Below are 144,179 nucleotides of genomic sequence, written 5' to 3'. Positions count from 1 at the left end.
GCATTCAACACCAAAGGTGAGTATATTTGTGGGACTTCTTAAAAAACATGCACATGCTAAAATGGCATACGTCCACAACTGTCTCCAGTCCAACTTTACAGCTGTTTTGTGCTCTAACTTTTCTCCTCCTCTTTTTTTTCTTTGCCTTCTTCCCCTTCTCTCCATCTGGCAGAATGCTTTCATTTAAAATCTCACAGAGCAGATATCTAACATTAAGGAGCAATAAGTCACTACCACTTAGTGCAAAGTCAGTTGTTGTACACAAATGTTTCCACTTTCCTTTGCTGTAAAGTGAATCTGAAGCTGAAGCCACTTGCACTCTAAGTGTAGGGCTTAGGATCTGGGCCTGGGGCGAGGGCTAGCGCAGCTCTGTTACATCTTCCTCTAAGACGTACTCCCAGCTAGGCAGCCAAATTCCAGAAGAGCTAATTTGCCAAAGATCCAACTTGTGTATACTGCTTTCCTTCATCAGCAGGCTGAGGTAAAGGGCTGTGGTTTGGAGGTTAGAGAGGAAGGTTAAATCATGGCCCTCGAGATGGAGGCAGACGGATTTTTGAGTTCAAGGCCAGCCTGGTCTACAGAGTGAGTTCCAGGACAGCCAGGGCTACACAGAGAAACCCTGTCTCGGAAAAAAAAAAACAAAATAAATAAATAAATAAATAAATAAATAAATAAAACCATGGCCATCAAGCCAACAAGGCAAACATGGCTGACAATGAGTAACCGACTACTTTTCTGATCCTTCCTGGTACCCATCTGGCAGGAAGAGAGGCCTAAGCCTGTGACAGGATGAGGCAGATTAGTAGGCAGAATGCTACCCATCAGCACTGACTAGTCTATCTTCTACCTGCTCAGCATAGTTTATAATGGATGCCAAGATTTTTTTTTTAGGATCAATAGCTAGATATACCTCTGAGATGAGCTATTCTTGTTCTAGGTACTGTCTCCTCCCTATCTATCCTGTTCTACAGGATATTTAGTTATATATAGTTATTTAATCTTCACAAGCCCACTAAGTCGGTGCCATTTTTTAAAATAAGAGAACTGAGACAGTCGTTTAATATTACAAAGCTAGGAAACAACCGAGCCAGCCTGAGTTTGTAGGCCTTGTTCTTAGAGTATATTACACTGACACCTTTGTTTTAGACAGGTAAGGCTGATTAAGCTTGCTGCAGATTATACTTCAGTGAATGAAAACCTGCTGAAGATGGAACAATGCAGTTGGGACTTGGGGAAATAGTTCAGAGTGTCAGAGAGTACTGAGGTTGAAGGGAGCTTCCTAGGGCCCTTTGAGTGGGCCCATGGACTGCTGATGTCTTCCCTATACACACATGTAGGACTTTCATGTTCAGTATATCGAATATGAGGGCCCACAGATATACTTGAGAGGGGAAGAATTTTTTCATTCTGATGAGACTCAGAATGAAAACTGGTGGATGTTTCAAGACACTGTCAGCTGGGTTCGACCTTGTGTCATGCCTAAGCTTGTGCCATTGGCCAGTTCACCCATTCCAGTGCAAACTATTGATAGTTTCTACTGCCATATACACACACTGGAGAACTATGAGCAGGCAAGGCAGGGGACTGGAGGAAAGAAAGGGAATCCACACAATTCTCCAGGGCTGCCACTATGTGTCTGTCAAACAGAATCTCAATTAATCGTCAACTCTTCTATGACACATGTGTTATTATAAGTGCAGGGATCTCCTTTTCACAGATTAGGAAACTGAAAACAACCTTATTATTAAGAAGGGGGTGGAAGCAGAACTTCAAAACTCCTGTTTTGTTTTGTTTTATTACTGTGGCACCCTGCATTCTCAGGTTTAAGTGGGAGGGCTGGCAACTTCCATAAAGGCTTGAAGAACAAAAGGAGAGGCTATAGCTAAGGATAATAATGTTTGGTATGGCAAGTCAACATCCTTGATAACCTCAGCAGTAAGTACCCGGAGAGTGCCTGGGAGAACTCACGGTCCCAGTTGGTTCAGCCTTGACCTTCCTAACCTCAGCTTCCTTCTAGATGCAGATGAAATGCTTCCAACCTCTGGAAACCAAACACATGTAACCCTGCCCTGACAGATCAGCAGCACTGTCTTTGTACAGACAAGAAAATAAAGCTCAGAGATGTGTGAGGACTTACTTAGAGCAGGTCAAGAGGTCAAGTCAAGGTCAAAATCAAGCCCAGCGCCAGCGCCTGGGCCTTCCCCCACCTCCCGGAGGGTTTTCAGGTGACAAGGCTGAGCCCAGGAAATCAGCACTTCTGTGCCTCCTTTCCTTAAGTGTTTAGTGTGTTGCTCCAGCTGTGTCTTTACTGAGATCCTCTAAATTTTCTACATGAAAACATCAGTGAGGTTGAAGAACACGTAGTTACATGTAGGAGATATTTGGGGGATAGAAGTCAAACGTGAAAGGTGATTATGAGACAAAAAACATAGAAGACTCATTGTGAAGTCTTTGTTTTCATTAGAAATGTTGTGGGGTCTTCAAAAGTAAGGGAACACGTCAGGAAAGCCCGCACATGATTTGTTTACAAGGAGAAGAGATAGCCATGTCCGCTCTTTTTCTTCCTTCGACTCTTCCCAGTGTCTCCTGTGCTTTGTAAATCCCTGATCTGCTCCCTAAAGTGCCATCATTAGAGAACAGGCTTATGCTTCCTGGAATAGAAAGTGCCTTTGAGGGAATGAGAAAATGGTTCCTGTCCCGTGAGACCCTAGCCTCGTGGCAGCATATTCTAGATTTTTGCCCTGGCTCATCCCTTTCTGTGGCTCACCTGTACAACTGTCCTAAGCAGTGGACTCTTTTTTTCCCTTTTTCTTTTCTTTCTTTCTTTCTTTTTTGGTTTTTTCGAGACAGGGTTTCTCTGTGTAGCCCTGGCTCTCCTGGAACTCACTTTGTAGACCAGGCTGGCCTTGAATTCAGAAATCCTCCTGCCTCTACCTCCCAAGTGCTGGGATTAAAGGCGTGCACCACCACTGCCGGCAGCTGTGGACTCTTACTGCTTTTCTGCCAACAAGCACACATCAGCCAGGGGGACACATCCATTTGCCACTCTGTAACTCCTCACAGAAGCCTACCAACCAATTCCAGTGCAGGAGATGTCGTTACTCAAGCAAATGCAACTCTGATGAGCCTTGTTCAGTTCTAATTAGTATTTGTTCCACTTGCTCCTTTGGCAGAGTCTGATAAAAACTCACCTTATCTCCTTTTATCGGTGCCTTTCCTAAGTTTAAAATTGGCACAAGATCTTTGGCCTCTTGTTGGAACAGTGTCTGGCCCACAGAGCTTAAAGAGTCTCTGACAAGGGAAGGAGGATGTGTGGAAGAAGAGGAAGGAAGGGAAGGCAGAGCAGGGACAGAGAGCCTTTGTGCCAAAGGCCATGTCTCTGTAATGGAGTAGGGCTACATAGAGTGTCACACAGGTGACACACGATCAATTAGCCAAATGGTGTGTCTCAGTGCCACTGATTCCTGTGTCAGACCTCTGCTGCAGATGTGCAGTCTCCAGAAAAGGCTTCCGTGGGTGTGTTTGGAATCTGAGAGATAATAAATAGTGCATCACATGATCATAGGTTTCCTGTGTATTATGTTTTGCTCGACTGGTGAGCGTTGACAACTTCCAGAGATGGAGGCTCCTCCCAAATATACACGTTCATTCCCACAGCACGCAGACCAAGTGGAGAGAACTTGATCAGGGGCTACCAAACCTGAAGGTAGGGTCTGAGCTCCATCTCTTTGGAGACTGGCAGAGGCTGACAAGGAAAAGTCATGTCAAGGATGGTACTCTAGCCTTCATGGAAGACCACTGTGGTGTTGTTTTCAAGCCATCCTGCAGAAATCAGGACATTGGCACAAGACTGTTGCAGTAGGCCAATTAATCCTGCTCAAACTTCCCTGGTGACAGGATGTTCCTCGATACCCACCTCTGTGTTCCGAGTTCCTGAATTAACACACACACACACACACACACACACACACACACACACACACACGCACGCACGCACGCACGGCACGGCATGCACACGCAGTCTATTTTAATGTGTTTTAAACAGCTTAATGGTCGGGCCCCTTCCAAACCTCCACATGGCTAACACCTCCCCTCCAATACTCCTGAGTTATTACTTACTAAAATCTACATTCTATCTTTGCTACCTAGACCCAGTGTGTGTGTGTGTGTGTGTGTGTGTGTGTGTGTGTGTAACTCTTCTCCAGCTCTGACATGATTGGTATACTCTGTCTTCTGCCCCTCTCAGGCCTGGACCTTACTCCGTTCTCAGAATGGCAGTTCTAAATCTTCCTTCCTCTCTAGGTCCCCTTGCCCTTGAATCCTTAAGTCCGTCTTCGGCCTTCCTACCCAGGTTCCCTCAGCGTCCTACATGCAGATTCTCCTGCAGTCTTGGGAACAGAATTAACATAGTACGAGCGTGTGGACTGAGCATGTGGACTGAGCGGACTGCTGCTTATCTTATTGTGATTAGCCTTATCATCACCACCACCATTAGCAAACATGCATTGAAATCTCTTCCTAAATAATTCCAATGAGATCTAAGTTAAGCAAAGAAAAGCCTACTCCTCTTTAAGATTCCTCTGTATTAGTAAGGGTTCTCTAGAGTCACAGAACTTACAGAATATCTCTATATTAAGGGAATTTATTGGATTGATTTACAGTCTGCAGTCCAAGTAACCCAACATCTGTGAATGGGAAGTCCAAGAATCTAGTAGTCGCTCAGTGCTGTGAGGTTTGTTGTTTCAGCTGGTCTTCTGTATAAGCTGGACTCCTGAAGAAGTAGGTTCCGACAGATGTGCTGGCCAAGTCCAAGCAGGTGAAGAAGAGGGAGACTTCCTACTTCCATTGTCCTTATGTAGGGCACCAGCAGAAGGTGTGGCCAGGATTAAAGGTGTGCACGATCACACCTGGATTTGGAACTTGTTCTGTCCCAGGCTGGCCTTGAACTCACAGAGATCTGCTTGCCTCAGTATCCTGGAATTAAAGCTGGGTACTACCTTGTCTGAGCCTAAGTTTTTCTTGGCCACTATACTTCAAGATCTGGATCAAAATTGAGTGTTATCCCAAGGCAAGATCAGGGTCAGAAACCTGTGTCTTCCAGCCTCAAGATCTGGATCAAAGGTGTGCCCTCCATCTCTGGATTGTAGTTCATTCCAGATGTAGTCAAGCTGACAACCAGAATAGCCATCACACCCTATCAGTAACTGACTTCCACTTGGAAAGGAAAAATTAGTTTTCTCCAACAGAGTCTCACTGAGTATATTGACCACATATAAGGGCAGTCCCCAGCAACAGATGACCAATACAAAATGAACTCAGTGATATTTTTGTAGAATTTTTTGGTCTCATATTGCTTTGTTTGGGCATTTTTTATCTTACTGGTACTCTGATTATATATTATGGTTTCCAATTTTGTATCTGGTTTGTTTGAGAGAGAGAGAGAGAGAGAGAGAGAGAGAGAGAGAGAATAAAAGAATAAAGACTGAGAGAGGAGAAAGGGCATGGAGTTAGGTGGATGGGAGGAATTAGGGGAGGGGAAGTGTGATTAAATATATTATATGAAATTATATGAAAACTATTTTTTAGCTGGGCAGTGATGTCGCATGCCTTTAATCCCAGCACTTGGGAGGCAGAAGCAGGCAAATTTCTGAGTTCAAGCCCAGCCTGGTCTACAGAGTGAGTTCCAGGACAGCCAGGGCTACACAGAGAAACCCTGTCTTGAAAAATACCAAAAAAAAAAAAAGAAAGAAAAAGAAAAAAAACTATTTTTTCCAATTAAAACAAATCCTTAAAGAAAGAACCTTAAACACTAAGTGGTCCATCAATTTCTGACTTAGGGCCTTAGCCAGGTAGTTCTCTATAAACTTGTTAAATAAAAAATAAACCCCCTGTCTCAAATTTGCAAATCTCCCTGATAGTTCTGTTTCCCCCTTCCAACTTCCTTCTAAGTGATCTTTAATCTTTCTGAGAAACCTGATCTTAAGGAAAAACAGGGTTCTGGCTGACCAATGAAAACACTTCTTAAAATATTTGCTGGTCACTGGGCAGTGGTGGTGTATGCTTTTAATCCTAGCACTTAGGAGGCAGAGGCAGGTGGATTTCTCAGTTCTAGACCAGCCTAGTTTACAGAGCGAATTCCAGGACAGACAGGGCTACACAGAGAATCCCTGTCTTGAAAACCAAAACCAAACCAACCAAGCAAACAACCCCCCCCCAAAAAAACCCCAAATACATTCTGCTTGTAACTGAGTGACACTGTTGGAACTGAACTATGTTTTGCCTCTTTCCCTAAAACACTGCTTAAAGTCACAAGCCAGTCAACATTGTCAGGAGCATAACCATAGAAATATTTTCCAATGCTGGGCCAGATGACAAGTGAGGATCATATTTGCCCCTCCGGTGTCCCTAAGCTATAGGTAGCTTTATTATGGCCAAGAACATAGCCATCATGGTCAGTAATGTGTAAGTTCTTAAAGTAGCTTCAATTAAAATGTCTTATTTCAGGTGATTGCTTTGAGTGACTTTTGTTAATATGTCTACCCCAGGCATTACTGGGTTGGTATTTCAGGGGCTATGAGGGCTAAAGTTATGTTTTAATCACTGTGCTTAAGAGAGCTACAAAGCCATCTTGTGGGCAGGAAGCCAACGCCTGGCTGGGGGCAGCAGCCGCGGAGGTCTTTGGCCAGTATCGCTTCCACCTGTCCACAGGCATGGGGAATATCTTTGCAAACCAATTCATGGGCCTTTTTGGCAAAAAAAGAAATGCACATTCTCATGGTGGGCCTGGATGCTGAGGGGAGGCAACAATTCTATACTGACTGAAGCTGGGCGAAATTGTGACCATCAGTCTCAACATGGAGACTGTTGAATACAAGAGTGTCAGCTTCACCATGTGGGATGTGGGTGGCCTGGACAAGGTCCGGCTGCTGTGGCACCACTACTTCTAGAGCACCCAAGACTTGATCTTCGGAGTGGACAGCAATGACGAAGAGCATGTGAACGTGGCCGTGAAGAGCTCACGAGGATGCCCGTTGAAGACGAGCTCTGCCGAGATGCCGTTCTCTTGGCGTTTGCCAACAAGCAGGACTTCCCCAATGCCATGAATGCGGCCGAAATCACAGACAAACTGGGGCTGCACTCTACACCACAGGAATTGGTACATTCAGGCCACTTGTGCCACCAGCGAGGATGGGCTCTATGAGGCCTGTCTAATCTGCTCCGGAACCAAACCCCTCCGGCCCTCTCACTTCCTCTTCTCTGCCCTCAGCCTTCCTCTCCTGTGGCAAACGTGGGACTCTGTGGTCCTGAGTGCTAGAAGCCGTCTCCACAGGTTGGTCGTGGTGTGAGTCACACCGCAACACACATGTGCAGACGCAGCTGGCAGCCAGGTTTTTATTTAATGTAAATAGTTTCTGTTTCCACTGAGGCAGTTTATGGTACTTCTTTTACTTAGATTTTTTATTATAAAAAGAGAATCAACTCACTGTCAGTACTGAGAAGGGACCTGGCCTCCAGGAGCCATTGGACCATTGGTGCCCGTTAACCATTTGGTGGATTAACCCAAACTCCGTGCATTTTTAAAAAATAGTTAAAAAAAAAAATACAGGACAAGAACACTTGAAAGGGCTGGAGAGATGGCTCCACTGAGTACTAACTGCTCTTCCAGAGATCCTGAGTTCAATTCCCAGCAACCACATGGTGGCTCACAATCATCTGTAATGGGATCTGACGCCCTCTTCTGGTTTGTCTAAAGATAGCTACAGTTTACTCATATACATAATACATAAAATAAATCTTTTTAAAAAAAAGAACACTTGAACCCACAGAACAGAGACTATGCCTAGAGTAGGTTTTGCAGTTAATGGCCTGAATGCCATTTCTCTGTGGGAACAGAAGAGAAGGTGACAGATAAAGCACCATCCCCTACATGGTCACAGTAGAGCTCCCGTGACTCTCCTGCCTTTAGGTCACCTGCATTCTGTAGCATTGTGCTTGTACTTGTGCTCACATGGTCACCTAGGGGTGGGCTGGGAGCCATTGTGGGGTGCAGGGCCTGGCTAGTACTTGGTGTGTGGCCAGGCTCAATGGCAACTTGTACACCCAGCTTGCTCTTGGGCCCACTTGGACGCACTGGCAGGAGGCCTGGGTCTCACCAGCAGGAGTGTGTGCAAGGTAGGAGGGTTGATCCGTTACAGACGCACATCCTGGAGCACCCCTATCTCCATGTGTGAAGTAGCTTCCTCCCTCAGCCTGCAAGGGTCTGATTTGCCATTGAAAGATGACCTCTGAAGTGTGTGTGTGCTCCTGTATATACTCATATGGATGTGCAGGTACATGTGCATGTGTGTACACATGTGTGTAGAAACCAGAGGTCCATGTCTGGTGTTGTCTTCAATCATTCTCCATCTTAGTTTTTGGAGCATGGACCCTCACTGAGCCTGGGGCTCATTGACTCAGGATTAAAAGTGAGGTGGGCTGGCAGGCCAGGGAGCTCAAGGGATCCTCCTTTCCCTTCTCCCTCAGCTCTCTGGCTACATATACATACCCCTGTGCCCAGCTTTTTACATGGTGCTGGGGATCTGACCTAAGGTCTTCATGCTTATGTGGCAAGCTGTAAAAGTAACTTGTATTCTCCTGGAGGAATTGTCATCTGGAGCCTCACTGCCTCCGTCTGCTAACCCAAGCCTGTTCCTGGAAGCTTCGAGCCTCCACATAATCTCATCTAGGCCTAGAATGTATTTTCAGCCTCTGAGACTTACTGCTGAATAAGCTCACCCTTTCTAGCTCTTTCTGAACCCTGGCTGGCTGGTTCAACTCACTTGTTCTGGCTCAATCTTCTCTTCCAGCTGACTTAATTTGGTTTTTCTCTCAAGCCTCTGAATTGCTCTGCTTGGCCTCAAACTAACTCTAGCAATCTTTTCTAATCTGTCTCTTCATTATCTTACTTGTTCTGTCTTCACCTCTCTCTCTCCCTCTCTCTCTCTCTCCACTGCTCTCTATAACTGTCCCAGTAAAATTCCTTCCTTCTCCCTCTCTGCTGTTCTACTTTCCCTCTCAACTCTACCGCACTGCTCTCCATGGATTCTACTGTATTCCTATACTGCTCTCTCCTATACTGTCTGTCTCTCCCTTAAATAGCTTCCTTTTCCTCTCTCTTCATGTGAGTGTTGGGCATATCTTACTCTGTCAAATCTTTCTCTGATTCCTCTCTTTGTCTGCCACTCAATTAGACCTCCCTTTCAAACATGGGTGCTTCCTTCTACAAACTAACTTTACCTTCATTGTTTGGAATTAAAGGTGTGTACTGAGGGCACGTCTGTATTCCAGCCAGAGGGATTAAAGGTGTGTGTTTAGGGCCAAGACACACCCTAACTAGAAACAGCAAGTGTAACAGCAAGCACTATAACACTTCCTGTAAAAGAAAACACTTTCTTTCCTGAGCCAGCTCCTCACAATCTATCTTTTTGTGTTTATTTCTTTTCTGTACACCTATGTGTATATGCTATGAGTATATGTATGTGGCCAGATACACAAGCACGTGTTCGTGTATTAGACGGTGTGAAATTAATAGCGTGTTCTTCTTAGTTGCTATGGGTTGAGTTCTGCCCAGAGCTCACCAAGTTTGGCTAGGTCAGCTTGCCCTAAGGATCTCATCTTCTTTCTGCAGAACACTGGGATTACAGGAAGCTTGCTGCATGTGCCCGGCTTTTACATAGCTTCTGGGGGGTCTGAATTCTACTCACCCAGCAAGCATTTTTTCCCACAGTGCTATCTCCCTAATCCTATTTTTCATGTATTTTAATGCTCTCTGATATTTAATCACTGCCTTTCTGCATCAAGTTCCCTGGAATGTCTTTAGTTTCTAATTTTAATTGTGTCAAATTTAGTGAGTATTCAAAATTTAGCAATACCCGTGTATTTTATGAATGTGAACACTGTCTTCATGCACATCAAAAGGAGGGATGAGATCCCATTACAGATGGTTGTGAGGTACCATGTAGTTGCTGGGAATTGAACTCAGAATTACTGGAAGAAAAGCCAGTACTCTTAATCACTGAGCCATCTCTCCAACGCCTAAACTTAATTTATGTAACACATCCATGCCATACATTTACTTAATTTAGATTTATAATTGGAACAATTTTAGTAAGTATATAAAATTGTGTTTCCCTCCCACAATCCAGGTTTAGAATGTCTCTATATTCCCCAAAGATAACATGTTTAATTTAGCCAGTACTGGTTCAACACCTCAGGTTCATGAAATCACTAATTTGTATGTCTCTAGGATTTCCTTTTTGGATATTTCATATAAATAAACAATACATTCTTACTTATAATAAATCTATAAGATTTTACAATGTGTGGTCTGTTTTATTGATTCCGACGTTTGTGTTCCGCCATGCTGTATAAGGTGTTCATTCCTTTCTCAGATGATATTCGGGAGGGTGGGGCTTTGCTTTATTGTATTTTTAAGTATTTATTTTGTTTTGCTTTGAGACAGGGTCTCAATCTATAGCCCTGTCTGGCCTGGGACTCATAGAGAACTACTGGAATCTGTCTCCTGAGTGCTGGGATTAAAGTGCTTTTCTACTTACTTCTTATTCTTTTGGTAAGTCTGGCTATGTGGTCCAGGCCAACAGTTGTGATCCTCCTGCCTCAGCTTTCTGAGTTCTGGTGTTGGAGGCAACTGCCAGCATACCTACCTTGTATTTTTTTTTTTATTTCCAGATTTTTGACTTGTTTCTTTTAGATATGCACCTGTTCTAGATCCATTTATACCTATGTTGTTTTATAATCTTATATTTTCAAAGGAAGTTATGTCCAACTTGATGCATTTAGGTATCCTCACTTTCGTTTGACCACCTATAGGAAATTACTCTGGGTGAACTGCTATTCTGGTTGTTGTTACTTATCTTAATCCATGATAAATTCATGTTTTAGAATTTAAGTGAGAACTTATTACTTTATAACTCTTTATCTGCCCCTCCTTACTCTTCTTTGCCATTTGCTTTTTTATTTATTCACTATGCACCCTCAGGCCCTACTTCAGAACTCCGTCTCACAGAAGTAGGGCTGCAGATGACATTAAGGATAGGAAAACTTGCTGGGCAGTGGTGGCACACTTTAATCCCAGTACTCTTGAGGCAGAGGTAGGCAGATTTCTTATAAATTCGAGGCCAGCCTGGTTTACAAGCAAAGTGCCATTGCTACTCAGAGAAACAATGTCTCAAAAAGACCAAAACCAAAACCAAACCAAACCAAACCGAAAAGAATAGGGAAGGTCTAATTACAGCCAGTATATGGTGTTTTGGCTCATCTCCTGGTTGTAAAGATATAACCTGGGCCTAGTCCTAATGCACTTTATGACTACAGCTTATTAGAACAGTTGATCTCAAGCAGCAGTTAGGAACATACTTTCATCTTTCTTCACAGTGCTCCAGGGTACCCTAAGGCCCTGTGTGTTTGGCTCTCTTCCTTTATCTCATACATAATAACATTTACAACCTCTCTCAGCAGACAAAACAAACTCCCAGCTTCAGTGCTTGTCACTGGTTTGTGATCCCAATCTTTTATTGGATTTTATGTATTTGGTGTTTGAGCGTTATTACATCTTTTGGTTTTCTCCGTTTTTACTGTATATAAATGATACTTAATATTTATATTAAAATATTTATAAATATTTAAATGGTTGATGGGAGTTGTGAGATAAAAGAGGAAGTCAAGCTCGTGAGAAGCAGATTGCCCCTTTTAGAACATCGAAGAGCAGCAGTCTCTCCTTGGGAGAGGAAACTGTATAACAAGGGTGTGCCTGTTGCTGGGACGGTGGTGTTAAATGGCAGAAAAGGGAACTTTGGGGGTGTAAAATACCACCTGCAGATCTTCTCCCAACACCAGTGGAGGTTTTGACATGCCGATCTCTCCAACTCCATTGACTCCCTAGCTGAGGTTGTCCTCCAAAATAGGCGGGACTTGATCTCCTGTACCTCCAACAGGGTGGACGTTGTGCAGCTTTAAAAGAAGAGTGCTGTTTTTATGCTAGTAAGACAGGAGTTGTAAAAGACAGCATGAAAATAGTCAGACAAGGCCTAGAAAAACGTAAGAGGGAAAGAGAACAGAAAGAAAGTTGGTATGAAAATTGGTTTTCCACCTCTCCATGGTTCACTACACTTTTACCCAGTAAACCTGGACCCTTTGTAGGACTATTATTGTTATGTTCTTTTGGACCATGGACTTTTAAACGCCTCACTGCCCTAATTAAAAGGCAGGTAGATGACTTGTCAGCCAAGCCCATTCAGGTACATTACCATCATTTGGCTATGGAGGATTGAGAGATGGCTACCCAGCCCCCCAGGGCAGTTACAGAACAGCCCAAATGGCAGTCGAGTGCTCTGGTAGAGAGAGCACTCCTGTCACAGCCATTCCAGCCAGGACTCCAGAAGGAGCCCACAAGCTCGAGGCACCAATAAATAATGAATTTGCTGGGCAGTTAGCCAAGGAAGGGCAACTTCCCAGAGCCACTCCCACCTAAGACAGGAGTCTCTGGAGGCTGGCAGAGATATCCATACGGGAACGGAATGATGGATGACCGGGTCGATTCCTAAGACAGGCGCTGCCTGTCTTGGTGCCTCATATGCTTTCCATCAATGGCTGTCTGACCTCTGCTGTCTATTATACAGAGGAGGGAGAGATGCCAGGAGCCACCCTCACTTTGATCTCGATGTCAAGAGCTCTCAATACCAGGATTCATCCCCACCTAGATCTCAGTGCTAGGAGATCTTGATACCAGGAGTCATTCTCACTTAGATCTCGATGCCAGGAGCCATTCTTACTTAGATCTCAAAGCTAACCTGTGGATAGGTTACTATAGCAACTCCTTTTCACTTCACCTCCTCATGATCCCCTTTATCATGCCAAAATTCCAGCAGCAATAACTAGCCTTTCCCAGAAACTGAGAAGCTGTTTCTGAGAAATGATGCCAGCCCCCTGAGATGGTTCCCCCTTTATCCCTCCCAAACCTTGCATGCTTCCCTTTATGTTGCCTTGTGTACAAAATAAAGATTGACAGCTTGATCGGAATACTGTCTTGCTGTCCATCTCTTGCATCTCTTGTCTCTCGCCTTTTCTTAGGTATTCCGGAGACCCTGTTGACTGTCCTGAAGGTCTGGACACTCCTTTCCTGTCAGAAAAAGTTTGTCTAGTGTGTCAACTTTCCTGTTGGGAGTTTCTCAGCTTGCCTGAGGCTTTTAGGTCATTAACCCCTCAGTGAATAGATGTGTGGCAACAGCAATGGTCTTTCAGGGTGCAATGGCTCCGTGTGTTCCATCTTCATTTGAAGTTTGTCTCACTCGTGGCTGGTGACATTCCTAAGTATTTCTTAATGTAGATTCCAGGACTTCTGTTTCTATTTCATTTGGGAAACCATTTGCCATTTCCTCAAAAATCTCCAGTTTTCAGACTTTATATGGAAAGATGTATTCTGGAAGATATCCCAGAGACATTTAGGATCAGAAAGAGTTGACAATACTTTAGGTCTTGGTGGTGGTGTGTGTGTGTTGGGGGGGGGGGGGTTGTCAAGCTTTATGTCTGGTTCAAAAGTCAACAGTATATGTACAGCAGAAAGTGACACAGACAGGAAACATACTTCCTTATGGGAAGTGGTCAAGATTTTGCATAAAATCTGCTGGGGAAGGTAAGTTCATTTTAGGTAAAATAACAAACATCTGAATATTGCTTGTTTGTTTCTAGCATAGACTTAATTAGCTGCTCCTGAGTTTTGCATTCCCTTGAGCCATGGTCAAATGATTGAGGCCATAATGAAACTCAGGTTCAGATTATCTGCACCAGACAGAACTAGTGTTCATCTCTTGGGGTAGGATTGCTGAGATGCCTTTCTGGCAGGATAATGGGAAGTAAAAACTATTTCTACTTTTGTCTTCCTTGTTTGTAAATGAGACATCAGTTAATTGTCTGCTCAGCACTTATAGGACAGAGACAAGGAAGCTAGGCAATCTTACATCACGAGAGGGAAGTTTCTAGGTTGATCTCAGTTGTTTTATTATCACCTGACTTCAAGCTTATAAACTGATCTTTAAAGCCTAACTCTGACTCCTACATGAAATAATGTGGCAGTCACAGTTACCTGGCGTCTTTATGAAGAGGGCAGCCCCTAGACCAGGTGACTGACAAGGCTTCTAGTAGGAAGGGTTTGGGTGATGTGAGTTTTGCATATTTTGAAGCACTCATATGGAGTGACATCATTTTCATTTTTATGAGATGGATTAGACAGAACCAGATGAACTGTTCACAGACTAGTAACTTCCAAAATATACTGAATGGGACACTTCCTTAATCACAGCATTTGGGAGGCTGAGACAGGTGGATTCCCTAAGTTTGAGGTCACCGTGATCTACATAATGAGTTCAGAACAGCCAAGGCTACCTAGAGCAACCCTGTCTCAATAAAAACAAAGCAAAACAAACAAACAAACAAGAAAAACCCTAACTATTCTGAATGCTTTAAGAGAGAAATCTATATTTCATAATTTTTTGACCAACTAAACTATGTCCCCAGCCTCATTTTTGTCCACTTTTTGGTGGACACAGAACTTTCTTTCTTTCTTTTTTTTTTTTTTTTTGGATTTGTTTTTTCGAGACAGGGTTTCTCTGTATAGCCCTGGCTGTCCTGAAACTCACTCTGTAGACCAGACTGGCCTCAAACTCAGAAATCTTCCTGCCTCTGCCTCCCAAAGTGCTGGGATTACAGGCATGTGCCACCACCACCCGGCTGACACAGAACTTTTAAAAACTAGATTTTGAAAAATTGCGATAAAGCAAAAACTCCCCTTTAAGTCATTCTTAAGTATATTACTGCTACATAATTTCTAACAGTGGTTATATTTATATTGCTATATGACCATCACTACCATCTACTTCCACAAACTGAAATTCTAGTATATTACCTATTAAACTATAACTCTATTTTCCTTCCCCTACAGCTCCTGGTAACCACTATGAATTTTCTGTGTCTATAAATTTTATTATTCTAAATATGACATACTACTAGAATCATACAGTATGTATCCTTTTGCATTTAGCTCATATAATTTTATAAGTTTTGTTTTATAGGTTCATGCATTTTGTAGGTCATTTTGTGCACAGGTTCAATGAAGTATGAACATTCATGTGGCAATGTAATTGGGTAAGAAGAGTGATAGCTAATGCTAATGGGCAGAGTCAGGAAACTTTTAGATTCTTTCTGGCCTCTCTGTGTATTATTCTCTCCTTGTAGGTATATGAAGGGGGCCCTGAAATAGCGGTCCTATGATTTTTATCAAAATATCTCAGAGAATTTATAGGGCACTTCAAGATAAAAAGGAGATTAGAGTTGGGGCGATATTTTTAGACTTTGTTACTTGCTTTGGAGAGAACAAGTAAGTTTCCGTGGCCTGTCTTAGAGAACAGGAATTTTAGTCTCCATAGTTTTAAGAGATTTGCGAGTCAGGGTCAGAGGAGAACTTTGTTTTAGACACCTCCACTTTGTGGTATTCTTTTCTGAACCCCAACAATGCTTTAAAATGAAGTTGCCTCATCATCTGACAGTGCTTCAAACCAGGAGCATGACATCTGGCAAGCCTGGGTCAGACCAGGAGAGTCAGTCCTGCTGGAGACTGGGCTCCCCACATCGCACTATCCTTCCACCACCACTGTGCACTGAAGGTCGCTGACGGTTTTCCTGCTCTGCTGTGCCTCACAGGGCCGAGCAGGGGCACCTCTTCCACATTCTTCTTGGGAACTCTGGAAGAATGCAAAGGATAAACACCACAAAGGATAAACACTGTGAGGCCAAGGTCCTTTATGTCTTTTCCTGCCAAGAGGTAGAAATTCTACTTCCCCTTGGCTACTCAAAATCATTCTCCCCTCATCCTGCACCCTTCTAGAGTCGGATAACTGTGTTCTCTGCTCTGTAGTCAGACTCAGCCTTAGGATCTTCAAAGCCAAGTTGCTGAACTTAAAAATTCATTCTCTCACACACAACTGAATGATTATGAGCTAAAAATTTCTACTTGGAAGTCCATTGTTTGTGCGGTAAATTTCAAGAGCCAGAATTCCAAGCCAAGAATTTGAGTTGTCATTCTTGGGTGTATAGGCAGTACCTCTGGAGGCCTTTGGATGCTACCTTACTGGAGAGGGTGGTTTGTTCAAGAAGGCCCAACAATCATACTGCATTTTTAAGTATCATATAGTTGTTGACTTGGATATATTATCACTGATCATGGATAAAAATTCTCTTACTTAGTATTTCTCAGAGTATGAGATGGACATCAAATAGTTTCTCAAAACCACAATATAGGGTCTGTAGAGAGGGCTCAGTGGTTAACAGCACTGGCTGCTCTTCCAGAGTTTCTGGGTTCAATTTCCAGCAACCCCATGGTAGTTCACAAGTCTCCCAGGAAATGCAATGCCCTCTTCTGGCTTCTGTACAGATGTACATACAAGCAAAATACTCATACAAATAAAACAAAAAATAAATCAGTATATCTGAGGGCATCAGAGAGCTCTGGGAAGTGAGACGGCAATAGGATCTTAATGCAGGTAGGACAGGGGACCACAAGCAAATGCCTACACTGTGGTCACATGGTTGTGAGAGCTGGTCCTGGCGGCTGACTTTGATGTGGGTTCTTGGGCTCACTAAACGGAAAGGGTCAATAGTAGTATAACCCTCACAGTGTGGATCTGAAATACCTTATCTCTTGGTGTTTTCAGTGCCCTTATGCACAACAGCTAAGCCTTCAAATTACTCCAAAGGGATGGATAACGGACCATACACTGTGACACAGTCATCCCTTGATTATCTAAATGTAGATATTGGTAGTCTCAAATCCAATTTCAAGCTGAAAAAAATGAGAATGGTTTCATTTGAGAGATTAGGCATTATATTTCAGGTATCATTAAGGTGTTCCAAGCAAGGCAGAGAAGTTGGTAAATTTTATGAACCATAGATTATTGAGAAAGAAAAGGAATTATATGATTGAAAAAATCTATTAACAATAAAAATATTCACAAAACAATGAATGATGTCTTGATATGCATCTATTACCTCTGGGAACACTGTAATTGTCTGGCTGTTCTAGTCATTCTGGCTACTTGAGGCCAAAGTGTAAAGGTAGCCAAAGTTCCTATCCCCAGAGGGAAGCTGGAATCTTGCATAAGCCTCCCTATTATATTAATTGCATTTAGAGAAGTGTTTTCATCCGTGTTTCTCCTTTATTTATACACATTCAGCACCCTTTGGTTGTGATCTCTTTCCATGAAAAGCATCAGTGGTCACTCCTTGGACTGTATGTTGATTCTTACAGGTCTCGTTCCGTGGCACTAGAAAAGTCATTCATGTCCTACAGAGAGAAGGAAATGACTGCGGATGGAGAGTTTCACATTTGAGTGAGAGGAAGGTCAGAGGGCTGGATAAAATGGTTCAATGGTTAAGAGTCCTGGCTGTGCTTCTAGACCCTGCTTTGGTTCCCAGAGCCCACAGCTCTCTGTGGGCATTGGTGCACAGACATAGATGATGCCAAAACACTCATACACATGAAATACAAATAAATATTTTAAAAATAAGTCAGAGATAGGAAAAGGCTATGGACAATATCTTGATATATTGTCATTGGATGGTATCCCGTAAGACTGTGCACAGCATTCTGTGCAGTCATTGTTTTGGAAGGAGAAATAGTTAAATGGAGATTTAAACAAAGCAGCAGAAAGAGGAGACCACTCTAAAAGTGCATTGAACATTTACCTATATTTAGGGAAAACCTAAGTACAAAATTCTCTCCAACTCCACTGAGTTTCATTAGATGCTGCTGAGTAAACATTAGATCATGGCTCTCAATTAGTTTCAAAACAATCAGAGAGAGCTTTTAAGGTTATAAAGGTGAGACAGGGATGATCAACACTCAAGGTTGTGTTGCTTGATTAATTCATTTTAGAGTAATTACACTGTTTCCAACACAAGGAGGCCTTAATTTAAGGAACAAAGTCCATAACTCACTTAGAAGGAACAGCTTCTTCTGAGCAGTGGGAAAGTCATGTTTGCAGTTTTGTTCAGTCCTAGTGGAGTTGAGAACAATATGGTTGCTAGTCTCGGTAGCACACAGCACTTGGGAGGCAGAGACAGGCGAATCTCTTGTGTGTATGAAGATGGCCTGGTCTAAGTAGTGAGTTCCAGGACAGCCAGTACTCTTGAGAGAATGTATCTCAAAATAACCAACCAACCAACAAACCAACCAACCAACAAACCAACCAGCCAAACAAACAACTAAAAAACAAACAAACAAACAAACAAACAAAAAAGCTACTTTTACATTAATCAGGATTCAAGTAGCCTTAGCACCTATTATTAAACCTGTCTCCCCTAGAGAATTTGTTATAAAGATTGGGAAAGTCCCCTGTAGTATCTCAAATGGGTATACTGAAAGTTGACCTTGAAAAATGCAAATGGGAAGGGTTGTTATCCTAAAGCTCTACCGGCTATTGCCACTGGTAGACACACTTTATAGAGTCCTTATAAAACTGCCCAGTAGTTTATTGTTTATGCTGCTGATGTTATAATTGCAAGTACCTTTCAAGAATTTAGCTAATAGATACTTACTTTTGAAAGATGGTTCATGGCTAAGAAGCCTAGTTTTGATAGTTTTTGAGCAAGCTTGAGTCAGTTGCCAGAGAACAAGGAGGTCTTTATTAGACAAGTTCAGGAAAAATGTTTAAACGGCGCTCAGAAGCTGGAATGGAATAGGTTATTAACTTCACATATTAGAAGTGTGGAAGTTATCTTAAGTCAGACATAATAGTAGTAAAAACATTTATTCATCTAGCCGTCGGGTGCAGAGTTCAATAATGTGCTAGTCAAAGCATTTAGGAAATATAATAAAGTTTTGTTTAAGCCAGGTGGTGGCGCACGCCTTTAGTCCCAGCACTTGGGAGGCAGAGGCAGGCGGATTTCTGAGTTCAAGGCCAGCCTGGTCTACAGAGTGAGTTGTTCCAGGACAGCCAGGGCTACACAGAGAAACCCTGTCTCGAAAAACCAATAAAAAAAAAAAAGTCTTGTTTATATAAACTTTGGGGTGATTTTGGGGGTCCATCTTATAAATAGGATCTATGATCCATTCTGTGCCCAAAACATCTCCAACAGATAGATTAATATTTACTAATCTGAAAAGCTGTGCTGTTGCTTAGCTGGGTGTGTGGTACACAACTGCAGTCCTACTATGTGAGAGGCCAAGGCAGGAGAGAAAGTGAGAAGTGAGGTGGAGGGGAGGAAGGGTGGGGATTGCTGGGTAAATTTAAGTTCTTTAACACTTTAGAAGTAGCATATAATCTAGTCTTTGTCTAAAGAACATGGGTAAGTTTTAGCATTATCCTCATTAGAATTTGTTTTAAAGGGGCCGTTAACACAGACAGGGTGCTGTAATCAGGTTTTGGGAGAAGCTGAATTTTAGTATTATAAAGAAAGAAGCGCAGAGAAGGAAAACACAGTGGAAGGGGCAGCTTAATGAATAAGAAATAGAAAGTGATGAAGAAAAGAGCTCACCCTGCCCGGTGCCACCCAGCCCCCTTCACTGAGTTCACTCCTAGCGGAGGCGCTGCCAGCATGTCTGATAAACTGCTCTACAAAGTCGTGGACATGGGACTGGCTGCCTGGGGACGGAAGGCCCTGGACATAGCTGAGAATGAGATGCCAGGATTGATGTGCACGCGGGAGATGTATGCAGCCTCCAAGCCACTGAAGGGCGCTCGCATTGCTGGCTGCCTGCGCATGACTGAGGAGACTGCTGTTTTCACTGAGACTCTCGTGGGCCTGGGTGCTGAGGTGCGGTGGTCCAGCTGCAACATCCTCTCTACTCAGGACCATGCGGCAGCTGTCATTGCCAAGGCTGGCATTCCAGTGTTTGCCTGGAAGGGTGAGACAGATGAGGAGTACCTGTGGTGCACTGAGCAGACGTTGTATTTCAAGGATGGACCCTAGAACATGATTCTGGATGCTGGTGGTGACCCTGCTAACCTCATCCATACCAAATACCCACAGCTTCTGTCAGGCATCCGAGGTATCTCTGAGGAGACCATGACTAGAGTCCTTAACCTTTACATGATGGCCAGTGGGATACTGACGATGCCTGTCATCTATGTCAATGATTCTGTCACCAAGAGCAAATTTGACAACCTCATTGGCTGCCGGGAGTCCCTCACAGATGGCATCAAACAGGCTACAGATTTGATGATTGCGGGTAAGGTGGTGGTGGTAGCAGGCTATGATGATGTGGGAAAGGATTGTTCCCAGCCCTGAGGGGTTTCAGGATCCGAATCCTCATCACTGAATGGACCCCATCAATGCACTGCAAGTTGCCATGGAGGGTTATGAGGTAACCACCATGGACGAGGCCAGTAAGGAGGGCAATATCCGTGGCTGGCATTTTGAACAGATGAAGGATGATGCCATTGTTTGTAACATTGGACACTTCGATGTAGAGATTGATGTGAAGTGGCTCAATGACAACACTGTGGAGACCGGGAACATCAAGCCCCAAGTGGTCTGCTACTGGCTAAAGAATGGGCACCTCATCATCTAGCTGGCTGAAGACCATCTGGTCAACCTGGATTGTACCATGGGCCACCCCAGCTTCATGATGAGCAACTCCTTCACGAACCAGGTGATGGCACAGATTGACTTGTAGACCCACCAAGATAAATACCCCATTGGGGTTCACTTCCTGCCTAAGAAGCTGGATGAGGCAGTGGATGAAGCCCACCAGGGTGACTGAATGTAAAGCTAACCAAGGTGACTAGGATGCAGGCCCAGCATCTGGGCATGTCAATTAATGAACCCCTCAAGCCTGATCACTGCTGCTGCTGAGAGCCGGGACTGCCTTCCCCTTCCAGCTGCCATCCTTGTTCCGGGGCCTACCTCTCATTCCCAAGAGCAAATGTCACCAACTTTGCAGTAGCTTGGCCAGTGTTTCTCCCCCACACCCCTTCCCTTACCCCCATTGGGGCTGGCCACTCTGTCTTTGACCTCTGCTGTATCCCTCATACTGTTCCAGGTGTGGCAGGGGAAGGAAGAGGAACCTGGGAGGCATCCACAAGGGCCAGGAGCTCAGAAGTCTTGGAAGTCCTGAGGCTGGATGTTGCTAGTGGTGGTCTCAAGCCCGTGCACCTTACTATCCAGACCCTCACTTAGTCTTTAGATCTGTGTGCTTGGTTTACAGATCCATTGGTTTCTCAGCCCAGGACCTGAGAAGAGCTCTACCAAAGGGTAGGAACCCCCGGAGTTTGAAGGTTCCCAAGAGCTTGGTCTTTTTACTGTTGGGCCATCTCTTAAACCTCATGATACTCAGTTGGTACTTGTTTTGGTCCCTATTTCAGGAGGGTTAGGATAGATTAACCAAGAAAGGACACGTGACAGAGACTGAAAGGGGCTGGGAAAACAAATAGGAAAAGGCCTTTCTTTACTCCTGTATAATTGATGGTTACTATCACAAGCCCAGGTCACAAACAGATTAATTTGTTTTATAATGCTTATATACTACTTAGAATGTTAACAAAGGAAGGTGGATAAAATACAATTTCTAATGCCTAAAGAATTTTGACCCTTTATTAAAATGTAAGTGTGTGGTATAAAAAAGAAAAGAAAAGAGGGGGCTGGAGAGATGGCTCAGTGGTTAAGAGCACTGACTGCTCTTCTGAAGGTCATGAGTTCAAATCCCAGCAACCATATGGTGGATCACAACCATCCAGATTTGACACCGTCTTCTGGTGTCTGAAGACAGCTACAGTGAACTTACACATATAATAATAAATAAGTCTTTAAAAAAAAAAGAAAAAGAAAAGAAAAGATCTATAAGACTTCACAAGAATATTACAGTGTGGAAATGCCCTGGATAACTGAGTTTTCCATAATAGTGAACTTTGTACACTTGGCTGCCTAACAAACCAATTTAAACTATGCTTTTCAGTTGAGTTATTTAATTTTATGAGCTTTTTCTATCATCGAACATGCAAATAAACCAGTTTTAAAATACCAGGAGTGATTCAAATGGACTAACATGGTTTCATATTATTAGTATTTTCAATCCAGCATGACAGAAATTTACAAGAGGGCCTATAGGTTTTAACCATAAGAAAAGGCAGACTTGTGTTGCCTGCCAATATCAGTTGTAGGGAAAGAACGTTCCAGAATTCCACATGTTCAAAATGAAAGATGCTGTTCCAAATACTTGAGCACTCACATAAGCCAGGGGGTCTTCCAAGCAGCCAACAAGCAAAGAGTGTTTGAGCAAAGGTTCAAAATCTGGGCCAAAAGGACAAAAGGGTTAGAAACTGACACTATTTCTAGCCCCAAATGTCGGGGAGAAGATGGCACACGTAAGTGCTCTGTTTGATCCACAACAGCACAAGAAGCAGGCATCACTTTGGATTCCAGAGAGAATACTTTCTAACATCCATTACCCCAGACTCAGAAAAATGAGAAGGTAGAAAGATTAATAGTCTTCAGGAGACAGAAGTAAGTCAATATACTGAGGGCAGCAGGAGAAATGAGTGTTGATGTGAACTACTGTCAAAAAAGGAACATGGGCTACATGACTGTTAAAAGATAAAAGGATATATAAGCAGAATCAAAACACTCATCAGCCCAGGATCTGAGACTGTCTTGACACACGCCTTGGGTTTCTATGTATATTATGACTATCCGTGTTCTGGTTGTGTCGCATGTCCTAAGCCAAATGGGTTGTAGCAACCAAGGTTCATGTTTGTAGGTGACAGCTGAACTTGTGAGTCCAGCTTCCAACATATCCCCTGGTTCCCGTTCAGACTTTCAGTGTTGTCTTAACTGCAGTTTTCATTTTATGTTCATGGTAAGTCACTGTTTAAAATGGAACTTCTTAATAGGTGTGTGTGTGTGTCTGTGTGTGCGTGCATGAGAATGTGTAGAATTTTTTTGAGATTTATTTATTTATTTTATGTGTATAAGTACATTGTAGCTGTCTTCAGACACACCAGAAGAGGGCATCAGATCCCATTGTAGATGGTTGTGAGCCACCATGTGGTTGCTGGGAATTGAACCTAGGACCTTTGGAAGAGCAGTCAGTGCTCTTATCCACTGAGCCATCTTTCCAGTCCGAATGTGTAGAATTTCAAAATACAATTTGCTTTGCTTTTGTTGATCATATAATATCTAGGGAAAACAATAACTAAACCCTACTTGTGAACCTCACAAACACACCACAGAAAAGAATCCTACAATTACTAGAGCCCGACAAAAGTTTATTGAGCAATGATTGTGGCTTGAAATTCAGGACTTACTATCCATTTGTTATCTCTGCCCTTAACTAGCTGTGGCTTAGACAGGGTCATGAGCTTTTTTCTTCACTAGCAAAATCAGATTTACAAAGACTCTCATATTCAAATCAGTTTCCTGGTTGTTCACTAATTTGCTTAATGAGACTTTTCAACATAAACCACCTGTACTCTATTTGTGCTGGCAAAAGAAGCACTTTAATCAGTCCTATTTCATAGGAAATCAAGGCTTCTGATGGTGCAGCAAGGGTTTTAGATTCCTCTCCATGAATACCCTTCTGCAAAAGTGAAATCTTAATTCCCAGGACCCATGAGTGAAAGGTATATTAGCTCTTGCTGGATTTTTCATAATATTTAAGTCTCTGTCATCATCATCATCATCATCATCATCATCATCATTATTAATTATTTTTGTTTTTTGAGACAGGTTCCACTGTGTATTTTTGGCTGTCCCTTAGACCAGGTTGGCCTCAGAGTCACAGAGATCTGATTGTCTCTGCCTCCAAAGTTCTGGGACTAAAGCTGGGCCCCACCAGCGCAGGCTCTCTGTCTTGCTTATTATGTTTCCTTTGATTTTGATGAATCCTATTGAGGCCAAACTTCCTAATGTTTTCAGAAATTAAGTCTAGAAGTAGGAATCACACACACACACACACACACACACACACACACACACCGGCAAACAAACAGAACTCCTCCTCTTCTTCCTCCTCTTCCTCCACCTCTCCTCTTCCTTTTCTCCTCCTCTACTTTGTTTTGCTTTTCAGAACAGGGTTTCTCTGTGTGGTCCTAACTGTCCTATAACAGACCAATCTAGCCTCAAACTCAAAGATCCACCTGCTTCTTCTGCCTCTGAGTGTGGGGATTAAAGGTATATACCACTATGCTTGGCCACAATCTTCTTTAAAATATTGTTTTAGATTGATTGTGTGTGCATATATGTGAATGTGACACAGCAGAAGTCAGTTCTCTCCTTATACCATTTGGGTTCTGGAGAGGAAACACAGGCCATCAGCGGCAAGTGCCCCTATCCCAAGCCATCTCAATGGCCCTGGGCTACACAAGCATCTTTCTCTCCTCCTCTCCCTCCCTTCCCTACTTCCTCCTCCTTCTTGAGATGGGCACTTACTATGTAGTCTTGGCTATCTTGAAGCTCACTATGTAGAGATGGTTGGCCTCAAACTCAGAATAATCCACCATTTCTGTCTCCCCAGAGATGGGATTAAAGGGGTGCACCACCTCACCCATTCTCAAGTCTTCTTCTTCTTGTTGTTTTTTTCAAGGCAGGGTTTCTCTGTGTAGCCCTGGCTGTCCTAGAACTCACTCTGTAGGCCAGGCTAGTCTTGAACTCAGAAATCCGCCTGCCTCTGTCTCCCAGAGTGCTGGGATTACACGAGTGCACCACCACTGCCCGGCTTCGGCTTCTCACAGTCTCCTTTTTTTTTTTGTTTGGTTTTGGTTTTTTGAGACAGGGTTTCTCTGTGTAGCCCTGGCTGTCCTAGAACTCACTCTGTAGGCCAGGCTGGCCTCAAACACAGAAATCCGCCTGCCTCTGACTCCCAAGTGCTGGGATTACAGGCATGCACCACCGCGCCCGGCTTCTCACAGTCTTCTTAAGGCAAGTGCACATTCATGAGAATATCTCATATCCTTTAATGTCAGAGTGACTACATAATGACCGCAGACAACTCTGTCAAGTACTTGGTAATGCTCAACACAAGAGGAAAAGACAATTCTGTGTCTATAGCCTACTGATATCTGTGCATACCTCATCCAACTTGTTTCTACAAAAGCTTTAAACGTAGTTTACATTTTAAAGAATTTAAGATATTTAAGTTGCTTCTTGCTTGTGACTATAAAGTCATCAAGTGATGGAGCCAGTCCTGACTCCGGCCTGTAGGAGCTGTGCATTCATAGAGCCGTCTATAACTCCACAGGGACTCCATAGTGTTGGCTCTTCTTTAAAGCTTCATTATTCCCTTGGATTTTTTCTCCTGATGGTGATTCCTCTGTGACTTAAACAAATGTTGCAGAACTATTTAAGGATGACTTAGTTCCCAGGTACCACTTCCACAGAAGCTTGGGAACGTGCATTTATCCAAACTGTAGGTAAAGACACACTCTCCCTCACTGTGAAAGGCGCTTTTCAATGGTATTTGAAATTACATCGTTATCCCACAACTTGTCCCTTCCCTGACATATCTGTGCTAAAAGCCAGTTTTTTGTTTCTTTCTTTGTTTGTTTAGATCTATGGATGGTGCTGAGCCATCATTATAAGAGTACCCCTTTCTTTAGCCTTGGGAAGATAGGGTTATGTCTTATGACATGCATGGTGCCTACGTCTCAGGCATTCAGCACACATACACTAATTTATGAATCAGGCAAACTTGTTCTCCCATTTTCTGTGGGCAGAGATGAGAAGCCATGTGACTCTCGCATAGACAGAAGAAGAACAGGCTTGCTTGTTTTCGTGCCTCTCTGCATCAAACCCTACTCAATTTTCCATTAGCCACATCAGAAGGAGGAAATAACGGATCTTTTTAACCATCCATGCTGCAGGTCCATCTGCCACGCTCTGGATCACTCTGGAGCCCACGCCGGACGCCCGTGTGACCCTTGTTCGGCTCCTATGCATAGGAATCAACTGAGGTTTAAGTACATGTGAAAGTCATTTTCAGTGTTTTATTTTGGTGTTTTTTCCAGCTCACACTATACTGGCTGGAGATGATAACCTCTTAAAACAGAACTATTTTTAAAACGTAAAATCCATTGTTAACTTGTGGGAGACATCAAAAATAAACAAACAAAATAAAAAATTAGAAATGTGGCCCATGGATGCACCCTATAAGTCACAGCTGACTGGCACCTGGACTATATTACTAGTAAAAGGAAGGACATTTGCATTACACCCTAAGAGACCCTGCACTGCACAGACTGATTCATTTGGGAAATTTCAAAGGATTTTCTCATTAACATCAGATACTTGAGCACTGCTGACCTGAAGAGCCAGAGCACTGAATCCTAAGGCTCACGGCCTGTGGCTGAGATGGTCAGACTTCCCGTGTGGCTCAGGGTTTGGGGCGTGCCTCAGGACACTCCACAGCATCATTTTTTTTTTTTTTATACTCTTGGTGAGAGCAACAGTTCGCTTGCCTGCATCCATAAAGAAGAGACAGTTGGTCACTGTGGTGGTGTACACCTATAATCCCGGCACTTAGGAAATGGAGACAACAGGGTTGTGAGTTCGAATCCTGCATGGGCTAGATAGTGAAAACCTGTCTCAAAAACTCAGAGATCTGCCACCACCACCTCCCTAGCACTGGGATTAAGGCATGAATCTCCACCTCCTGGTGCTTCTCGAGACTTTGAATTTGTGGTTATCAAAGGCTTATATATAACATTTTATGAATATGATAGTCTATTTTAGCCCAATAATATTAAAACTTCAACCATATAAAGTTTTCAATTTGCTTCTCTTTTCTTGCAAGTTCTTGATATTACTCTTTCCATCTTTTTATACTGTGTAGTCATTGAAAATTGCTGTTATATTGTTTATTATAGTTATTAGTAGTGTCTGTGCCTCTAAACTTTATTCTATAATTAAAGGTGATTTATTTATTTATTTATTTTTATTTTTTGGTTTTTCGAGACAAGGTTTCTCTGTATAGCCCTATCTGTCCTGGAACTCACTCTGCAGGCCAGGCTGGCCTTGAACTCAGAAATCTGCCTGCCTCTGCCTCCCAAGCGCTGAGATTAAAGGCATGCGCCACCACTGCCCTGCTTTAAAGGTGATTTATATGCCACCATTATAACAGAAGTATCAGCCAGGCATTTTAAAGTGCCTTTAATCTCAGCACTCAGGAGGCAGAAGCAGGCAGATTTGTGAGTTTGAGGCCTGCCTGCTTTATATAGTGAGTTCCGGGATAGCCAGGGCTACATAGAGAGACCTTGTCTCAAAAATAAATACATAAATAACAAATAAGAGCAGAATCTTCTACATTTGATTAATTTTATTAGTGGAGCTACCAGACTCTTTTGGGGTTTTTTGAGACAATGTTTCACTATGTAGTTCTAGCTTTCCTGGAATTCACTAAGTAGGCCCAGCTGTCCTTGAACTCTCTGTGTCTTGAGTGCTGGGATTGTGACATAGGCATCAGGGCCAGCTCTAGCTCTCTGAAATCCTTTCATAAAAACCCACTCCACCCCCCACCTTGGTCGCCTACTGAGAGCACCCTTAAGCTTGCACTTCCCACACACTATCTCAAAATGGGTTTCTGCACCCAGCCTGTGAAGACTGAGAGCTCAGTAGCTCGTTCTTTTGTCTCTTCCTAGGCCAAATGTCTGAGCCACAGGACTGGATACAAAGGGTAGTCAGGATAGTCCCTTTACTTGATGGCCGGGATACTGTGAGGCCTCTGCCGCCACCATGGCCAGTGATGGTGGCGCCTTTGCCGCCGCAACAGCAGCAGCAGTTTCTGGCTTTCTTTACTTTGTGAACAGACGGGCAGGAGTGCCCAGGGCCCCAGTGGTCTCTGCATGCCAGGGATAGTCTGTAGGAGAAGGGGGAGGTGAGCAGAGTGGTAAACTGCCAGATTTCATCGGCTATAATTCAAAGCTAGGGTGTGTGTGAGAAGAGCTGGTGGCCTTCTTCTCATGATGGGATCTCCTGACTGGGACCAGAGAAGCAGCCCCACCTTTCTTGGCTACATCCATCAAGAGTGGAGGTCTTGTTTTAGACACCGGGGAGAGAGAAAAGGTAGGAAGCATGTCATGGCTCATGCACCACAGATTCTTTTGTGCTTGCTTATTTTGGTTTTTTTCGAGACAGGGTTTCTCTGTATAGCCCCGGCTATAGACAAGGCTGGCCTCGAACTCAGAAATCCGCCTGCCTCCCAAGTGCTGGGATTAAATGCGTGTGCCACCACTGTCCAATTACCACAGATTCTTGATCCCCTTTCCTGGTTTTTGTAAAAAAAAAAAAGTAGATTTTCATAAATAGATATTTCTTTACTTTCTAGTGTTCTTAACACAATTTCCAGATACTTAACAACAACTGATTTCAAAATAATATTCAGCAGTTTTGAGTATCCTTGGAGAGTAGGTGGTCACATTGGTGGTTGGGAAATAGGTTTTAAAAGTAGCTTGAACAGAGATGACTGACAAAGTTTGTTACATGTCAGACAGTAAACATTTTTTATGAGAAAAATGATTTTTTGCACCCATTCAAATATGCCATTGTACCACAAAAGTAGCCACAGGAATACATAATGATCTGTGGTTGTCTCCCAATACAATTTCCATTTTTAGCCGGGTGTTGGTGGCGGAGCACACTTGTAATCCCAGCACTTTGGTAGGCAGAGGCAGGCGGATTTCTGAGTTTGAGGCCAGCCTGGTCTACAGAGTGAGTTCCAAGACAGCCAGGGCTACATAGAAAAACCCTGTCTTGAAAAAAAACAAATCCAAAAAACCAAAAGCAAACAAACAAACAAACAAAAAATTCCATTTTAAAACAGATTTGGTCCACAGGCCATAAGTTGTTAGCCCCTGCTATTGATCAAAGTATAACATAAGTGATTTGACCATAACAACATAATGATCTTTTTTTCTCACAGAAAACAGGATAGAACACTTGATTTTATATATATATATATATATATATATATGACTCACAATTATATATGTGACTCATATATACATATGAGTGTGTATGTGTGTTTGTATGTGTGTGTGTGATCACAAAAACATCACTGGTCCATCATCAGAACAGGTACTTATATTAATTAAAATCAGTCATCTTGCTATTGTTTGTCAACGAAACAGAATCCACAGTTTCACCTTCTCATTATTCTGACAAAGGTGTTATTTATAAAGGTTGAAAGCCAGAACACATTATATTTAATAGTCTGTAAGCATAACTTATGAATTTGATTTCTGGGCCTCCATTGGTATATCAAGCCATGCAAACATCAGGAACAGGACTGTACGTAATAACAATCACAAATGGAAACTCCTGTGCTCCCTTTTATTAGCTTACACTCTGATGAGTAAAGCAGCCCTGTATTTCTAGACTGAAACCATGGGCTACAAGGTAGCGCAGCTTTAAAGAAGCGCAGTCACAACTGTCAACAGAAACTAAGCCCAGGGAAAAATACCTCAGGGAAAGGCAAACAAGGGCACTTCAATGCTAAATGAAAAGGGTTTGCTATGAGCCAATCTGCCCTCTATAAGAAATATCAATTAATTCTCTGAAAGGAGAAGAGAAACAGCCAACATGGGGGAGAACTTTCAGGAGTGAGGGAAGAACAAGAGAAATGTGAGAGGTTTTGGGAGGCAGAAGCAAGAGTATCAGGAGTTCAAAGCCAACTTGGGCTATCCAGTGACTTTAAGGTCAGCCTGGGCTACATGAGACTCCATCTCAAAAAGCAAAAACAACAACAAAAAACAACAAAAAATCTCAAACAACAACAAAAGAAATGATAGAATTGGATGGAGCTACACCATTTCCCCCTATTTCTTAAAATCTTTATACAGTGTTTCAAGTAAAATTATAGTACTGCCTAGTGAAATTCCCAAAAGATGTAATATACATATAATTTATTAATTATCAACTATTATATATAGTTATTATATATCAGCTATACTAATCTAGGAGATGGTAAATAGATTCATAAATTTGTTATAGTATACATTTTTCTTGAATTCAAATTAATTCTAAATAGGTTGTGAACAGTTTGTTTTATATATATATATCATAGACGCACCACTAAAAACTAAAAACTAATTATAAAAGGAAATAGCCCAAGCCAATTAAAACATTAAAAATTGTCCCGAAGAAGGCGGGACATAGTCAGAACAGAACAAGAAGAAGCATAAATGAAAGATCAGTAACAAAGTAAAAGACCTAAATTTAACCTTACCAATAATTATGATATGTTAATACCCTGATCTTTCTAACTAAAAGACAAGATCGACAAAACAGATTTAAAGACAAAGCAGGTGGGAGCTGAGGACTATGGGTAAGATGTGGGCACCTGTGTAAGAAGACTGTGGACTGACGGTCAACTGTGGATAGGGCAGAGTGCAGACTGTTCGTCCCACAAGGTGTGTAAACTAGGATGACTTGAAAACAAGGACCTGACGGGAATGGCCTGGCATGGCCACATATTCTCTGTAGGAAAGGCAAAGGCCTGGAAGGAAGGCTTCTGGCTCTTCTCACATGGCCAAGGATAATAAGGCATAATCCCTCACTGTACCTGAGTTAACAGCAAGTGTCATCCTGTTTTGCTTGTGTTTTTCTTTTTTTAAGATTTATTTATTTCATTTAAATGAGTGCACTGACGCTGTCTTCAGACACACCAGAAGAGGGCGTCAGATCCCTTTTCAGATGGTTGTGAGCCACCATGTGGCTCCTGGGAATTGAACTCAGGACCTCTGGAAGAGCAAGTGGCCAGTGCTCTTATCCGCTGAGCCATCTCTCCAGCCCCCGTTTTGCTTGTTTTAATGATAAAAATGAAGAGTGCTTTGTTTGGACTACCCTTGAGCTCAGATGCCTAGAAAATGGCATCTCCCATGCAGGTCTCTGGAATATTCTTCAATCTGCAGAGACTCAACCTCACTGCTCGTGGCATGGGTCAACTTAAGAGTGCTTGCTTTGTAAGGGTGAGGAACTGAGTCGGAATCCCCAACACCCACACAAAATGCTATGAGTGTCTCTGACCCTACCATTGAGAGACAGAAGCTGGCTGGCCAACCAGTCCACCTGAAATGATGAGTTTCTGATTCAGTGAGAGACTGCTTTAACGCAAGAGGCCAAGAATGAAGGAGGAGGACATTAACCATCCTTCTCCGGCACATGTGCACTTAGGTCCATGCATACACACACACACACACACACACACACACAGAGCAAGACCCCACTATATGCTCCATATAAGAGAGATACTTTAGGTACAACACAGATGAGTTGAAAGGAAATGATTGAGAAAGCAAATAATAGTCAGAAGAATGAATGGTTATTCTACTATCACAAAGAAGCAATTTTAAGTTTGAAGGTATTATTTGAATATTTTTAGATTAGAAGATTCAAAATTATCATGTGAAAATTCTCCTCGGTTGATCTATAGATTTGCTACAACCTCAGTTAAGATTCTACTGGATTCAAAAAATGGTACAATCATCATGAATGTTTATGGGTTACGTCAAATCATTTCAGTACAAATATTCCATGTTTAATAGCTAAGTCAGGGCAACTAAAATAGCTAAATTATTTATCATTTTTTATATTGTAAATATTCAAAATGCTTTCTCTTAGCTATTTTAAGATCTACAATGCATTAGTACAGTGCTACCTCTGCAGTGCTATCTATTATAACTCATTCTATCTAACTTTTTGTGCCAACAACCCTCCTCTTCATCTCCATGCAAGCTCTGGTAGGTAATAGTCAACTTTTTACTTTTGTGAGATCAAGTATATGAGTGAAAACATATTGTATTTATTCATTTTGTTTACCAAAAGTTCTCCAGTTTTATTAGCATGGGCCTTTTGTTTTAGTGTAAATTTGACATGCTGACTTCAATATTCATACATAATACAAATGGCTTAACATAATTGATTTTGAGAAAAGAAAACCAAAACTATAATTGCACTGATTTCAAGACTTGCTGTTATGTGTGTGTTTGTGTGTGTGTATTATGTGTTTCTGTGTATATTATGTGTTTGTGTGTGTACTAATGATCGTCCTGCTTCAGTCTCTGGACATACTTGAACGTGGGGAATACAGAGGCTTTTACCATCATGCCAATAACAAAATACTTCTTATATTTGTTTTCAAGGCTATTAGTGAGTAGCCAGGGACAGTTTTTAAATAGTAAGTTTATCACACCAGAAATTAAAACTTTAACACTCCCAACAATGGTTTTATTTCAGAATTAAATCATCAGCAGAACAAGTAAAAAATTAGAGACATATATATGTCTATGAATTTATCATATTTAATTATATGATAGTGACATAATTTAAAAATAAATAGGGTAAAGTAATCGTTGAATAATTTAATATGTTATTTGACTATCAGAAAAGTAAATTATGTGTAAAAACATTATAAATATCTTTTATATCATCTACACATGTGCAAACACAACCCAGAGTTTCTAAATGTGAAAGACAGCATAGTAAAAACAGAAGAAAATATACTGAATGTTTAAACAATCTTTTAGATTCAATGGCTTTTCTAAACACAGCTCTTAAAGGAGAAACAGCAAAGAAGAGAATACATTTTCTTCACAAAACTGATAGAAAATGAAAAATTAACCCCCAGTTTCCTAACTACCTGCCAACTTTAAATAACATGACAAAACATTTGTTAAAGGTGTATTCTCAAGTGTATAATAAAGACTTCAACACATTGCTGCCTAAGATATTTTATCAGAATGGGAGGGTTTGTTTTCCTTCTGTTTAAATGAATGATAAATGCTACACATGAAGATGAGTCACAGCTTCAGAGACTCTTCTTTTTATGGCCAACGAATCTCTCATGCTTCTCAATCTTGAATAATATGTTCTTAGCACGTATTTACTCATTGGCTCAACACTTACTCAGTAGCCACTGAAAGAAAGGTGTGTGCTAGGACATATGGTGTAGGAGGAACCACACTCTGAAGTCACAGGGAGGATCAAGCCTGAGTCAGCTTGGAGCACCTATACAATTGGGCAGGGCATTTAACTTCCATGAATGAGCCTTAGTTTCTATGTTAATATCTTGGAGAATTTTTGTGACTATTAGGAGCAACCAAATATTTATTGCGCTTCTACTCTTGATTATGTATGTGTGTTCTGCGTATATGCCTGTACACTACCTATGTATGTGTATGGTGCCTGCAAAAATGGCCAAAAGATGACATCACACACCCTGGGACTCACAGATGGTTGTGAGCTTCCACATGGGTACTGGGCACTGAACTCAGGTCCTCTGGAGGAGCAGCCAGTGTTCCTGACTGCTGGGCCATCACTCCAGCACTGCCCCCCCCCCAATATATCAAATAGTATTCGCAAAGAGCTCCATATACACATTAGTCCTGGGTGACAAATATGCTGCTCTCAAACAGCAGGATCAGAGAAAGAACGACAGAGTAAGCCTGTGTTTGGAAAGGAGAAAGTCTAGAGTAGGGGAAGGGGAAGCGGAGGAAACCAAATGAAGCTGAGAAAGTCAACTTGGGCTTTAGGAATCAATAGGTATTGAACCTATAGAGATGTGTGGGAAGGCTCATGTAGACCGAGGCTATAATATGAGGCACTGACAGGAGGAAGGAAAGCAAGGATGGAATACAGTGGTGAATAGTAATTGGGCAAGAATGTGATTTCAATGAAGGTCAGCAGAAAAAGCTAGAAAAAGTTTAGAAGGGACACAAAGAATTCTGTAGGCCAAATAAGAAGGCGCTTACCCATCACTTACCCCCTTTAACTTCAGTATTTCTCTGTACTAATTTATATACTAGGCTTAGCATCTGGTAAATCTACGGCACTTAACTGTAGCAGGTATGGTAGGGTCTCCTCTATGTAAACGTAGGGGGCTGCTCAGCTGCAAAACCAAGAGGACTGCCTGAGAGACCAAGGATTGCTAGTGCAGACATTGCCAGCCAATCAGTAACTGCTGCTTAGAGGGGGATACAAATACAAAGTGTGGAGCAGAGTCTGAGGGAAGGACCATCCAGAGACTATGCCACCTCGTAATCCATCCCATATACAGTTACGAAACCCAGACACTATTATTGATGCCCACAAGTACTTGCTGACAGGAGCTGGATATAGCTGTCACCTGGGAGGTTCTGCTAGTGCATGATAAATACAGAGGGGGACACTCTCAGCCAGCCATTGAACTGAGCACAGGGTCCCCAATGGGGGAGCTAGAGAAAGGATTCAAGGAGCTGAAGGGATTTGCAGTGCCACAGGAGAAACAACAATATGAGTCATCCAGTACTCCCAGAACTCCCAGGGACAAAACCATCAACCAGAGAGTGCACATGGAGTTACCCATGGCTCCAGATGCACAGGCAGCAGAGGATGGCCTTGTTGGACATCAAAGGGAGGAGAGGCCCTTGGTCCTGGAAAGGCACGATGTTGCAGTATGGGGGAGTGCTGGGACAGGGAAGCGGAAGAGGGTTGATTGGGGAACAGGGGGAGGGGAGATGGATTATGAGACTTTCGAGGGGGACACCAGGAAAGGGGACAATGTTTGAAATGTAAGTGAAGAATATATCTAATTAAAAAAAAGTAAAAGAGAGAGAGAGAGAGAGAGAGAGAGAGAGAGAGAGAGAGAGAGAGAGAGAGAGAGAGAGAGAGAGATGCTTTCTTGGCACCAGTGGGGTGAGTGGGTATAAAGGAGCAGCAGCAGTGCTCAGATGAGCTTGCAGCTGCCTTTCTCACCTGCTCCCAGAGCCTGTGTCGTTGACTCCATGCCACCTCACCTTCAACCCCAAAGGGCAGGTAGGGCCGAGCAGGGAGTAGTCCAGGGACTACTTAACTATCATAGTTATTATGTGTACGCACTGGTTAACTGCTGGAAGATTTTGATAGTAATAGTGTATATAATCCAAATTCTGTAGCACTATGCAGATGAAAGGCTGGAAAAACCCAGGTAAACTGGTCTAGAAAAAAGGTGGTGACTCCATAGGGAATTCTAGGAATTTTTTAAAGAACCAAAGTAAGAGTTTCAGACAGTACCTTAGGATAAAATACAATGAAGCACTTTTAGACACAAAGAAGTCATTACCGTTTATTAGTTAATGATCACCGACACTTGACATTGAAGACCCTGAAGTCTGTAGTGAAGCAAAGGAGCCTGATTTTGTGGTTTTACTGCTTCTTCCCACTTCCTGTTAGGACTAGCTGCCTAATTTCCCCGTTATGCTTTACATGAGGAATATATAACAGGTTTTCAACAATTATTTGTTAATTTATATTCTTAAATATAAGGTTGGTCCTATATTAAAAATAGGATGGGATGAAAGCCAGGCTTGGTGACTTACATTTGTAATCCCAGCATTCATGTGGACGAGGCAGAAAATCTGGAGCCAAATCAGGCTACATCATGATTTCTAGGCCAGCCAAACCTCCAGTGTAAGATATTGTCACAAAAACGATCAAGTACGTGAAGGGATGAGAAACTGCTTTATACATTCACTACAGTTTTATTTACTGAAGGAACTGCACTCAGCCTTTCACAAAATTGTTTCTCCTGGATATGGAATTATTAATGTAATGTCATCTTTCCAAATGTGGCACAGGGCTTCATCACCTCCATCCTTAAATATAACATAGCAGTCAAGGATACCTCAAAAGACACTAAGGTCTGGGAAGGAGAGAAAAAGAGATATACAGGTCTTCCATATCTGACAGATATAATATAGGATAATCTGGATATCTGAGGTCTTCCATACCTGACAGATATGATAAAGGACCCTCTGGATGTCTGAGGTCTTCCATATTTAACAGATATGATATAGGACACTCTGGATGTCTGAGGCATTTATTATAACTCTAGCTTAAGCTTCCAAGTATAGGGACTAGTAGATGGCTCAGCACTTGCTACTCTTGAATAGGGTTAGCATTCAGTTCCCAATACCTACATGGCAGCTCACAACTCTAACTCCAGTTTGGGGGAATGGGATAACTTTTTCTGGCCTCCTTTGCATATATGTGGTGCACAGATATACCTGTAGGCAAAATACTTAAACACATGAACATAAGTAATGGTTTAAAAATTCTAAGTTTCACTGGAGATGATTCTTGCTATTTCTCAAAAATGTTTTTAGATTTATTATTTTCAATGTGTATAAGTGTTTTGAACACACTTAAATATGTGTACTACATGCATGCTTGTTACCTGTGGAGGTCAGAAGACCTTCATGCTTGTTGCCTGTTGGATTCTCTGAAAGTGGGGTTACAGAGGATTGTGAGTCACAATGTGGTGGCTGGGTAAGAATTCAGGTCCTCTGCAAGAACAGCAAATGCTCTTAACCACTGAGCCATGTGTCTAGCCCCTTTGAGATATGGCCTTTGTAGCATAGCCCAGGCTGACCTTGAATTTGTAATCTTCTTCCCTCAGCTTCCTGAATGCTGGCAGTAATGGTATGGCTCATCACACTCAGCTAAATTTACAAGTCTAGCTGGTGGTGGTACACACAGAGGCAGGCAGAGCCAAGCTATAAAGTCCATTTCTTTTTTTTAAAGATTTTTAAAATTATTTATTTCACATATATATGAGTACACTGTTTTGATCTCTTCAGACACACCAGAAGAGAACATCAGATCCCACCACAGATGGTTGTGAACCCACCATGTGGTTGCTGGGATTTGAACTCAGGACCTCGGAAGAGCAGTCAGTACTCTTAACCACTGAGCAATCTCTCCAGCCCACTGACTCACTTTTTATTAGGTATACAGGGGTACTATGATTTTTTTCATGTGTTCTAAATGGTTAGATTCCCCAAAGATGTTGTTAATCTCAGGCAATATTAGTTATCTAATCAATTATTCTTTTGTATCTCTACAACTTAGTTGTTGAAATCATAAGTCATTATTTCCTTGTTATACTTCCATAGTCTTATGACACTAATTTCCTCAGGGAATGATTGGTTTCTATGTATGTAAAGGTGCTAGTTCCCTGGTCACTTGATAGCTCTCACCAATTAACCTAGCTCCTTGCATATAATATGTGCTTTAAATAGTTTACAAGGGCCAGGCAGATGGCTCAGTGAGTAAAGGCACTTGCTGCCAACCTGATGACCTGAGTTTAATACCTGGGACCCAGAGAGTAGAAGGAAAGGGAAGACTCCCTCCAGGTCGTCTGTTCATCTCTCCACACGTGCCCACACACTTGTCCATACATTCCACACACCAAATAAATAAATAAATAAATAAATGAATAAATGCAATCAAAATAGCTGATGGATGAAACTGTGAGTGAATGATGATGCCTTCCTGGATAGAAGGCTTGTGAACTATATCTATGTAATTAGAAAAAAATCCCCTAATTTCAGTAGGCAATAAAATGGGAGGCATTTTAGGGGAATATTACCCAAGGAAATGGTAAGTTGTAGTCTGCTTTTCCATTTGTCCCAAGGAAATAGTGACCCAATTATTTTATTTATTCCAGTCAATATGCTCCTGAGTTATACTCTCAAGTCAAATGTATGGGTAAAATTTCTAACCTGGTCAGAATCTAAGTTTACATGAATTCCTCGGTGCACATAGGTACAGCATCGTGTGAGATGGCTCACAGTCCAAAAACTGAGGAGTTTTCCACATGAGAGAGGTCATCATGCTGACAAAGTTGAATGCCAAAAAAACAAGCAAGCAAAAACCAGGTTCACAAGCTTGATTTCTAGCATTTGAGGGAAAGGTAAGTACACCAGAATGAAACGTTAGGTTTCTCTTCTGCACCTGCAGAGTTTTCTTCATGCTAATGTCACCGTAGCCACAGCTCTCTTTCAGCAGTAATTATCTACTTTAATAATGCTGACTATGTTGTGCTAAAATATTTCTTCTTGGTCTACAGATGCAAAGCAGTTCCTTCAAGATGATCAAAAGATAGTATACGAAGCCACACCTATACATTAGTTCTCCAAGACAATAAATCACTTGTGTAACACATTTATGCAATGCCCTTTTCATTCCATATATCCAGATTTTCTGCACAATCTGGTTTGAGCTGATACTCAATTCTGTCTTAAGAAAAGTATTTGCCATATTCATGCCAGGCTCACTTAGCATGCGCGTGCTCTTGCTTGTGGAACATTTTACACACAAAATATCCAGGCAAGAACACTGAAAACCTACATTTAACAGAAATGCAAAAATAAATTGTTACTTTGAAAGGACTTTTAGAAGAAATGAATTAACTTTTTATCTCAGTGATTACCTTGAGTAAGGCATAAAGATAATCAAGGCATGGCATGTGAACCACGATCTCAGGAAGACTGGTCTGATGGGCGAGGCAGACATGAGCAAAACAATTATTATTATGTGTATGTGTGTGTGTGTGTGTGTAGTTTTTTTTTTTTAAAGAAAGCACTGTCCAACAGCCTTGAGAGGAGGAAAATCTGAGAAAGGTTCAGAGAGTGGCCAGTGGTTGAGAGTTCCATAGTGAACAGGGCTGCAGTAGGCTAAGGATTTCAGGCGATGCTGTAGGTGATGAGCTCCAAGAGCTTCAGCACAGAGGTGAGACCCTCCATCAGTTATGTTAAAAATAGCATCCTGGCAGCAACACTTAGACTTTTCTGTAGGAATATTGAAAAAACAAAACAGAGAAACTTCAGTCAAGGATTTGTAATTGTCCTTCTTAGCGCCATCAGTGTCTGACACAAAGTATGTTTTTATTAAGCATTAAACATTTTCATCATGGCCACATGGCATGTGAACGAAACAGCCATGATTACAATGGAGTTTCTCCTTTCCTCCTCCCATGATGATTCTTGAGCTTAGTTTATATTTAAGTATGTGTCTGAACTGGTTTTATTTACATTTAGATCTAAAATAACAATGGTACAAAAATGATGAAAGAGAATTTACAGGGAAATGTAATTGTTTAGGCTGGAGAGATGGTGCTGCGGTTGGACTGACTCAGAACACCTGATTCAATTTCCAGCACCCACACCAGGCAGCTTACAACTGCCTGTGACTCTGACTAGGGGAGGATCGTACAACCTCTAACCTCTAGAGGCACCTGCACTCACATGCATGCCTGCAGACATACACACACACATGCTTGCATACATGCATACAAACACACTTAAAAGTAAAAGAAATTGCTAAAAAGTTCCAACCATTTAAAAACAATGATTAAGTTATATAGGTTATAGTAGGAAAAAGGTGATTTAGGGAAGGTAAATTTCCCTAGAAAGATAAGGAAAATTGTTTATGTAATTTATGAAATGTATGGAAAAAGTATACATAGCAGACACATAGCAGAGTGGAAGCAAATGTTCTTTTTGGATGATGTGCAGCCTGATTGAGATGGATGCTAGTGTCAGACTACATGGGTTTAAAATTCAGGATCACACTTTCTAGCTGAACTTGGGTAAGATACTTAAGCATTCAATGCCGGTTTATAAACTGGTGCTCATCATATATTAATTATGTAGGACAGAAAAGTGTTTAGGATAAGCCAAGTTCTAAATAAAACTCAGCACTTAAAAGCTTTTTATCATTAGCATGACAGAGATTGCTATATATTTCCCAATTCTTCCTTATATTAACAGGATCTCCCAATTGTAACTAAATATGTAACTATCTGGCATGAACACTGTATGTTCTGGTAGTTTTTATTACAACCACATGCAACTGTGTGTCTAAGGCCCAATCAGTGACATGTAACCATTAGTGCCATGTGATAGCTGTTGAGAACCTTCCTCAAAAGACAACTGGACATCTTCCAACTTCTTAAAATTTATAAGAATGAAATTATTAAAAGTTAGTGCAGCTAGAGAGTAACAAGAACTGTCACTTCTCAAAGCATGTTGACATTTATGAACAAGTTCAGAAAAATTCTCTAAATTTATAGTCTAGAGAAATGTACAAGCATACAAGGCAAGTCTTGACACAGTCAAGACTATCAATGGGAGTATAATCGGTAAAAGCCCTGGATTACAATAAATGTAGATGGCTGAGGCAGGAGGATCAAGAGTTGAGGCCAGCCTGGGCTACATAGTAAAGCTTTATCCTAAAGGTGAGGGTAGTAGCAGAAAGAAAGAGGGAAATGGGGGTGGGGGGAGAGGAGGAATGAATAGGGAAGAGGAAGAGAAGAAGGGTGGGTGGTTGGTCAATTTTAGCTTTTATCTTGAATGTTTCTGTTCAAGGTCAGTTGTCTTAGGCCTGTAATGAGCAGGATTTCACAGCAAGGAGTGTGTGATTAATGGTTTTCCGTTTATACCCGCAAGAGGAAGGGACTGGACTAGGTCCCAACATCCCTCCTGAGGTCATGAGTCCAGTTATCTAATTGTCCTCGTTACTGCCTTTTTGTGTGTGTGTGTGTGTGTGTGTGTGTGTGTGTGTGTGTTTTGGATTTGGTTTTTTTTTTTGGTTTTTTTTTTGTTTTTTTTTTGTTTTTCCTGAGACAGGGTTTCTCTATATAACTCTGGCTGTCCTGGAACTCACTCTGTAGACCAGGACTTGAACTCAGAAATCTGCCTGCCTCTGCCTCCAAGTGCTGGTATTACAGGTGTGCACCACCACTGCCCGGCTCATTACTGCCCATTTTTAAGAGATCTTGTCTATCACCTTCCAGTACTGCTAAATGCTTGGAAGACACATGGGCTTTTGAAGGACATGTTGGATCCCAACTATTGTATCAGTGGAAAAATAAAATGAGGTGTATTTATAGAAATTACTCAGCAGTGAAAAATAAATCAACACTAAGTACATTTAATAACATCCACTGCATAGAATAATTAAGAGTTAAAGTAACACAAAACAAAAAGCTTTAGAAATAGGCAAGCTAGCCAGGCAGTGGTAGTGCACGCCTTTAATCCCAGCACTTAGGAGGCAGAGGCAGAGGCAGGTGGATTTCTGAGTTCCAGGACAGCCAGGGCTATACAGAGAAACCTCGTCTCGAAAAACAAAAACAAAAAACAAACAAAGAAAAAAGGCAAGCTATCACAACTTGGGCAGAACATTTTTGAAGAAAAGCAAGACAATGATTAGTAGAAGTCAGGATTATAGTAATTTCTAGGGAGAGAAAAAGAGAGAGAGAGAGATGTCCTCTAGGGAAGAGCTGTAATTTCAAAAGGTAATGCAGGGCTTCTGAACTTTTTACAATGTTCTGTTCCTTAAGTAGAACAGAGGTCTCATGGATGTTTCTTATCACATTTTTAAAACTATACATTGTCTTATATAGAACAGAGGTCTCATGGATGTTTCTTATCACAATTTTAAAAGTATACATTGTCTTATATACTTTTGTATATCATATTCTACAATTTAAATTACACACACACAAAGAGACACGGATCCTTTAGCCTGTAGTTCATTCTTTCCTCTACCATGTGACCTCCTAAATACTGGCTCTCTAAGCCCACAAGAGATCTATCAGGGTAACAGGACAGAAGGAAAGTTAGTCACCGGTGGGAGGGCTGGTGGGAGGGCTGGTAGGAGGGGGATGGACAGACAGACAAGAATTGTTCTGTCTATCCTGTACTCCTCATCTTTGGACTTCTTAAATTACTTTGAAATGCCCTGCTATTTCTACAGCTAGATTTTACTTTAATATACCTATCTAGGCATGACCTTAGTAGGGATGATGGGACTCCAGTCCAATCCCTTCTCTTCCAGTGGTGAAATGAAGAACTTTGTCCTAATCACATGCTCCCTGATGTGATATCTGCCTCACTACAGGACCAAGATTTTTGTTTTGGTTTTGGTTTTTGGTTTTTTCGAGACAGGGTTTCTCTGTGTAGCCCTGGCTGTCCTGGAACTCACTCTGTAGACCAGGCTGGCCTTAAACTCAGAAATCCGCCTGCCTCTGCCTCCCAGAGGGCTGGGATTACAGGTGTGTGCCACCACCACCCGGCTAGGACCAAGATTTTTAAAAAGATAGACAACCTACCCAACAAAAAAATTGTCTGATCTACTCCATACAAACACACAAATAGACAACATGTAAGAAAAAGCCCAAAGGACTATAAACACCTAAAAAAGTGTTTAATTATCAAATAAATATAAAGTACTTGATATGCGATATTGGCAAAATTTTCTAAAGAGCAATATATTCAGTATTGCTGTGTATTATACTGCTGAGTATTCAGAAAAAATGATCTCTCTTGACATTGTTAATATAAATTGCTATAATTTTTTAAAAGGTAAAAAAGACATATCTACCAGTTTAAATGCTCTCATAACTTGAGATAGCAAATCAAAAAAAAAATATTCCATAGGAATTATTCAAGAGCAAATATCCAAGAATCTCATTGTGACATTCAGGTGAAATCCTGGAAGCAATCTTCAGTTGTGGCATATTGAATAAAATATGGCACATAGTTACCATGAGATACCCTATTATTCAGCTGGGGTTTTGTTTTGTTTACTTTTCAAAGACAGGGTATCTCTGTGTAGCTCTGGCTGTCCTGGAATTCACTCTGTAGACCAGGCTGGCCTTGAACTCACAGCGATTGGCTGCCTCTGCCTCCTGAGTGTTGGGATTAAATGCATGTGCCACCAATGCCTCGACTGTTTTTATATTAAAGATGTGTTAGATGGATGGATGCTGGCCTGGAAGGTTGCTCGTGAATTATTGTTTCATGATGAAAGTGAAGTATTCATTTTATATTTCTGACCAATCTACTTTGTATTAATCTACCTGATAGGTTTATAATGACATGCAAAATATCAAAAGACAGAACCTAGATTTTTCTTAGTTATTTTGTGCATATGGGAAGGGGTGCATGTACCAGCTAGTGCGTAGGGGTCAAAGGACAACTTGTGGGAGTAGGGTCTCTCCTTCCACCTTGTGGATGCCAGGATTTGAACTTGGGTCATCAGCCTTAGTGGCAAGCACCTTAACCTGCTAAGGAACTCACTGGCCCTGGAACCCAGATTTTTAAATAGTGGTTACCTTATCTGGGAGTCAGGACAGAAGTCAAGGTTACTTCTGCAAGTATCTCTGGATGATTTTTACTGGTTCTAGTCGGTCTGTATTACTTCTCTAATTAGTGAAATGTTATAATTTTAGTTTTAATAAAATGTGTGGAAGAATGCAAAATAATGTACCTCATTGGCAGGTGAGTCACAAAATTGTTGATAAATGATAATCTATATTACTAAAACACATTGCACAAACTGTGGAAAATGAAATGAAGTAAGGGACTGAAGGCAGTGAAGTGGCTTATCCCACTGATGTTTCACAATAAACATTTCAATATTAGCTAGAAAGAGATATGCATTAATAAAATAAATACTCATTACTTCCTGCAATCTCCTGGGAAGAAGCTCAGAGCCAAGCTGTACCCGTGAAAAAGAAAGCAGAAGTTAGACACACAAAGGAATAAACTGTTCTTTATCAAGGGAGGTGTAGTTGTTCTAAGTTAGAATATGTGAGGGAGTGCCCTTCAATCAAGATCTAAAGTCCACACATTCCCATTCAAAGCCCTGCCTCAAATTTCCTTTCCGACAGACCTCAAATGTTCTTTCTCTAGTACTGTACAGCCACCTGGCGACACACCTTCTTCCGCCTCCTCCCTTTGGTCCTCTGCCTGCTAAACCCTCTCAGAGTTACCTGTGAAAAGCTACAAGACATGCTTTGCTTCTGGGGACATTAGCTAATTAACATAGTAGCCAGATGCAAATAAACCCAGGCTCGGCTCCTACTGACTTCCGGTCCACAATGCCTCCATCACAGCTCACCCAGAGTCACACCTCCCCCAGCCTACCACAGCCAGGAAAAGGCACGAACTCTGGGCGGGACAGGCTGACGGGCCTGGACTGTCACATCCTGGCAACTGAAGAACCAACCCAGAGGGCGGAGTCTGGCCTGACCAATGAGAGCGTTGGGTTCAGCAGCCATCTGAGGTCACGTGTTCAGTGGGCGGGGAAATTGCCTCCTACTAAAGCCAAGGGCGGCGATTTCCTTACCTCACCACAGGAGAAGCGGCCGGAAGGGGAGGAAGGCCTCTCTAGCTGAGGGTAAGGAAAGAACTGAGGAGGCCGACCGATAGCAACTCAGAATGTTCTAGAAAGCAGATTTCTGAGGCGTGGCTTATGTAGCGGAGGAGGAATGAGATCCCGAACCCAGCTTCGGCCCGCTGCTGATGAAGTAGGAGCAGGTCTTAGGAACGGCCTGGCGGGGCCCTGGGATTTCCACCGACTAGCTGCCTGGGTTACGGGAAGTAACCAAAGCGCGCCTCTCCCCCTCCGCACCACCCCACCCCCCACCCCTCCGCACCACCCCACCCTCCTCACCCCACCCCCACCCCCCACCCTACCACACCACCCCACCACACCACCCCACCACCTCACCACCCCACCACCCCACCACCCCGTAGGGAAAAAAAAGGTTTTTATGTGATTTCTGTGAGGAAGTATGGAAGGGAAAATTCCAAAATGCCTTCATGTAATGGGAGAAGATGCAACTTTTTGGTTTTTTTTGTTTGTTTGTTTTTTTTGGTTTTTCGGGGCAGGGTTTCTCTGTGTAGCCCTGGCTGTCCTGGAACTCACTCTGTAGACCAGGCTGGCCTCGAACTCAGAAATCCGCCTGCCTCTGCCTCCTAAGTGCTGGGATTACAGGTGTGCACCACCACCACCACCCGGCAAGATGCGACTTTTAAACCCTAAAGATTCACACTCCTCTTGGGCATTTATATTGGTAAAACTAACTTCCCCAACTTTGTGTCCAAGAACCTAACCTAGTTATTATGTCTTTTGACCCATTATTCCGGTAGGAGGAAGTATAAAATCTTTTAGAAGTAGGTTTAAAAATAATCCTGGGAAATTACTACAATTTAAAAGTTAATCTTTTAAAAAATTGTCTCTGGACAGTGTGGTGTCACACGCCTTTAATCCTAGCTCTCAAGAGGCAGATTGTCTCTGAGTTCAAGACCTACCATAGTGCGACTCTGTCTCAGAAATCAACAAACAAAAAGCTCATCTTGACTGTGAATATGTTTGCCTATGTGCTTGGCCTTTAAATATAAAGCCAATTTATCTTTTCATCCCATCCACCCACCAAATTAAGGTGGGTTCGGATACCTGTTATTTGGGTTTTTGTTTGTTTGTTTGTTGGATTTGTTTTTTTTTTTGTTTTTTTTTTGTTTTTTTGTTTTGTTTTGTTTTGTTTTGTTTTTCTTCGACACAGGGTTTCTCTGTATAGCCCTGGCTGTCCTGGAACTCACTCTGTAGACCAAATTGGCCTCGAACTCAAAAATCCGCCTGCCTCTGCCTCCCATAGTGCTGGGATTACCTGCTGGTGGGATTACCACCACCCAGCTGGATACCTGTTATTCAATGCAATAGAATTAGCAGATGAAATTCTGATAGGGAATGTAATATATGGTATCTTAAGTAGTTCATAGCATGAATGTCAGTTATCAAAGCCAATACCAAAAAAAAAAAAAAAAAGCTTTCTTCAAAGTAGTTTGATAGGAGTGACAACTCTAAAGCTGATAGAAATACTAGGCTTTACACGTAAGGATAGAAAATTGAAAATAAATGCTAACTGTAAACTGAGTTGTAGACAGTAGAGTTGTGCTTGCTTTTAGTCTGTAAACCTACTTCTAGGGTCATAGACAGAGAAAATGTAACTTTACAACAGGAAAATAGGGAACTAGAGCTATGGCTCAGGGTTAAAGCAATGCCTGCTCTTTCAGAGGATCTGGATTTGATTCCCAGGACCCAAATGGCAATTCTAAACATGGGTAACCCCAGTAGATCCAAGGGCACTAGGCACATGCATGGTGCTCACACACACACAGATACACACACACCACTTTATGTGTACATATAAATAAATTTTTGAAAAAGACATCAAAATTCTAGAATTCGTTTGCTTCAAAGATTGCAATACAATGTGTGGAAAGGTACAGAGGTATACTGATTATAAATATTCTCAGATGGTCATCAGTAAAAGAATGCCATATTGACATTAAAAGTGAGTATGGGTGCTGGAGAGATGGCTCAGCAGTTAAGAGCACTGACTTCTCTTCTGAAGGTCTTGAGTTCAAATCCCAGCAACCACATGGTGGCTCACAACCATCTGTAATGAGATCTGACTTCCTCTTCTGGAATGTCTGAAGACAGCTACAGTGTACTTATGTATAATAAAAAAGTAAATCTTTAAAAAAAAAAGTGGGTACAGTATACAACTGGCACCATCCTTATTGACTGTCTGTCTTATTGACTTAAGACTGTCAATATCGAGCTGGAGAGATGGCTCAACAATTAAGAGCACCTATTGCTCTTTCAGAGGTCTTAAGTTCAAATCCCAGCAACCACATGGTGGCTCACAACCATCTGTAATGGGATCCTAACCCTCTTCTGGTGTGTCTGGAGATAGTTTCAATATCAAAACTAAACTGGAGTGTACATTTGCTCAGTTTAATTGAAAGACTTACTGTAATATCTAAAATTTCCTGTTATTAAAGTAATGGTGTTATGGATTATTTTAGGAGTTATTTGCTTTTAAAACTTCAAGTTGAATAATTAAGGTTGTTCACTTTGAGTACCTGCCAGTAGGCCTGAGGGTCTGAGTTGAGCCCGAGAACCTTCAGAGTAGAAGGAGAGAACAGAATTCCACAGGTTGTTTCTTTTACACACACACACACACACACACACACACACACACACACACACACACACGAGAGAGAGAGAGAGAGAGAGAGAGAGAGAGAGAGAGAGAGAGGGGGGGGGGAAGGGGAGGGAGAGGGGGAGGGAGATTAAATAAATAATGAATGAATATAGATGCAATAAAAGTTTTATAAATAGAATATTTACCTGATAACTAAAAACAGGGTAGGTTATAGCCCTCTACTGTGGCTAATATCTTCAGGTATTCTTTTTTGTTGTGTCTTTGCTTTGTTTCTGAGGACAGGATTTTTCTCCATAGCCCTGGTTGTCCTGGAACTCACTCTGTAGACCAGGCTAGCCTGGAACTCAGGGATCCACCTGCCATTGCCTCCAGAGTGCCGGGATTAAAGGCCTGTGCCACCACCACCCAAGGTCTTTAGATTTCAGTATACCACATTATATAAGACACATGGGTAAGCCACAAAAAAATGAAGTGATAATAGCACTATGCCAAGACTGTTTTTATTAAAATATTTATTTAATTTCATAAAACACTATTATTATACTTTATGTAAAAACATCTCGGGGAGTGGGGGGGGCTAGAAAAGGGGAAATCATTTGAAATGTAAATAAATTATATCAAATAAAAAAAAAAAAAAAAAACTTCATTAAAAAAAAAAAAAAAAAAAAAAAAAAAACATCTAACATCTGAATTCCTTGAGACAGTATGGTTGTTTTTACAGGGGTAGGGATTGAGCCCACAGCCTTGAGCATTCTGGTCAAGTCCTTTACCAATGAGCCTTCTCAGCGGCCCACAGACCTTATTTATTGTGTACCTCACTACACAATGTAGCCCAAACTGGCCTTGAACTCTAAATCTACCTGCCTCCTTATTCTTAGTGCTTGGATTGAAGGCATGCATCACAACATCCCACTCTTTACAGACATTTTAAATGGCAAAAATGCTAAGATCTACTTAATAAACTTAATAACTTCTAAGCTATAGTTCTCTGGTTTCAATGTGAGAACCATCTTGGCCTAATTCATTGTTCTAATTACTTATTGTTTTATTAAGTAGCTCTGTTGATTTTTCCAGTAGTCTGTTGACCTGGTTGCTGTATCATACCATAATCATTTTATTCCAAATGAATTAGCTATTAGAAAATTCTAACTCCAGGCCTTTGATTTTCTAAGTAAGAGAATGGATATAATTTCTGAAATCCAGTTTTTTTTTTATTCTTTTTTGGAAATTTTTTTCTTTTTTTCCGATATATTTCGTTTATTTTATCAGAAATATTTTCCATGTAAATCTCTAATTTTATCACAAAATGTTTTTTTGATATATTTTTTTTTATTTACATCTCAAATGATTTCCCCTTTTCTGGGTCCCCACTCCCGGCAAGTCCCATAAACCCTCTTCCCTCCCCCTGTTCCTCCATCTACCCCTTCCCACTTCCCTGTTCTGGTATTCCCCTATACTGTTGCATTGAGTCTTTCCAGAACCAAGGGCCACTCCTCCATTCTTTTTGGACATCATTTAATATGTGGATTATGTCTTGGGTATTCAAAGTTTCTAAGCTAATATCCACTTATCAGTGAGTGCATACCATATTGATCTTTTGAGACTGGGTTACCTCACTTAGTATAATGTTCTCCAGCTCCATCCATTTGTCTAAGAATTTCATGAATGCATTGTTTCTAATGGCTGAATAGTACTCCATTGTGTAAATATACCACATTTTTTGTACCCATTCCTCCGTTGAAGGACACCTGGGTTCTGGTTTTAATGCCAGGCGGTGGTGGTGCATGCCTGTAATCCCAACACTCTGGCAGGCAGGGGCAGTCAGATTTCTGAGTTCGAGGCCAGCCTGGTCTACAGAGTGAGTTCCAGGACAGCCAGGGCTATACAGAGAAACCCTGACTCAAAAAAACCAAAATCCAAAAAAACCAAAAATAAATAAATAAATAAATAAATAAATAAATGTAAAGGTTTTAAGAACTTGTAATGCCAAGACAGTATATTATCACCTTTTTTTATTCGCTATATTCTTTATTTACATTTCAAGTGATTTTCCCTTTCCTGGATCCCCCCTCCCCAAAAGTCCCATAAGCCCTCTTCCCTTCCCCTGTTCCCCAATCTATCCCTTCCCACTTCCCTGTCCTGGTATTCCCCTACACCGATGCACTGAGCCTTTCCAGGACCAGGGGCCACTCATTCCTTCCTTCTTCTTGGGCATCATTTGATATGTGCATTGTGTCTTGGGTATTCCAAGATTCTAGATTAATATCTGTTTATCAGTGAGTGCATACCATGAGTGTTCTTTTGAGACTGGGTTGACTAGATGATGTTCTCCAGTTCCATCCATTTGTCTAATATTATCACCTTTTAAAGATTTATTTTTATTATGCATACATGTGTTATGCCTGCATGCCTGTCTCTGCACCACATATGGTGCAGTGGCTTTGGAAGTCGAAAGAGGGCTTTAGAACTCCAGATGTGGACAGACAGACAGTTGTAATGTGAGGGTCCTGGTACCTTAACCTGAGTCCTTCACATTAGCAGCCAATGTTCTTAAGCACTGAGCTATTTCTCCAGCCTTTAATTTCTTTGTTATAGAGTTTTGTCATTGATTATTTAATTTTTAAATCACCGGAGAAATATAATTACCCTGGATAAAACAGTGTCCGTTTCTGCCACTCTGGCCTCTTTTCAGCAAAATTATCATGTTAAACATATTTGAACTCACCAACTTGTATGGAATATAAGTCAAGATAAAAATATACAAATTAATAACAATGTACATTATTTTCCATATTAGATTTTATGTCACAAAAATAAATGTTGCTTTATACTTTTATCATTTAGGACCTTTTGAAAACGAAGTGAATGAAAGGTTTGTGATTAAGAGAGTTTTTTCTCCTCTTGGATTTGCTATTTTACCAACATTTAACTTTTATGTTTCTAGATATTGGACTTTGTATGGCATTGAACGGAAAAGCTATGTTTTCAGCCTTCAAATATTATGCAATAGACTATTTACATGAGGTATGGTCTTACTGGCTTGCTATCCATTTACTATGAATTATTCTTTTCATTAAAAGGGGTTATCCTGTTGTATGGTGCTATTTTCCAGGCAGGATGTGGATATTATAATCTTCTTTTAGAATTATTTATTTTATGTATGTGAGTACACTGTAGCTTCATACATATCAGAGGAGGGCATCAGATCTTGTAAGCTACCATGTGGACATTGGGAATTGAACTCAAGACCTTTGGAAGAGCAGTCAATGCTCTTAACTACTCAGTCCATGAAATATTCTTGAAAACAGGTGTTTTCAGTATATGATAGTTGTCAGTAATCCATAGGTTAATCTTTAGTTGTTTTCAGAGTCATTAAAATTACCTTAGTTTTTTAACAGTAATTAAAACACTCATTTGTGTGTGAGCATGTGTGTATATATGTGTGTTTGTACATGTGTGTGGGTACATACTCTTGCCATGGTATGCATGTAGAGGTTAAGAATTAGTTCCATCTTTCCACTGTGTGAGTCCTTGGGGATCAAACTCAGGTCATCAGCCTTGGTGTAAGTGCCTTCAACCTCTGAAGCCATCTCACTAGCCCTAGTTTCAACCTTTAACATTTCTTTAAAAGGACACTTTTGTAAGGGACTTTTAAATTAAATTAAAATAATTAAGTAGCAAAATAAGTCTGAAGCTATCTGAAGAAAAACTTTTGGCAAGCTCAAAGGGTGATTCTTAAGCAAAGTGGTCTTTTACGAGACATGGGGAATGGTGGCACATGGCTGTAATCCCAGTAGTTGGAAAGCTAACACAGGCCACCAAGGGCTGTATAGTGATACCCCATCTCAGAAGGAGAAAATAAATGAATACAGAGAAAGAAATAAGGGGCACAAAAGTAATCCTGGCTGTTGTTCTTGTGACAGCATGTCCCGATAAAACAGATACTTTGTCCGTGTAGTGGATTATGTCTTTTGATCACTGCAAGTACTCATGTGTCAAATACTATTATTCTACAGGTTTGATAGCTTCACAGTTAGCAAAATAATGTCCAGAGAAACTAAGTAGCTTATAAAAATGCCAGATGTGAAGTTCATGTCCAGCTATATTGTTAATAAATTAGTTGTAGTAGAATTCAGTAATAGCTCATTGTTCTTATAATGTTAATTGACAAGTTAAAATTTCATTTTTACTATTACATTAACCTTCTCCATCTACCAGCACAAAAATATTCCAGTAAACTAAAATTCTGTTGCATCTTATAGGATTAAGAAATAGTATAGTCAACTGAGCAGTGGTGGCACACACCTTTAATTCCAGCACTTGGGAGGCAGAGGCAAGCAGATCTCTGAGTTTTTGGCCAGCCTGGTCTGCAGAGTGAGCTCCAGGATAGCCAGGGCTATGAAAAGAAGCTCTGTCTTAAGAAAAAAACAACAAAAACAAACTAACAAAACCTATATATATATTTTAAAGTTCTATTTATTCTCTCATAATTGAGAGACACAAATATGTAGTTATATTCTTAGGTGGGAATTATAGTTTAATGTAATGTTTATTACTGTGTTGATTACTTACAGAAATGGAGATAGTCAAAAGTTCTCAAAGATTTGTCCTTAGTCATGATGCCTTAATTTCTTGCTGGCATACTGCACTTCTTAGTGTATAATAGAGATGTGATGCTGAGAAATGTCAAATCTTGCAGAAGATGTGGGGCTTTATAGAATCAATGAAGGAGTAGTAAAAGCTGCCCAAATTACAACTAAGGCTTTTATAAAGATCTTGCAAAGTAAGAATGCTTAACAGACAAGAAAAAGAAAATGGTCTGAGTATCCAAGGACTCAGAGATATCTTGATTATTTAAAATTTCCCATAGGTTATCTTCTTTATGATCAAAAAAATGATTGCCTTCTAAATCATCAAATATAATTTATGAGAAAATTATTCCAAAAAGCAATTATAAACAAAATTTTTAGATAAAAGTTATTTCTTGTAACTTTCTTCTTTAGATGAAAGTTTTTTTTCCTGTTTACATGTGTCCTCATTTTACATAGGCCAGATTCAGTGATCTTTTATACCCCTTATTCTTGGATGATGATAACGTCTTATTTAACATAACACCTTCTGCAACATAAAAAAGCACAAAGAAAAACACAATTGTTTTTGCCTTTACATGGAATAACGAATTCCATGGGAAGTCACAGTCTGGAGAAGACTGAATAAAGGAGATAGTGCTTCTACTGACAGAGAGAGCTATAGAACAGCAGTGCTTTTGTCTTAGGGTAGACTACAGTACTGTGGCCAGTGTGACAGTGGGAGGTGGCATGGCTAGAGGAGGGACCAGTCTATTGCCACAAAGTAATGGAAGTCAAGTTGGACATCAAGGCAGAGCCTGGGTAGAGCTTGAGCTAATCTATGGGTTTATTCAACTGATATCCTTTCTGTGCTGTTTGCTTGAGCTAAGATCTTGCTATGTAATCCTAGCTGACCTGATACTCAATATATAGCCCACACTAGCTTCAAACTAATAATCCTCCTTTCTCAGCCTCCCAAGGGCTGAGATTAGAAGCAGCACCACATTGGCCACCTTTAACATCATTTAAAGGAAGAGTTTTATTCCTTAGGTTTACTTTTTTAAATTAGAAGCTTATTTTTAGATTTTTGCATAGAAACAAAAGTTACAGTAGTGGCATGATACTGGTTAATGGAAGAAAAATCACATTGCTAAGTGATATAATCCTTTTTTTTAGTTAAGTTTACATATATTTTAGCCTGTCATAGGAAAAAAATGTAAGACAATTTGCTGATATTATTCTCTAATATGTGGTTCTTTAATTTGACATTTTTCTAATAAACCTATCACTTTAAAAATTATATCAACTTATGATAATATTCTGAATATTGGTATATAGTATATATTAAAATTATTTTACCTTTTCACACAGAACACAGTTAAAGAGAGGCTTTACAGAAATGCTTTATTGCTTCAGATTCCTTCATGTTTAAATCAAAATAAACAAGTTATTGATGATAAATATAGAAGACCATGGACAAGAGGTATGTTTGTTTTCATTTCTTGATAGTTATTTCTGAGTTCAGTGCAGTAAATTAAGAAACTTAGGCCATAGGACTAGGTAAGAGAAAGGAGATCTGAGATATGAGCAAATTTTGTGTTATCTAACTAAGGCTTTGTAGAATGTAACATGGACTTTCCTTGTCTCTTTCTTTTTATAAAAACAATAGCTTGAATGTTTATATGCCCTTGAAACCATATGTTCAAATTTAACCCCCATTGTGATTGTATTCAGAAGAGAGGTCATGAGACTGGAGATTAGCACTCTTGTACAAGAGATCCCAAAGAACCCCCTTTTCCTTCCTGTCCTGAGGACATAGCAGGATGATGTTAGAATAGAGTCCCCATCAGATTCCAGATCTTCTGGAGTCTGATTATTGGACTTTCTAATCTATAGTACCATAAAAAGGAAATGGTCTTAGCTGAGTCACCTAGTCTGTAGTATCTGGGGTATAGCAGCTCAAACTGGCTAACAAATAAGGGAAACCCTTGGGCAGTTTTAGAAAAAGAATGAGAGAATCCTGGTTGTCTAAAAAAAGGGAAGGGAGAGGTTATGAGTCAAAAGTAGAGACATGGAACCTAGTAAGACAGCTCAGTGGGTAAGGCTGCTTCCTGCCAAACCTGACAGTCTGAATTTAAACCTTGGAACCTATGGGGCTGGAGGTGAGAACTGACTCTGACCACTATATACATATTGAAGCCTTGGAGTATAGTGAGAAGAGAATGGGAAATGAACATGGTGGGTTTGAGCAGCACTTAACAAATGTTCATATGATGTAAAAACCTTTTTTATATATATTAGATATTTTCTTTATTTACATTTCAAATGTATTACTCATTTCCCCTCTGAATTTCTCATTTCCCCTCTGAAAACCCCCTATCCCATCCACCCTCCCCCTGCTCACCAACCTACCTACTCCTGCTTCCATGACCTGGCATTTCCCTACCCTGGGTCAATGAGTCTTCATAGATCCAAGGGCCTCTCCTCTCAATGATGTCCGACCAAGCCATCCTCTGCTGCCCATGTGGCTGGAGCCATGGGTCCCTCCATGTGTATTCTTTGGTTGGTGGTTTAGTCCCTGGGAGCTCTGGGGGTACTGGTTGGTTCATATTGTTGTTCCTCCTATGAGGCTGTAAATCCCTTCAGCTCCTTAGGTCCTTTCTCTTTTTTTTCTCTCTCTCTCTCTCTCTCTTTTTTTTTTTTTTTGTTTTGTTTTGTTTTGTTTTTTCCAGTCAGGGTTTCTCTGTATAGTCCTGGCTGTCCTGGAACTTACTCTGTAGACCAGGCTGGCCTCAGAAATCTGCCTGCCTCTGCCTCCCAAGTGCTGGGATTAAAGGCGTGTGCCACTACCGCCCAGCTAGGTCCTTTCTTTAGCTCCTCTGTTGGGGACCCTGTGCTCAGCTGAATGGATAGCTGAGAGCCCCTTTGTATTTGTCAGGCACTGGCAGAGCCTCTCTGGAAACAGCTATATCAGGCTCCTGTCAGCAAGCACTTGTTGGCATCTACAATAGTGTCTGGGTTTGGTAACTGTATATGGGATGGATCTCCAGGTGGGGCAGTTTCTGGATGGTCTTTCCCTTAGTCTCTGCTCCACACTTTGTGTCTGTATTTCCTCCCGTGGGTATTTACCCTATCTAAGAAGTGACAAAGTATCCACACTTTGGTCTTCCTTCTTAAGTTTCATGTGGTCTGTGACTTATATCTTGGATATTCCAAGCTTCTGGGCTAATATCCATTTATCAGGGAGTACTTACCATGTGTGTTCTTTTGTGATTGGGTTACCTTACTCAGGATGATATTTTCTAGTTCCATCCAGTTCCCTAAGAATTTCATGAATTCATTGTTTTTAATAGCTAAGCAGTACACCATTGTATAAATGTACCACATTTTCTGTGTCCATTCTTCTGTTGAGGGACATCTGGGTCTTTCCAGCTTCTGGCTATTATAAATAAGGCCACTATGAACATAGTGGAGCATGTGTCCTTATTATATGTTGGAGCATCTTCTGGGTATATGCCAAGGAAAGGTATAGCTGGGTCCTTCGGTAATACTATGTCCAATTTTCTTCTGTACCAGAAGAAAACTGATTTCTAGAGTGGTTGTACCAACTTGCAATCCCACCAGCAGTGGAGGAGTATTCCTCTTTCACTACATCCTCGCCAGCACCTGCTGTCACCTGAGTTTTTGATCTTAACCATTCTAGCTGGTATGAGGTGGAATCTCAGGGTTGTTTTGATTTTCATTTCCTTGATGACTAAAGATTCCTCACTTGAGAACTCTTTGTTTTAGCAGCTCTGTCTCTCTCTCTCTCTCTCTCTCTCTCTCTCTCTCTCTCTCTCTCTCTCGTCCTTTGGTCTAGCCTCTTGCGTTCTGATTTTCCACGGTACTGGAGTTATCCAAGGAATGTTACTAACATGGAAAATGGAAGAAATGCAAGAAGCTGGACCCTAAACTCAGTCCTTTTGGGGGTGGGAGGGGGAGGTTTTGAGACAGGGTTTCTCTGTGTGGCCATGGCTGTCCTGGAACTCACTCTGTAGACCAGGATGGCCTAGAACTCAGAAATCTGCCTGCCTCTGCCTCCCAAGTGCTGGGATTAAAGGTGTGCACCACCACTGCCTGGCTTTGTACCCCATTTTTTAATAGGGTTATTTGGTTCTATAGAGTCTAACTTTGTGAGTTCTTTGTATATATTGGATATTAGTCCTCTATCGGATGTAAGATTGGTAAAGATCTATTCCCAATCTGTAAAATCTTAAAAAAAAAATAAAAGATTTATTATTGTGTATACAATGTTCTGCCTGTATGTATGCCTGTAGGCCAGAAGAGGGCATTAGATTACATTACATATGGTTGTGAGTCACCATGTGGGTGCTGGGAGTTGAACTCAGGACCTCTGGAAGAGCAACCAGTGCTCTTAACCTCTAAGTCATCTCTCCAGGCCCCAAACCATTCTTTTTCTTTAAAGAAAAGTTTATTGAGTATCCTACAAGGAGCATTAGCATTTCCAGTACTAAAAGTACTATTTGAAGTAAAATGAAGCAGTAGCTCAAAGAAAATAGGGTAAAAATTATTTTTCTTTCCTTCCTTCCTTCCTTCCTTCCTTCCTTCCTTCCTTCCTTCCTTCCTTCCTTCCTTTATTTCTTCCTTCCTTTCTTTATTTTTTTTGGGGGGTGGGGGGGAACAGGCTCTCTTTATTATGTTGCTCTGGCTGTTCTGGAACTTGCTATGTAGACCAGGTTGGCCGGGACCTCAGACATCCACGTCCCTCTCCTTCCTGGGAGTAAAAATGTATGTCACCATGTGTAGCTAAATGTTACTTTGCTAATGTGAATTTTTTCAATATACAAAAAAAAAGACAATTTAGAGTGTTTGTTTTCAGTAAAGGAAAAAAAAAAACCTTAAAGAGGAGTAGAATCAAGAGCACCAAGAGCTCCCATTGGTGTTCAGCAGGGCCAGAAGTCGTTTCCCTCTGTAGACACGGTGATAGGGACCATAAGACTCAACAGTAGGCTGTAGAATTGCTGCTGGAAGGTGATCAGTTCTATTTATATTAATTTCTATGTTTATAGAATAATTTTAATCCAGCAACATGGCTATTCTGGCAAGGGATCACATTCAAAGACCTTCTAGGTCTATGTGATCTGGATGGAATGACACACCTTTAATCCTTCTGACTAGAATATAGCACACACCTTTAATCCTAAACAATGAAGGTAATTTTGGTTTGTAGAAGGAAGAAACCACAGTTGAAAGTGACATCTAATTGAGGGGCAGACCTAGTAATGAATCAGAGAAAGATGACAGAATGAGTCAGAGATAGGATATGCCCAACTTTCATGAGATCAGCTCAGAAAGAGAATCAGCTTAAGAGGGCAGCAGAGAGGGAGGGAGGAAGAGAGAGAATGAGAGAGAGAAGGAGAGTGAGAGAGAGGGAAGGAGGGAGGAAGAGAAGGTGGCAGCAATTTTACTAGGACAGTTTTACAGAGATAATTTGAAGCAAAGTAGAGCAATTCAGTGAGAAGCCAGATTGAATCAGGCAGCTTAGAGAAGACTCTGAGCCAGAACAGCTGAGTTGAAGCAGCCAGCCAGAGTTCAGAAAGAGCTACACAGGGTAAGCTTATTCTGAGATGACAATTACATCTGGTGAATAAAAGATACATTTGTAAAAGCAAAATTATAGACAGAGTGCTAGAGGGTACACATTGGATATTTGAGGAAGGATGTGTGAATAACTGTAATAGAGGATGTCTTGTTATTCTTTGTCAATGTTGGATGACCATTTGAAATATGATGTACTCTGAAATGAGATAATTCAGCATGGCTAGATGATTTCCTCCATATACACAGAAAGTTGAGGATAGGCTTTTTCTAAGTTAGTACGTGGGAAAGGGAGGCGGGGGGTTCAAGCCTTTCTAAGGCATTGATTATAGGACTGACAGAGAAAGCTGAATAAGAAGCAAGAAACCATGATGAATATATAAATGGAGGGATTAATGGATTGGAAGTGATAATTATGTTGAAGGTGTAGTAGTTCTTTTTTTAAGAAGATTTATTTATTTTATTTTATGTATATGAATACTTTGGCAACATGCACAGATATGTGCGCCACATGTATGCCTGGTGCAATGGATCCCCTGGATTTGGAATTGCAGACAGTTGAGCTGCCATGTGAATGCTGGGAATTGAACCTGAGTCCTCTAGAGGAGCAGCCAATGCTCTAAATCTCTGAGCCAATCTCTCCAGCCCCAGAAAGTAGCTTTATCAGGCTGTTGCTCTGAAAGTAAAGGAAATGGTTAATCATTTCTTCCTCTTTTAAAAAAAATAACAAAACCAGAAAAACTCCAATAACAGCTGCCAAATTTTACTGAGCACTTGCAATATGTCAGTCACCATTCTAATTAATTTTAGTATCTCATCATATTAAATCTTTACAACACTATTATGAAATAGCTACTGTTCCCAATTCATATTTAAGGAAACAGATATACAAAGGTTATGAGATTTACTCAAGCTCATGAAGTTAGTAAGTAGTAGGACAAGGGTTACAATCTAGGCTGAGTGATTCCCAGATGTGCTTGTTTTCTGCCACTACCTTGTTTTTCCGTGAGGCGTGGATAAAGATGTAACATAATCAAAGTAACACAGAAGTAACATGGACTAGGATGCTACTACTGCATATGGTAGACTATGCAACTGCATATTCTGGCACAAGAATATAATATCCATCTTCTTAAGGAATCGAGGATCTAATTTCAAAAGTAATCTATAGATGCATAAAATTTTAATATAGAGCTATACATAATTAGTACCAGAGTTCTACTAGCCATATTAGGGACCTTTGAGGAGAGCACATCAGAACGAACTGGAGTGCTTAATGAAGGCCTTGTGAGGCAGAGCATGGACTGTTGAACAGGATTATCTGGGATTATGGTGGCTTCTAAGCAAAGAGAAGCTGTGGAAAGGAGGGAATCGTTGATACATTCAGATGATATTTTTTTAACTGTGATTGAGTTTAGGGCAAGCAGATTATAATGATTAAAATCAGATAGCACTTTGAAAAAGTAATTATATTTGTGAATAAGTAAAGATAACTCCATAATAAAAATGATGTATGTTTGGCTTTCTTCTGTTAAGTGTAAAAGGATATTTTAGAAGCTAATGTTGACTGTTCCTTTTTGGCCTCAGCTGTTCCAGTTCCGGATGAGACTGATAATTCAGTCTTGGAGCAGTGGAGAACCAGGTTCTGTGTGGAGGATGTTCCTGAGAAGTATGTATCCCGAATCTCAGATTCTCTATCTGTAGGAGACAAACAGTAAGCTCCTCAGACACCTTAGAGTCCCTTTGCTTCCCACATGTTTTCTGCTCTAGTCTGAAGAAAGCTCTAGTTTCAAGCACAAAGAGGCAAATTGGGAGTTATTTATAGCCTCTTTTATCCTTCCCTCATTACCACAGTTTAATTATTACTCTCTCCATTGATGTTAGTTACAAAAGATACTCAGAATTAACCGGTGGCATCATACTTTTGTTAATATGTCAATCTTCTGAACAACATTTATTAATCTATATTAAATTAAAAACTTCCTTTAGTAAAAATGCAGGCTTAAGTCTATTTTCTAATGTATTCTATCAATATTATTTATTATCAGTTCAATCATCCTCCAGATATTTGCATATTTGTATGTGTATACAAGCTAGAAAACAAGCAAAGGTGTAGCTATGCATTCAAGAAACAGAGCTTAAGAACAAAGTACCACAGTCACCGAGCAAAGTACACTGGGAGAAGGGGGACCGCCCAGCAGTGAGAAGGAGATGAGAGTCCTCCTGCACATCCAGTCCAGAGGCGGCAGTTTTCAGGATCAATCCCAACAATTAATTGCTTCACTTCACCCATAATGTGCATCAGACACAGGAGAGATTGTTGTTTTTATTCATATTTGCAAACATTATAATTAAAATATTTCTTTTTTTAATTTTAATTTTATGTTTTACTTATTCACTTTACATCCTGCTCACTGCCCCCTCCTAGTCACCACCTCCCACAATCCTTCCTTCGATCTCTCCTCCCTTTCTCCTCTGAGAAGGTGGGGACCTCACTGGGTATGCCCCCACCCTGTTGTATCAAACCTCGATGAGGCTGGACACATCCTCTCCCACTGAGGCCAGACAAGGCAGCCCAGCTAGAAGAACATATCCCATATACAGACAACAGCTTTTGGAATAGCCCCATTCCCGTTGTTTGGGACCCACATGAAGACCAAGCTGCACATCTGCTACGTGTGAGCAGGGAGGCCTAGGTCCAGCCCAGATATGCTCTTTGGTTGATGGTTCAGACTATGAGGGAGAGCCCCAAGAGTCCCAGTCAGTTAACTCTGTCTTCCTGTGGAGTTCCTATCCCCTTCGGGGCCCAATTTAAATCTTTTCTAATGGCAATGAAAATAAATGACAAAACCCCCACCACATTTACTTATGTGGATTATATCCAGATTTCACTTATTTTTACTCTAAATCATAGTCTGTTATATGTATATACCACATTTTACTTACCTGTTCATTAGGACAGACATTAAGGTTGTTTTTCCTTTTTGCAATTGTGAGTAATTCTGCTGTTAACATTCATATTCAGGTTTTCATGTAAACAGTTATCTAGGGTTGGAATTACTGGGTCATACAGTAACTGATGTTTAACTCTTTGAAGAACTGCCAGGTGTGATCCAGTTAACTGTACTATTTTTACTCTTTCAAGTGTCATAAAGCTTAAGGTTTTGCATCCTTACTAATACTTTATCATTTGTCCTTTTTATTATTGCTGTACTAGTGAGTTAAGAGGACAACAGGAAAATAACCATAGTGTTAGAATCAGCAGGAAGCCATGCCTCCCTAGCTGTAAAACACACAGCCTTTGGTGAATGTGTATTATCACTTCCAAACTGATCCAACAGAGATGGATCCAGGAGTCATTGTCAAACCTGTCCCTCTCACACCTTTGATTTCCTGCCAAGGCTTCATGATGACTGATCCCAGATAGAAATCAGAAGGCAAAAGTTTACTTCTAAGTGTTTTGTGTATACTCCAGATACAAGTCCTAGATCAGATGGTGTGGTTTGCAAAAGCTTTTGTCCTGTGGTTTGTCTTCTCACTTTCCTTTTTTTTTTCTCTCACAGGTTCATTTATTATGATTTAAATATTCTTCCCTCCTCCTGTTCCCCAAACAACCCCTTCCTGCTTCCCTGTCCTGGTATTCCCCAACACTGCTGCGCCTTTCCAGGACTAGGGGCCTCTCTTTCCTTCTTCTTGGGCATCATTTGATATGTGAATTGTTTCTTGGGTATTCCGAGCTTCTGGGCTAATATCTGCTTATCAGTGAGTGCATACCATGTGTGTTCTTTTGTGATTGGGTCACCTCACTCAGGATGACATTGTCCAGTTCCACCCACTTGCCTAAGAATTTCATGAATTCATTGTTTTTAATAGCTGAGTAGTATTCCATAGTGTAAATATACCATGTTTTCTGTATCCATTCCTCCACTGAGGGGCATCTGGGTTCTTTCCAGATTCTGGCTATTATAAATAGGGCTGCTATGAACATAGTGGAGCATGTGTCCTTATTACATGCTGGGGAATCCTCTGGGCATATGCCCAGGAGTGGTATAATGGGGTCCTCCGGTAGTATCATGCCCAGTTTTCTGAGGAACCACCAGACTGATTTCCAGAGTGGTTGTACCAGCTTGCAACCCCACCAGCAGTGGAGGAGTGTTCCTCTTTCTCCACATCCTTGACAGCAACTGTTTTCTCCTGAGTTTTTATGCTCTAAGATCAAGAATTGACAAATGGAACTTCATAAAATTACAAAGTTTCTGTAAGGCAAAGGACACTGTCAAAAGGACAAAACATCAACCAACAAATTGGGAAAAGATCTTTACCAACCCTATATCTGACAGAGGGCTAATATCCAAGATCTACAAAGAACTCAAGAAGGTAGACTCCAGAAAGCCAAATAACCCTATTTAAAAATGGGATACAGAGCTAAACAAAGAATTTTCACATGAGGAATATTGAATGGCTGGGAAGCTCCTAAAGAAATGTTCAACATCCTTAGTCATCAGGGAAATGCAAATCAAAACAACCCTGAGATTCTCCTCACACCAGTTAGAATGGCTAAGATCAAAAACTCAGGAGAAAACAGGTCTTCTCACTTTCCTGATAGTGTCCTTTGAAGCACATCTTAAAACTTTGATAGTTCAACTTCTGTGGCTTCTGCTCTCCCAAGTTTTTTTTTTTACTATTTTATATATATATATATGAAAATTATATATATGAAAATTATATATATGAATATATATGAATATATATATGAGAAATTTACATACTCCAAGGTCATAAGAATTTGCTCCTTTATTTTCTTTTAGTTTATTTCTTCTAATAAGAAGAAAATAAAGAAATTCAAAGAAAAGGAGGCTATCAACTCTGAAGCTGGGGACATGGGAAGTACTGGAGGGAGGAAATGTTATAATTCTGTTTCAATTGAAAACATTTTTAAAAGGACATAAATTAGATCATGAAATACCTCTAACTATAACCCGCAAATGGTGCCCAGCAAACAATACAAGCCTAAGTACTTACCATGTCTTACATAATCCCTAATGATTCCATCTCTGCCTGCTAACGTTCCTCTGTTCCAGCTACTTTGACCTCACTCTTTTACCTGGAATCTACTGTTTGTTTCCCCCTTTAACCCCTTATGCCTCAGTTCCCATCATTATTCAGGTAGCTACCAAAATAGCTCTTCAGTGAGCCTTTCACTAGCTCATTCTCTAAACATACCAACGTTATTATGACTGTTACTTGATGTCTGCATATCTTGTTATAGTAAATACATTGCAATGTTTTCCATTTAGTTGTTCCTCTTCCCTTTAACAGATGAACTTTGTGGGAACAAGACTGTTTCCTAGTATAGTGCAAGTTCCAAGAATAGAGTTAGCACATTGTAGAAATTCAACCTGTAGATATTCAAAGGAACTAATGAATGGCAGTGGGTAAAATGGCCCCAAAAGAATGATAGCTAAGGGAAGCAAACCCATGTACATGGGACATCTCCCAAGCACCAGTATTCCCAGGTCAGGCAAAAGAGGAGGCTCCCATGTTAGGAGAACAAGCACACTGAGAGAGGGGATGAGAAGAACCAGGGAGCACTGATCTTCATGTCACTGTGTACTCGGTGTTCTACCAAGTACTAATTGTGTCATGGTTTAAAAAAAAAAAAAAGACATTAACTAAATAACTAAATTTGGAAGTCTATGAAGGTCCATATATAAACCAATACTCTCAGTGAGTAATGCAAATAAACCCTTAAGCTGTTTCTTGTCTTATATCTTGTACTTTCTTCAGTAAGTAATACAGATATGGGAGTGTTAGGCTCTGTCTTTATGTAGCTTGTATTTCCTCAAGAGTAAAGGAAAAATTTTAGAGTGTTTTTCCTACGATATTACCCTTTTATTGAAAATTGATTTTCCTTATATAATATACCCTGATTATGGTTTTCCTTCCCTCTACTCCTCCCAATTCCTCTTGCCCTCCTGCTCCACCCAGATCATCTGCTTCCCTCTCTCATTAGAAAACAAGCTGGTGTCTAAGGAATAATAATAAAATATAACAAATCAAAACAAACAAGAAGGATACAAGCCCAAGAAAAGGCACAAGCAACAGAGAATCACTTGTTCACATACTCAGGAATCCCATAAAAATGCTAAACAGGAAGCCATGAGATATATGCAAATACCTATAGGGTAAAAAGAGAGATGAACACTATACATACATACATCATACATATATGTGTGTGTGTGTGTGTGTATAAAATAAGATAAAATACAAAGAAAAGCACTGACATGTCATTGTGAGATAAGGAAGGAACCTCCAAAGATCCATTGAGTTTGTTTTGTGTTGGCCATCTACTGCTGGGCAGGCAGCCTACCCTTAAGAGTAGTTTGCTTCCCCAGTGACACTCCCTTGGAAAAAACTAAATTTTTCATTTGCAATTGGAGATCGCTTCTAGATTAAGGATGGGGCCATATGTTCCCCACTTTCAGCTCCAGGACCCATCTCTTGCAGACCCATGCAGGCCCTGCACATGCTGTCTCAGCCTCTGCATTCATTTGTGCATGGCTCATGTTGATTTAGAGGGCCTTGTTATCTTGGTGTCCTCCACACTCTGTCTCTTACACTCTTTCTGCCTTTTGTTCTTCCACAGGGTTCCTTGAGCCCCGAGGGGAGGGATTTGATGCAGATATCCTATTTAGTAAGTCAGTCTCTGCATAATGTCTGGCTGTGGGTCTCTGTATCTGTTCCCATCTGCTACAGAAGAATGCTTCTCTGATGATGACTGAGCAAAGCACTGATCTATGAATACAGCAGAACGCCATTAGGAGTCACCTTATTGCTATTTCTGTTTTTAGAATAGTAGTTTATCCTAAGTCCCTAGGCTGTCTGGGCTCAGGTTCCTGATCACCCAAGCAGTATCAGGTTTGAGTTCCATCATGGGGAGTGGGGCATAAGTCAAATCAGATCTTGGTTGGTCATTCCATCAGGCTTTGTGCCACTCTTGTGCTAGTTTATATTGTAGGCAGGACAGCATTGTCAATCAAATAGTTCATGGCTAGATTGGGATTTACATTTCTCCTTTGGTAGTGTGCAGAACACTTTTCAGTACCAAAGATTTTAAGGCTATCTGTAGGCACCAGCCCAACTTCTCCATTGTCAATGGTTGTGTAGGTGTTGTCTTCAGAAATGGGGCCTTGCTGTCAGTTTGTAGAGAGCAACCTATAGTCTTGGAAATAGCCTGTGTTGTTTGGGTGTTCCCATGGGATCCCTTTGACCACCAACTCAATTATATGTAACCCAATTCTGGGACTAGAAGCTTCATTTGGTGACAAAAGATGGCCAGTTGGGGCACTATTTCCCCCATTATTTGACAATTCCATTTAGATCACCTTAATATATGTATATGTTTTAGGAAGCTTCTACTATCTTAAATTTCCATACTAGCCCTCAAATAGCCCTTAATTTTAGCTGTTACTCTTCATATTCCCTCCCTCTTTCCTCTCTCCCCTCCCTTTCCCCATTTGATCCTCCTTTTCCAGTTCCAACCCCATCCATACATAATGTCTATTTCCCTTTCCTAAGGAGATCTATCTGTACTTCTCTTAATCCCTTTATTACCATTCTCTGTGGTTCTGCAGATTGTAGCTTAGTTATCATTGATTTAGCTAGTATTCACCTGTAAGCACATATATACATATTGTATTACTGCGTTTGAGTTACTTCACTCATGGTGGGTTTTTTTTCCCATCTAGTTCCATCTACTTCCCCGTGAATTTTACTTTTTCAAACAACTGAATAATATTCCATTGCGTAAAGGTACTACATTCTATTTATCCATTCTTCTGTTGAGGGACATCTGACTTGTTTCCAGTTTCTGGCTATTATGACTAGAGCAGCAGTGAACATGGTTGAGCAAGTGTCTCTGTGGTAGGACAAAGTATCCTTTGGGTGTATGCCCAAGCATGTTATAGCTGAATCTTGAGGTAGATCACTTGCCTGAGGAACCACCACACTGATTTCCATCGTGGCTGTACAGGTTTGTACTCCTGCCAGTAATGGATGAGTGTTTTTTTTTTAAGATTTATTTATTTATTATATATAAGTATACTGTAGCTGTCTTCAGACACCCCAGAAGAGGTCGTCAGATCTCTGTTATGGATGGTTGTGAGCCACCATGTGATTGCTGGGATATGAACTCGGGGCCTTTGGAAGAGCAGTCAGTGTTCTTAACTGCTGAGCCATCTCTCCAGCGATGAGTGTTTTCCTTACACCACATCCTCACCAACATGAGCTGTCACTTGTTTTACTGACCTTAGCCATTCTGATTGGTGTAAATGAAATCTCCAAGCAGTTTTGATTTACATTGCGTGCGTGTTCTTATGATTCTCTGGATCTCCTCAGTGTCAGTTGTTATGCCTCCCTTTTCATTTCTAATTTTGTTAATTTGGATATTCTCTATCCTCCTTTTGTTAATTTGGATACAGGTTTGTTAATATTAGTGAATTTCTCAAAGAATTTTTTGTTTCATTGATTTTTTGTATTGTTTTTGTTTGTTTATAGTTTTTTGATTTAGTCTCTTGAGTTTGATTATTTCTCATTGTCTACTCCTTTTGGGTATGATTTCTTTTGGTCCTGGTTCTTCCAAGTGTGCTGTTAAGTTACTAGTATGAAGTCTCTTCACATATATATGTGCACTTAGCTCTTTCCTCTTAAAACTGCCTTTGTTGTGATCTATATATTTTGGTATGTTGAGTATTAATTTTCGTTCAATGCTAGAAAGCCTTTACTTTCTCAATTTCTGTCTTGACCTACTTTTCCTTTCTTTTTTTTTGTTTTTGTTTTTTGCTGTTTGTTTTGTTTTTCTTTTTTTCTTTTTTTGTTTTTGTTTTGTTTTGTTTTGTTTTTGAGACAGGGTTTCTCTGTGTAGCCCTGGCTGTGTTCAGGAACTCACTCTGTAGAGCAGGCTGGCCTTGAACTCAGAAATTCGCCTGCCTCTGCCTCCCAAATGCTGGGAGGTGTGCGCCACCACCGCCCGGCTTTGTTTTGTTTTTCAAGACAGGGTTTCTCTGTGTAACCCTGGCTGTGTTCAGGAACTCACTCTGTAGACCAGGCTGGCCTCAAATTTACAGAACTCTGACTATCTCTTTGCCTCCCAAATGCTGAGATTAAAGGCATGCACCACCTACCACACCCAGGTCTTGACCCATTTTTCATTCAGTAGTGAGTCTAAAAGCTTTTGTTGTCTCTGTCTAGGTTAACATTCAGTATGTGTGTTCAGTTTTGGAGAAAGTTTCTCAAGGTGTTGAGAAGAAAGATATATTCTTTTGTGTTTGGGCAAAATGTTCTGTAATATCTCTGGTTTATTTGGTTTATAACATTCATTAGCTCTAGTGTTTCTCTGTTTAGTTTCTGTCTGGATGACCTTTCTAGTAGTTGGTGAGAATGGAGTAGTGAAGTCTCTCACTACCAGTGTGTGAGGGGTCAATACGTAATTTAAACTATAGTAGTACTTCTTTTATGAACCTGGATGCCCTTGTGTTTGTGGCATAGATGTTAAGAATTAGTGTTCTCTCCTGTCATAGACAATTGTAATCCCAATCCAGAGTTTTTACCCTGCCTTTGACTATTTAGTTCCCAGGGAGGAAAAAGACACGCATTCAACCTTTATATTTATAATAAACCTTACTCAGCACTAGAGCTGGGCAGCGATTTACCCTCTGTTCTATTAGAATCTTTCCTATCGATAACTCTGAGCTACTACTGTGTTCTGTCCGGGCTGCTCTTACCTCCAGTTGACCAGCCCTCGGGGCCACATTTCTATAACTCACTTACCCCATGTGGCTTCTCTCTCCTCCTCACCTTCATCTCCCTCCCTTGTGATGCTCCTCCAGAGTGTTCCACAGAATCTACTTAGTCCTCTGGGAATGGGAACAGGAGGGGCCACAGCAGGTAGTCTACAGATCAGAGACTGGGGGATTAGACTTGAGGAATGGAGGGAAAGGTGAAGATATACAGTTAGCCTGCTTGCTCCTATGGCCTGAGTAGCTCGTGGGTCCCCAGGTAGTACCTGCTGGAGTCAGAGGCTGGGTACAGCAGGGAATCTGATACAAAGCTGAGGATAAACCTGGAGCACTGGATTTGGGGGAACTGAGGGAGAGGTGAAGATACTACAGAGTTTTGGAGTGGCCTGTGGGTTCCCAGAGGGTTCCTGAGACTTGGGGGCCAGGATAAAGCAAATGAGGAGGAGAAGATCTGTGTAAGATTGAGGAACAGGCATTGAACATGAAATACAATGGAAACTTGGCAATCAGTGGCAGAAGTTGCAAATGAATAAAAATAAGCCGGGCGGTAGTGGGGCATGCCTTTAATCCCAGCACTTGAGAGGCAGAGGCAGGCAGATTTCTGAGTTCGAGGCCAGCCTGGTCTACAAAGTGAGTTCCAGGACAGCCAGGGCTAGACAGAGAAACCCTGTCTCGAAAAAAACCTAAATAAATAAATAAATAAATAAATAAATAAATAAATAAGAATAAAAACATAAAAATAAACCTAACTTCTCCAGAATTTTTTCTAGTTTTAGGAAATATATTTTTAGAAAATGATTAAATAAGCATATATAAATGGTCCTTGCATTATTGCTCATAGTAACAGTCATAAAAGATATAAACTTGCCAGGGCTATACAAAGAACCCCTGTCTCAAAAAACCAAAAAAAATTAAAAATTAAAAAAATGTATAAACTTCCAGAAAGGGAGAACTAGTTAAATAAATGACAGTTTATTAAATGTAGTAGCTTTCAATAAGTTTAATAGGGTACTTGAATTATTTAAGTTAAAAAAGATTTTGGTCTGCAATTTTGGAGTTTCTGGGTATAATCAATTGATTTGGGCCTGTGGTGAGTCAGCACACAATTGCAAGAACACATGGTGGAGCAACTGTGCTCAGCTCATGGACCAGAAGCAGAAGAGGAAAAGAAAGGGTCAGCCCCACTATCCCGTTTAAGGACATACTTGGAGTTCCAAGCACCTCTCAACCAATCCCATCCTTTATACTCTTGCTGCTTCCCACTAGTGCCACTCAGTGAACCAAGCCTTTAACAGGGGCCTTTGGGAAGTTATGTAAGATCCAAATTATAGCAGTGATATGTGGAATTCTGGTCTTCTTCAACAAATATAAAGTCAGTGGTGAAGATGTGAGTAGACCCATTATCCACAGCCCAGTAGGGAAAAAAATGTTATGGAATACTATGTATGATTCTGTTTAAAATTCTTGATGAATTTGAATAATTTTGCATTCCTTTCAAGTGGTGAGGCTACAGATCATTTTTCTTAGTGTCCACTAGAATTTGGCAAATTTTCCTGAATGAACACATACTGTTTATTAATAAAAATGTTTTAGTATAGATACAGATAAAATCAATACTTTTATATTGCAGGAAAACAATTACAGGAATGATGATTAATGGCAAATTTGAGGAAATTGTTCCAAGTTCCAATCCAAACTCTCCACCTGGACTAGAGAACGACAAGCCGTTCCCCACTAAGGGCTACACAGATGACTTTATTCCTATCAAGTGCTCCCCACACTTCCCGGGTGTGAAAGCAGAGCACCAAGGTAGTATCTTTATTTTATTGAAAGTATCTGCCTACATGATTGTAAGTCTGACTTCTGCCTAAAAACTAAAAGTGTTTTCTCTTTCGTATTAATATGCTTTTCACAAATGGATTTCTTTTAGTTTAAGTTTGCTGAAACTCAAAATAATCTATACAGATTTGATCCTGGTATGTTCCAGCATGTTCTTGTAATATAATCGGCTCTGTTTCCAGATCTTGTGATAACAGAAATGTTGTAGGGCATTAAGGTTTGGATTTTATGTTATGCCTCTATGTTGTTTCTCAAAACACCCTAAAGATGCTCAGTCTTACCTAATGTATATGAAAGTGATCCTCACACAGAGATGGAGTTGTGGTTATAGTAGGCCAAGATATACACCAGGTTTTAAGTATTATTGTCATTATTAACTAAAATTATGTTTTATCCAAACTGTTTTCCAAATCTCCACTCTAGCTGGCTGAGTTCTTCAAATATTGCCGAGAACTGGCTTTCTTGTATTATGATGGCCTACTCTGTGTTTAATGACAAAACTTGAAGGCCTGTTATATAATTGTTCCTGCTATTTAAGAAATGTATAGTCAAGAGTGCTGTAATCTGTAAATCCATCACCTTTAATTCCAGAGGCAGGTGTGAGTTCAAGGCCAGTCTGGTCGACATAGTGACTTCCAGGACAGCCAGGGCTACATAGAGAAACCCTGACTCAAAAAAAAAATTACTATAGCTAGGTTACTTTATTGTTATTTTATGCTTGGCAACAAGTTTGGAGAAAATTGTCATTGAGGGTCCAGGGTAGATTATGGTTTTAGTTTTCCTTTCTTTTTCTTGATTTATTATCAAAACTTCTTGTAAAATTTTGTGGAGATGAAGATATATTTATATTACATTTTATATGTCTATAGGATGTTTATAAAAATTAGCAGGCTACAAAACATGGAACTGCTATTATCCTGTGATAACTGTAAGCCATTGTTGGATAAAGTCAATTATCTAAGAGAAAAAAATAATACTTAACTTATCTTCCATTTGTGTCTTATATCATAGATTTCACTTTATTATCTTTGTAATCTATTTTTTCATAGTTATATATTGTTTTAGTTTGGGTTTCCATTCCTGTGAAGAGACACCATTATCAAGGGAACTCTTATAAGGATGACATTTAACTGGGGCTGGATTACAGGTTCAGAGGTTCAGTCCATTACCATCATGGCAGGAAGCATGGTAGTGTCCAGGCTGACTTGGTGCTAGAGGAGTCAAGACTTCTTCTTCATCTTGATCCGTCTTTTGCAGGCATTCAGAAGGAGGGTCTCTTCTACACTGGGTGAAACACTGCTAGTTATTTCACTGTGGTTAATCTTGGAGCTAGAAATATTTCACTGATTTTGTTCTTATCTTTAGCACCAGTGGTGTAATATGAGAATACCTGATTCCTGCCAGCCTTGTTGTCACTAGATGCACATAAACCAGGGTGATGGGGGGAAATGTACTTACTTGCATCTTTAAAAGTTATTAGTGTGTACTGGCAGTTTGTATCTTTTTCTTTTGTAAAATGATTATTATATTGCATGTTTTTATATGTAAAGACACCAATAATTCCAAATGCATTTAACTTTAATCTGTTTAGTTCTGCTGATGTTTTCTTTATTGATTCTAGCACTGCATTTGTGCTTAGAAAAATGTTCCTTTATTCTAACACTTTTCCATTGCTTAAGGATTTGCTTATTTTGAGACAGGGTCTCTCTATGTAGCCATGGCTGGTCTAGTACTCACTTTGTAAAACCAGGCTGGTTTTAAACTTACAGAAATCTATATGCCTCTGCCTCTGCCTCTGCCTCTGCCTCTGCCTCTGCCTCTGCCTCTGCTTCCTGAGTATTGGGATTTTAGGTGTGTGCCATGACACCCCACTCTTTTTTTAAATGTTTTATATAATTTTATTTCAGTTTTTTTATGTTTAAAACTAGGGATATTTTTTTAAAATGTTTAAACATTTTGGTATTTGTTCCAGTATCATTTAGCCAAGGGTCTTTCCCTTTTAGAAGTGGTGCTTATATTAAGTGATAAGTTCTTACCCACTCCAGTTTAATTCTGGATTGTCTATTGTTTTATCTATTGTATTAGTATCACCTAATTTGAGCTTTTACATACCTGTGACATATGTCAACTTCCTCTTGTTCTTTCCTCTGACTTCGTGTGTTTATTTGTCTAAATTTACTTTGTAGTCACCTTCCCAAAAGTTCTAAATAACACCTGTTGGAAAGTCAGTGTTAGATCCTTTAAAGTGTTTTCCTGACTTTGGGGGTTGGGGGAGGACCGTTTGTCTTGCCTTTTATTTAATATTTAATATGGGTTGTTGTTGTTGTTGTTGTTGTTGAAGAAGAAGATCCTCAACAGCATCCATTAAGAAATGATCACGTTAAAACAAATGTCATAATATATAACATCTTAAGGAACTCACACTGTTTCTGTCTGCTTAACTTGGATTTCCTAACTGGACAGAAGTAACTCTAGCAAAGTCTTCTGTCACCAAGCCTCTTTTTGCTGCTTCTTTCATAACTAACCACTTTGCATTTCCTGCTTATCATTTGTCTACAATAGAGTAATACAGTGTGAGCACACATGCTTGCTGTAGATAAGAACTCCAGGTGATACACCACTGCTATATTTGCATAACTTATATAAAGAAGGGACCATCACTTGTGCAGACAGCCTTTGTCTAACAGCATTGGTTGTGGAGATTTGCTGACCTCTAGTGGCTGCATCAAACATGGTAGTTGAATTGAAGGGACTAAAAGGATATAGGGATGCTAAGTGACATATATCTGAATATGGCTTTATTTGGGGTGACAGGCTCAAAGCTTGTGTCTTAAAGAGTTACAAGGAGGGGCTGGAGAGATGGCTCACTTAAAAAAAGGAGATGTGGGATATAAACCTATGCCATTTCACTCTTGTTGGTATTTGCAGAATGAGTGGATGATACAGATAAGCCGCCCTTCATTTTCTCAGATAAGCCCTGAGATTGTCAGGAACTTAAAAGATTTGGATGGTCAGCTAAGAAGGTGGTTTATATAACAAGTTCTTCTTCGATACCTGTATGTGTCAGACAAGGGATGCTCGCAGCTGCTTGTCTTCTGTTGGATTTTGATTAAGCATGTGCATATGACTTATGTAGTCAGCCCTGAGAGGCATCACTACCTGAAAACTGCATATTGTTCCTCTCCTGAAACCTACTGCCCACTTAACCAAAAGACCTGTGTTCAGAACAAGAGATCTGTCCATCCTCCACACTCAAGGAGGCTTTCATGGTGTAGATGTCGGCTTTCTGAGTGCTTCTTCCTCTAAGCATGTATTTTCCTTTCTCTTTTCACTAAGTTAATGTTCCCATCCAAGACTTAGAAACTCATATAAGCAGCCAAGATGATAAAGTAACCCAAACATAGAAGGCTGGGGTAGAAAGGAAATTTTATGTCCATGGTTAATACTGCCAGTGGTGTTTTTTAATATGTAAAGAATATTATATTTTCCAAGTAGATGTTCCAGTATACAGTTTTCACCATAATTAACTGTGTATCTTGTATGGGTAACTTTATAATGATGGAGTCCGTGATTTCATATGTGTGCTCATATCCATTCATGTATATCCTTACAGATTAAATGATGCAGAGAACAGAAAACCAGACTCAGCCAGGGTCCAGTATTTTTATTTCTTTAAACTTCTGGTGCTGTTTTAAAGAAGAAAATGCTTCCCCGATTGATTAGGCCAGTCTCTGTTGGTGAGGCATGTCATTGCAATACAGCTCTTTCAGAGAGAGCATGTCTTTGTTTCCAGGTGCTAAACAACACATTTTCCTGAAATTTTCCATCTGTCTGGGTACCACGTTCTGTATTTTATATGCATAGTATAGTAGAGAACTTAATGATTTCAGTGTGTTTGAAGAATCTGTTAATATTTAATGTCTAGATCTCTGGTATAGCTATTAGATTTTTAATTCCTTATTTCTTTTCAGGATTACTTATTGATGAGGAAATGGTTTTCATGACTAAAACAAGGGACAATCATCTACCAACTGTGCATAGTCTCTTGAGCAGACTAAAGCTCTATTTGGTGAAGGATCCGTTTTTAGACTTCAAAGAAGAGCTCTCTGGAAAGGATAATTTCACGTATGTAATTCCCGGTAGTGTAATTGCTTTGGTACCAGAAAACAGTCTGTGTACAACCACAGGTGTAGATGCTGTTGGTAAGGGCTCCACCGCTTCATCTCAGCTGACATGAGTTGTTGTATGTTTTAAGTGGCAGTGCTTGTTAAATGTTTGTAGTAAGTATTAATTAATCTTGTTTGGTTTTTTATTTAAGGGAGTGTTTCTCTGTTCAAGAACGTTTGAAACCTTTTGTGAGAGATTTCCATATGACCGAGGAGACCTTCTGTAAGAAGAATCTAGTATGTTTCAATAGAATCCTAGAACTTGCATTCAGTAATGTATTTATAGAAGTAAGGGGGCATACCTTTATAAGTTTCAGTAATTTACTTTAACTGTTTACAACTATCATGTGAAAAAAATGAATACTAGGTTGAATAGGTATCAATTATGGAGTCAACTTTACTTCTCAATAATGAGTCTCAGCCACAGCTAAGGTTGAAGTTGGATCCTACCCAGTTGTATCCTGACTGACTTGGTGTAGTGGGCAGTCCAGGCACAAAGAATTTTCAAACCTCTTTTAGTAATTTTAATCACTACACTTGGTATAGAAATTTAAGTAGTTAAGTTTAAAAATTAAAAACTAAACCCCATTAGAATTCTAATTTAAATACACATATAATGTTTTATGGACAAGTAAAACATTTTATATATTGGGGCTTTTCTTAATACCATTTTCAGAGGGTGTACACACAGGCAGTAAAGGCACTTCAAGGTTTTTGCTTTTTATATATATTTAGATAAAATGTGAACAACTTGGTAAAGATATTAATTTCCTTATTGAATTCCTAACTCCATATGCTTTCACCTTTCTTGTTAATTCTGTGGTGCAGTCTCACATGTTGAGGGTGAGAGAAAAATATAGCCCACGGGGTGTGGTGGAGAAGAGCTCTACTCCATCACAGCCCACGGGGTGTGGCAGAGATGAGCTCTGTTCTGTCACAGAACACAGGGTTCCTCCCTGTGTACTCTGTTTGGTGGTTTAGTCCCTGGTGGCTCACAAACACATTTAGAGATACTGTATGTCACTAAGGTGATAAAAATTATAAAAAAGATTACTCAAGAAAGGCATTGCTTGTAAAAAGAAATCTATTTTTGACTGCTAAACTTCTATTCTTTGAATGACTGTATAGCATTTAAGACATAATAAAGCTTATGTTTATAGTGTGCTATTTATTAAACAAACATATCCATTTAGGAATTAAATATATTTACTTAGAAATATTCTGTAAAATTTCTTTTTTTTTTTTTCCCGGCCCCTCTGTAAAATTTCTTAATGTTATATTATTTCAGCCATCAGTTTTTCCTTTTGGGTTTAAATCCTCGATATCTACAAATCCCAAACAAGAAATTCTCATTCTACCACCATCAAAACTGAAGGAGCCATTAAACTCGATACCGAAAATAATGGACTCTGTAGATGAAAGTGCACGTTTCAAAAGAGGTGAGAGTTCATTTAGAAATGTGTTCCTTGTAAACACTGCTTGTACCAGGTGTGATGGTGCATGCCTTTAGTCCCAGCACTTGGGAGGCAGAGGCAGGCCAATCTCTGTGAGTTTAAGTCCAGCCTGGTCTACAAAGCAAGCAAGTTCCAGGACAGCCAGGGCTGTTGTACAGAGAAACCCTGTCTCAAAAAACTAACAACAACAACAAAAAAAAAAAAAAAAAAAAAAAAACCTACTTACTGGAGTTCTTATTTACTAAACTACAGCGATGTTCTGAGTTTCCTGATGAAGTCTCGGGCTCATTGCTATTAGACTCTTGTCCCATCACTTTTTTTCTGGTGTTGGATTTTGAGTCAGGGCCCTTGTGTGCTAGACAGGTATTCTACGACTGAGTTCCACTCCTGAGGTCCAACTTAGATTTGATTATTCTGGAATTCAGTAAAATGTAACCATACAATCTTCCTGTGGCTGCTCTCTTTCACTTACCATAATTTTTCAGAATGTGTTCCTTCGTGCTTGCAGGGTTTTCAGGGTTCTGAGTACTAGCCTCCTCTTTAAAACATATTATCAAGCATTGGAAATACCTGGCCTAGTGAGCATGAGTGGTAGCTCATGGCAGTGGGATTTGACTTTCCTGGGTAGCTTCTCATGTACTTCACAGCCATTTAGGTATTGTCTTTGGCTCCTTGGTTTGGATGCTTTGGCCACTTTTAATTTGGTTGTGTTCCTGTGTGTGTGAGACTCAAGGTGTTTCCACATTGTTATCTTCAGTGAATGATGCTGCGGGGTACATGGATTTGTAGTCCTTCCTCTGAGATACTGTGTTCATTTTGGATGGCTATCCCAGCAGCAAGCTTGTCAGACTGTGTATATACTAGCTCTAGTTTTGACTGTACTAATTCACATTTCTAGTCACAGTATATGAAAACTTTTGGATCGTATATAAAATGAGGATGACCACTCCAAGGTATGGCTGAGGAGAAGGTTTTTATTATAGATTTGAAGGAGAGAACAGCCAGAGGCCAGAGTAGGAAAAGAAAGTAGTAGACTAAACATGATCAGCAGACTGCACTGGGCCATGAGGGGTGGAAGGATGGAGAGTGAGAAAGAAGAGGGGGGAGGGAGGGAGAGAGAGAGCGGGAGATGGAGAGACAGAGAAGAGGAAAGTGCATAAAGACAGGACAGAGGCCAAAATGGTAGGTTATATAGGAATGAGAAACTGGGGGAAAGGATGCCTTTGAGTGGAGTTCAAAGTGGGGCAGGGTGAAAAGAGCCAGAATGCAGCAGGGCTCTGTAACAGGTACTCAGGGTGCTCAGAGAGAATGCAGCAGGACTCTGTAACAGGTACTCAGGGTGCTCAGAGAGAATGCAGCAGGACTCTGTAACAGGCACTCAGGGTTCTCAGAGAGAATGCAGCAGGACTCTGTAACAGGCACTCAGGACTCTCAGAATGCAGCAGGACTCTGTAACAGGCACTCAGGAAGCTCAGAGAGAATGCAGCAGGACTCTATAACAGGCACCCAGGGTGCTCAGAGAGAATGCAGCAGGACTCTGTAACAGGCACCCAGGGCGCTCAGAGAGAATGCAGCAGGACTCTGTAACAGGCACTCAGGGTGCTCAGAGAGAATGCAGCAGAACTCTGTAAGAGGCACTCAGGGCGCTCAGAGAGAATGCAGCAGGACTCTGCAACAGGTACTCAGGGTGCTCAGAGAGAATGCAGCAGGACTCTGTAACAGGCACTCAGGGTGCTCAGAGAGAATGCAGCAGGACTCTGTAGCAGGCACTGAGGGTGCTCAGAGAGAATGCAGCAGGGCTCTGTAACAGGCACTCAGGGTGCTCAGAGAGAATGCAGCAGGACTCTGTAACAGGTACTCAGGGTGCTCAGAGAGAATGCAGCAGGGCTCTGTAACAGGCACTCAGGGTGCTCAGAGAGAATGCAGCAGGACTCTGTAACAGGTACTCAGGGTGCTCAGAGAGAATGCAGCAGGGCTCTGTAACAGGCACTCAGGGCACTCAGAATGCAGCAGGACTCTGTAACAGGCACTCAGGGTTCTCAGAGAGAATGCAGCAGGACTCTGTAACAGGCACTCAGGGTGCTCAGAGAGCCTTGAGGCCAGCATGCATCCTCCACATGCTAACCTGCACCACAGTTATCCAGTCGTCCTGGTAGTAGCCAGTGGACCTTCCTGATAGTTCATAGCATATCAAAACACAGCAGACTGCTGATTTTTTTTATCCTGAAAATTTATTGAATTTCTTTATTCCAGATTTTATTTTTGTCAGAGCCTTGCATTTATGTACAATATCACAATATTGCAAACAAATGCAATTTGACTCCTCCTTTCCCGTTTGGATACCTTTTATTTCTCTTCATTGCTTCACTGTTCTCTTGGGGCTTTTAGTGCTGTGGTGGGCAGTGATGGTGAAAGCAGACATCCTGCTCTCTTTTCTTGTCTTTAGAAGCCTTCACATTTGAGGATCAATTAACTGTGTTTTCTGCCTGTGGCTGTTGTTTAAATTCTTCTATATCCCACTAATGAGAGTTGATTTGTTTATTTCACAAGAAATTGTCAGCTTGGCTCAAAATTTATATTCTCTTTCACTCTATATCAGGAATTAGTTGAAGTCTCTGTTAGGTGTTTTTAGTCTTAAGAGTTCTTCATGAGCCGGGCATGGTGGTGCATGCCTGTGATCCCAGCATTTGGGAGGCAGAGGCAGGCGGATTTCTGAGTTCTAGGCCAGCCTGGTCTACAGAGTGAGTTCCAGGACATTCAGGACTACACAGAGAAACCCTGTCTTGAAAAACCAAAAAGCCAAAAAAAAAACCAAAAAAACAAAAAACAAAAAACAAAAAAAAAAAAGAAAAAGAGTTTTTCATGAACAGCACAGCAAATATATAGTTCAGGAGTTAAAGATTTAGGCAGAGCATATTTATAGAGTTTGGGGCTTCTCTGGTTCTCTCTCCTTTCTTGAATTTACTTTCCAGCTGCTTTGTTAATCCAGTGAAGATAGATTTGTCTTCAAAATTTTCATGATGAAGAGACTCTTATTTTTATCCAAGTTCTGGTAAAGAGCTGTAAATGGGAAAGGGCCATGGCCAGTTACTGCCAGTTCTCTGGGTGCTTTCTCCTTCTGACAGTCTAAAAACCCACCAACTATAGGACTCATTGTCAACTTAATAAATATGTAGGGGAAAGAAGCCTTCTAAATGTACATACTGATTCTAAGATAAATAATAATTTTATAAGCAAAATAGAAAAATCTGTTACACCCAAGGAACTAATATGTATATGTGTGTGTATATGTGTGTGTGTGTGTGTGTATATATATATATATATATATATATATATATAAGTTGTTTATAACCATCATGTGTTACAAAGGATGACGTTAAAAATGAATAGTAAGTAATAGGCTGGAAGGGGGCCGCATCAGTAAGGAGCTCAGCACAGCAGGAAGACCTGAGTTTGACCCTCAGCACTTACTGAAAGCCAAGCATGCATGTGTGTACCTGTGACTCTAGTGCTGAGAGGACTGAGAGGGGAGGATGCCTGCCGGAGATGCTAACCCATCTGCCTAAGTCAAATCAGTGAGCTGGGGGCTCAGTGAGACACTGTCTGAAAAATAATGTGGAAAGTGACTGAGGAAGAGCCCAAATATTGACTGCTAGTTTCATAGCATATACACATACAGAAACATGTGCACAGAATGATAACAATTATAAAGTGATAGGCACAATATGCCAGGGAACTGGGAAATGGTTAATAGCCATTAACACAGACCAGTGCCAGTAGGTGTGATTCAGTGGCAGAGTTCCCAGCATACCCAAGGCTTGGATTTAATCTGCAGAGCCACCTGTAGAATTCCAGCTTAAAAAGTTTAACAAGTCACCATTTATGGCCGGAAGATTGGGTTTTTCAAAGTGTTTGTGTTCTTACTTAACCCCATTTTAGCTTTCTGTTGTTTTGCTGATTTTTGCATTTTTATATTTTTTGGTAGTTTTAGTTGATAGATGAGGAGTGAAGGGTTTATGCATCAGAGAACAGGTATTACCTGTTATGTCAACATTTTTTTTCAGAATATACTTGACTTTAGTGGTACTTTGTTGATAGAGTTTCTTCCATTTCCTTTCAGATCTTACTTCCAAGCATGAATTTGTTACTGAGGATATAAAATGCAACTCCACAGAGAACTTAACATTTGCAAGCCTTTGTGAACCAGAGTGTAATGAGCCAGGTAGAGACTTTGCCTGTCACTGACTTCGCAGGGGTTACCTATGAGATGCAGAAGCACACTGTATTTGCCCTTATATTCTACTGCGAATTGGTTCTTGCATTCAAAATGCTATCCTTATGATCCTCCTTGTCATCTTTCCCTTATATTTCCCATCTGCCCCTTATATTTGCTCTATCAGAATCTTGTCAGCAACAAAGCTGAGCATATATGCAGCAGAGTCATATTTGAGGGGATGAGTAGAGGAAATAATGCTAACATTGAAATGCAAATCTTGGGGCTTGGGAGGAGGGTGGGTCAGTAAAGTGATTGCCACAGAAGCATGACCGCCTAGGTGCGGTCCCCATAGCCAACCTAGGTTTAATGGCAGACCCAGCACCAAAATATATGGAGGAGCAAGGGTGTAAGACGCCCTACGTTGACTTCTGGCCTCCACCCTGGTGTGTATGCATATACACCCTTACCACACATAGTCTGAAATTGTAGCTGACTATTTTTCAGGCCCACTCTATTAATTTATAATTCTGACAAGGACATCTAGAGTCCTGACTCACTGAGATAAAGAATTACTCTTCCAATGTCTCCTAAATGCTGACAACATGAGCCTGTAGGAGTAAAACTCTCCTTATACACAAAGCTCTTAGGATTTATCTTATATAGCAAGCTCAGTAAAGTTCAGTCATCACAGTAATTTTTTAAAGTCACCACTGTCAGATTGAAATACCAAGTCATGAATTTGTAATTCTTTATATAGTAAATTTAGGACTGTTATTTTGTATTTCAAGAAATCTAAACTTCTTGTGTTGTGTGTGTATGCACTCATGTATGTGAGAAGCCAGAGGTCAGCCTCAGACTTTGCTCCTCAGGAGCCTTCTCCTTTGTTTTCCGAGATAGGATCTCTCCCTGGAACTTTGGGTTCATAGTGAAAGGATTGGCTGGGATTACTCATGCCCAGCTTTTGATATGGGCACTGGGATTGAACCTTACCAACTGAGTTGCCGCCTCAGCCCCACCCCTGAATCTTTCTGGCATGTTTTCTCTTCTTACCGACATATTTTGTTGCCATATCAAAAGCTATATAAGCAGCACAAATTGAATTTGGTGACAAAAAAGGGGAAAGGGACCCAAAGTTAGGATGTGGGTGTGGATGTTGGAGGAGTTGGGAAAAAGGGTAGATATGATATAAAACACACTATACTAAATTCTTTAAAAGGTAATATAAATATTTTGTTGCAATAAATTGACCAAACCAAATAATTATTTGTAAGAGTTCTAAATCTTATACAGTATTATGTAACTTTAATTTCTATGTATCTCAGGAGACCTAGAAATGCCACCAACCCATCTAAGTTTTCCAAGGCAGCATTCTTCAGTGTGTTCATTATACACAGGATTTCAGACATTTCCATTTTCTGCTGCGTGTAAAATGTAAGTAAAGATTATATCTAGAACCCAAGTTCAGGACAAGCAGTTTTTAATGAAATATCTCCATTTAAAGGCAACTTCCAAGAAATTCTTATGAAAAAATATGAGGCTATATAATGTGTATTATAAGCAGCTGGAGAAGGGATATGAATATATAGGCACACATCTGTGGTTTTTCATAGACTATTTATTGTTAGATCGTGATGTAAGAAACACACAAGGCTGCCTTTGTCTAGAAGGGAACTAGGTAATATGGCAATATGGTAGATTTTTTTCACAATATAATCTTTTACTGTAACATAGGATTTTGAATTTGATATTACAATATTAGTATTAATATTGTTTATTGAAAGTAAATAAATTGAAAGTTTTAAGGTCCCGACACAGAGATAAAAAGATTAGGAGACTGCCTCTGAGTAGTTACACTCACTGCCATGTAAGGCGCAGTGTGTAGATTAGTTTCATGACAAATACCACAGACTGCATGGCATGAGCTAGTCGTATTTTCTCACAGTCCCAGAAGCTACTGAAGAAAGTGTTTGCTGGGTTGATTGTGGTTGTGTAGGGTTAAAAAGAACTCTAATTACTTCCTTTACATAATTATTTCTTTATTAAAAGATCTTATCTCTAAACAGTCATTGTCTGATATTCTGAAATTAAGGTTTCAAGCTAAGAATTTAGAAAGTCTCAGTGTACCCCAGAGTAAGTGGTTTAAAGCTCTGCATTAAGGTTACCAGGCTCTTGCTGTGAATTGCCCCGTGCCTCAGTCTCTTTCTCTGTAATGCTGGGTGTCTGCTTCAGAGCCTGTTATAGGGGCTTCAAAACCATGATGCACCTGTGGGCAGGAGTAGTACTGGTTCAGAACAGTGTGCTCATCAGCTTGTTTCCCAGAGGAGCACCCAGACATCCCAGCCCATTTCTCTCAGAGTATGTCCTTTGTCCTTGCTTACCTTTGTAATTATTGCCTCAGTATTGAGAATACCAGATATATAGAAGTAGGATTTATCCATAAATCTGTTCAACACCCATTGTTATTGAACAGAATTGTCTGTGATCTTAGGATTGATACTACAAGACATTTAAATCATTCATAGTCTAGTTGGATCAAAAGTGATATATCTTCTGTTTTGTTTTTTGAGACATAGTTTCTCTATGTAGACTGTCTTAATTAGGGTTTTACTGCTGTGAACAGACACCATGACCAAGGCAAGGCATGACCATGTCCTTATAAAGGACAACATTTAATTGGGACTGGTTTATAGGTTCAGAGGTTCAGTCCATTATCATCAAGGTGGGAGCATGGCAGCATCCAAGCAGACATGGTGCATGAGGAGCTGAGAGTTCTATATCTTCATCTAAAGGCTACTAGTGGAAGACTGGTTTCCAGGCAGCTAGGATAGGGTCTTAAAGTCCACACCCACAGGACCTACTCCAACAGGACCACACCTTCTAATAGTGCCACTCCCTGGGCCAAGCATCACATAGACCAGACTGGCCTCAAACTCAGCCTCCTGCCTCTGCCTCCCAAGTACCAGGATTAAAGGCCAAAATGGCCTATCTTAGTAGGCCAGCATGCATGACTGCTGACAGAGTCTGAGATAGCTTTGGATGCTGTCTTTTATTATATGTCATACATAAATGTGGTATTTTCCAAGATAAGTGTATTATCTTGGAATAAAGCCACTCAAGTTTGCTTCTTATTCAAATCACAAGAATAGGAATTAGTCAGTACGGTCTTCATTTCCACATAAACTGGAACTTACTGTGTCCTAAATCACACACCTCCAGGAGAATTACAGGCAAGCCTGCAAGGTCCTTAGGAACGATTCCTAGGCTGCTCTTGCTGAGCTGTAGGATAGCTGCAGGCAGGTGCAGCCAAGGACCCAGAACGAACCACAGGTTCTGTACACATCTTTAATGGTCTGTCTGTTGCCTAAATGAGACATGGAGGAGCCAGAGTTGAGTGCCCTAAGTATATCTTCACATTCTGTTTAAGAGTTATCTGCGAGCCAGGCCCAGACGTGGTGGTGCACACCTGTAATCCCAGCACTTGGGTGGCAGAGGCAGGCAGATTTCTGAGTTCAAGGACAGCCTGGTCTACAGAGTGAGTTCCAGGACAGCCAGGACTACACAGAGAAACCCTGTCTCGAAAAACCAAAAAAAAAAAAAAAAAAAAAAAGTTATTTGCATCTATGGTGCAGTTTTTTGCTGTATAAAACTCAACCATGAGCTTGGTATGTGTGTAGCATGGATGAGCTCTGGAAAAGCATGGCATACACATGCAGTCACATATGCTTTAATACTTCAGTCCCTCTGCTAAAGAGGAAGGCTTTTGTTTACAGACACAGCCTTTAGTGGGCCCTTTCATTCTCTTACTTACTCTGTAGGTTAGCAATCAGAAACAGAAGTCAATACACATTTGCATAATCTTAGATTTCAGTCAGCGTTCAAATATTAACCATAATAACTCTTTTTAGTTTTTTATTTTTGTTTTATGTGCATTGGTGGTTTTTTGCTTGCATGTATGTCTTATGTGAGGGTGTTGGATTCTGAATTTATAGACAGTTGTGAGCCACCATGTGGGTGCTAGGAATTGAACCCAGGTCCTCTGGAAGAGCAGCCAGTGCTCTGAGACACTAAACCATCTCTCCATTCCCTTTAGTAACTCTTTAATATCTATTTTCTATTTATTGTTCTAACTCAAATAGCTAATGAGAATTTATGAAATAAGTCTTCTTGCCTGATGCATTATGGTTTGGCAATTAGAACAAAATGGCTTTTAAAACAATTAATGGATCTAGAGTCATTCAAATCAACTGAAAGTTACACATCACATCAAGAGATAAGTCACTTCCATCTGGCTTTCTTGACTAAAACCTTTAAAATTCCCATTTGAAAAATGTTTTAATGGCTGGTGAGATGGCTCAGCAGTTAAGAGCATGACTACTCTTCCGAAGGTCCTGAGTTCAAATCCCAGCAACCACATGGTGGCTCACAACTATCCATAATGAGATCTGACGCCCTCTTCTGAAGTGTCTGAAGACAGCTATAGTGTACTTACATGCAAATAATAAATAAATAAATCTTTTAAAAAAAAGAAAGAAAAAGAAAAACATTTTTAAGTCTAAGTATTGGGATTATTGCTGTAATCCCAGCATTTGGCAGTCTGAGCAGTAAAGTCATGAATTTCAGACCAACCTGAGCTATATGGGTTACCTGTATTTTTTAAAAATAAGTACCTAAATTATAAAGCTAAGAAAATATTAAGTTTTTTTGTGGGGGTGAGGGAAGAAAAGGGCTTATTTAACTCACAGTTTCATATATAACAGATCATCATCAGAAGTAGTGAGGGCAGGAACTGGAGTCGGGCTAACGCGGAGGCCATGAAGAGGTACTGCTCTTGGCTTGCTCATGGCTTGCTCAGCCAGGTGTTTTATAGATCCCAGGCCCACCAGCCCAGGCCCATCCACAATGGGATGGGCCCTTCCCCATCAATAACTAACTTAAAAAATGTCCTGCAGGCTTGTCTGTATGAAAGACTCAGTTTCGTGACTGAGGTTCTCTCCTTTCAGATTACTTTAGTTTGTGTCCCGTTGACATGAAAGTAACTAGCCAGCACACCTCTGTAAGAACTTTAGTTTGTCTTGTTGCTCTGCTGTAAGAAACTGAAGAGTACAAGAACTCTCGTGTGCAAAGTGAGTCTTTTGCGAAAGCCCAGAAGGCTGAAACCTATCTAGAGCTCTGTGTGCTGAGGAGTGTGGCCCGCAGCAAAGTAGCTTTAGCCAGATGGAAAGGTGTCCTCACCCAACCTCGTGCCTCTTTGTAAGCCCTTGGCCAATGGCCAGGTGTAGAAACTGTGTTAGTGGGAAGACAACAAATCCCAGAGCATCGTGGGAGATGGGGTGAATACATGCTGTGACTTTAACAGTGGCACAGGCAGTGGCCTGTGGGTGGATCAGCTCTCCAGCATCTAACAGGGCAAAGGCAGAGAGTGAATCTTGGTTCTACTTGATTTGCAGGCTATTTTCAGTTTTCTACACTTTGCTAATCTCAGCCAGGGGTGCCACCAAGGATGTTTCCAGAGAACAGTAACTGAATAGGAGGAAGGCCCACCCTGAATGTAGGTAGTACACCGATAGGCTTGGGACCCTGACACAGTAGGGGAAGAGAAGAGATCAAAAGGGCACCAGTGTTCCTTGCCTCTGCTTTCTGCTCACCCATGAAGTACACAGCTGTCTTCTGCTCAGTGCTCGCACCACCATGATGTTTACCCAGGCTCAGTGGGATAAGCTTGTGGACTGAACCCTCAAAACTCAAGAACAAACTAAGTTTGTTTGCTCTTCATTTATTTCTGTCAGTCATTTGGTTACAGTGATGGAAAATTAACTAGTGTAGAAAATATCCTACCCACTGTCAACTCCACACCTAGACACATCGCTTTAAGCACAACATCCCATAGCTGTCTCCAAAGGCTTCTGTCCAAATGTACTCAGTCTGTCTCTTTGAGTGCTAAAGCTTAAAAGTTTTACGTGGTTTGAAAGTCCAAATTCACAGTCTCAATGGAGACTCGGGCATCTTTTACTTGAACCTCTAAAATTAAAAAGAAAATTATACACTGCCATTATTCAACAGGAGTAATTACTCCCATTCTGAAATGGAGGAAGAGGAGTGTAGGAAGGAAGAATGGAAGCAGAGTAGAGCTGGGGCCTGTCAGGGCAGGGTTAGCCCAGCCTCTGAAGGAAGCACTCTGTGCTCTCATGTCTGCTGCAGGTGCTCAGATTCCCAGTCTGTGTCACCCTGCCGTTTCCAACTCACATGACCCCTCTCTTTTAAATGATAGTTTTTATTGCTGTAATAAAACATCGTGGCCAAAAATAACCTGGGAAAGAAAGGGTTTATTTTGCTTGAACTTTCACATCACAGTCTATTATGGAAAACAGTCAGGACAGGAACTCAAACAGGGAGGAACCTGGAGGCAGGAGCTGATGCAGAGGCCAGGGAGGGGTGCTGCTGACTGGCTCGCTCCTCATGGCTTGTCAGCCTGCTTTCAAATAGAACCCAGGACACCAGCTCAGGGGTGACACCACCCACAAGGGCTGCGCTTCATTTTAAAATGTCCTGCTGGCTTGCCCACAGCCCCATTTAAGGAAACATTTTTTTGTTTTGTTTTGGTGTTTTTTGGGGGGCTGGGGGGTTCGAGACAGAGTTTCTCTTTAGCCCTGGCTCTCCTGGAACTCACTTTGTAGACCAGTCTGGCCTCAAACGCAGAAATCCACCTGCCCCTGCCTCCCAAATGCTGGGATTAAAGGCGTGTGCCACCACTGCCCAGCTAAGGAGATTTTTCTTACCAGGGATTCCTTATTCTCAGATGTCTTTAATTTGTGTCAGGTGGACAGCAGAATAGCTCTCTTGGGTTTGCTCAGCTCATTGCCTCTGATGTCCTGGAGTCACCTGGCAACTCCAGCATCCGAGGCTTTCACTCAGCTTCACCCTCCCCACAGCTCCTTCACTGACCACATGCTCAGAGCCCTGGGAAGGAAATCCAGCCCTGTGTGTTATACATTACCTGGACTTCCAGATCTTCTTCTAAAAACATGGGCTGAAGTCTACATGAAACCATGATTTTTCTATTCTGTATGCCTGGAGACCCAGCATCTTGTAAAGATGCCAATGTCTGCTGCCAGTTAAAGTGCAGTCCTCACACCACAGCTAGAGCTAGAGTGTCTGGGTAACTAGGAACTTCAACTAATGAAACCATTTCCCTTGATGGCTCTGTGGGAGCAAGGTGCCCCATCACTCACTTCTCAAAGGAAAGTCTGCTGGATGAGTTTTACCGCTTAGTGCCTGTCATGTGGATCCAGTTCCTGAGATGCCCTCAGGTATCGGTTTTTTGTTGTTGTTGTTGTTGTTGTTGTTTTTATTTTTGGTTTTTTTCGAGACAGGGTTTCTCTGTGTAGCCCTGGCTGTCCTGGAACTCACTCTGTAGACCAGGCTGGCCTTGAACTCAGAAATCCGCCTGCCTCTGCCTCCCAGAGTGCTGGGATTACAGGCGTGCACCTCCACTGACCGGCTCAGGTATCTTTCTTATGGGAATGGTACAAAGTGCTTGGCTTCTCTTTAATGGCGATGAGCCCTTTAACAGCCCCATCCTCATTATCTAGAAATTTAAATGAACCCTTTCTAGCCAAATTGCATGTTTTTCCCATTCTTCCATTCTGCTTTTTAACCCCAAATTTCACTGTAAGCCTGGTTACAAGTAGCCACCAGTAATCAACCATTGTCATGGCTGCAACCAAATATCTGACTGAAACAGCTTAAGTGAGGAAGGATTTACCTTGCTTCAGGTTTCAAGGGTTTATTTAGTCCATACTTGCTTGGCCGTGGTGAGTCTGTCGTTATAGAGGTAGGAGCGTAGAGAACAGCTGTTCCGCTCCTTGGTTGGCGAAGAAACAGAGATGGAAGCTCTCGATCATTTATTTGCCTTCTCCTTCTCTCCCTCGTCCTTCCTTTGATCCCAGCCTTGGGATAGTACCACCACACAGCCCTCCATTGATGGAAACGCCCTCACTGATCTACCCTGGCTGATAACACACTCGTGCCTCGCTAATCTCTTAGGTGGTTCTGCATCCAATCACATTAATGATAAAGATTGTACATCACAATGATTTTTATTGTAATTGAGAAATTTATTAATACCAAATCTTTTTTCTTTTGGTTTTTCAAGGTTTCTCTGTGTAGTCCTGGCTGTCCTGGAACTCACTCTGTTGACCAGGCTGACCTTAAACTAGGAGATCTGCCTGCCTCTGCCTCTGCCTCCTGAGGGCTGGAATTAAAGGTGTGTGCCACTATTACCAGGCTCATGCCAAATCTTTAAGAGAAGAAAAAGGTATTCAAAATGTGGTTTACTCAGTTCTACTTAGGTTATTCATTTACAAAATAAAGTTTAGTTTTACTTGTATTTACATGTAAAAAACTTGGAAAAGTGCGTTCTTAGCATTTGGTTATACATAACAGCTAGTACTATTAATGAATTAAACTTTGATTCTTCTTTTACAGTCATTTGCTTAGCGCTGGAGAATCAGCTAATAAATATTGTATGCTGTGGCAACTGGGAGGCTGCAGAAGCTCTTGGGTCCTGTTCTTGCTCACAGGTACAGAATGCTTGCTACTGAATGGCAAATAGAAGGAAAAAAGACCAGCTGTGACCATTGCATAGCATAGCATGGACTAGGTGACGTCACACCAAGTCCAGCTGTCTCTAGAGCTCATCGTATAAACAATGCTTTGCTCTTGCTGATTATCCATGAAAGAGAAAAGAGATGATCTAGCAACATACTTATTAATGTGTATATGTAATACTTTGTATCTGTGTATCTATACAAAGGCACATACAAGCCTGAGGGCTGGTGGCATGCCTTTAATCCCAGCACTTGGGAAGAAGAGGCAGACAGATAGGTCACTGTGAGTTTGAGGCCAACCTGGTCTACAGAGCAAATTCCTGGACAGCCAGCTATGATCTTGAGCTGTTAATTATCCTACCTCCAGGAGAATTAATTTTCTGTGATAATGAATCAGTGATTAATTTTTTTCTTCTAAATATACTTAGTTCTTTGCTTACTAGTCATAAGTCAGTAAAACTACTAAAATATTATCTACCTCATAGGGTACGTCCATGGATTACTTAGAAATGATACACGGAAAATATTTAGTACAATGTTATGTTTTTGGTAATTATTAATATTAATACTGGTACTTATCTGTTTTAGTTATTATTAGTGTTGTAAATAAAAGCATCATTCCAAGTTATAAATTCAGAATTTATGATATTAATTTTGGGTGGATGCTTATAACGCAGAGAGTAATGTTAAGTAATTGTGCTACTCTATTTCTTCTGTATGTTATGGTTTCACCTATTTAGGTAAAAGTGCTAACATAATAATGTTTGTACCACAATACCTAAGATGACATCACCCTAAAATCTGGACAAGTATGTCTTGTTTAGGCTTGCTGTAATGAGTTAGAATTTGTGATTTAATAATTTTTCTGCTCTTCCAAATCTTATCAAGTATTAGTAATTTTTAAACAATCAAAATGCAGTTTCTTTCACTACTAAATTTGGAGGCATTTTAACTTCTTGATAGTCACAAAGAGTGGATAAATTATCTAAGGGCCGGGGAAGTGCCTCTGTTAATAGAGCTGGGTTCAGTCACCAGTACTGCATAAGCTGCGTTTGTTGCCGCACACCTATAGATACCAGAGCTCTGGAGGTGGAGACAGAGGGTCAGTGCTCAGTCATCCTCAACCATGCTGACAGTTCAGAACCGCTCTCACTGTAGGGAACTGCCTCAAAGAAAGAAAGAGAGAAGAAGAAAAAATGTGTGTGATTTCTATTGTTAAACTGTTTTAACTAATGTGATTTATACAAATAGTAAAACTTTGAGAACAATAAACCAGATATAACTTGCAATTTCACCATTTCCTAATGTGAGAAATACATTTTATTGAGAAAGTCTAATATGAGTCTGTTTATTGTTTTTCATTAATTATCCCTGTGTTTGTTTGTTTTCAAGTTCCAAGATTTCAAGAACCCAGCAGTCAATATTCACTTGCAGATATGAGGAACATCTTTTCTATCAAAGGAGACAGTCTTGTGATTAACACTGCAAAAGCAAAGGGGTGGAAACAAGCAAGACTAAATCCAGTAATGGCCGAAACATTGGAGCATCTGAAGGCGTATTTGTGTCATAATGGTCTGTCTTCTCAGGAGACTAGGCTGGAGATCTTTCTGCCTACAAAAGTACTTCAGGTGGAGTGTAAGTGTAGGATAGTAAGTGAACTTGTGTGACCACTCATATGACGTGTCTAATACTCACTTTCTCCTCAGTGATTAGGAAACTGGCAGCTAAGGCTTAGCAGTCACAGTGTGCCTCCGTTCTGCCAGCTTACGACTTTCAGCCTCTCTGGGCTCTACTTTCTTTTTAGAAAAAATATCACAGTTTTATTAACTAACCTTAAAATCCTATTCTGCCTAAAATTTTACACTTACTGTAAAATTTTCTAGCCATTTCACTAATATATGTACATACTTTCAAAAATTAGTTTCAACAATAAGTAGTAAGTTTCCGTTGTTAAGGATTTGAGAAGCATAGTTTGAGAAAAGCATTCTGTTATAGAAAGTAAATAAAAGTGAACTTTAGGTATTTTAAAAGTGAGCTTTAGGTATTATCATCATTTGGAAATTGGCCTAAGGAGATAAGGAATGGAAGCTCGGATTAGCATGGTGTTCTGGAAGACTAATGGCTCAGAGTTCTTTTGGGAGGAAGAAGGATAGAGTACAGCGGACACATGGGTGTCTGTCCCAGTCCTAAAGGATTCATGGTGCAATAAGGGCACCGGAGGGCCAGCTCTATCAAAGGACATCTCCTTGACCACTACGAAACCCACTGCTGAGCAGAGAGGACAGGTGACTACATGGTAGGTGGCAAGTCCCAACCCACTCACCTAAGACACCTGAGCCTCTGGGATCATAATGGGAGGACATGGGACTTGACAGAGATCATATAAGAACCAGAGGAACAAGAAGTTATCTGTGAGACTGTCTCCAAGACACGAGAGAAACTGTCCGTGAAGTATTACCAACATGGCTGCTCACACAAGACCTGGAAAGGATGACAGCAATAGCATGCTAAACGGAAGGGGAAATCTCTTGGGGCCTCAAACCCGCACAAAGAACTCAGGAGCCAAGGAGTGCTGGAGTGGGAGAAACAGGGAAGAGCTTCCTCCCCAAGCTGGTTCTGCAGTACCAAGTGGTCACCATGCAATCATATACACAGATGGACTGAGCAGTTATATATGTGTACTTACAGGGGGATAATGATGTAATTGCATTTTAATTTTAAAAATAAAAATAGTAGAGTTTAAGACATTGTGAGAAAAATAAACACAGAAGAAAAATTCTACAGGGTCTTCAAATATCTATGGGGTCTTCAAGTATCATACATCTCTAAGATTGTATAAAGTATCAGAAGCAACAAATTTGAGGTTAAAAGAAACCATTCTTACTCCACTAGAATTATTACAGTAATTTAATTGTGAAGTTTAAAAGAAGCAATAACTAACCAGGCAGTGGTGGTGAATGCCTTAATCCCAGAACACAGGAGGCAGAGGCAGGTGGATCTCTATGTCTGAGGCCAGCCTGGTCTACAGAGCAAATTCCAGGACAGCCAGGGCTACACAGAAAAAGTCTGTCTCAAAACAACAAAAAGAAACTGTCTCAAAACAGTTTATAGAGCCCATAGCCAAGTTGTCAGAGTAGGGGGGGTGTCTAGAAAAGTAAATATATATGAGAATAGTCAGGAAAGTAAAATAATTAGCAGTTTCTAATTATTTGAGAACCAGATATCTCCAAAAAAGCTTCAGGGTTAGCAAATTGTCAACACTGAAGAAGCCCTGTTCAGCCTCTGTTCATTCAGGACTTGCAAATTGCTGCAGATTCTTTCTTAGCAGTGCTTAATATGGAGGACTTTAGACACTCATCGTGTGCTGCCTATTGTTGCTATTCCCCAGACTGGCCTTGCATTCTCATATGATAGTAACAACTGGGACTCTCATTAGTTCCCACTTTAAACATGCTGCACTGAAAGCTCACTCAGGACTTGGTGCTCACAGGCCGAGGCCAGGGGCTAGCTGTACTTAAGCATTACTCTCACGCCTGTCTCTTAAATGCGGTACAGTGAGGGAAAAGAACAATGTCACTTGTTTCAGTATTTCTAAGAAAGGCAAAGACAAAAATGACATAGCTCAGTTGAGCAGCATTTGCCTGGATTTCATGAAGGCCTGAAGTGGATCTCCAGACCTCATAAAACTGGGGATGCCAGCTCATTCTTAGAAAGTAGAGGCAGGTGAACCAAAAGTTCAAGACTATCCTCAATTATATAGCAAATTTAAGCTACAGAAACTCTGTCTCAAACAACCACAAAAACCCTTAGACCCAATTTTGAAGGAAAAATGCACATTTTTTTCTTTTTAAAGATTATTATTAAACAGTAGCCATATATTTCACGTAGTTAGATTATTTAGTTGCGCTTGTAGTTGTTTGTTTGTTTGTTTGTTTGTTTGTTTTTTGAGACAGGGTTTCTCTGTGTAGCCCTGGCTGTCCTGGAACTCACTCTGTAGACCAGGCTGGCCTTGAACTCAGCAATCCACCTGTCTCTGCCTCCCAAGTGCTGGGATTACAAGCATGGGCCCCCACTGCTCAACTGTACCTCCTTGCAGCTGCAGGGAGGCCCTCAGTGGTGTTAGATGGTTGGGGAGGAGTGCCTACACCTCTCTAATCCTTACCTAGCTCTGTAAAGACGCCCAACAAATGTATGGGCTCCAACTGAGCTTTGGTATAGTCACACTCCTCTGGGAGCTCAGGAGGAGGGGTAGGCATTGCTTTGTCTCCTTCAGAGAGAATTTTAGCTATAATACTATAGCTGGGTGGATCATGACAGATGTATATACTTCGATGGCCACCACAACTAAGGGAATATTGCCATCACAGAAAGTTCTCTTTCAGCCACTCTCCATCTACATTTCTCCTTTCCTCAGCTTTCCCCTAGCCCTCAGCAAGCCCTGAGGTGAGTTTCCCCTGTTCATTTATAGAGTCACGTCGTGTAAACTCTCTAGTGCCTGGATTCTTCAACCCAGCATAGCATTTGTGAGATTCATCCATGCTATGTGTAACACTAACTTGTTTATTTTACTGATAAATCTTTTTGTTTGTTTGTTTTATGTACTTAACCAGAGTGTGATCATCTTCCCAGGATTTATTCTCCAATTGTTTTAGTACCCTGAGCAAAACTTCTATGACTGTTTTTGTGCGTCTTCTTATGGACCATGGTAGGATTTTTCTTGAAAGAAGATACAGAAGTAAAATTGTCTATTGTTAGCAAGGCAGTGCTGTGGCACACACCTTTAATCCCAGCACTTGGAGAGATTTCTGAGATTGAGGCCAGCCTGGTCTATAGAGTGAGTTCTAGGACATCCAGGGCTACACAGAGAAACCCTGTCTTGAAAAACCAAAAAGAAAAAAAATTTACTGTTATTATTGGTGTTTTAGGTATATATTTGATTTAATAAGAAATTATTAAATTGGTTTTCCAAAGTTCTTTCATCATTTTACATACTCACCAGCAATGTGTGAATTTCAGCTACTCTGTATCCTTATCAACATGGTAGCAGCTATTCTATGGGCATGTGCAATGCCCATTATGACTTTATTCTATATTCCCCCAATGCCTAATAGTCATGAGTATCTTTACATACTCGGGACCAGATTTATTGTAATAGAATTTACTCAGCAATTTAAAGTGTATCAATGAGTCTTGAGAAAATCAGGGTTGTACACACATACACACACACACACACACATACACACACACACAATTTCCTGACACTAGCCCCTTCCCACAAATTCCACAGCAGTTGCGATCTGTTTTGCTCAGCTGTAGATAACTAATTTGTACTATGTCTCTATGAAATTGCCTCTATTAAATATTCTGTATAAATAAAAGCTGTCAAATATTGGTCTGTTGTGACTTACTTACTTTGTTTACCATCATGATTCATCTATATTGTAGGGTGTGTGTGTGAGGGGGGGAGAGAGAGATGTTCAAATCTTTTACCAACTTTTAAATTAGGTTTCTTTTAAAATATTAATTTATAAGATTCTTTAAATATATTTTGTATTTAGCCCTTTCTCCAAGGCTATGATTCATTATAACCTATTAGCAACAGCACTTTACTGGAATTCCTTCATTGCCTGGAAACTGAGCTCCTAGTATTAGGGAAAAGAGATGTGAGGCTAGAGAGATGGCTCAGTGTTTAAGAGCACTAACTGTTCTTCCAGAGGATCTGGGTTCAACTACCAGCACACATGTGTCTGCTCACAGCTGTCTATAACTCTAGTTGCAGGGGATCTGACCCTTACACAGATATACTGCAGGCAAAACAATGCACATGAAATAAAAATAAAGAATTAAAAAAAATAAAACATGTATTATTGATTTAAAACAAAAAAGAAGCCTCAAATAGAGGCTTGGGAAGAATTTAGGGCTAAACAAATGCTGCCTCAAACCGGGCAAGATAAAACATACATCATTGCTTTAAAACCTCTCCCAAGTCTATCTGCTTTGTGAACTGGGAGATGAAAGTTCCATTTAAGAAGGCCTGTCGGATCCAGTCTGCATTTATAGAGCTGTTATCAGAAGCAGTTCTTTTGGAGATGAAACAGACTGACAGAAAGGACAAGCAGGGGATCACCACTGCCTTCAGGCAGCCCAAAGCCCGGACGGCTTCCCAGTGTCAGCACTGATACAGGGCCTAGTCAGTGCTATCCATTGCTCTTCCCTTCTCTGCCAGCGTCATGACTACTAGAAAAGGAACTTAAGCTAATCAGAACAAAACAGCATCACTTATATTTTTCCACACTCTCATTGTGTGTGTGTGTGTGTATAAAACTTTGAAAGTTTAATCACGTTATGTACATTTTCCTTTACCTCTATTTTCTATGCTTTACTTTCCCCTCATCTCTCTCCTTATTTCCTCTCTGCCCACCCTCTCTGCCTCCCTCTCTCCCACTCATCTCTCTTTGATCTGGGGATTGAGTTCTCATTAGAGCATAAAGCAGAATATCTAAGTGTACTATCACTGAGCATCATCCATGGCCCAGGAAACTTCTCATTAAGAAGATGGGGAACATCATTCATGACACAGGGGACCATGTGTAATTTTGCACAAAACATAAATTATTTAACTTTCATATGCTATAAATAAGCTTACTCAAGAAGGCATACTGAAGGATGAAACTGCATAATTCAGTTGAACCAGATTTTTTTTTTTTTTTTTGGTTTTTTTGGATTTAGTTTTTTTGAGACAGGGTTTCTCTGTGTAGCCCTGACTGTCCTGGAACTCACTTTGTAGACCAGGCTGGCCTTGAACTCAGAAATCTGCCTGTCTCTGCCTCCCAGAGTGCTGAGATTACAGGCGTGTGCCACCACCACCCGGCATTGAACCAGATTTCAAAGTCATTACAGAATTATCTTTGTGATGTGTGTGCATAAATTGTGGGTCAACTATTATAAAATGTCCTTTAGATAAAATAATCTAAACAAAATCAAAAGTAAAAAACAAAAGTAATTTTTTAAAAAAGGAAAAGAAGAAAAAGAGATAGCCAGGTGGTGGTGGTGTGTACCTTTAATCCCAGCACTCAGGAGGCAGAGGCAGGTGGATCTTTGAGTTCAAGACCAGCCTGGTCTACACAGTGAAACCCGGTAGTGGGGGTAGGGGAAAAGATGGTTGCCGGGTGGTGGTCATGCATGCCTTTAATCTTAGGAGGCAGAGAGACAGGCTGATCTTGAAAGGCAGAGGCCAGTCTGGTCTAAAAAAGAATTCCAGGACTGTTACACGGAGAAATCCTGTGTCAAAAAAACAGGAGGGGGGAGGGAGGGAAGGAGGGAGGGAGGAGGGGGAGAAGGAGAGGAAGAAGGGGGAGAGGGAGGAGAGGGAGAGAAATAAGGAAGGAAGAAAAGTGATGGTAAACTGTTTTTTTAAGCTTATTTTATATAGAAGCAAAAATGGATTTTCCAAACAGTAAACAAACTACCCCTAAAGATCAAATTATGTTAACAGGAAATTACAACTAAAGGTATTCATTTAAGCACAAAAGTCATTTTGGAATCCTATTTTCTTATTTCCAGCCTGGCTAGAACATAAGAGTCGTCCCTCATCCATTGTGCCAGTCAGTGAAAAATCTGCAGATGTTCACCAATTACATGCACAGAAGAGACCCATACCCTCTTCAGAAAAGGAAGTGCCACGCCTTTGTTTGTCTGGTGAAAGTGTCTCTGTTAAAAAATCAAAAATAGAAGCAAATCCAAAGAGTGACCAAGAACTAGGTGCTAGAGTAATGCAGAAGAGCGAGACCAGCGGCGCTGGACTTGGTGATCCTGTGCCCTCTGTCAAAGCTGCTGCTTCTTCACAGATCAAGGCATCTTATGATAAAAAACAAGACAATTTGGACCTTCTGAGTGAGTTTATTATTCTGAGAAGTAAACACCAGACTTTCCCTTCAGAAGCTGACGTCAAAATCCATGACCAAGACCAAAACAATGGTGGGTAACTCAGAAAGATTTTGGCATAGGATGTAGCTCTAGGACAGGGCACTGTCCATTACACAATGCAAGAAAATAAAGGCACTTTTAGAGAATTTGTATGGTCTCTCACAGTCAAGGAAAACACCATTGAAACTTATTAGAGATAGGTATGTAGATATAGATTTAGATATGGAGATAAATATGCTTTCAAAGATTAGAAGGTACAATTTCATTTGTAACAAAGCTACTAATAAAACTGGTTTTTTTTTTTTTTTGTTTTTTGTTTTTTTTTTTTGGATTTTGGACAGGGTTTCTCTGTATATCCCTAGCTGTCCTGGAACTCACTCTGTAGACCAGGCTGGCCTCGAACTTCCGCCTGCCTCTGCCTCCCAAGTGCTGGGATTACAGGTGTACGCCACCTTGCCAGGCTAAAACTTGCTTTCTATAACTTGGATATATAAACTTAGTATTCCTAACTTAATTATGCTTTCATGCTTTTTTCTTACTCACTTACAATCCTATCAGTATTTTTAAAAATAGTTTTATTGATTTTTCAAGAATTTTAAACATTATCTTTTTAACATTATCATGTCCCCCCTCCCATATCCACCCTTCAATTCATATTTATCCAACCTCGTGTCCTCATTCTTTAAAAGATTATTTTATTTTATGTGCATGGGTATTTGCTTGCATGTATGCATGTGCACTGTGTGTGTGCCTTGTGCCCATGGAAGCTTAAGAGGATGTTGAAACCCCTGGAGCTGGAGTTACAGTTTTGAGCTGCCATTTGAGTGCTGGCAACTGAACCTGGGTCCTCTGAAAGAGCAGTCAGTGCTCTTAATCTCTGGGCCATCTCTTCAGATCCACCCCCCCCTCCTTTTTTAGCCCATCAAATCTCATTAATGCTACTTACCTACTCTAAGTTGTGGCCATTGGAGCATGTTAGACCTACCAGGGGCTGTGACCTTAAAGGAAGCTAACAGTCCCTCTCCAGGCAACTGTCAGTTACCAATAGTTCCTTAGCTATGGGTTTATCTTAATATTTAAACATACTTAATATGTATTTAGGCATTTTCACATTTAATTGCTTATTAATCTTTATAATATTATCAAAAAGTTGCCATTTGTGCTGTAATTCTTATATTTTCACTCTTCTAACCACATCAAAAGAAGTACAGTGTGCCATATCATTTTACTTCTGGTTTAAAACAATAGAACTTTAGAATAATTTTCAAATTTCAGACAGGTTTCTCTATGTAGCTTTGGGTGTCAAGGAAGTCACTATGTCATCCAGGCAGGCTGTCTTCAAACTCAGAGCTTCTCCTGCCTCCCAAGTGCTTAGATTAAACTGTGTGTCACTACATTTTGGAATAATTTTGACAGACTTCCCCTTGGTAAAATAGATAGAAGTGTTTATGTTACTTAGAGCATAATTGGGTCTTTTGGTCCATGTTCTATCTCTGGACATAAGACTTGGTTCTTGGTGTCACAGCAGTTGTGTGTGATTTTCCAAAAGGTGTGACAGCCATTTACAGATGTACTGAGATGTATTACCACTGCATGACATTTTCCACAGTGACAATCCTGGTGAAGATTCAGAGTAGGATTCAGAGATTTTAGAGCTCCCTGATTGTTTATGTGTCTATATATTCCATGGTTTCTGGTTCTATGACAGTTTAGCCATGTAATAATTCACCTTGCTAGATGACAATTCTGTATGTCTCTGGGATATTCAGAGACACCCTCTGCATAAAGGAATGAAGAAGGGGTTGGGGAGATGGGTCAGTCAGTAAAATGCTTGCCTTAAAAGTACAAGGAGCCCCAAAAAACATGTTAAAAGAAAGCTGGGTGTGGTGCATGCACTTGTAATCCAGTCCTAGCAAGGTGGGACTGCTGGCCAGCCAGCCTATCCAGCTTGGTGAGCTCCAGGACAGTCTCAAAAGAAAGAGTAAACAGTAACCAAAACCACCAACAGAGATGGCCATCTACACACACACACACACACACACACACACACACACACATGCACCATGTACGCATGCACGCTCATACATGCACTTGCATACACACAAACATACACATAGAGCACAGCAGTACACACACACACACAATGTGTGTGATATTCACACATGCACATACACATGCAAATGGGGAAAAGAAAATTTGTTACTTTTAGATTTGTTTCCAGATTCTCCTCCTATTTGAACTGTGAGCACTAGCACCCTTTTCTGCTTGTTCTTCTTGTGAGATTAGCTTATAAAGGACATATTAGCATCATAAATAAGGAGCCACAGCAAAAATGTTGAAAGAGATAAAAAGAATATTTTCATGTTAAAAAAATAGCTAACTTACTACACCTTTAAAGAGTGCTGATATTAAGACGGAGGCATGCCTCTGTGCTCCTGACATTGGCTCGGTCAGTGTGACACTCCTGGCCTCTTGTTCCTGTATATATCGTTCCCTGGTCAGGTGTAGAAACAAGTGTGGAAGCTATATATTTGGGGGTGAAATTGGTGTACACTTAAGGAAACGAGCGTCCCCAAAGAAAGAAGTATTGTCAGCCTGTCCCATGTCGTGACTCTTTCCTGGTGAGAGTCTCCCTGGCCAGCTTAGGCGATGACTGAATGGGTAGATGCCTCCTTAAGATATCTAGTTACCAAGCCCACTTGTCTCTCAAATCAAGCCCTATTCTCCAACTCAGCTTTATTAGCAATAAAGGTAATATTTCACTTCTTGTCTTATTTTACAGTTAATTGGAGATGAGAAATGTTATGACTTTAAAATCTCAATAATCTCAATAATTAATATCACTTGAGTGAACCTATTCAGAGTACTTAAAATTGATTGGCAGCATTACTTGTAACATAATCTGGTTTTGTATATTTTCCATCGTTATACTGGGGTTCTTCTCTTTTATTTAAGGTGGGATCTTTCTGTATAGCCATGGCTGGCCTTGACTCCATGATCCTCCTGCCTTAGCCTCCCAAGTGCTGGGATTATAGGCACAGGACCCATGTCCCACTCCATTAACAGACTTTTAACCTCACATAAAAGTATCTCAGGCTGGTAGCACAGTTTTAAAAAGTATCTTATAATCATATTATTAGTGGATGACATGAATATTTAGTTAAAATAGCTGTACCTGCACAAACATAAATTTTCTATAATATTTAGAGAATAAGAAACCTAACATATATTGAACGCTGTATCAGATACCACACTGCATATTAAAGGAAGTAAGGAGGGCAGTTACAATGAGATTTCATGTAGAAAATGGTTGCACTGCCCACACCTTTAATCCCAGCACTTGGGAGGCAGCAGAGGCAGGCGGATTTCTAAGTTCGAGGCCAGCCTGGTCTATAGAGTGAATTTCAGGAAAGCCCGGGCTACACAGAGAAACTGTCTTGAGAAAAAAAAAGAAAGAAAGAAAGAAAGAAAATTTAGAAAAAAAACAAAAAAACGAAAATGGTTGAACTGAAGATTTAATGGTAAGGTTGGAGACAGAGGGGAAACTCCGGAAAGCCACAGAGAGGTGAGGTACAATGCCATTGTCCTTTACGCATTAAGAACTGGAGTGGGAGTTTGGTGCCTAGAGTTCGTGGGCATCCTAAGTCACGCTTTACCTATGAGGAACCTGGGGCTGCTGCAGGGCCGAGGTGGACTTCAGAGTGGACGCCAGAGTTGTCCCATTTCCATCATCCGCCTTGTTCCTTAGCACAGCACTAGGTTTGCTGATCTGGATAATTCATTTAACTCACTCTCGTGTACTTCCATGAAAAGATTTAACAACAGTGATTTTGAACACAGGGTGAAAATAAAGCAGCCTCATTTCTTTAATGTTTTTGCTAGAATTTGAAGATAAAGAAAAATATTCTTTGACTCTTCAAGAAGAAAGTCCTGTTGTTTCTAATAATAAAGCGCCAGAGGAAAAATGTCAAGAAAGAACAGTTGATATCATCGAGATGCCTGCATCAGGTGTGCAGTGTGCGTGCAAGGTCATTGGGAAGTCCTCTCCAGACTTCTAGAACATACCTTATTTTCCATGAAATTGTCTTTACTGTTTCAGAAACTTTTGTTTTGTTTTGTTTTTCTAGACAGGGTTTTTCTGTGTAGCCTTACAACTCACTGTGTAGAACAGACTGGCCTTGCACTCAGAGATCTGCTTGCCTTTGCCTCTGCCTCCCAAATGCTGGGATATAGACATTTCTTAATTCTATTTCTGTTTTCAAGTTATTCCAGACCTGGAATCATGTACACTGCTTTGGTCTTTCCCGTTGCCTTACTCCAGACCACTAATTGTTACTTCTTCCTTCATTAAAACTGAAGCCACAGCCGGGCAGTGGCCGCACACGCATGTAATCCCAGCACTCTGGGAGGCAGAGGCAAGCAGATTTCTGAGTTCGAGGCCAGCCTGGTCTACAGAGTGAGTTCCAGGACAGCCAGGGCTATACAGGGAAACCCTGTCTCAAAAAAACCAAATCCAAAAAACAAAAACAAAAACAAAAATCAAAACAAAACAAAAAAACTGAAGCCACTTTCCTGCATTCCTGTGAAAAGAAGGGGCTGCAGGAGTCCTGTCCCATAGTCTCCGTGCATGGTCTTCATGGTTGGGAATGTGTTATCAGTGGCCACCCCACCCTCACCTAAGGCACAGTGATGTGAGCTGGGTGTCAGAAACAGCACATGATCCTTTTCACACACACCGATTACAGTGCCGCTGTTTTCCAGACACCCAGTGCCAAGCATACTGTCTCCTAGAAGCCACGGCGATTCCTATCTTAAAGAAGCTTGTCTGCCTCTGTACTTACCCTGCTGCTAACTGGAAATTTGCCACTGTCAATTTTGACCAAACAAGATTCTTCTTAAAGGAACAAGAAAAAATAATAAATGATGCTATTCACCAAGGTGAGTTCAAATCAAATCCATAATACGCAAGGAATACATTTTTAAACAATTGTAGCTATACGGACCCTCAGACCTGGAAGGAACCCAGACTGTAATTTAGCATGTAGTACACACATCTGGCCAAGCCCAGAAGTTTCTTAGTGAATCTCCTGACATGTATTATTTAATAGATCTGCATTGCAAACCCAAAGTTAACCCTGTAACAATTCACAGTGGAACCAGTCCTTGGCCCTGCTCTGCCCAAACAAAATCATGAAAAAATCCAAAGGATAGTTTCCAGTGAATTTAACTGCATCTTCTAATGAAATATATATATATATATACACACACACACACACAAACATACACACACACAACCCAGCACCCAACAACATAAAACTGACGATGTCTAGTGTAAAATCATATAACCAAATACACAAGAGATACAGGAACTGTAACCCATAATGAGAATAATCTATTGAAACAAACCTGAGTCAAGGTACAGGAATTACCAGAGGTCACTAGGCTTGTTGTAACTGTCTCTGCACAGGTGGAGGGATTTGGGGCACCTGACAGATTCATATCCAGGAATTACTGCTGTCATTGCTGACCTCTGACATTGTGCTTCTACGGAAGGAAAGAACAGAAAAAGATTTTAAAACAAGACTGTGGCTTTCTACTCTTTCTCACCCATATAAGCCTCTTCCCTGCTACTCAGACCATGGATTGAGGCCTCCTCTTAGAGTTATTTCTGTCCTTTCTGTGGCATGCCCTTTGGGGTTTGTAGTTGCCTATAGTACAGGCCAGGACAGACTAATATAAAAAATAGGACACTTACCATTTGTTGAGTGACATTTTGAAATCTTACCTGCTTGGCCAGTCTGCTAGCTTTCATTCATTTTTAAGCTGTACTAGTGGTCCATGTACTCTGCCTTGTGTTTATAGTCGAATCAGTGCAAGAGACACAGTGCACTGTGCTTATTACATGTTATTTGGACCTAGTTTATTAGTAAAGTCAATTTTCTAAATTCATTAAATTACATATACAGTAACAAATTTTCAACTTCTTTAAAAAATAATATAGGTGGGCTGGAGAAATAGCTCAGTGTTTTAAAGTGTTTGCTTCTCTTAAAGAGGACCTAGATTCAGTTATCATATGATGGTTCATAGTACCGGTAACCTTAGGTTCTAGGTGATCTGTAGCCTTCTTCTGGCCTCTTCCTGTACATGGTATATATACATAAACTCATGCAGACACATATATAAACTTAAATAAAAGATAAGTAAATCTTTGCTGGACGTGACGGTTCATGCCTTGAATCATACAACTCAGGAAGCAGAGGCATGTGGATCTCTGGATTTGAGGCCATCCAGAGCTACATAGTTAGACCCTACACCAAAACAACAGCCACAAAAATAAAGTGAAAGGGACCAGCAAGACGGCTTTGAAGATAGAGGTGCTTGCTGCCGAGCCTGATGGCCGGGGTTGGATTCCCAGAACCCACATGTTGTCTCCTGAACTCACACACATGATGACACACGCCTCCACTCCTCATCTCATACTTTCACATGCAGAGGAATCCAAGCAGTCATCTCCAGAACGTGCGTAGAGCAGGCTGAGGAGGCAATTGGCTCTGCCTTGTGAGTCTTGTCTCTGAACTAACAGTTTCAGATACTATCTGCATTTCAAAGCATTTCTTCATTCACAAGTCTCTATGTCTATCTTAAACAATAGGCTAGTTAGGAATTTAATTGTCTTCTTGGTTAGAACTGCTTCCCCCAACCCTCCCCCAAAAAAGTAAACATAATGTACTAGTCTTCACCACTAGGGGATGAGCTCTGCAGTTAGTTGTCAGCGTTTAGTGCTGTCTTGAGCATCACTTATCCTCACTAAGGCTAAGTCCTCATCTGTAAATGAGGATCACAGTAATCCTGAGAGGATGATAGAGTCCACGAGTTAACCTGCTTATATACAGCCTAGCGCTGTAAGCACTTGCTAACAGACATCAGCTGTCACTGTTAGACAAAAACTCTAATCTACTAGCTATCTTTTTGCTTATATAGATAAAAGTGATGACAGAAAAATGACTTTCAAGCATGCTGCTCTCTTACATCTGCTGGTAACAATTAGAGACGTCCTTTTAACATGCAACTTGGATACAGCATTAGGTTGGTGGAGAAATTTCTATTTCTTGTTTTCTTCTTGTTGAATATTTCATCTGAAATAACTTACTGTTCTAAAAAAGATATCACTTCTTGAAAAATTATGTAGCCTTCTCTCTTATTACACTGATCAACATACATTTTGTCATAATTATTAATGGATATATACATATATAGTATATATTACATGTATTTCAGTGCTAGGAATCAAACTCATGACCTCTTAATATTTTAATACCAAATAAGCAGTCTATCACCGAGCCACACTTCCAGCACAGAATGGAACTATATATATTCTGATTATGCTGCTTGTTCCAGGTCTGAATTGCTGAGTTCTGATGGCCTTATATGGATTTAAATGTATATTCATTTAATAATATGTGTAAATCATTATGCACTGGTTTTTAATGTGAAATTTGACATTTTGCTATATACATTTTAGGCCCTTAGTGCATGTTTGGAACTTTGCCTTAAAAAGTAAGAACTAGCTATTGTTATACAAAATAGTTTATCACTACTACACAGGGATAGGGAGCCATTGAGAAGATGAAATTTGCTTTTAACGTTAATTCTGAGGCTGGAGAGCTGACTCGTGGTTGAGAGTATATATGCTCTTGCATGGACCCCAGCCCAGTTCCCAGCACCCATGCTGAGCTGCTGCTCCAGTGGGATTGCTGCCTCTGACCTCCATAGCACCTGCACTCATGTGAATTTACCACATAGACACACACATACATACATACATAAAGTAAAAATACAATAATTTTTGGGGTGGGATCAGAGTTTTCTCTGTGTATCCCTGGCTGTCCTGGAACTCACTGTGTAGACCAGGCTGGCCTTAAACTCAGAGCCCTGCCTACCTTTGCAGTGATAGGATGAAAGGTATGTGCTCCCATGCCTGGCCTACGATAAATCTTTTTAAACAGTTAAAAGTCCAACAACAGTATTGAGAATCAGGTCTGAGACCTTAGGAGGTAAAATGTAAGCCAGTTTCTAAGTTTCCTGTCAGCCTAGTAGCACTGATACACGTGCATGTGCATGGAGACCACATGGAGTGAACAAAACATCCTAAGTCAGCACTCACTGATTATCCAGATATGTTCAACACCTGAGCTACAGAAGCTACCAGGTGCTCTGCAGCAAAAGTTCAGCAAACTCACTGGGCCCCAAAATCTCATGGAGAGCTTGTCAGAGAGAAATCCCTGGGATAAAAATCTAGATTTACTAAATATGACCTTTCAAGGACAAGATTTGGTGAAGGCTTGTAGTGCCAGCTTTTGGGGAGGTTAACAGAGCCCCTGAAATGTGAGACCATCCTGCAGAACATAGGAAGACCCTATCTTACCGGGTGGTGGTGCACGCCTTTAATCCTAGCACTTGGGAGGCAGAGGCAGGTGGATTTCTGAGTTTTGGGCTAGCCTGGTCTACAGAGTGAGTTCCAGGACAGCCAGGGCTACACAGAGAAACCCTGTCTCAAAAAAAAATTATTTCTAGCCAGGCATGATGGCACATGTATTTAATCCCAGCACTCAGTAGGCAGAGGCAAAGGCAGGAGAATCTCTATGAGTTCAAGGCTAGCCTGATCTGCATAGGGAGTCCCAGGACAGCCAGAGCTACATAGTAAATGAGACCCTGTCTCAATAAACAGAACATAAAAAGATTTTTTAAGTGATTTTTGGCATGGATTTATATTAAAAAACATTAAAAGACTTAACATTTTCCCTAATTTTTCTTTAACAGGATATTTGTCAAATGCAAAAGATATCTACAAAAGTGTGTTAGACTCCTGTTTGGATAACATTTGGAGACAGCTGAAAATTTTACAGTTTGTTAAGGAAAAAAGGCCTAAAACCAACTATAAGATTCAAGAATTGCAACGTCAGATACTAACTAGACTGCAGAGTCAACAAAAAATGAAGGTTGAGTATTGGGCTGAAGCAGATAAAGTATTTAGTATAAAGAAGGAGGTATAACATAATTTGACGCATTTAATGTTGAGGTTATAAAATAGGTTATGTTTGGCCCTTGACAGTTTTCTCCTTAACGGTAATCAGACGCAGAGAAGAGGTCGTGTCATTCATTATTCACTGCCTTCAAATTCAAATGCTGTAATTTCTGTTGTAAACTGTTGTCTTGGATTGTGGAGATTTAGATCATAACATAACTGTAATAATTCACTTTTGTGTAGGGAGCCAGAATCCCGTCTCACATGATAACTGTAAAAAATACCACATGTCTCCTGAATTAATGAACTTTAAAGGCACAATGCCTCTCCAAACCTAATCTAGCAGGAAAGCATTACAGGCCATCATACTGAATCTGAATATAAATTTATGTGAGCTTTTTCCTTTTCCACTCTGTCGCTCCTTTATTCTCAATTTTATAGTCACTTGAATGACTTTAAAAGTCATCAAATTAAATCAGTAAGTGACAACTTTACCATCAGACCTCACTCTCTGCTCCCTCCAGAAAGACTGTGGGGTAAGTAGGAGAATACACGGTGCTCCTCTGTGCAGTGATGTCAGGCGTGGGGTTGAAGTTAACAGTAATGAAGCGGGCTGGGACAGTTTTCGTACAGACAAAACTTACAGACAGATGTGAAGACCCTGCCTCAGAATACTTCCCTCATAGGTATTTGGTGTCACCAGAATTTAGAACAGGACCATTTACTTTGTAACCTTTGTGCTCCCATTTTGTTTGTAAGGCAGGCTTGGTTCTCTGTGCAGCAGAAGCCGGCCTTGACCTTCAGGCCTCTTGCCCAGGCCTCCTGACTGCAGGCTACCACACCTGCAACTGTATTCTCTGGTGTGAGGTGTATCCGACCAGTTACATTTGCTAGTTTTATCTCTGTAGCAAAACCATGGAAAAGAATAATTCAGCTGGGGCATACCTCAGTCTAGAGCACTTGCCTGCATGCGTGAGGGCCTAGGTTTGATCTTCAGCATCACACACACACACACACACACACACACACACACAAAAATACAGAAGAGAAGAATGGTTGTTCAGCAATACATGTGGAATTCTTTTTTGTTGTTGTTGTTGTTGTTGTTGTTTTGGTTTGGTTTGGTTTGGTTTGGTTTTGGTTTTTTCGAGACAGGGTTTCTCTGTGTAGCCCTGGCTGTCCTGGAACTCACTCTGTAGACCAGGCTTGGCCTTGAACTCAGAAATCTGCCTGCCTCTGCCTCCCAGAGTGCTGGGATTACAGGCATGCACCACCACCACCCAGCTTACATGTGGAATTCTTACTTTTTGACTAGGTACTGATTATAATAAGAATGGACTCAGACAGAGAAAAGCATTTGCTTCTTAAAACCCTTAAGAAAATAGAAGGTAGGGACATTTATCTTGTCCTTCATTTAGTAAATGTTTTAAGTTATAAAAGTGTATTCATCTAACTGGCATTGACATTAAAATACTATAAATCTGTCTTCTCAAAATCTAGGACTCACTGGGGTTTCTCTAATGGTTTGATTCTCCAGTTGCTCAAACTCTCATCAGTATTTAACTGACAATTTTAAATCAATGTAGACTGTAAGTCTATAATTTATCTATAATGTATTTATATGTATTTTTATTAAGAATGTAATTTTATTAAGTTTTTAGATTACTCCCTAGTTGCTACATTAGTACTGCCTACTTACAACTTTACAGTTTTATAAACAAAGAAAATATTCATAAAGACATAGCATAGTTGATCTTACAAGTAGTAATTGAGGAGATGGAATTTAACTCAGTTTTCTCCAGTCCGTGTATACTTCAGCTCTGCTCACTGATGCCGCCTCGGTAGGCCCTTTCTGCTTTGCTTGGGAACCCACTGCTTGTGTGCTGTCTCCATTACACTATGGCTGAAACGTCACTTTCCCCACACATCTTTGCTTCCTCTGTAGCTCTCTCATATGGAAGCAGATTATTTTCCTTTCCCTATTTATCTGTGCGTGTGCGTGCGTGCGTGCGTGCGTGCGTGCGTGTGTGTGTGTGTGTGTGTGTGTGTGCATGTCTTCCATCACCTACATGATGGAAGGAGAGAACCAACTTCTGAAAGTTGTCTTCTGACCACCCCCCACCACACACACTAAATCAATTACTCTGGAGAGTGCTGCATAGCAGTCCATGTTCTGTGGAGGTGAGGGAATGCTCTGCTCCAGAGGGAAAAAACCTAGAGCTGCGTAATGGAGCACTTCCTCCTTCCACATTAGTTAAGATGAGTGATGCATACCTTTAATCCCAGCACTTGGGAGGCAGAGGCAGGTGGATTTCTGAGTTCAAGGCCAGCCTGGTCTACAGAGTGAGTTCCAGAACAGCCAGGACTATACAGAGAAACCCTGTCTCGGAAAAAAAAAACAAAACAAAAAACAACAAAGCAAGACAGCTGCAGCTCTGGGCCCGGCCTGCACACTCAGTCGCTTTTGGTACTTGTCCTCTGCTCAGCACTGCCTGCTGACACAAAAGGTGACTATGCAAACTACAAATGCTTTCAATCTTTCAGACTGAAAATATCCTCAGCCAGGAGCTAGTTAGGCACATGCACGCATATGTGGTGTGTGTGTGTGTGTGTGTGTGTGTGTGTGGTGTGTGTGGTGTATGTGGTGTGTGTGTGTGTGGTGTGTGGTGTGTGTGGTGTATGTGTGGGGGTGGTATGTGTGGTGTATGTGGTGTGTGTGTGTGTGGTATATGTGGTATATGTGGTGTGTGTGGTGTATGTGGTATGTGCGTGTGTGTTGTATGTGGTGTATATGTGTGTATGTGGTGTGTGTGTGTGTTGTATGTGGTGTGTGTGTGTGTTGTATGTGGTGTGTGTGGTGTATGTGGTGTGTGTGTGTGTGTGTGGTATGTGTGTGTGGTTTTGTGTGTGTGTGGTATGTGTGTGGTGTGTGTGTGTGTGTGTGTGTGTGTGGTATGTGTGTGTGGTATGTATGTGTGGTATGTGTATGTGGTGTGTGTGTGTGTGTGGTATGTGTGTGGTATGTGTATGTGGTATGTGTGTGTGGTTGTGTGTGTGGTTGTGTGTGATGTGTGTGTGTGTGGTATGTATGTGTGGTTGTGTGGTATGTGTGTATGTGTAGTATGTGTGTGTGTGTGTGTATCTGACTGTGTGTGTCTGTGTGTGTCTATGTATGGTGTGTTTGTCTGTCTAATGATAGGGGAAAAAAATCTGGTTTCACTGTCCACATATTTAGAGATCTAGTAAAGTACTTACCATGTTTCTAATTTGTCTTTAGGACCAGAGCTAATATGCACTTGCTTAGACTTTAGATGTTATGAGTTACCTTATGAACTATATTAAGAAATAGTACTCATCCTTATTGTTACCAAAGCTATATATCACCAAGAAATATTACATATAATGGTTAATCATTAATATGCTGTTATTGTACAATAACTTTGTGAACTTTACAACTGACTGAAGTGCACTAATAGAATACAGAATTAATTTAGACTTGGTTTAATTATTCTTTAATTAGTTATGCCAACCAGAAATAAGCTAATGGCTGTAAGGATACAGTGTTTGAAGTTTATATTTTATTTATAAACACTAGTAAGAACTTAAAATTAAAATTAAAAATCATAAATGGCTGTTGCCCAGTAGGTCTTGTGTTTCTTACAAGGTCAATAGAGAAATGCACACACGCACACACATACACACACTCATATCACGTTGAATCAATATCACTCCCTTGCTGATTTTGTTATGTACTCACATCTTTGGTTAGAGAAAAAGATAAGAATCTATGATTTGGGGCAAAATAAGTTTAAATGTACAGGCAATGAGTATTTAGTATGGCTGCTTTAAAATTGAATGTCTGACCACTTTTGTGTGGCATAAAAAGTTTAGATTGTTATGATCTCTGTGTACATACCAGAAATATCGTATATGTTTTAAGCTTTCTGATAAATAGAAATAGACTTAGTCTATTTCTAATAGAAAGTCAAGCAGGGCTGTAGTGGCGCTCGCCTTTAATCCCAGCACTTGGGAGGCAGAGGCAGGTGGATTTCTAAGTTCAAGGCCAGCCTGGTCCACAGAGTGAGTTCCAGGACAGACAGGACTACACAGAGAAATCTTGTCTCAAAAAAACAAAACAAAACAAAAACAAAAAAAAAAAAAAAAGGAAGAAAGAAAGAAAGAAAGAGTCTGACTTAGACCTATAATCTGGAAAATCATATTTCAAGTAATTTCCTTGTTTACAGATTTTTAGTTCATTTTGATGAGAGTGACACTGGAAAAAAATATAACAAAACTGAAAAAGACAAATCTTGTTGAAAGAAAACTCCCTTTTTTTCTTTTTTTCCAAACAGGCTTAACAATGACTGTTTTACGTTCAAATGAGAGAAAAGATTTTCTGGAAACTACCAGTGCTTTAAAAGGGTAAAGTTGTATTTTTTTAATGTACAGTATAGTTCCACAGGGAAGTTTCCAAAGAAAGTTCCTCCTGGTGTCTAGGCCGTAGCTCAGTGGTGGAGTGCTCACAGGCCAGGGTCAGGCCTTGGTTTGATCCCTAACACCCAGGAAGTTCAGGTTAAGGAAACCTGAAATGCACAGTTTTACTCTCTTTGTGCAAAATGCCTAACATAGAACATTCTAACTCCCAACATAGTCTTGTAGTTAGTAAAGTAAGCATCCGGGGACTTAGCTCAATCTTACTGTAATATCTCCAAATTATCATCACCATTGTTGTTAGAATAGAAACAAAACTGGGCACTCAGCACTCAGGAGGCAGAGGCAGGGGGTCAGCCAGGACTCTTGAAGAAGAAAACTCCAGAGAAACCCTGTGGGAGTGCAGAGTGTGGATGTGCTGGGGTAGGGCTAGGGGAGGGAAGGGAAGGGGAAGGGAGGGAAGAGTAGGGGAAGGGAGGGAAGGGGAGGTGAAAGAAGGGAAGGGGAGGGGGAAGGAGGGGAGGGGAGGGAAGGGAGGTGAGAGGAGGGAAGGGAAGGGAAAGGAGAAGAAGAAAAAAAAACCCTCTTAACACAGCCTAGTCTTTCTTCAGTTTCTTGGCATGACTTGTCCTATCTCCCTTTGTCCTCTGAAGGGTCTGCTAATTAATTAATAATAGGCCCAGCACTGTGTTTTTCAATGTCTTTATCTTGCCTTATTTCACATAGAAATTATTTCTAGTATTGGGATCCAAATAATGAAAAGAAATATAAATAAAATAGAAGTCCACAAAAACTAGGCATAAACACTTTTTAATCTTTATATGTATGTATATTTTTTGTATATATATGGTACATGCCAGAAGAGGACATCAGATCCCATCACAGATAGTTGTGAGCCACCATGTAGTTACTATTAATTGAACTCAGAACCTCTGGAAGAACAGTCAGTGCTTGTAACCACTGAGCCATCTCTCCAGCCCCAGCACACACACTTTTAACCTCTAGATTGATCTGGATGGAAAGCAGTAGTAGAGTTTAGTTACAGTAGTTCAGTCTCACTTGAAGATGTTGAGAAGCAATGCTTACACTGCTGTGCCCACTGCCTTTGTCTTTGTTAAACACACGAGAGGCTGTGGAGAAGAAACAGTTCCATCTGGCAGTAGTCAGAAAACACCCTCCTATGCAGTTTACAACACTAAGCCTTAGCATTGGTGAGGCAAGGCAGATTTTTCATGCTGACATCTATTATTGATAGTAATAACATCAGTTACATTTGAGACTCATACATATGACATATTGTATATTCTGGTATTTTTTTAAAGTTTGATCATCAGAGAAAAAGATAAAATGGTAGTGTATGCCTTTAATCCCAGCACTCTGGAGGCAGTGGCAGGCAGCTCTGTGAATTTGAGGCCAGCCTGGTCTACATAGCAAGTTCCAGACAGCCAGAGCTATGCAGAGAGACCCTGTCTAAAAATCCAAAATCAAAACAACAACAACAAAAGAAAGAAAGAAAGATAAGATGAGATAAACGCAGTCACAAGAAATGAGCAGTAAGTGTGCTGATGTTTTCCCAGTTGTGGAGGCAGAGGTCAGGCGAGCACGGGAGCCATCTTGACTGCTCCAGCTGAGGAGTGGCACAAGTGTAATTCCCCCGTCTTGGCCACTTTTGTCTCCAGTACGCATGCCTGTGTGGTCGTGCACAGTCACAGCATCGGAGCGGATTTCCCCTGGAGCAGCTTCTCGCTCGTGGTGGAGTACAACCACGTGGGACACTCTTGCTGGGCCGAGCACTGCCAGCGGTTGGACATACCCTTCCTGGCCTTTAAAGTTGCTGTTCCAGACACAGCTCTGCAGAGTAAGGAGACAAGCCAGCGTCCTGCCCCGCGGCTCCACTAGAGCAGGACGGTCCTTTTCACTGGAGAACTTTTCTTTGTTCCTATTGCTATTCATAGAGTAAATACTGTGTTTGTAGAACTTTATCGCGCGCCTGCATTACTGCTGTTTAAGAAAAAAGGGAAAGGTGTGGCAAAGAGAAAGTGAGCATGTAACTCTCTTACTCAGGACACGCCTCGCTGGATCCATTTGGTGGATTTCTCTTGGAAATTCCGATTCCATATGTATTTTTTGCATCTGAAGGACTTCTTAATACTCCAGAAATACTCCGGCTGCTGGAGTCTACGTAAGGTTTTAGTTGTTGGTCTTATGTGTATCTGTTCCGTAAGTTAAATGGTGTGCCTCGCATGTTGTACTCTAGTTTATTATATTCTTGAATATTCTAGTCTTTCTGACCCAAGACTAGAATATATAAGAACTGCTTTCCAAAGAGTATATCAATTTATATTTCTAATTCCTAAACTCTTAACTATTAAACAATTTTATGATATTTACTAATGTTTGAGCAAAATAAAAATTAATTTTTCTTTAAATTTGCATTTTACTTAAATTTCTCTTGTTACCAGCACATATAGACATGTGTTATTTTTCTATAAATTACATGTTCAAAGATTTGAGCCATTTGCAAAATCGAGAATGAGAATTTCTGCTTAAAAACAGCATGGAACAGGATTATGACGTTCTGAATGGATGGTTGGGTTTTCAGGTCATTATTTTTGAGGTAATACCAACATTGAATGCTTTAAATTCAAAAATAGTGTGCCACAGCACACAGGAATACTGAAGTGTGTGTCAGTGAAGGATAATTGGATTATTACTTCAGATAAAATCCAAATCAATAGTGGGTACTTTCATTTGAAAGGTTACCAGGCATTCATCAAAAAACTGTTACTTCGTGTACAGTGGGAGCTGGGTTGTAGCTCAGCTGTAGCGTGTCCTTAGTATGTGTGTGTGAGACCACTTAGTATTTGTGAGGCCCTGAATTTAACCCCCAGCAACAACTTGACCTCCAAAAGTAAGTCAATTTAAAAAGAAGATGAAAATTCTGATAAATAGTGATTTTATAATTTTTTGATGTGGTATTTGTATTTTATAAGAAGTAGGATAAATTGGTTAAGACATTTTCTTTTGGTAAAGACATTTGTAATGGTAGAAGACATACTAATATTCAGCACAACTACTAATATAGCATATACTTTTTAAAAGGATTATCATTGTAAAAAAAAAAAAAAAGAAAGAAAGAAAAGGAAAAGGAAAAAAGGAAATTAGCATAGAGATGACTCAGCTAATTAATACCTGCAGAGGACCAGAGTTTGGTTCCAGCACCCAGGCTGGGCAAGCTCATAAATACCTGTAACTCCAGCTCCAGGTGAGCCAAGGGAGTCTGGTGCCCTGTTCTGGCTCCATGGGCACTGTAATGTAATGCATTCATACACACACAGGCACATGCACATGCATGCACATGCACACACATAAACATACATAAAAATTAAAAGTTCAATTTGTAATAAATAAAACGAATAAATAGAAATGTAAAAAGAGATGAACACAACTCAAGGTAAAACCAATAGAAAATGCACCAGAAGTTTTCCAAGTGAGCAGGTATAGATTAGAGGAGAAAGGCTTCTAGTCTCTTTTATATACTGAAGAAATCACAATTTTCTTCAAAGAATACTTTGAATTATGAAAGGAAAACAGTACCTCCCATAATTGAATACTCAGAAGGGCAGCTGGACACTCAGAAGAGCTCTCTTGGCCATGGCATGATTCTCACTGAAGAATGTTGTCTTTTGCAGCTATAACATCACACTAGTGGAGAGGTGCTGCTGTGGGTCGCTGAGACTCTTTGGAAGTACAGAGTGTTATGTAGTGGTGACAGTTGATGAGCACACTGCTGTAGTTGTGCAGGTAAAACTGTAATAACAAATGGAAGCTTGGGTGGAAAGTGGGTCTGGGAGAGATTAGCATAAGGATGGAGAATGAATATGTTTAAAGGTATGAAATTATCACATTAAAATATGTTAAACATAGAAAATCACACATATTAAAATACATACAACTCAGTTTGAGAGGATGCACCTAACCTGGCAGAGACCTGATGTGCCACAGTGGTGGGACGCCTGGGTGGGCTCCACCCTCTCAAAGGAAAGTGGGAGGGGCATAGGAGAGGGACTGTGTGGAGAGGGGGGCAGCATTTGGGATGTAAATAAATAAATAATACATACAACTATGTGGGTACTTAAGATGCATATAAATTCTTGAAAGAATGTTTTTATATGTTTGCATGATTGAAGTACCAGTTGCAAGGAAATGGAGATGAGAAATCAGGTTTGATGATACAGAGACTATAAATTATTGGTAAATATGGTAAAGTACACTCTGATTTGATGAATAAACATTACAATATAAGAAAGATATAATAGGAAAGTTCAAGTCCTGGATCTTTAAAGATGCCATGTGCCTTGAATATTTATAATTCCAAATTATTTGTTGACTTGGAAGAAATGTCTTAACCCATAGTCATAGAACTTACTGTTAGAAAAAGGACATGTCATGAATTATACACTTTATCAAAATTCTTAGTAAAGGGCAAGAGGGTCCAGTCATGGAGAGACCTGGGAGGGCAGGCTCCAGGGCTTACCTCAGGCCACCATGCTTACAGGGCGTTTCCGTTGCACCACCAACAGGTTAGTCCATAGGCTTTCAAATGTGCTTTCTGCTGCCCAGAGTAGCCATGTCTCAGCCCACAAAAGCCTCTGCCATCACGGGAACACTGACTCTGCTGTTGCGTGGTCTCTTGGGCTCCCTGCTGAGGCTGTCAGTTGTTTTATGTCCACTGCAGCTCTCTCCGTTTCCATGGGATTTTAATTTTTATATGAAATAGGAAACCATACCTATGCCTCACAAGCTATCTTTTATATGCCAGACTATTGAAGTTTTTAAGCAGTAATCAACCTAATGTATCTTCATTTTCTTTACTTTTATAGGACCTAGAAGAGTTACATCATGAGAAGGCATCAGACAATATCATTATGAGACTAATGGCACTGTCGTTCCAGTATAGCTGTTGCTGGATAATTCTATATTCCAAGGAAACATTAAACTCACAGTAGGCAAACGCTTCTCAATCCCTAGTCATAGTCAGAGTCTTTAGTCAGTCCTCCCTGCACACAGACGCTCACGTCCCGTCACGTTATTCATCTAATGTGCTTTAACTGAGGGACTCTGGGGATGGAGACAGGTGACACACGCTGTCTTGGGCATTCTGTTCAGATCATCCCCTCCTACCCCATCCTATTAAGCATTATCGCTTTAAGTGTTTTATTTCTTTGTCATCTTGGGCTTCTTTGCTAAATGGTAAATCACTTTTAAACCTCATCTAAAATCATGTTAATAAATCGAACACATAACTTCCTCCTGTACTTTGATAACCAAAACATTAGAAAATGTCCTGTCCAGACAATGGCTTGAGTCATCATTGTATCTCCTATCCTTTTTTTTCTTTAAGACTTATTTATTATTATAAATAAGTACACTGTAGCTGTCTTCAGACACACCAGAAGAGGGCATCAGATCTCATTACAGATAAGGTAGTAAGCTACCATGTGGTTGCTGGGAATTGAACTTAGGACCTCTGGAAGAACAGTCGTTGTTCTTAACCACTGAGCCATCTGTCTAGCTCAAATCTCTAATTTTTTAATTTTTTTTATTTAATTTTATTTATTTATTTATTTATTTATTTATTTATTTTTGGTTTTTCAAGACAGGGTTTCTCTGTGTAACCCTGGTTGTCCTGGAACTCACTCTGTAGACCAGGCTGGCCTCGAACTCAGAAATCTGCCTGCCTCTGCCACCCAAGTGCTGGGATTAAAGGCATGGGCCACCACCACCTGGCAAATCTCTAATTCTTTAGGAAATATTTCAACCGTCATATTCTGCAGACTCTCAAAGTTGGCGTGTTTAGGTAGGAACTGACTGCATGTTCTCTGACCCCTTCAAACCTGTACTTCTTATTTGTCCTTGAGCAATTTTTGGCATTGCCTCCTATCCAGTTGTTCTGTATTTATAGTACCAAGACCTCAGCTTTGATTTTATTTCATGTTGTTACACTACCAGCTATTATTCTTTCTCCATACAACCTGGGTTCCTTTCAGTGGTGTGTCATATACTCAGTTGATGTCCCTAAAGCCAAGATCTGATTGTTCTGCTCCTACGGAAAGCCTTTACTGAGGGTCTAGGAAGACAACTGAGCCAGTAAAGTACTTGGCACAAGGAACTGACTTCAAATCCAAGAACCTAGGTTTAAATCCTATGTTGAAGAAAAAAGTCAGGCATGGTGGTCTGCATTTTAATCCCAGTGTTAGGGAAGCAAAAGCATGTGGGTCCCTGTTGCTTCCCGGCTGCCAGCCTAGCCTGGCTGGCAAGTTCCAGGACAATTACAGAGCCCGTAATTACAAAGCAATAGAGACAGCACTTAAGAAGTGACACTAAAGACACTGACTCTGGCTCTAAGGCACAGTAGAGAACCGCATAATCCCAGCCAGAGGCAGGTAGATCTCTGTGAGCTCTACATAGAAAGTCCCAGACCTGCCAGGGCTGCATAATGAGACCCTGTCTCAAAAAAAAAAAAAAAAAAAAAGGAGGAAGAGCGGGGAGGGGAAGCGGAGGGGAGGAAGAGGATGAGGAAAGGTCATTAACTTCTGGCTCCATATGCAATACACACAAACACTTTACACACACACACACACACACACACACACACACACACACACACCCTTTACTGAGCTCCTAGATACCTACTCACACTGTGGCCTGCATGTGAGGTCCTGGGATAGGACCCAGCTGGATTGCAGGCTGGGCTTTCCTGCCTTCCGTTAGCCCGGTTCTCTCTCCCTCTCAACTGTTTCCTAGAGAGAAGGTGCACTCAGGCCTTTAGGACCGGTTCCCAGGCACTTACTGTGTTTTCTCCTCCATCTCTCCTCAGAACTCCCTCATGGACCCTTTCCATCCTGTGAACTGCTTACCTCTCTGTTTCTTCTCCTCTGTTTTGGTTCTTTGGAGTACTTGTTCTAAAGCTTGCTGCTTTTATCTGTTACATGCTCAGAAGTTGTTCATGGAGTGAGTTGTCCTTCCTACCAAATTGCTACCCAGTTTCCCTCACTTTTATCCCTGTAGTACCGCATCCCGCCTAACTCGCAGTAAGCTTTAGAAGTCCTTTAAATTGGTTGGTAAAGAAGGTATCAATGTATTTGTCATTGCCTCTGACTTTTTTTCTCACTTTCTTGATGCTGTTTTTTTAAGATTTATTTCTTTTATGTATATGAGTATAGTGTAGCTATCTTCAGACACACCAGAAGAGGGCATCATCCCATTAACAGATAATTGCTGGGAATTATTGTTGTTTGTATGTTTGTTTTCGAGATAAAGTTTCTTTTGTGTAGCCCTGACTGTCCTGGAACTCACCCTGTACCAATCAGACTGTCCTTGAACTCATAGAGATTCCCCCTGCCACCACCACTTTTTTTTTCCTTGATGCTATTCTTATTTCCTAGTTTACCAAACTCTTTCTGTATAATTGTTATCTTATGAGAACAAATACATGCTGGAGTCTGAGAGTCTAAACACCTTGGCTCTTAACTCCTTTTCTGTTAACAGCCCCAGCAAGTCACTTATCCCTTTCCACCTGCACTGCAAAATGAAAGCTGTGGTCTGTGCTTTAACACTGTTACCTTGAAGATAAAAAGTCCTGTGAGACACTTTATGCTCAGTGGTACTTATAAATGATTTTTAAGTTTCACCCAAAGCTTGGCAACTTTTTGGATAAATTACTTATCTGGAAGTTTTTCTAAGGTTGTTTTTATATTACTTTTATATATAGTTTTGTGGTTCAATTGAAATACAGGGAGAATAGCAGAAGACCCTAACCTGTTTTTACTTATCATGTAAATATTCTTAGATGTGAGTGGTAAGGCAGAGCCACGCTCTCACAGGGCAGCAGTTGCCTGGCTGGTAACTGCTGAAGGGGAAAGGTACTCATGGTGGTGTCCTGCCCTTGGACTTGAGATGGAGTACTCTATGTGTCTAACCTAGTTCATCACTGGAGATAAGAACAGGATAGTAGGACTCCTCTCCTCAGCCCTCATCTCCCTCCACACAGCCTCACATCCCTAGACTTAATAGCAGGGTTAAAGACAGGAGGTGGGAATATCTTTTCCAGGGAGGGTAGAGTAAGTGCAGAGAGGTGGACTTGCTTGTAGTAAAATGTCTAATGAATAAGCATATAATAATAAAATTCTTCTTAGGTACCATCTTACAGGAAAGACACTTCATCACCTTGCACAGATTTATGCAGCTTTGGTTTCCTCGGGCCTTAAATCTGACGAACTGGATGTAAAGGTATTACTTTCCTATACATTTATATGTTGGGTTTATAAACTAAAGTAAAACTTGAACACAGGTGTCTAGTGAAACGAAATAGTAAACAGACACAGTTCCTTTAGAGCCAATAAAGAGCAGGGTCAAATTATAAAATATATTTACCTTTGAACTTGTTTTAAAAGTGTTTGTGTGTGTTTGTTTACATACACACATAAATACAAAGCAAATAAGAAGTGACAAAACCTTTAAGTCTGGTATGTGCACCTGTGACCTCAGCACTCAGGAGACTGAGGCATAAAGATGGCGAGTTCAAAGCCAGCTAGGGAGCTATAAAATGAGACTGTCTCAAAAAAACAAAATAATAGTGATGCTGTAGTTCATTTAAAATCAAGCCATAGTTAGAACTTTAAAAAACCAAGTCAGGATATAAGGAAAAATAAATGTCCTTTGACTAAAACAAGTTATTTCTGAAAGCTGCAGACATTCTGGTGGGGTCATGTGTCCTGGTGAGCTCCTTGTCTGGCCTCTTCTTAGTGTCCCACTCTAAATGTCGGCATTTGTCTGAATTCAGGGATAGTTACTTTTCTATTATCATTTCCATTTCCTTTATTTAAGAACTCAGATATTCTCACAGCCTTGCTGTAGTTTATGAGTATAGTTCTTGAAATCCTTCTTACATTTAAGATCTGCACCTGTATTCTGTCAGCCGGTTGGAGGTCTCCACAGGTTGAGTGGCACAGCCCTCTCTGTGTGGCTGTGGCTTCTAGAGTCTTCCACGCCCACCTCTGCTTCTCTTGTTCAGGTGCCCATCACTCTCATGCAGATTTTTAAAATGCTTTCCTAAAGGATCACCTTCTACTTTCCCTTATCCCCATATGCGGACACAATCCCATTGCTGAGATGCAGCTGTAGGAATCTGCTCCCTAGACAGTAGGTTCTGAAGGCGAGGAGCTTGTCTGTTTACTCCCAGCACAGTGCCAAGTAGAAGACTATTTATTGATAAGTTGTCTTGCTCACATACCTTCCGTGTCTTCCTGCTTCATTCACAATAGAGTCAAAATTTAAGTGGATTCAAAATTTAGTCCCAGGTAATCATTTGCTCCAGAAACTCCCACCCAATCGTACTCAGCCAATGAGGAGGTGTCATCTGGCCTTTCTTCCCCAGGAATCCTGCTGCCTGTCTCTTAGAGCTGGGTTTCAAACATGGCGTCTTGAGGAAACCTGCCCCAGCCATACCCTCGATAATCTCACAGCCCTCCCCCATTACTCCCTATACCTTTATTGGGGTGTGATGTGTTTGTTTCTGGTATTTTCTTCTGCTTTTGTTTTTGAGACAGTGTTACTGTGGAGTATAGTCCTGGCTGGCCTTGAACTCAAAGATCCTACTGACCAAGTCAGCTCGGTCAGTCAACTGGGTCTGAAGGGAGGGAGCAAGGACTGAAAAGAAAAAGACAATTAGACAGCACTGTAACATGACTGAGTGCTGAGGCTGAAGCGGGCTTATTTTTTTCTAGGCCGCTTTTATATCATTCTAGGTACAAACAAAGAATATGGTCAGTCCTAAGTCATAAATTAAGTAGTCAAGGAACAAACAGAGCATAGTGGGAAGGTCCCAGGATTACTGTACTCAGGGTCTTAACAAGACTCTTCCAGACCTAGGGAGATGGCTCAGCGGTTAAAAACATTGACTGCTCTTCCAGAGATCCTGAGTTCAAATCCCAGCAACCACAGGGTGGCTCACAACCATCTGTAATGGGATCCGATGCCCTCTTCTGGTGTGTCTGAGAGAGCGACAGTGTACTCACATACATGAAATAAAGAAAGAAATCTTTAAAAACCACACCAGTCAAGATACAAAGAACACCGTCCTCAGCTGCATTCATCCTGAGCCTACTTCCAAGCCCTAGTCCAAAGTCAAATTCCTGCCAAATTCCTAGAAGCCAGCCCCCAAAGCTCCCCACAACCTACTTCTCAAGTGCTGGGATTAAAGGCATGCTCAACTCTGAGAGGTAAGAACTAGGTCCTTTGTAAACCTGTGGCATCTTGTGCAGTGCTTCAAACACCAAAATTATATTTAACAAGCATCTACTAAATAGAGTTAAGTCAAATCATAACCTGTTAAAAATATCAAGAAAGATCTTTTTGAAAATTTCAGTCTCATGATGGATACTACACACAAAAATAAAATTCTGAGAAAAGTTATCCTTGAATAAATAAATAAGGAGTTAAATAAAATTAAATAAATACATTAAATTAAATGAATATTCAAACAAGGATCTTCTGCTTGGTTAGCCTTTTCCCAACATGTGGTAAATAAGTATATGTATGGCACTGTGTTCAGATACAGGCACACAGTACAGAGAAGATGTCCCCCAAAGAAAGCACTTGAGGGTAAAATAGGAGTACTACGCAGGGGATCCATTCCAAACATCTGGGTAGGTAGCTTCTGTCCAGGTAAAAACTACTCAAAAGGCTTTTCAGATTCATCCTAAGAGTATCCATTTTGTTTGTTCATTTGTTTTTGTTTTTTTTTTTATATAGATTTTAGGATGTGATCATGGCCAATTTGTTATTACTTTGTTAGTAACTCATTAATATGCTTAAGTGTCTCTCTGTTCTGACTGGATGTCATTACTAAAGTTTGAGAAGGCTGGGGATATAGCTTGGAGGGCAGAGCGCGTACCCAGCATGCACAGGGCCATGGGCTCAGCCTCAAGCACCACATGAAATAGAGCCATGCATACCTATAATGCTACTGCACTTGGGAGGTAGAGGCAAGAGGATCAGAAGTTCAAGGTTACCTTTGGCTACATATGAGTTCAAGGATAGCTTGGACTACATGAGACCCTTACAGAAGAAATAATTTTTCTATAAATGAAATATAATACTAAGTAAATTTTAAAAGACTTAATAAGTGTCAAATGAAAATAAGAAAAATAAATTCCAAAAATTAAATAATAGAATACAATATTGAAAGAAAGGGGTCAGGTATGGTGGTGCATGCCTTAATCCTGCACTTAAGAGGCAGAGGCAGACAGATCTCTGTAGGTTTGAGTCCATCGTGGTCAACATAGCAAGTTCCAGGACAGCCAAGGCTATATAAAAAAGACCTCTAGTCACCAGGTAGTGGTGCACATTTTTAATCCCAGCGCTTGGAAGGCAGAAGTAGGAGGATCTCTGTAAGTTCTAGGCCAGCCATGTCTACAGAAAGGCTGTCTAGGACAGCCAGGGCTACACAAAGAAACCCTGTCTCAAAAACAAACAAACAAAAACAAAAAATACCTTCTCTTGGAAAAGAAAAGAAAGAAAATTAATTTGGTTATTGTCATAAATAAAAGACCTTGCATTTGACATATACAGAGTAATAAATTATATATAAGACGATGAGTGCAAATTCACTACTTAGATTTTTTTCCCTTTATCTCAAACTATTTCTGAATGCTACATCTTGCTTCTTCATAGTCTCCTGCAATCTAACATATGAAAATTATTTTTTTTTAGCTTATAATTGCCCCGGGAGTAGAAGAGACTGCTTTAATAATTCGACAAATTGCAGACTACAATTTAATGACATCGAAGAGAGATCCCCATGAATGGTTGGATAAATCCTGGGTGGAAGTTTCACCTTCTAAGGTTACTTTTTCTAATGTATAATTTAAACATTTGTGAAGCAAACGGACATGATTACCTGAGTCCCTTACTGAGAGCTTACTTTTCCACACGCCCCAAATTGAGTTATAAATCTAACGACAAACATTTTAATCTGTAGACTAAAGTAGGTCACTCTCAAAAGAGTCCTGACACCACACTGTTTTCCAGGAAGAAATGAGCCTACTTGATTTCCCTTGTGTAAACCCACTGGTGGCTCAGCTCATGTTGCACCGAGCACCGTCCCTGCACTGGCTCCTCACAGCGAGTCCTGCCGAGCTGCAGGAGCTGCTGCCCCAGGTTCCAGGCAAAGTGCTGAAGGTGGGTAAGAGCCACAGGCTCCTGGCTTCCCTCTTCCGGTTCCGGCTTCCTATTGTACCACATGCGTTTCTGAACGAGGTCTTTGCTTTTGTTTTGGATCTCACACAGGAAAGAAGTCATTTACTTGAGCTAACTTTCATACAGAATTGTCACTAGCTACCATAGATAATTCAGCACAGTTTATCACATTTTAAGGCATTTTGAAATATTGTGTTCATAAATATTCAATTAACACATTTATATTTCCCCTTCCAAGAACTTCTACTGGAGCTGGAGAGATGGCTCAGCAGTTAAGAGCACCGACTGCTCTTCCAGAAGTCTTGAGTTCAATTCCCAGCAACCACATGGTAGCTCACAACCATCTGTACTGGGATCTGATGCTCTCTTCTGGTGTGTCTGATGACAGCAAAAGTGTACTCACATACAGAAAATAAATACTTCTTTAAAAAAAAAAAGAATTTCTACCATAATAGGGAAGAGAGCTTTAGAGTTATTGGTGATATTTTAAAATTCTTAGCAAGGAATAGTATTCATGTATAATTTGAATAGCTAAAATAAAATCCATTGAAATTGTTGTGAAATTAAAACTCTTAAAAAGTATAAAACTCCACTGCAAGCTGCTAAAAAAAATAGATGCAAATTACAATGTTCTCTTTTAATGGCATTTAATTATTTCTTTTGTGAGTACAGAGCTCAGTGTAGACTCTGAATTTAGGAAGGTATCATCTTTGTTTTCTAGGCCTATTACATTATTTTTTTTAATTTTTCAGCATTTTTATAGCATCACTTCCTTGTTCAAGATTAGTTCTCCCACCATGACAAAGTCTTCTCAGATCTCATCACTTCAGGAAGATATGAATCAAACTGATCTCTTTATTTCTCAGAGTTCAGTTCCTATCATTCAAGAACACGATGACTATTATTCCTATGACGAGACCTTGCTGAAAGGCACAAGCTCTTCTCCTGTGGAGCTAAGAGAAACTCCATTCATGTTGCCATCTGCAGCACCACACAGTCAGAGCAGCTGCTGGGAAGACCCCAGCTGTGGCCCCGACACAGTGCAGAATAACCCTTTCCTAATGAATGCAGAATCAAAGAAAGTCACCTGGCCCTCCTTTCCCAGCCGGAGTGATTCAGAGTCAGATGTCTTTTCTTTGGGCCTAACACAAGTAAGTTGTGAACCCATGATGCCACTAACTGATTCTCAGAGGAGAGGCACTCATGGTTTTGTAGATTGTCCTGAAGCAAAAAGAACCAGAAACATGCAAGTGTCCACCCCTATCTTTTTACCAGAGAGCTGCCAATCGCGCCTTCACTGGGACTTTAAGAAAAACAGTTGTAGAAAACAGATTTATTCATTCAATCCAAGCTGTGGAGCAGAACAGACTACTTACAAATGGCACTCTCAAAACGATGACTTCTCCAGTAATCAGCCAGGTCTGTGGGACGAGTTGGAAAACACATACAGAAATGCAAATGCTGGGACTAAGGAGTCTTTCTGGAGAGAGCTGCCAACTGCTCCAAGCTGGGATCCAGTCTGTGCTTTTGAATCTAATGTAAGTCAAGGAGGACCCAAGGGCCTTCATTTCTGCCAAAGACCTGGAAACTACTTAAGACAGAGAAGGTTCCCTGTATCTTCATCCAGTTGGGGAGATTACGAAACACCAACAGGTAACATTAATAGTTGATACAACTACTTCCAGTTATGATTTTAAAGCTAAAGCTAGGGGCTGGAGAGATGTACAGTGGTTAAGAGCTCTTACAGAGGACCCACATTCAGTCCCCAGCACCCACTTTGGGCAGCTCACACAACTGTAACTCCACCTCCTGGGGATCAGACACCTCTGGTCTCCTGGGACATACCTTCATGCAGATGCAAATAACTACATACACATAACTACAAATAAAAATATTAAAAAATGGTAGCTCTATACTCAAACTTCAGTGAATTGGTATAACAAAGTATATCAAATTCTTGTAGTATCAAATGAACCGTATAGTCAACTTAAGCTTAAAATAGCACTCAGGAGGCAGAGGCAGGGGGATTTCAATGAGTTCAAGGCCAGCCTGATCTAAGTTCCAGGAGAACCAGGACTACACAGAGAAAAGATGTTATAAACAAACAAACAAGAAGAAGAAATTTAAAATGAAAATAGCAAGCTTAAGTAAACAGGAGGCCGGCCCTGACCGGAGAGGGCTCAGCGTCTGGGAAGCACACACGCTCCCCTGGCTAACATTTGTTAAGGCTGAGGGCTGCTCAGGGCTCAGTCACAATGGTGCTTACTGCGCAAGCATGAGGACCTAAGTTTGATACCCAGAAACAAAAGCCTGGCCTTGCGGTCATGGCTCATAATCCCAGCAATGGGAGGCAGAAACAGGCTGATCTGCGGCTCGGTGTCATCCAGTCCAATATATTCAGTAAGGAAGAGGCCAGGAAGAGACTCTGTCTTAAAACTCAAATCAAATCAGGATTAATGGTACCTGAGGAGGAACAACACCTGAGTTTGTCCTCTAGCCTTCACGTGCACACACACACACACACACATACACACACACACACACGCGCGCGCGCGCGCGCACACGCGTAAACCTTTTCTACAAGTTGCTTACCTTTTTGGGGTAAGAACCCCTATTATCTTCTCTTTGATGGATGTTTTTGACTTGACTGAACATTTTATCATATCACCTTTTAAAAAGGACAGTTTTGTTTTCTCATCCCTACTCACTGTGTCTTTACTTATGGCATTGACTGAACATCTAGAACAAAGTGTTAAGATCTCATAGGCTTATGAATATGACCGTGTCGTGAAAGGTAGTGGCTGGAGAGAAAGTTAAGTCTCAAACTCTTTTCAGAGTCTCCTTCCTAAGATCAGAGAAGGGACCAGAAAAAAAACCAAACTGACATTCTATATTTTAGTAAAAGAGGGCCTCCTAATCCTTACTTCCACCCTCCCCTCATCCCCTGCCTGCCCTTAGCGCCTTCTGATGGCTCCTCTGTTGTCCCGTCCAGGAGACTTCTTTCTGCTTTCTCATCACTGGTATCCTTAGCCCCGCCCCAGGAAGGCCTCCTGGTCCCTGTCCTAGTTTGATGACCTATAGTAACCCCATGCGCACATGTATACAGATTACACTCCATATACACACATACACAGATTACACACCATAGTCACCCCATACACTCATATACAAATTACAAAAAAAAAAAAAAAAAAAAAAACCTTCATGGCTATCTTTCATTGCCTGGCTGTTCCCTTAAGGTGCTTTCAGTCCTAGCCATTGTTCTGCAAATGTTACTTCATTTTTTTTTTAAAGCTGAATAAAATCCCCCTGAGTATATGTACAGGGATGCTGTTAGTTTGGTTCCTGATGTTTAGTTCTGATTTTCGTAACAAGAGTGAGTCATGGTGGTGGCGTTTGTGCTTTATTATATAGCTGGTTCCTAAATGACCCAGATCAAACCCCTTCCTTGGACCCTAGAACAATTACACACATGCACTCTCTAGACTCTTGAACATGGACTGCTTCCCTATATAATTCTTCCATTTTCTCAATGAGAAAATTCCAGGAAGTTTCTAATTCTGACATTTAAGCTTTTAGGCATATAGGTGGAATTCTCAGATATCTATATACATTTTAATTCATTTAGTTTTGAATAATTTTATTTTGCATGTATATGTGTGTGGCATGTGTGCATGTGTGCACAAATGTTCATGTGTGGGTGCACACTTACTGATGCATGTGCACATGTATCTGCATGTGTGTGGAAGCTGCTGCCTGGAGCTGTGCACATGTGCGTGTGCACATGAGTATACACACATGTGCACTCACACAATTCACATGCATAAACTGATTAAATTTTGAAATAGAGCCGGTGAAGTGGAAGCTGAACAGCTAATAAAATGTAAACACACTGGACACAATATGAGCAATTCTGTGGTATACAGAGCCTGGGAACAAAGCTAGCTTGTGAAGATGTGTTGGAACCCTTCAGGGTTAGGAAGCCTGTCTGAGCTGCTTGTTTGCAATGGTTGTATTTAAACACACTAGAGCCAGGAGAGACCTTGGAGCTCATAGAACCTTACGGAAGAGGAGAATGGAATCTGGGGATGATGAATGACTCAACAATCTACGTGAGCACTGATCACAAACAGCTGTCGGGGACAGGTGCATCATGTTAAAAAACATTTTTCATATCTACTTATCCCAATAAAATGGTTTTCTTTTCTCCTTTTTACAGACTTAATGTACTCACAAGTACCACAACCCAAGAAACGACGTCTAATGTATGAGAAAGTCCCTGGAAGAGTGGATGGGCAAACCCGGCTGAAGTTTATATGAAAAAGAGCAGGGACAGTGCCACCTGCCAGATTCTACCTCCTTGTGACAATCCAGTAACAAAATTATTTAGGCTTGACTCTACATCAGAAAATGCTATTCTGTCTACATGTCCTCAGTGTTTATATCCAAGTCTGCTTGTATCATAAGCATAAGACCCCTAGAAGTATTCAGATGCATGTGTACTTCACAAGGCTTTTGTCTTTTTAAAGATCTGTTTTTACACCTGTGTGTGTGCATGTGGAGTGTGCGCACTTGAGGCCAGAGGACCCCAAGTCCCCATCATAGTTTTGTTTTTTTTAAGGTTTAATTTCTTATTATTAAACTATGCATCTGCATGTCGGACTGTGCATGCTGAGGGCACCTGAGCCACGGGGCCTTAGTTACTGCTGTTGGTGAGCTGTGCGAGCCGTGTGCGAGGAACCGCAGTCCAGTCCTCTACAGGGCAGCAAGCACTCTTGACCCCCACCACAGTCTGACAGCTGGAGTCAAGAAGTGAGGAGCACCCCGCAACAGGGCAAAACTGGAGCCAAAGAAGCTCTGTGCAGTAGCCGGGCAGTGGTGGCGCATGCCTGTAATCCCAGCACTCTGGGAGGCAGAGGCAGGCGGATTTCTGAGTTCGAGGCCAGCCTGGTCTACAGAGTGAGTTCCAGGACAGCCAGGGCTATACAGAAAAACCCTGTCTCGAAAAAACCAAATCAAAAAAACCAAAAAAAAAAAAAAAAAAAGAAGCTCTGCGCAGGTTCCCCAACCCAGTTAGAAAGAGCAGGAAGACCGCTTGCAACCTAGATTGTGGGAAGGGTTCACATTCTGTTCATTGCTTGCTGGCTTGCTTGTTTTGAGACAGAGTCTTACTTATAGCCCTGGCTGTCCTGGAACTTACTCTGAAGGCCAGGCTGGCATCGAACTCACAGAGATCCACCTGCCTCTGCTTCCCAACTGCTGGGACTAAAGGCGTGAGCCATCACCACCACCACTACCCAGCAAGAGTTCCCATTCTTAATATACAAAACACCCTTTTGAACTGGAGGAAAAAAGGAAACCCAATAGAATAAAATATCTAAACATATTCTCAGAACAAGACAAGCTTATAAATATTTAGGATACGCAACTTCATTGTTAGTTACACAGGGGTATTGTCTACTAAATAAATCACTGCCTTTCACCTATCATATTGACAAAAGGTTGAAAATTCAAATTCCTAGGGTCAGCATGTCAGCGAAGACTACTTTCCTGTACTGTCTGTACATCTTCTTAGACCCGCTCTAGGCAATAGCTAATAAAATGTAAGATGATTAGATAGTTTGACTCAGGAATTATATTACTAAGAATTTATCTTAAATAAATTTTAACTATAATATGAAACCTATTATAAGTACAGCTTGTGTGTAACAGGTAAAATTTATAGATACTTGTTACCAGGAAGACAAAGTAAATATTTAGAGTATAGAATACATGAAACTTTATGAATAAATGTGCTCTGACCATAGGAGTGTGTGCTCTGACCATAGTGAAAATGGACAATTCCAATTTGCTCAAAGTGATTTTGTACATATGGGAATAATTGAGCAAGCGTGAATTCCATACTTCCCAATACACGAGGAACTGTTGGAGCGAGCTAGGAAATAGCTCAGTGGTGGTGACTGACCACAGAGCATCGGGCTTGGTTCCCGGAGTGCAGAAGCTGGGCCTGCCAAAGCCAAAGGCTGCAATCCTTGGCTACATAGCTAGTGTGATACCAACCCTGAAATCATGAAAGCCTGTCTCAAACGGGAGAAAAACGAAAGCCAGGGAACTGGAGTGAAGGCCACTGAAATGCACTTCAGAGAAAGGCACCAAGCGGGGCAGCCCTGTTCCCACTCTTTTCCTCCAAGTTGTCTTCGATAACCTCTGTTGTTGTAGGGGTTTTTTTCTTTTCTGTCTTTTTTTCATTCTTTTCCTCACACAGAAAGTGCTGTATTTGGCAGTTCCGGGGGCTGACCCAGGGGGTGGCAAGTCCCAGGGGGTTGCAGTCCCGCAGCGGCAGCAAGCGGGGGTCTTCTCCGAAGCCTGCTGTAATGCTGTTCTTCCTGAACGGGCTGCAGGCGCATAAAGCCGTGCTTTCACTTTGCTTAGAGTCTTACAACTTTGTCACTGATAAAACTTTTTAGTGGCAAACTCCTAACCCCATTTTTCTATAGCTTATTTTTATTTATTTATTTTTTTTTAAAGATTTATTTTATTTATATGAGTACACTGTAGCTGTCATCAGACACACCAGAAGAGGGCATCAGATATCATTACAGATGATTGTGAGCCACCATGTGGTTGCTGGGAGTTGAACTCAGGATCTTTGGAAGAGCAGTCAGTGCTCTTAACTGCTAAGCCATCTCTCCAGCCCCCTATAGCTTATTTTTAATGAGTTTTAATTTAAGGCTGTTTACTTTTCCACAGCAGTAGCAAAACACTTGGAATTCATGTTTTGTAATGAATATAACAAATACCAAAATCTAACACTGCAAAAAAGACAATCCCAGAAACTCACTTTTATCAGTGTAGACACTCTGGAGTATTACTGGACCACATGGAAACTAGCCACACTTCAAACCAATCAAAGCCATCTGAGTATAAAACAGATGCATGCATGACAAGGCACGTATTCGTATAATTCTTCATTAACGTGTCTGATACATTTAAGGGAAAAGAATTATAAGCATTATCAATTTCCCCTGAGATATTTTAGAAAGTTCTGCATCTATTTGTTTTTTTTTAGTTGCATACAAGTAGGTTTCAGGATGGCATTTTCATAATTTGTTTTCAATTTTTAAAAATTACATTGTTTAATTCAGCAGCTGCCAAGGCAGGCTCACTCACTCACCCATAAGGTAGTTTTTGTCCTCCATGTTTGAGAGAGAAATACAGGACAAACACTGAATTTCCTCAGATGACTTTCAGACCAAGAGTCCCTTCCTTACTGTCAGATTTCCTTATATTAAGCCAGGTCGGCAGGCGTCAGTCCCTCCTGACACTGATGATCTGACTTGCTTCCATTTAAGACAAGTTATAGCTCTGCAATGTCTGTAGCTTCCCTGACTACCTGATGCAGTGATCTGAGGGAGAAGGCGGATCCAAAGAGGATTTAGTCTGTGATGGAAATTTGGAATGCTTCCTGACATTCTTGTTAACTGAGATGGAGAACAGAACATATATGATGCTAAAAGTAGGAAACAGGTGTTTGAAGAAACAAATAACAAAAATGATAGGGCAAAATTGCAGACAAGGTTAAACAGATAATAGAAACACCAAAAGGACACCCGAATTATGATTACTATGGGATCCCGATTGCTAATATCTGAATGATGCTGAAGGAGGGCAGGGCTGAAGGAGGCCCTGCCGACAGTTTCCTTTTCTCCACTGTTGTATCCCCTTGAAGTCCTCCGTGGAGAATGCCATGCAGGGCAAGGCAGGGCACCTTGGCTGGGAATTGAGGGTGCTTTTCATGTTTTGCTACATTTGGAGACAGTAACAGAATCCTACAGGGGATCCCAGCCCCAATGATATCTTCTGCACTCATGCACACCAGCAAACAGAAATCCACAGGGCCCAAAAGACACCGCAAAACACAAACTACTGTTGTCATGGAAAATGATGACTTAGGCAAAAATTTTATTTTTAAGCTCTTTAAAGATTATTACAAACACAAACTTTCCTTCTAAAAGTGTCCCCAATTAAATCAAAGGCATATCACTCTAATAAAATTTGTGACATGAATTCTTTTAGGTAATAATATCTTCATATTTTGTTTTTAACCAATTGCAATGTTCTAAATGTAGATCACATTTAAACATTTTTAAAGGCATGGGCACATTTTTAAAAGCTACAATCACAATTGTTGTAAAGTATAGGAACTACAGAAAGATCTAACCAGCTTCACACAGGACAGGCGGCCTAACCATACATCAATCTTTCCGTCTGCTGAGGAGCAGCACCCAAGCGCACTGTCCAGGTCAGACCATTTGCTCTTTAGGAAATGGAAAAGCTCTCCTTTACAAAATCAGGATATCAATTATTCCCCCAATTGTATTCTTTGTTTCATTGAGTAACTTAAGTTTTTATGAAAAAATTTGTACTAGAGTATAAAAATGTTAGGAAAATTACAAATACTCGGTTTGTGGAAATACAACATTTCTGTCCTGAAATGCAAATACTCAGTCAATAAAACAATCCTCTATCACAGGCTCCATGGCGAAAGAGATGCATCCAGCAAGTTTGGTAGTGAGGTTAAAATCAAAACAAAACATTGATTTCCATAGAATTTTGACCTCGGACCAGGCCACAGAGAAAATGATTGGCTCTTGAAATCTGTTTCCTTGGGACTTGGCAGCAGTCATCCATCACCACGCCCACCAGGCTTCCTCAGCGAGCTGCTGCTTCCCTGTTGAAGAGAGTTCCATTGGTTTTCGCTTTAGTGAGATGCACTTGTAAAGGAACCTTATCATTTCACAGGACACCAAAAGTGCACAACATAGAAACCATTACATGAAGACAAGAGAATACGTAAGCACATCCTTGGACAGACAACTCTCACAGTTGTGCATTGTAACGGAGAACTGTGTCACCTTGGCAACCCAGTGTGCCGCTCCCTTGACTACACCCCTCAATTCAATGTGAACAGTTTCCTTTTTACAAACATGTAAGAAAGATGATCATTTACTGTGTAAACACAAAATGTGAAATATGTTGGTCCCAGGACTAATAACCCATGACCTTGTCATCTTTTAAAAACTATGGGAACGTACAGGGGTGAGGGCCTTGCGCACGCTGGCAGCAGAGCTACACTGCTTTTCAGACAGTCTTCATGAGTCAGCCAGGCTGCCCTAGAACTCACCCAGTTTCAATTTCTTTATACAGTTTTCAGATTGGTAGGTAGGCAAAAGTTGGAGACTGCTGGGTTCATACAGTTTTCACCACATCCTGCACCAGGGTCAAGCAGGAGGTGGGGCGGTCTGAGCGAGAAGGGCTGGATGACACCAGCGCAGCCAGGGGGAGAAGTAGCGACTCCGCGACCTGGGCAGGTCGTGCGCACCAGCTGCTTACCCTCTATCCTGCACTCTCATTGAGAATGGACGGGATCTATATTTTTAAAATGGTCTTAATGAAGAAGATTCTTTGATAAATCTTCCCAGAAACTGAAGCGTTTATAGACTAGGGAGCTGCTGATTGTTGTCATGAGGACATCTTGACAGCCACGGGGGACAACTGTCCTCACTCAGAACGCAGGAGGCATGAAGCTAATCATTTCAAGATCCACTTACCAAGAAAGCTGACCACTTGAAAATATACCTTCCTAAGTCCTCCTTCCACAGACTACATTTCATGTCATTGGGTACATCAACAAAATCTTTTCCTGCTGCTGGCTCTCAGGGGAATGGTTCTGAAGGTCCGTGTCAGTGCCTGCCTATGAGACCACCTTCCCTTCTCCTCTGTTAGCGGTGGGGTAGCATCCGGATTAAGCCACTGAAAATCTTGGGATGTGGGTCATAGTTTCCATGCTTGTTCACCTGTTTGTTCTACTGTCTTTATTCTGACTGAGTTGCTTCTGGACATCCTGGGTCTCTCTCTCTCTCATGGTCAACTCTGTTCCTGTTCCTTGCTGTGAATTGTTGGTTCTAAAAATGCCTTTGGGGGTTCCCGCTTGTGTTTCATTTCTTGCCTTGGCCCCTCTCTGACTTTTTTCCTTTTCTCTACTGTCACTATTTTCTTGGAGCTCTAAAAGCTGACTTGTTAAGTTTTTAACTCTTGAGGTTACACTTCTTTCTATAGAAATGTTTGTGATTTTTATTTTTATCTAGTGGATTAAAACTCCATTCTTATTTACTATACGTCATTAGAAAGTTGTTTTTTTTTTAATGTAGAAATGTAAAACCTCAGACACAATTCACATATCAAATGATTCCCAAGAAGGAGGAAGGAGAAGGCCCTGGTCCTAGAAAGGCTTGATGCAGCATTGTAGGGGAGTACCAGGACAGAGAAATGGGAGGGGATGATTGGGGAATGGGTGGAGAGAAGAGGGCTTATGGGACATAGCAGTACCAGGAAAGGGGAAATCATTAGGATTGTAAACAAAGAATATAGAAAAAAAGAAAGAAATGTAAAACCTCAATGCAAAACACTCAAACTCATGCTATTCTAATTAATAAATTACCAGAAATGTGTCTTCAGTTATTAACTGTTAAAACTGCTTTAGCACTACACACACACACACACACACACACACACACACACACACACACACCAGTAGACCAAAAGCTACAGTCTATCTTCCATTAAAACAGAGATATGTCCCGGGCAGTGGTGGCGCATGTCTTTCATATCTCTGTGAATTCAAGGCCAGCCCACAGAGCAAGTTCTAGGACAGCCAGGGTTACACAAAGAAACCCTGTCTCGAAAGAAAGAAAGAAAGAAAGAAAGAAAGAAAGAAAGAAAGAAAGAAAGAAAGAAAGAAAGAAAGAAAGAAAGAAAGAAAGAAAGAAAGAAAGAAAGAGAGAGAGAGAGAGAGAGAGAGAGAGAGAGAGAGAGAGAGAAAGAAAGAAAGAAAGAAAGAAAGAAAGAAAGAAAGAAAGAAAGAAAGAAAGAAAGAAAGAAACAAAGAAAGAAAGAAAGAAAGAAAAACCCAAACAAATAAAGCAGAGCTCTTTAGGAAGCTGGTGCTAGACAGAAGCCATAGCCCTAGGCAGACTCAAGGCAGCTGGCGCCTCTGTCAAGTCCTTAGTCCCCAGACATGCAAGTCAGAGGGTAACACCAAATAGCGCATCACAACTCTGGGATGCTGTAAGGGCAGAGAGGGGATTAAGGTCAGGAAATACTGCTGGCCAGCTCAGTTAAAGAGCTGCGTGCATAAGGCAACAGCATGCCACAGACAGGGCCAGAGAACAGGCTCCTCTCAGCTAGACCTTCCATGTGCTGGGAAGCTACAGCCCAGAAGCACCCATCAGGCAAGGCAAGATTCTGACTCTGTCTTAACCTTTGGACAGCTCCCCAAAGACACTATGGTCCCAAGATGACAGAGCGCACCCCAACTCACCAGTCTTCACAGTAAAGCACAGGACCTGGGCTCCCGGAAGGGGTTGCTTCCGGCCGGCACGCCGAGCAGCAGGGCGTCCTTGCACGCATTCTGAATGCAGTACTGCTGAAGCTCTGCGGCTGCCTGAGAGACCTGAGACAAAGCACAGCGTGACCCGCTGCCCACAGCCAGCCCGAGGTGGGACACCGCTGTCATCATCCAAGGCTGTCTGCTAACTCCAGCCACTCAGTCCCACAATGGGAGACTACGCTGTCTACCACTGAGTCCAGGATACTGTTAGACTGCTTCGACAAAGGATATGCAACTTTAATCCATTTAGAATTCTAGTTTTAAGACCAAATTGGTAAGGAAATGGCCCGTTCTCAAGTTCCCAGTACAAATATGTAAAACATGTACAGGTAATCTAAATTTGCTATGTGAACAAGGCTGGGACTTTGTCCAGTCTGTGCCAAACATGTGAAAGAATTATTCTTCTATGCTGTTCAGAAAGAACAGCTTGCTGGTTAAGAATGTTGTCTCTGGGGCTGAGGGTGGGGCTCAGCGATAGAATGTCTGCCTAGCACAAGGGAGGCCCTGCAGGACAAAACACAAAAATAACAGTACTGGTCATCATCATCATTGTAAATAAAACAGAGCTATTATGTTTTAGCCATGGTTTGAGTTTGTCCTTCAAAGGTTTATATGTTGAAATTTAATCTCTACTATGAAGGATGAAAACTTGTTTATGTATTTTTTATATATGGGTGTTTTATCTACATGTACATCTGTAACCCGGAAGAGGACACTAGATTCTATGAGACTACATTATAGGCGGTTGTGCGCCACTGTATGGGTGCCAGGAATTGAACTCAGGACCTCAGCAAGAATAGCCAGTGCTCTTAATCACTGAGCTGTCTCTCCAGCTCCAAGAGGGTAGACCTTGGCCCCTCCAGAACCATAAGCTAAATAAACTTTTTAAAATGTTTCTCTCTCTGTGGTACTTGGTGCGCCTCCACAAGCCCTTGTCTAGCGCAGGTTAGAGTCTCTTCCCTCTATGGTGTCCCCAGGGTTAGCAGGCATTTGACTGTTTTTCTTCCAGGTCTGATGGTCAATGATACCGAACACTCTCAACGACTCTACTTTTAGTTCCCTATCTTCTGTCCGCAGACAGCCTTGTTCCCAGCCAGGGGCTCCAGCCAGCACCAAGGCTTCAGTAATCCAGGGTGAAGCTTTTACGCGCTTACGCTGAGCTCACAATGGCCACTAGGTGTCGCTGCTCCTTCTATGTCTTCACGGCCACCAGAAGCTGACTTTGCTCGCTCTTTCCAGGCTGGGTTCAGCCTTTTCCAGCCAGCCCTTGGCTGACCCCACCCCTACTTGCTGGCATACTTCCTGCTCATCCACCCTCTGGATCAAACTCCTTTAGCTTTCCGCCCTCAAAATCCTCGGTGGTCAGATACCAGCGAGGAAAAGGGACGCACAGCGGTACAGGCCTCCTATCTCGGAGTCTCGCCTGTGGCTGCCCAGGCCGGCGAGCTCTACCGTGGACAGTAAGCATTTCCTGTTTCACAAGACAGCCATCCCCTAGACCTGGCATCCATAATCAGAGGCACTCTACACACATCTCCTTTTTTCCTGTCCCCGAAGATGTCACCCCAAACCCTTGTCTCTTCTACATTCATCTTGCCTCCATTTTCCTTGACAAAATAAAATGACAAGATAAATAAATCTTTCCTATCAGCCCAAAACCCTTTTTTATTTTAGAGGGGGAAAAGGAAGTTATTTCTTTAAAACTGGTAAACTTTTTTTTAACCAGTCGGACTTCCACTACACCTTACTGGCGAGTCTCTGTGTCTCCGTATTTGGTGCCTCTGTCCCTTTACCTTGTAAACCTGGCTATCTGAAGTCATTTGTGTATTTGTTTACTGTATCCACCCGAATCCCCTATTCCCTGGAGTAGCACCAGGTCGAGGGCTAAGACACTATTGAGGAAACTAGCATGTACCTAGCCACACACTGCGAATCACACTAGCTGCCAATCACACAGCCACCAGAGTAAACCCTGGCTGTGTTTGCAGGCCTTCATTTTCATTTTATCTCGCGCGTGTTTCTGCCTGCATGTCTGTGCACCACGTGAATGCCTGCTGCCTGAGGAAGCCAGAGTCGCCTGAAACTGAGGGATGGTTGTGAGCAACGTGGGTGTGTGCTGGGAACTGAACCCGCGTTCTCCGGAACAGCAGCTAGTGAGCTGAGTCATCTCTAGCCTCTTTTGACAATCCTCTCACCTTTCTCCTTTGAACTTGTCCCTGGCAGCACGCTACAAGTTCTGTTCTTTGTCTCTTTCACGCTCACATATTTTAATGACCTCTTTCGGCCTTGTGCTGTGGGCTTCTGTCCACACAGCGAAATCTCCCCCTGGATATCTCTGTAAAAGCCACAGATCCAAACGGAACTCACTTCCTCAACTCTCCCTTCCGATCCCCCAGCGTGGCGGGGGCAGCTGAGGAAGGCCGAGCATCCTTCTCCCGCAGCCACCTCGCTCGCATCTGTTTCTTCCGTGGCCTCCCTCCCCATCTCTAAGCAGCATCCTCCCGCAGCCGGGTTGGCCGAGTCCAGGCCGCCAGCGTGTCGCCAGCCTGCTGCGGGCACGCCCACGGAGGCTTCGGACCGGGTGTCTGGGACACGCTGCGCCGCCGGAAGCACCCGTGGGGCCTCCAGCGCTCGCCCAGGGATCGAGCCTGGAGCCACCCCGCATCCACGCGCGGCTCGCGAGCACCCAAGGCCCCGGCGCGCGCCCGGCCCAGTGGCACCCACTTCCTCCGGGCCCCGGCGTCCTGCGCGCCGCTCGGTCGACGTCGGGGCTGGCGCCGGGATCCGGCTGGGCGAACGCTCACCTTGATCCTCTCCACGCCGGCCTCCAGCTTCAGCTGCTCCACCAGGCGCTGCAGGGCGCTCACGCTGGCCCCGGAAGACATGGCGGCTAAGGCTGCGCGCGGCGGGCTCGGCTGGGCGGAACCGCAGCCGAGCGGGGAGCCGCCCCGGGGCGGGGAAGCCGCCGCGCCCGCCCCGCTGTCCCCGCGCTGGGGTCGCGAGCTATCCGGCCCCGGTCGTCCAAGCCTCGGAACAAACCTAGGTGGCGCCTGCGCTGCGAAGGGAAGGGCACTGTAGGACGTCGGGAAGAGCAAGTGGAGCCTTCGAGGAAATCCAGCTAGTTGGTCTGATACAGAATGAAATGACACCAGCCGCTCACCCACCAGCTATAGCCATTGTTTCCAGTCTTCTCCCAATTTTGTGTTTTGAGTGTGCACATTTGTTTTACAAAACTGAGATCATTACGTAAAAACTTTAGGTTTTTTTTTTTTTTGGTGGGGGGTTGTTTGTTTTTGTTTTTTACACTTACTATGTAATAAACTATATCGCCATCCTCATACACCATCGTACCAGTCAGCGCTCACTAAACTGGATTATGCGTAAAGGCAATATCAGTGGGCTTGCTGAACTTCAAAGCCCAGAGACTTTACAGCATCGGTTTAATTAAGAATAACTTCAAGGCCCCTCTCCAATTCAACCACAGGGGTCCCCGAGTAAATTGGGGAGGAGGTGGAGGAAGCTGAGGAGAAAGGCGACCCCATAGGAAGACCAGCTGTCACAACTGACCCGGACCCCCAGGATCTCTCCGACACTGGGCCACCAACCAGGCGGCATTCACCAGCTGAAATGAGCCCCGACACGTGGAGGACTGCCTCTTCCGACCTCAGTGGGAGACTCGGGGCCCCAGGGAGTGGGAAGATCTGGTCAGCTGCTGGTGTGGACACATCCTCTTGGGGACGATGGTGGAAGGGTAGGGGATAGGGATAGGAATGGGATGAGGAACAGTCAGAGAGCAGACGGAGAGGGGGATAACAACTGGACTGTAAAAAAAAAAAAAAGATTAAAGAATAATAATTTAAAAAAAATAAAAAATAGCTTCAAGGCTCAAATTCTCATCTCCTAGTTCAACTCTGAGGGTTGGCCTCATCTTTAAGGTGGATAGACTCAGTAGTGCTGTGGAGACAAAAAAAAAAAAAAAAAAACAAACAAAAAAAAAACATGCTTTCTTTTAGCCCTGTCTAGATTTATGGGGGAGGGAGCAGAATCTCAAACGGGTCTCCCTGGTTTATACTGAACAGCCTTCCCTTAAACCAGTTGCTACTTTAAAAGGCTTTGTGGCTGAAGCAGCCCATTTCCCCGGCTGCTGACTCTTCTCTGCACCAGAGACCCATGCAGGAACAAGGCATCCAGCAAACACGCCCACAGCCTGCCATCATTCCGTGAGACTTTCCCCCACCCTCAACCTCCTCAAATTGAGGGAGTCGGATTGATCATCCCAACTCTGGAGTTCCTTCCGGGGTCATCTGAGGTCAGCTTCTCCTGCCCAATACGGGGATTCCATAACAAGTACTAATTAGAAGGACCAGCCCCCAGGAACTTCCAGCCTGAAAACCTTCACCTCAGAGTCTGTTTTCCTGAAGAACCCAAAACTAAGACACCCAGTCAACTATCAGAGTGGAAAATGATTTTGATAAAGAAAAACTGAGATAGTGTAAAAGGCGACAGAAGAGAATATAAGCTATTAAAACCTAGAGAGGCCCTACAGCAATTACTCTCAGCAATAGAATTTTGCACCTGGGTCATAACCAACCACCCTCTTACTCAGTACAGCAGTACGTGGACAGCTTGAGCTTCGTGCTCTGCTTCCTGGGCAGCCGAAAGTAGAAAGAATGAGCCAAAGACACCAGGACCCATGCCGAACACACCACGCCTGAGGTCCCAGGACTTCAGCGGCTGAGGTGGGAGTGATTGAGTACAAAGATCATGTGGATCAGAAGTCAGTCTCTCTCTCTCTCCCCCTCTCCCTCTCCCTCTCTCTCTCCCCCCTCTCCCTCTCTCCCTCCCTCCCTGTGGTGTGTGTGTGTGTGTGTGTTTTCTTCCTTTATTATTTTTTTTCCAAGAAAGGTTTTCTGTGTAACTCAGGCTGTGCTGGAACTCACTCTATAGATCAGGCTGACCCAGAACACGATCCGTCCACCTTGCTGGAATTAACACCAGCAATGGTCGTCCATTTAAAAAAGATCAAAAGGATGTAAACATTTTAAACTTTTCCTAGTGTGTCTCACGATGCGTAGTAACAATTTTATGAAAGATAGGAGTCTGTTTTTATAGTACAATTATTATACAACCTGCATTGCTGTTCTTTATCTAAGGCAATGGTTTTCAATCTTCCTAATTCTTTTAGTACAGTTCCTCAAGTTGGGGTGACCGCCAACCATTAAATTATTTTCATTGCTAGTTCATAACTATAATTTTGCTATTGTTATGAATCAGTGTAAATATCTGTTTTCTGATGACCTTAGGAGACCCTTATAAAAGGGCCATTTGACCACCATAGGGGTCATGACCCCTATGACCCCTATTTGACCACCATAGGGGTCATGAAACGCAGGTTGAGAACCTTTGATCTAAAAGATGAAACATGCTATCTTGCATCTTTTAAATACCTTGATATTGAATTTCCTATATTCTCTTCATAGTTTTTTTTTTAATGTGTTTTCCTGTGCTTCTGCTTGTGTGTAAGAGTGCTTGAAGCCGGAAAAGGGCAAGATGGTCCCCTAGAGCAGGAATTACAGGCTGCTGTGAGGCCCTTGATGTGCAATCTGGGAATCAAACTTGTAAACTCAAGAGCAGCCAGTTCTCTTACACAATATTCTGGCTCTCCAGTCCCATCCTGTATTCATTTTGTGAGCTATGTGTCCTCAGTAAAGAAGAATGTGGGATTCAGTTCAGGGGAAGCGAGGTCATATTTCTATCTGTGGTCCTCTAAGCCACTGAAAGTGTCTCCCACTAAGATGTGTGTGAGTGATATCTGCACAGCACTTACCACCGCAGCAAAGATCTTCAAAATGGAGGCTTTAACATGATGCCATACTGTGTGTCAGTCGGGAGGCAGGAATGTCCTGTCTGGGCCCCTCTATCCTGCCTGCACACACTCGATGCTCCAGACAGCCTCAGTGTTGTTTCCTACTGTTCTTCAACAGGAATGGTCTAATTTTGAAAAAAGCAGGTGATTGGGCATAACCCCCCCCCCCCACACACACACACACAACATGACCTGTAGGGCGCAGGATGTAGGAAAATAAAGAGAGAGGGAGCCTGCGTCTGCCAGGTGGGCATCTGGCTGTGAGAAGCCACAGGACCCCAGTTCTTGGGGGTGGGGAGAGAGCAATCCAGGGTCCCTGGCCTCCACAGGTTCTAGCTCTTGGGCATCGCAGGACACTCTGGATACCACGGAAGAGCTATGAACGAGTGCCCCCCACCCTGGGCGGCAGGGGCGGCAGCGGCCCTGGGCCAAGGGAAAAGGGCCGGGGGGGGGGGGAGGGGGGAGGGGGAAAGGGGAGGGCAGAGGGAGGACACAGAGTGGTTCCTGCATGGGCGAGTCCTTGGCCTGGTCAGGCGTCTGCTGGCGGAGGGCTTGGTAGGGATCTCATGGCTGGAACTTTGAGAGGCCTCCCGGCTGAGGATTAGCTGCTCTTTAGGGGAGGGCCTGTTCCATTGCTCCAGCACAGCACAGCGAGTCCAGATGAGAAGAGGCAGTCCATTGGTTTTAGTATTTATTGTAGAGAAGTAGAGAGAGGTTTATTGTAGAGACGTAGAGGCCAGTCATGGCCACGTGGAGATAGGAGAGAAGAGAGAGGGAAAGGGAAGAGCCCAAGAGGGCAAGAGGCAAGAAAGAAAGACAAGAGAGCAGAGACTAAGGGAGGGGAGGGGGCAAACAGCCACCCTTATAGTGGCCTGGGCTACCTGGCTTCTGCCAGGTAACTGTGGGGCGGGGCATACTTGTCTGTTGCCAGGCGACAGTGGGGGTGGAGTCCAGCCAGAATACTAAGGCTTGGGGAGTGGCCCTATGTGACTGATGGCCCCAGAATTATGGAGAACTGAAGTCTCATGTTAGGAGCCTGAGTCAGTCGGGGAGCATGGGCGAACAGACCTTCCGTCCCTTGTAGAATGCTCTACTGGGTCGCCAGGGTTTAGAACAGACTGCCTTTCACGGTCCAACAATGACCCATGGTCAAGAGGGCTGTCCCCTAACAGGAAGGCCTATCATCTGTCTGTCCCTGTGGTGCTTCTACTTCAGAATGACTTCTCGCCCAGAGGGCACACTGAACACCTGGGAAGTTAAGACAAAAGGATTGCTGCAAGTTTGTGGCCCCCTGGGAACACACAATGAAGGGTTCACATCTTCATTTTCAGTTCTGAGAACATCAGCTTGTTTTTGAAATGTCAGTGTCCTAAAACATTCCTTTGGCCCCGCCCCTGCCCAGGATCTGCAGGCCTCTGACCCTCCATCCTGAACTTTACCATTCTACCAATAAAAAGGTCTGCAAAATGACAAATCCCTCCATCCCTTAATCAGACAAGGAATCTACAGCAACATGGCATTACACTGACCTAAGGCTATACACATGTTGAAGATATTCTAAATCCTTTTAAAAACTAAGGTACTGGTTAAAAATCATCAACTATGTATGCTTTAAAAATAGCCACAGCTCTGCTCACATGCAAGCAATCTGTCTACTCCAGATCCATGTAAATTATGCATGCTTACATTAGAGCTATAGGAATTCAGTAATTTATATCATAGAACTTTAAATGCTGGTTATTTAGAATATCCCACTACACAGATGGGGAACCAGAATAACTAGGTTATTAATAACTAGGTTCTAGAGCTGGGTGGTGGTGGCTCATGCCTTTAATCTCAGCACTTGGGAGGCAAAGGCAGGCAGATTTCTGAGTTCGAGGCCAGCCTGGCCTACAGAGTGAGTTCCAGGACAGCCAGGACTACACAGAGAAACCCTGTCTTGGAAAAAACAAAAACAAAAACAAAAACAAAAAACCAAAAAAACCCCAAACAACAACAACAACAACAACAAACCTAGGTTCTAGTTCAGTTTTGTCACATACACATAAGAGAAAACTGTCACATTTTGCCAATCATACTAACTATAATTCATCTAGACATGGCTTGTCCCAGTGTCTCAGTCTCAGGGAGACAATGTTTACTTCAATGTTCTACAGTCACTAGATCTGAGGTTCATGTGTGATTTCCACAGAACTTTCATGTGTCCAGTTTACCCTATTTCAACAGTTCAGTTGGTTTGTTTTTGACACAGGGTCTATGTAGCTCTGGCTACCCTGGAACTTGATATTTGGACTAGGCTGACCTCAAACTCAGAGATCTGTCTGCCTCTGCCTACCATGTGCTGGGATTGGTGGCACGTGCCACCACACCTCACCCCAGCAGTCCCATTCACAGTATCAGCTGCTTGTTAGCAAAGCAGGTGTCCATTCAAACAGTATTTCTAAGGTTGGAGTGTGTCTTAGGTTTTACTGCTGTGAACAAACACCATGACCAAGGCAACTCTTAAAAGGACAACATTTAATTGGGGCTGGCTTGCTGGTTCAGAGGTTCAGTCCATTATCATCAAGGCTGGAGCATGGCAGTGTCCACGTCACGGTGGTGCGGGCAGAGCTAAGCGTTCTACATCTTCATCTGAAGGCTGCTAGCAGAATACTGGCTTCCAGGAAGCTAGGATAAGGGTCTTAAAGTCCACACCCACAGTGACACGCCTACTCCAAGAAGGCCACACCTGCTTCAGCAGGGTCACACATTCTAATAGCACCACTCCCTGGGCCAAGCATATACAAACCGTCACATTCCATTCCCTGGCCCCCATAGGCTTGTTCAAACACAGTCTACAGGGGCCACACCTAAAGCATATAGCACAAGGCAAAATACATTTAATCCAACTTCCAAAGCCCCATAGTCTACAGCAGTCTCAACAATGTTAAAAGTCCGAAGTTCAAGGTCTTTTCTGAGATTCAACAATCACTTAACTGTAATCCCCAAAGCAAGGCAGGAAACCAGCTGGGCAGACTCCAAACTCTACATCTCTATGTCTGATGTCAAAGAGGTCTTCAGATCTGCAGCTCCTTTTTCATCTTTGTTGACGGCACCAAACTACTTTCTGCTGGGCAGATTCCACTCTGTTAGCAGCTTTCCTCAGCAGACAGTACATGGCTCTGGCATCTTCAACATCTTGGGGTCTCCAAGGCGACGTCACTGTCACAGACTCGTTTCAATGTCTGGGATCCACACATGACCTTCTGGGCCGCTCCAACCCGCCTGCATCACTTCTCCAGCCCTGCCCTCTGGAGCACTCTAAACTCAGGTTGATGCACTCCACTGCTGCTGCTGTTCTTGATCATCCCATGGTACTGGCATCTCCAATACACTGGGGTCTTCTGCTACAACTAGGCTTAACCAATAGCTTCTCCCCTCACCCCCCAAAATAAACCCAAAGGAAACAAACATGTTTCTAAACATAAACGCAACAGAACTGAACTAGTTACTTTTCCAAGTTTTTTCCACCGCTAATGTTCACAGAATCCTTTGTGACAACCACAGTGTTTAGATTCCAGGCAGGAGGTCTGATGCCTGTTATAAGGCTGCAACTTATTATTTTATTCTTTTCTTATACATTACATCCCAACTACAGTTGTCTCTCCATCCACTCCTCCCCACTCACCTCCCCACCTCCCTTCTCTCCCAGATCAACTGCTCCTCCGTTTCCCTTCAGAAACATTCAGGCCTCCAAAAATATTGACAAAACACAGCTTAAGTTACAATGAGACGAGGCACAAACCCTCATATCAAGGCTGCATGAAGCAACCCAGTAGGATGAAAAGATCCCAGGAGTAGGCAAAATAGTCAGAGACACTGTGATTCTGTCAGGAGTCCCACAAACCAAGCTAACAACCGTAACATATATGCCAAGGACCTAGCACAGACCCACGCAGCTCCGTGACTGCTGGCTGCTTCAGTCTCTGTGAGCCCCGTGAGCCCTGCTTAGTTGATTCCATGTGCCCTGTCCTTCAGATGTCCTTGTCCCCTCTGGCTCCTACAATTCTTTCTCTGACTTCTTCTGCAGGGTTTCCTATGTTCCAAGGGGAGGAATCCAATGGAGATCTCCAATTTTGGGGGGTTTCCTCATCTGCTCCCATCAGCTGCTGAAAGAAACCTCTCTGGTGACAGCTAGGTGAGGCACTGATCACTGAGTATAACTCAGCAGTATAACATTAAAAATCATTTTATTGAATTTTTTCTATCTTAGGTCTCTGGGCTACCCAGCTTCAGTTCCTGGTCATTCAGCAGTGCCAGGCATGGGCCTAAAATTAGATGAGTCATTGGTTGGCCACTCCTACGGTTCGTGCCCTCATTGCCCGCCTCCATCTTGCAGGCCAAGTACAGTAGAGTAGGTTGCAGGTTTTGTTGCTGGGTGTCCCATTCCCACAACTGGAAGTTGCCTGGTTACAAAGGTTGGCTGTTGACTCAGGTTCCACATCCTCCATTAGTAAAAGTTCTCAATGGGGTCACCCTTGTAAAATGCTGGGAATTTCTCCTGCAGTTTCCACATCATACCGCCCACCTCTGCCCAAATGCCCTCCGATTCCAGTTGTCTCTCCCCATCATGATCTCTCCTGATACCATTCCCACCTGCAAAATCTATTCTAGTTCCCTTTCCCAGAGATCCATGCGTCCTCCATGAGCTCTACTTGTTACTTAGCCTTTCTGGGTCCGTGGATTGCAGCATGTCATTTACTTAGCAGCTAATATCCATGTTTAAGTACACGCCATGTTTGTCTTTTGAGGTCTGGGTTACCTCACTCAAGATTATTTTTTCTAGTTCCATCCATTTGCCTACAAATTTCACGGTCCTGTCTTTCTCTTTTCTTATTTTTAGCAACTAGTACTCCATTTCGTTCATGTGCTGCATTGCCCCGCCTATTCTTTGGATGATAGGCATCTAAGTTGCTTCTACTTCTGGCTGTTATGAATAAAGCTGCTGCGAACATAGTTGAGCAAGTCTCTTTGTAGTAGGAACATTCTCGGGGACATGCCCAGGAGTGGGTACTGGGTCTTGATGTAGCTCAACTCCCAATATTCTAAGAGCCGCCATATTGGCTTACACAGTGGCTGAATAAGTTTGCACTCCGACCAACAATGGAAGAGCGTTCCCCTTGCTCCACATCCTTCCAATATGAGCTGTCACTTTGTTTTTGATCTTTGCCTTCTGACAGATATATGATGGAATTTGAGCCACTTTGATTTGCATTTCCCTGATGTCTAAGGATGTTGAGTGCTTCTCAGCCATTTGAGATTCCTCTGTTGAGGATTCTGTTTAGATCTGTACCTCATTTTTAATTGGATTATTTGGTTTGTTAGTGTCTGGTTTCTTGACTTCTTAATATTTGTAGGCTACCGTTTTGTCCTACTGACAATGTCCTTTGTCTTTCAGAAGCTTTTTAGTTCCATAAGGTCCCACTTATTGTTTATTTATTATTTATTTATTAATTGACTTTGGTGCCTGTGCTACAATGAAGTTGTCTCCTATAAGAATATGCATTACTCATTTTCTCTATCAGGTCAGTGTATCTGGTTTTATGATGAGGTCTTTGATCTCCTTGCATTTCAGTGCAGGGTGATAAATTGGGATCTATTTGCATTTTTCAACATGAAACCATCCAGTTAAACCAGCACCATTTGTTAATGGTGCCTTCCCCAACCCCTACTGTCTCTTTCTGGCTTCTTTACAAAAGTGAGGTGTCCATAGGTGTGGATTTATGCCTAGGTCTTCAATTTGATTCCATTGATTAACATGACTGTTGGCCAATGTCTATTTTATGCCAATACCATGAGTTTTTATTACTATAGCTCTGTACTAGAGCCTGAAATCAGGCATGGTGATACCTCTAGAAGTTCTGTTATTGCTTAGGATTGTTTTAGCTATCCTGGGTTTTTTGTTTTTCTATATGAAATTGAGCATTGTCTTTCAAGATCTGTAAAGAATTGTGTTAGAATTTTTGATGGGGACCCCTTTGAATCTGCGGATTGCTTTTGACAGGATGGCCGGTTCTACTGTGTTGTTGATCTTGCTGATCCATGAAGGGATCAACTTACAGAAACTGGAGAACTCATTACACACCAATGAAGAAAGGACTATTAGCAGATCTGTAAGGAAGGCATTTATATGAATAAAACCCACATGGTAATTTTGAAGACTTCAATTACAAGAACTGATGAGAAATAAGCAGCAATGAACAGTCACGCTCTGACAGCCCCCTCCCTGCACTAACAGGGCTGTAAGGGCCTCAAGTCTTCTTGGATGTCTCTAAAATGAAGAGATTTTGGTGGAAGACTAAGGT

At 41.4% G+C, this 144,179-nt stretch overlaps 3 protein-coding genes and 2 pseudogenes across 3 annotated transcripts in view; 3 read left to right on the top strand and 2 right to left on the bottom strand.

The window, feature by feature from the left end:
• The first annotated feature begins 6,648 nt into the window (after positions 1–6,648).
• LOC127680255 (ADP-ribosylation factor 1-like) lies at positions 6,649–7,346 on the top strand (annotated as a pseudogene).
• Positions 7,347–19,644: 12,298 nt separating this feature from the next.
• LOC127680254 (adenosylhomocysteinase-like) lies at positions 19,645–20,904 on the top strand (annotated as a pseudogene).
• A 28,687-nt stretch (positions 20,905–49,591) lies between these two features.
• On the top strand, positions 49,592–125,175 carry Shoc1 (shortage in chiasmata 1). The gene is made up of 27 exons (XM_052175502.1): positions 49,592–49,657; positions 52,573–52,684; positions 58,387–58,468; positions 68,227–68,405; positions 72,407–72,560; positions 72,754–72,838; positions 73,890–74,040; positions 78,176–78,277; positions 79,594–79,702; positions 86,756–86,850; positions 88,270–88,512; positions 94,441–94,854; positions 98,686–98,811; positions 99,565–99,741; positions 101,785–101,889; positions 103,624–103,802; positions 105,144–105,216; positions 108,181–108,250; positions 109,939–110,117; positions 110,324–110,441; positions 111,952–112,063; positions 113,143–113,264; positions 116,458–116,551; positions 120,035–120,166; positions 120,353–120,502; positions 121,273–122,173; positions 124,740–125,175. Exons 1-27 carry the CDS (start codon positions 49,592–49,594, stop codon positions 124,838–124,840), a joined length of 4,431 nt encoding a protein of 1,476 aa, XP_052031462.1. The 3' UTR covers positions 124,841–125,175.
• Positions 125,176–128,462: 3,287 nt separating this feature from the next.
• Positions 128,463–134,902, bottom strand: Gng10 (G protein subunit gamma 10). Its single transcript, XM_052176556.1, has 3 exons — positions 134,774–134,902; positions 131,901–132,032; positions 128,463–129,251 (listed from the first exon to the last, which is right to left on the bottom strand). The coding sequence occupies exons 1-2, from the start codon at positions 134,852–134,854 to the stop codon at positions 131,907–131,909; spliced, it is 207 nt and encodes a 68-aa protein (XP_052032516.1). The 5' UTR covers positions 134,855–134,902; the 3' UTR covers positions 128,463–129,251; positions 131,901–131,906.
• A 9,082-nt stretch (positions 134,903–143,984) lies between these two features.
• Positions 143,985–144,179, bottom strand: part of Dnajc25 (DnaJ heat shock protein family (Hsp40) member C25) — a 22,811-nt gene continuing 22,616 nt past the window's right edge. Inside the window, exon 4 of the mRNA XM_052176555.1 lies at positions 143,985–144,179. This exon is cut by the window's right edge and continues 2,483 nt beyond it. The gene's annotated coding sequence lies outside the window, so the exon portion shown is untranslated.

The sequence above is a fragment of the Apodemus sylvaticus genome, chromosome 3 (assembly GCF_947179515.1).
Source record: "Apodemus sylvaticus chromosome 3, mApoSyl1.1, whole genome shotgun sequence".
Taxonomy (NCBI): domain Eukaryota; kingdom Metazoa; phylum Chordata; class Mammalia; order Rodentia; family Muridae; genus Apodemus; species Apodemus sylvaticus.
The sequence above is the reverse complement of the archived record's forward strand: the minus strand, read 5'-3'. Positions and strand labels throughout refer to the sequence as shown.

What these genes read in the sequence shown, in the direction of transcription:
- Shoc1 (XM_052175502.1), top strand. Translation starts at nt 49,592, where the DNA reads ATGGCATTGAACGGAAAAGCTATGTTTTCAGCCTTCAAATATTATGCA. An exon ending in TAGAAGACCATGGACAAGAG is followed by an intron (nt 52,685 to 58,386) that starts GTATGTTTGTTT and finishes TTTTGGCCTCAG; the next exon opens with CTGTTCCAGTTCCGGATGAG. An exon ending in TCCAGACACAGCTCTGCAGA is followed by an intron (nt 110,118 to 110,323) that starts GTAAGGAGACAA and finishes TCTCTTACTCAG; the next exon opens with GACACGCCTCGCTGGATCCA.
- Gng10 (XM_052176556.1), bottom strand. Translation starts at nt 134,854, where the DNA reads ATGTCTTCCGGGGCCAGCGTGAGCGCCCTGCAGCGCCTGGTGGAGCAG. An exon ending in CCGGCGTGGAGAGGATCAAG is followed by an intron (nt 132,033 to 134,773) that starts GTGAGCGTTCGC and finishes GCTTTGTCTCAG; the next exon opens with GTCTCTCAGGCAGCCGCAGA.